The sequence below is a fragment of the Hypanus sabinus genome, chromosome 3 (assembly GCF_030144855.1).
Source record: "Hypanus sabinus isolate sHypSab1 chromosome 3, sHypSab1.hap1, whole genome shotgun sequence".
In the NCBI taxonomy this organism is placed as follows: domain Eukaryota; kingdom Metazoa; phylum Chordata; class Chondrichthyes; order Myliobatiformes; family Dasyatidae; genus Hypanus; species Hypanus sabinus.
This window is the reverse complement of record NC_082708.1, coordinates 190,923,642-191,063,279: the sequence shown is the minus strand read 5'-3', so window position 1 is coordinate 191,063,279 and position 139,638 is coordinate 190,923,642. Positions and strand designations below refer to the sequence as shown.

The window sequence follows — 139,638 nt, the reverse complement described above, 5'->3', positions numbered from 1 at the left end:
CACACCAGAACCCGCGTGTCACCCCTCAGTTACACACCAGAAGCCGAGTGTTACCCCTCAGCTACACACCAGAACCCGAGTGTCACCCCTCAGTTACACACCAGAAGCAGAGTGTTACCCCTCAGTTACACACCAGAACCCGAGTGTCACCCCTCAGTTACACACCAGAACCCGAGTGTCACCCCTCAGTTACACAACAGAAGCCTGGTGTCACCCCTCAGTTACACACCAGAAGCCGAGTGTCACTCCTCAGTTACACACCAGATGCCTGGTGTCACCCCTCAGTTACACACCAGAAGCTGAGTGTCACCCCTCAGTTACACACCAGAACCCGAGTGTCACCCCTCAGCTACACACCAGAAGCCTGGTGTCATCCCTCAGTTACACACCAGAACCCGAGTGTCACCCCTCAGTTACACACCAGAAGCTGAGTGTCACCCCTCAGTTACACACCAGAACGCGAGTGTCACCCCTCAGTTACACACCAGATGCCTGGTGTCACCCCACAGTTACACACCAGAAGCCGAGTGTCACCCCTCAGTTACACACCAGATGCCTGGTGTCACCCCTCAGTTACATACCAGAAGCCGAGTGTCACCCCTCAGTTACACACCAGATGCCTGGTGTCACCCCTCAGTTACACACCAGAACCCGAGTGTCACAACTTCAGTTACACACCAGAAGCCTGGTGTCACCCCTTAGTTACAGACCTGAACCCGAGTGTCACCACTCAGTTAAACACCTGAAGCCGAGTGTCACCCCTCAGTTACACACCAGATGCCTGGTGTCACCCCTCAGTTACACACCAGAAGCCGAGTGTCACCCCTCAGTTAAACACCAGAAGCCGAGTGTCACCCCTCAGTTACACACCAGATGCCTGGTGTCATCCCTCAGTTACACACCAGAAGCCTGGTGTCACCCCTCAGTTACACACCAGAAGCCGAGTGTCACCCCTCAGTTACACACCAGATCCCTGGTGTCACCCCTCAGTTACACACCAGAAGCTGAGTGTCACCCCTCAGTTACACACCAGAACCCGAGTGTCACCCCTCAGTTACACACCAGAAGCCTGGTGTCACCCCTCAGTTACACACCAGAAGCCGAGTGTCACCCCTCAGTTACACACCAGATGCCTGGTGTCACCCCTCAGTTACACACCAGAAGGCGAGTGTCACCCCTCAGTTACACACCAGAAGCCGAGTGTCACCCCTCAGTTACACACCAGATGCCTGGTGTCACCCCTCAGTTACACACCAGAAGCCGAGTGTCACCCCTCAGTTACACACCAGAAGCCGAGTATCACCCCTCAGTTACACACCAGATGCCTGGTGTCACCCCTCAGTTACACACCAGAACCCGAGTGTCACCCCACAGTTACACACAAGATGCCTGGTGCCACCCCTCAGTTACACACCAGGAGCCGAGTGTCATCCCTCAGTTACACACCAGAAGCCTGGTGTCACCCTTCAGTTACACACCAGAACCCGAGTGTCACCCCTCAGTTACACACCAGAACCCGAGTGTCACCCCTCAGTTACACACCAGAACCCGAGTGTCACCCCTCAGTTACACACCAGAAGCCTGGTGTCACCCCTCAATTACACACCAGAAGCTGAGTGTCACCCCTCAGATACACACCAGAAGCCTCGTGTCACCCCTCAGTTAAACACCAGACGCCGGGTGTCACCCCTCAGTTACACACCAGAAGCCTGGTGTCACCCCTCAGTTACACACCAGAAGCTGAGTGTCACCCCTCAGTTACACACCTGAACCCGAGTGTCACCCCTCAGTTACACACCAGAAGCCTGGTGTCACCCCTCAGTTACACACCAGATGCCGAGTATCACCCCTCAGTTACACACCAGAAGCCAAGTGTTACCCCTCAGTTACACACCAGAACCCGAGTGTCACCCCTCAGTTACACACCAGACGCCTGGTGTCACCCATCAGTTACACACCAGAAGTGTGGTGTCACCCCTCAGTTACACACCAGACGCCCAGTGTCACCCCTCAGTTACACACCTGAACCCGAGTGTCACCCCTCAGATACACACCAGAAGCCTGGTGTCACCCCTCAGTTACACACCAGACGCCTGGTGTCACCCATCAGTTACACACCAGAAGCCGAGTGTCACCCCTCAGTTACACACCAGAAGCCGAGTGTCACCACTCAGTTACACACCAGAAGCCGAGTGTCACCCCTCAGTTACACAACAGAACCCGAGTGTCACCCCTCAGTTACACACCAGAACCCGAGTGTCACCCCTCAGTTACACACCAGGTGCCGAGTGTCATCCCTCAGTTACACACCAGAAGCCGAGTGTCACCCCTCAGTTACACACCAGAACCCGAGTGTCACCCCTCAGTTACACACGAGAACCCGAGTGTCACCCCTCAGTTACACACCAGAAGCCGAGTGTCACCCCTCAGTTAAACACCAGAACCCGAGTGTCACCCCTCAGTTACACACCAGAAGCCTGGTGTCACCCCTCAATTACACACCAGAAGCTGAGTGTCACCCCTCAGTTACACACCAGAAGCCTCGTGTCACCCCTCAGTTAAACACCAGACGCCGGGTGTCACCCCTCAGTTACACACCAGAAGCCTGGTGTCACCCCTCAGTTACACACCAGATGCCGAGTATCACCCCTCAGTTACACACCAGAAGCCAAGTGTCACCCCTCAGTTACACACCAGAACCCGAGTGTCACCCCTCAGTTACACACCAGACGCCTGGTGTCACCCATCAGTTACACACCAGAAGTGTGGTGTCACCCCTCAGTTACACACCAGACGCCCAGTGTCACCCCTCAGTTACACACCTGAACCCGAGTGTCACCCCTCAGATACACACCAGAAGCCTGGTGTCACCCCTCAGTTACACACCAGACGCCTGGTGTCACCCATCAGTTACACACCAGAAGCCGAGTGTCACCCCTCAGTTACACACCAGAAGCCGAGTGTCACCCCTCAGTTACACACCAGAAGCCGAGTGTCACCCCTCAGTTACACACCAGAACCCGAGTGTCACCCCTCAGTTACACACCAGATGCCTGGTGTCACCCCTCAGTTACACACCTGAACCCGAGTGTCACCCCTCAGTTACACACCAGAAGCCTGGTGTCACCCCTCAGTTACACACCAGAACCCGAGTGTCACCCCTCAGTTACACACCAGAAGCCGAGTGTTACCCCTCAGTTACACACCAGAAGCCTGGTGTCACCCCTCCGTTACACACCAGAAGCCTGGTGTCACCCCTCAGTTACACACCAGACGCCCAGTGTCACCCGTCAGTTACACACCAGAAGCCTGGTGTCACCCCTCAGTTACACACCAGACGCCCAGTGTCACCCCTCAGTTACACACCAGAAGCTGAGTGTCACCCCTCAGTTACACACCAGAAGCCGAGTGTCACCCCTCAGTTACACACCAGAACCCGAGTGTCACCCCTCAGTTGCACACCAGAACCCGAGTGTCACCCCTCAGTTACACACCAGAACCCGAGTGTCACCCCTCAGTTACACACCAGGTGCCGAGTGTCATCCCTCAGTTACACACCAGAAGCCGAGTGTCACCCCTCAGTTACACACCAGAACCCGAGTGTCACCCCTCAGTTACACACGAGAACCCGAGTGTCACCCCTCAGTTACACACCAGAAGCCGAGTGTCACCCCTCAGTTAAACACCAGAACCCGAGTGTCACCCCTCAGTTACACACCAGAAGCCTGGTGTCACCCCTCAATTACACACCAGAAGCTGAGTGTCACCCCTCAGTTACACACCAGAAGCCTCGTGTCACCCCTCAGTTAAACACCAGACGCCGGGTGTCACCCCTCAGTTACACACCAGAAGCCTGGTGTCACCCCTCAGTTACACACCAGAAGCTGAGTGTCACCCCTCAGTTACACACCTGAACCCGAGTGTCACCCCTCAGTTACACACCAGAAGCCTGGTGTCACCCGTCAGTTACACACCAGATGCCGAGTATCACCCCTCAGTTACACACCAGAAGCCAAGTGTCACCCCTCAGTTACACACCAGAACCCGAGTGTCACCCCTCAGTTACACACCAGACGCCTGGTGTCACCCATCAGTTACACACCAGAAGTGTGGTGTCACCCCTCAGTTACACACCAGACGCCCAGTGTCACCCCTCAGTTACACACCTGAACCCGAGTGTCACCCATCAGTTACACACCAGAAGCCGAGTGTCACCCCTCAGTTACACACCAGAAGCCGAGTGTCACCCCTCAGTTACACACCAGAACCCGAGTGTCACCCCTCAGTTACACACCAGATGCCTGGTGTCACCCCTCAGTTACACACCTGAACCCGAGTGTCACCCCTCAGTTACACACCAGAAGCCTGGTGTCACCCCTCAGTTACACACCAGAACCCGAGTGTCACCCCTCAGTTACACACCAGACGCCTGGTGTCACCCCTCAGTTACACAGCAGAACCCGAGTGTCACCCCTCAGTTACACACCAGAACCCGAGTGTCACCCCTCAGTTACACACCAGAAGCCTGGTGTCACCCCTCAGTTACACACCAGAACCCGAGTGTCACCCCTCAGTTACACACCAGACGCCTGGTGTCACCCCTCAGTTACACACCTGAACCCGAGTGTCACCCCTCAGTTACACACCAGAAGCTGAGTGTCACCGCTCAGTTACACACCAGATGCCTGGTGTCACCCCTCAGTTACACACCTGAACCCGAGTGTCACCCCTCAGTTACACACCAGAAGCCTGGTGTCACCCCTCAGTTACACACCAGAACCCGAGTGTCACCCCTCAGTTACACACCAGAAGCCTGGTGTCACTCCTCAGTTACACACCAGAAGCCGAGTGTCCCCCCTCAGTTACACACCAGAAGCCTGGTGTCACCCCTCTGTTACACACCAGACGCCTGGTGTTTACCCCTCAGTTACACACCTGAACCCGAGTGTCACCCCTCAGTTACACAACAGAAGCCTGGTGTCACTCCTCAGTTACACACCAGAAGCCGAGTGTCCCCCCTCAGTTACACACCAGAAGCCTGGTGTCACCCCTCAGTTACACACCAGAACCCGAGTGTCACCCCTCAGTTACACACCAGAACCCGAGTGTCACCCCTCAGTTACACACCAGACGCCTGGTGTCACCCCTCAGTTACACACCAGACGCCTGGTGTTTACCCCTCAGTTACACACCAGAAGCCGAGTGTCACCCCTCAGTTACACACCAGAAGCCGAGTGTCACCCCTCAGTTACACACCAGAACCCGAGTGTCACCCCTCAGTTACACACCAGATGCCTGGTGTCACCCCTCAGTTACACACCTGAATCCGAGTGTCACCCCACAGTTACACACCAGAAGCCTGGTGTCACCCCTCAGTTACACACCAGAACCCGAGTGTCACCCCTCAGTTACACACCAGAACCCGAGTGTCACCCGTCAGTTACACACCAGAACCCGAGTGTCACCCCTCAGTTACACACCAGAAGCCGAGTGTCACCCCTCAGTTACACACCAGAAGCCGAGTGTCACCCCTCAGTTACACACCAGACGCCTGGTGTCACCCCTCAGTTACACACCAGAACCCGAGTGTCACCCCTCAGTTACACACCAGACGCCTGGTGTTTACCCCTCAGTTACACACCAGAAGCCGAGTGTCACCCCTCAGTTACACACCAGAAGCCGAGTGTCACCCCTCAGTTACACACCAGAACCCGAGTGTCACCCCTCAGTTACACACCAGATGCCTGGTGTCACCCCTCAGTTACACACCTGAACCCGAGTGTCACCCCTCAGTTACACACCAGAAGCCTGGTGTCACCCCTCAGTTACACACCAGAACCCGAGTGTCACCCCTCAGTTACACACCAGAAGCCGAGTGTTACCCCTCAGCTACACACCAGAAGCCTGGTGTCACCCCTCCGTTACACACCAGAAGCCTGGTGTCACCCCTCAGTTACACACCAGACGCCCAGTGTCACCCCTCAGTTACACACCAGAAGCCTGGTGTCACCCCTCAGTTACACACCAGAAGCCGAGTGTCACCCCTCAGTTACACACCAGAACTCGAGTGTCACCCCTCAGTTACACACCAGAAGCCTGGTGTCACCCCTCAGTTACACACCAGAAGACGAGTGTCACCCCTTAGTTACACACCAGAAGCCTGGTGTCACCCCTCAGTTACACACCAGAACTCGAGTGTCACCCCTCAGTTACACACCAGAAGCCTGGTGTCACCCCTCAGTTACACACCAGAACCCGAGTGTCACCCCTCAGTTACACACCAGAAGCCTGGTGTCACCCCTCAGTTACACACCAGAAGCCGAGTGTCACCCCTCAGTTACACACCAGAACCCGAGTGTCACCCCTCAGTTACACACCAGATGCCTGGTGTCACCCATCAGTTACACACCAGGAGACGAGTGTCATCCCTCAGTTACACACCAGAAGCCGAGTGTCACCCCTCAGTTACACACCAGAAGCCGAGTGTCACCCCTCAGTTACACACCAGAACTCGAGTGTCACCCCTCAGTTACACACCAGAAGCCTGGTGTCACCCCTCAGTTACACACCAGAAGCCGAGTGTCACCCCTCAGTTACACACCAGAACTCGAGTTTCACCCCTCAGTTACACACCAGAAGCCTGGTGTCACCCCTCAGTTACACACCAGAAGCCGAGTGTCACCCCTCATTTACACACCAGAAGCCTGGTGTCACCCCTCAGTTACACACCAGAACTCGAGTGTCACCCCTCAGTTACACACCAGAAGCCTGGTGTCACCCCTCAGTTACACACCAGAACCCGAGTGCCACCCCTTAGTTACACACCAGAAGCCGAGTGTCACCCCTTAGTTACACACCAGACGCCTGGTGTCACCCCTCAGTTACACACCAGAAGCCGAGTGTCATCCCTCAGTTACACACCAGAAGCCGAGTGTCATCCCTCAGTTACACACCAGAAGCCTGGTGTCACCCCTCAGTTACACACCAGAACCCGAGTGTCACCCCTCAGTTACACACCAGAAGCCGAGTGTCACCCCTCAGTTACACACCAGAAGCCTGGTGTCACCCCTCAGTTAAACACCAGAACCCTAGGTTCACCCCTCAGTTACACACCAGAAGCCTGGTGTCACCCCTCAATTACACACCAGAAGCTGAGTGGCACCCCTCAGTTACACACCAGAAGCCTCGTGTCAGCCCTCAGTTAAACACCAGAAGCCTGGTGTCACCCCTCAGTTACACACCAGAAGCCTCGTGTCACCCCTCAGTTAAACACCAGACTCCGGGTGTCACCCCTCAGTTACACACCAGAAGCCTGGTGTCACCCCTCAGTTACACACCAGAAGCTGAGTGTCACCCCTCAGTTACACACCTGAACCCGAGTGTCACCCCTCAGTTACACACCAGAAGCCTGGTGTCACCCCTCAGTTACGCACCAGACGCCTGGTGTTACCCATCAGTTACACACCAGAAGCCGAGTGTCACCCCTCAGTTACACACCAGAAGCCGAGTGTCACCCCTCAGTTACACACCAGAACCCGAGTGTCACCCCTCAGTTACACACCAGAAGCCTGGTGTCACCCCTCAGTTACACACCTGAACCCGAGTGTCACCCCTCAGTTACACACCAGAAGCCTGGTGTCACCCCTCAATTACACACCTGAACCCGAGTGTCACCCCTCAGTTACACACCAGAAGCCTGGTATCACCCCTCAGTTACACACCAGAACCCGAGTGTCACCCCTCAGTTACACACCAGAACCCGAGTGTCACCCCTCAGTTACACACCAGAAGCCTGGTGTCACCCCTCAGTTACACACCAGAACCCGAGTGTTACCCCTCAGTTACACACCAGAAGCCTGGTGTCACCCCTCAGTTACACACCAGAAGCCGAGTGTCACCCCTCAGTTAAACACCAGAACCCGAGTGTCACCCCTCAGTTACACACCAGAAGCCTGGTGTCACCCCTCAATTACACACCAGAAGCTGAGTGTCACCCCTCAGTTACACACCAGATGCCGAGTATCACCCCTCAGTTACACACCAGAAGCCAAGTGTCACCCCTCAGTTACACACCAGAACCCGAGTGTCACCCCTCAGTTACACACCAGACGCCTGGTGTCACCCCTCAGTTACACACCAGAACCCGAGTGTCACCCCTCAGTTACACACCAGATGCCTGGTGTCACCCCTCAGTTACACACCTGAACCCGAGTGTCACCCCTCAGTTACACACCAGAAGCCTGGTGTCACCCCTCAGTTACACACCAGAACCCGAGTGTCACCCCTCAGTTACACACCAGAACCCGAGTGTCACCCCTCAGTTACACACCAGAACCCGAGTGTAACCCCTCAGTTACACACCAGTAGCCTGGTGTCACCCCTCAGTTACACACCAGAAGCCGAGTGTCACCCCTCAGTTACACACCAGAACCCGAGTGTCACCCCTCAGTTACACACCAGAAGCCTGGTGTCACCCCTCAGTTACACACCAGAAGCCGAGTGTCACCCCTTAGTTACACACCAGAACCCGAGTGTCACCCCTCAGTTACACACCAGACGCCTGGTGTTTACCCCTCAGTTACACACCAGAAGCCGAGTGTCACCCCTCAGTTACACACCAGAAGCCGAGTGTCACCCCTCAGTTACACACCAGAACCCGAGTGTCACCCCTCAGTTACACACCAGATGCCTGGTGTCACCCCTCAGTTACACACCTGAACCCGAGTGTCACCCCTCAGTTACACACCAGAAGCCTGGTGTCACCCCTCAGTTACACACCAGAACCCGAGTGTCACCCCTCAGTTACACACCAGAACCCGAGTGTCACCCCTCAGTTACACACCAGAACCCGAGTGTCACCCCTCAGTTACACACCAGAAGCCTGGTGTCACCCCTCAGTTACACACCAGAAGCCGAGTGTCACCCCTCAGTTACACACCAGAAGCCGAGTGTCACCCCTCAGTTACACACCAGAACCCGAGTGTCACCCCTCAGTTACACACCAGAACCCGAGTGTCACCCCTCAGTTACACACCAGATGCCTGGTGTCACCCCTCAGTTACACACCTGAACCCGAGTGTCACCCCTCAGTTACACACCAGAAGCCTGGTGTCACCCCTCAATTACACACCTGAACCCGAGTGTCACCCCTCAGTTACACACCAGAAGCCTGGTGTCACCCCTCAGTTACACACCAGAACCCGAGTGTCACCCCTCAGTTACACACCAGAACCCGAGTGTCACCCCTCAGTTACACACCAGAAGCCTGGTGTCACCCCTCAGTTACACACCAGAACCCGAGTGTCACCCCTCAGTTACACACCAGAACCCGAGTGTCACCCCTCAGTTACACACCAGAAGCCTAGTGTCACCCCTCAGTTACACACCTGAACCCGAGTGTCACCCCTCAGTTACACACCAGAAGCCTGGTGTCACCCCTCAGTTACACACCAGATGCCGAGTGTCACCCCTCAATTACGCACCAGAAGCCAAGTGTCACCCCTCAGTTACACACCAGAACCCGAGTGTCACCCCTCAGTTACACACCAGACGCCTGGTGTCACCCCTTAGTTACACACCAGAACCCGAGTGTCACCCCTCAGTTACACACCAGACGCCTGGTGTTTACCCCTCAGTTACACACCAGAAGCCGAGTGTCACCCCTCAGTTACACACCAGAAGCCGAGTGTCACCCCTCAGTTACACACCAGAAGCCTGGTGTCACCCCTCAGTTACACACCAGAACCCGAGTGTCACCCCTCAGTTACACACCAGAACCCGAGTGTCACCCCTCAGTTACACACCAGATGCCTGGTGTCACCCCTCAGTTACACACCTGAACCCGAGTGTCACCCCTCAGTTACACACCAGAAGCCTGGTGTCACCCCTCAGTTACACACCAGAACCCGAGTGTCACCCCTCAGTTACACACCAGAACCCGAGTGTCACCCCTCAGTTACACACCAGAACCCGAGTGTAACCCCTCAGTTACACACCAGTAGCCTGGTGTCACCCCTCAGTTACTCACCAGAAGCCGAGTGTCACCCCTCAGTTACACACCAGAACCCGAGTGTCACCCCTTAGTTACACACCAGAACCCGAGTGTCACCCCTCAGTTACACACCAGACGCCTGGTGTTTACCCCTCAGTTACACACCAGAAGCCGAGTGTCACCCCTCAGTTACACACCAGAAGCCGAGTGTCACCCCTCAGTTACACACCAGAACCCGAGTGTCACCCCTCAGTTACACACCAGATGCCTGGTGTCACCCCTCAGTTACACACCTGAACCCGAGTGTCACCCCTCAGTTACACACCAGAAGCCTGGTGTCACCCCTCAGTTACACACCAGAACCCGAGTGTCACCCCTCAGTTACACACCAGAACCCGAGTGTCACCCCTCAGTTACACACCAGAACCCGAGTGTCACCCCTCAGTTACACACCAGAAGCCTGGTGTCACCCCTCAGTTACACACCAGAAGCCGAGTGTCACCCCTCAGTTACACACCAGAAGCCGAGTGTCACCCCTCAGTTACACACCAGAACCCGAGTGTCACCCCTCAGTTACACACCAGATGCCTGGTGTCACCCCTCAGTTACATACCTGAACCCGAGTGTCACCCCTCAGTTACACACCAGAACCCGAATGTCACCCCTCAGTTACACACCAGAAGCCTGGTGTCACCCCTCAGTTACACACCAGAACCCGATTGTCACCCCTCAGTTACACACCAGAACCCAAGTGTCACCCCTCAGTTACACACCAGATGCCTGGTGTCACCCCTCAGTTACACACCTGAACCCGAGTGTCACCCCTCAGTTACACACCAGAAGCCTGGTGTCACCCCTCAGTTACACACCAGAACCCGAGTGTCACCCCTCAGTTACACACCAGAACCCGAGTGTCACCCCTCAGTTACACACCAGAACCCGAGTGTCACCCCTCAGTTACACACCAGAAGCCTGGTGTCACCCCTCAATAACACACCAGAAGCCGAGTGTCACCCCTCAGTTACACACCAGAACCCGAGTGTCACCCCTCAGTTACACAACAGAAGCCGAGTGTCACCCCTCAGTTACACAACAGAAGCCGAGTGTCACCCCTCAGTTACACACCAGAAGCCGAGTGTCACCCCTCAGTTACACACCAGAACCCGAGTGTCACCCCTCAGTTACACACCAGACGCCTGGTGTCACCCCTCAGTTACAGACCAGAACCCGAGTGTCACCCCTCAGTTACACACCAGAACCCGAGTGTCACCCCTCAGTTACACACCAGAACCCGAGTGTAACCCCTCAGTTACACACCAGTAGCCTGGTGTCACCCCTCAGTTACTCACCAGAAGCCGAGTGTCACCCCTCAGTTACACACCAGAACCCGAGTGTCACCCCTTAGTTACACACCAGAACCCGAGTGTCACCCCTCAGTTACACACCAGACGCCTGGTGTTTACCCCTCAGTTACACACCAGAAGCCGAGTGTCACCCCTCAGTTACACACCAGAAGCCGAGTGTCACCCCTCAGTTACACACCAGAACCCGAGTGTCACCCCTCAGTTACACACCAGATGCCTGGTGTCACCCCTCAGTTACACACCTGAACCCGAGTGTCACCCCTCAGTTACACACCAGAAGCCTGGTGTCACCCCTCAGTTACACACCAGAACCCGAGTGTCACCCCTCAGTTACACACCAGAACCCGAGTGTCACCCCTCAGTTACACACCAGAACCCGAGTGTCACCCCTCAGTTACACACCAGAAGCCTGGTGTCACCCCTCAGTTACACACCAGAAGCCGAGTGTCACCCCTCAGTTACACACCAGAAGCCGAGTGTCACCCCTCAGTTACACACCAGAACCCGAATGTCACCCCTCAGTTACACACCAGAAGCCTGGTGTCACCCCTCAGTTACACACCAGAACCCGATTGTCACCCCTCAGTTACACACCAGAACCCAAGTGTCACCCCTCAGTTACACACCAGATGCCTGGTGTCACCCCTCAGTTACACACCTGAACCCGAGTGTCACCCCTCAGTTACACACCAGAAGCCTGGTGTCACCCCTCAGTTACACACCAGAACCCGAGTGTCACCCCTCAGTTACACACCAGAACCCGAGTGTCACCCCTCAGTTACACACCAGAACCCGAGTGTCACCCCTCAGTTACACACCAGAAGCCTGGTGTCACCCCTCAATAACACACCAGAAGCCGAGTGTCACCCCTCAGTTACACACCAGAACCCGAGTGTCACCCCTCAGTTACACAACAGAAGCCGAGTGTCACCCCTCAGTTACACAACAGAAGCCGAGTGTCACCCCTCAGTTACACACCAGAAGCCGAGTGTCACCCCTCAGTTACACACCAGAACCCGAGTGTCACCCCTCAGTTACACACCAGACGCCTGGTGTCACCCCTCAGTTACAGACCAGAACCCGAGTGTCACCCCTCAGTTACACACCAGAAGCCGAGTGTCACCCCTCAGTTACACACCAGAAGCCGAGTGTCACCCCTCAGTTACACACCAGAACCCGAGTGTCACCCCTCAGTTACACACCAGACGCCTGGTGTCACCCCTCAGTTACACACCAGAACCCGAGTGTCACCCCTCAGTTACACACCAGACGCCTGGTGTTTACCCCTCAGTTACACACCAGAAGCCGAATGTCACCCCTCAGTTACACACCAGACGCCTGGTGTTTACCCCTCAGTTACACATCAGAACCCGAGTGTCACCCCTCAGTTACACACCAGATGCCTGGAGAAGTCTGTGTTTCCCTTCAGTCATGGGATATGCCAATTAGCATTCTGTAGATTTAGTATGTCGATGAAAAGGGACACAATTTCTGCTCCTCTGAGAAGGAGGGAGGTGATTCGAGTAATGCATTTTGCATCGTTTCAGATATTCTTTTCGGGGTGAAGATATCGTGGCATTCTTTCTTTTTCCCCAACAATCTAAAGGAATACTTGCCTTCTGCATGTCCATCTCCCCCTGGGCTAATTCACATTTCCCAGACATTGTCAGGCAAGTCGGAGGAGACAAGACATTGAGGTGAGCTGTATTGTCTAATGTTAGGGGAGGAATGAAGCAAAACACGTTCACTCTGCTGGTTGGACCAGTATCTGCGAAAGGAAATGTGGACATTTCCTGCTGACCGAAGGCAGATCAGAAGGAGAGGGGGCAGTGGGTACACCAGAGAGATGGGTTACCTGTTTGAACCTTTCCCCGGGGGAATATAAGATGTTGTTGCTCTAGTTTGCACTGGGCCTCATCCTGGCAGTGGGGAAAGCCGAGGACAGAGAGGTCAGTGTGAGAAAAGACCGTGTGACTGGATGCTCAGGGTGGTCATTGAGGACAGAGTACAGGAGATACGCCTCTACCGAAGGAGGTGTAAGGTGCTTCTTTCCTCTGTTACCCTGCAGATCACCCTTGGGCAAGGTGTAGCACCTGATCTTCCCCCCAGTGGCGGGGTGGAGGAGATACGTCTCTACCGATGGAGATGTACGGCGATCCTCCCCTCCGCTCGCCTGCAAGTAAGTAGTGACATCTACTGGCTAGAAATAAAATAACAAATTAAACCAGGAGAGACTCGCTCACTGCCCGGTAATAAACTCACACAGTCTCTGCAACAGTTAGCAAAAGAGTGTCTGAGCTGGGCCGAATGAAGCTTTTAAGTGACCCTTCCCTTGCTACCCTCACTTCAACTCTTCTTACTCTCCGATCGGTGCTGGGACAAGTCTTTGTCACCAGGCCATGAGCCAGTGACTGATGTACAAGAACACCTGGATCTCATTGTACTTCCCCTTTTCCTAACTTGACTCCATTTAGATAATAATATAACCATATAACAATTATAACAATTACAGCGTGGAAACACACCATCTCGGCTCTTCTAGTCCGTGCCGAACGCTTATTCTCACCTAGTCCCACTGTTCCGCACTCAGCCCATAACCCTCATTCCTTTCCTGTCCATATACCTATCCAATTTTACTTTAAGTGATAATACCAAACCTGCCTCTACCACTTCTACTGGAAGCTCATTCCACACAGCTACCACTCTCTGAGTAAAGAAATTCCCCCTCATGTCACCCTCAAATTTTTGCCTCCTAACTCTTAAATCATGTCCTCTCGTTTGAATCTCCCCTACTCTCAATGGAAAAAGCCTATCCACGTCAACTCTATCTATCCCCCTCATTATTTTAAATACCTCTATCAAGTCCCCCCTCAACCTTCTATGCTCCAAAGAATAAAGACCTAACTTGTTCAACCTTTCTCTGTAACTTAGGTGCTGAAACCCAAGTAACATTCTAGTAAATCTCCTCTGTACTGTCTCTATTTTGTTAACGTCTTTCCTATAATTCGGTGACCAGAACTGCACACAATACTCCAAATTCGGCCTTACCAATGCCTTGTACAATTTTAACATTACATCCCAACTCCTATACTCAATGCTCTGATTTATAAAGGCCAACATACCAAAAGCTTTCTTCACCACCCTATCCACATGAAATTCCACCTTCAGGGAACTATGCACCATCATTCCTAGATCACTCTGTTCTACTGCATTCTTCAACGCCGTACCATTTACCATGTATGTCCTATTTGGATTATTCCTACCAAAATGTAGCACCTCACACTTATCAGCATTAAACTCCATCTGCCATCGTTCAGCTCACTCTTCGAACTGGCCTATATCTCTCTGCAAGCTTTGAAAACCTACTTCATTATCCACAACGCCACATACCTTAGTATCATCTGCATACTTACTAATTCAATTTACCACCCCATCATCCAGATCATTAATGTATATGACAAACAACATATGACCCAATACAGATCCCTGAGGCACACCATTAGTCACTGGCCTCCAACCTGATAAATCTGTTTTCCTGTTCTGGCAAAGTGGATAACCTCACATTTATCCACATTAAACTGCATCTGCCATTCATTCGCCCACTCACCCAACCTGTCCAAGTCACCCTGCGTTCTCATAACATCCTCCTGATGTTATGAGAATAACACTGCCACCCAGCTTTGTGTCATCAGCAAATTTGCTAATGTTACTTTTAATCCCTTCATCTAAATCATTAATGTATATTGCAAACAGCTGCGGTCCCAGCACTGAACCTTGCGGTACCCCACTGGTCACAGCCTGCCATTCCGAAAGGGACCCGTTAATCACTACTCTTTGTTTCCTGTCAGCCAGCCAATTTTCAATCCATGTCAGTACTCTGCCCCCAATACCATGTGCCCTAATTTTGCCCACTAATCTCCTATGTGGGACTTTATCAAAAGCTTTCTGAAAGTCCAGGTACACTACATCCACTGGCTCTCCCTTGTCCATTTTCATAGTTACATCCTCAAAAAACTCCAGAAGATTAGTCAATCATGATTTTCCCTTCATAAATCCATGCTGACTCAGACTGATCCTTCTACTGCTATCCAAATGTATCATAATTTCATCTTTTATAATTGACTCCAGCATCTTTCCCACCACTGACGTCAGGCTAACCGGTCTATAATTCCCTGTTTTCTCTCTCCCTCCTTTCTTGAAAAGTGGGACAACATTAGTCACCCTCCAATCCGCAGGAACTGATCCTGAATCTATAGAACATTGGAAAATGATTGACAATGTGTCCATGATTTCTAAAGCCACCTCTTTAAGTACCCTGGGATGCAGACCATGAGGTCCCGGGGACTTATCAGCCTTCAGACTCAACAGTCCATCCAACACAGTTTCTTACCTAATATAAATTTCCTTCAGTTCATCCATTACCCTAGTTCCTTTGGCCACTATTACATCTGGGAGATTGTTTGTGTCTTCCCTAATGAAGACAGATCCAAAGTAACTGTTCAACTCATCTGCCATTTCCTTGTTCCCCATAATAAATTCACCCATTTCTGTCTTCAATGGCCCAATTTTGGTCTTAACTATTTTTTTCTTTTCACATACCTAAAGAAGCTTTTACTATCCTCCTTTATATTCTTGGCTAGTTTACCTTCGTACCTCAATTTTTTCTCTGCGTATTGTCATTTTTGTTATCTTCTGTTGCTCTTTAAAAGCATCCCAGTCCTCCGGCTTCCCGCTCATCTTTGCTATGTTATACTTCTTCTCTTTTATTTTTAAACTGTCCTTGACTCGCCTTGTCAGCCACGGCCGCCCCTTACTCCTGTTAGGATCTTTCTTCCTCTTTGGAATGAACCGATCCTGCACCTTCTGCATTATTCCCAGAAATACCTGCTATTGTTGTTCCACTGTCTTCCCTGCTAGGGTATTGTTCCATTGAACTTTGGCCAGCTCCTCCTTCATAGCTCCATAGTTCCCTTTGTTCAACCGTAATACTGACACATCCGATTTTCCCTTCTCCTTCTCAAATTGTAGGTTAAAACATATCATTTTATGGTCACTACCTCCTAATGGTTCCTTTACCTCGAGGTCCCTGATGAAATCCAGTTCATTGCACAACACTAAATCTAGAATTGCCTTCTCCCTGGTAGGTTCCAGTACAAGCTGTTCTAAGAATCCATCTCGGAGGCACTCCACAAACTCCCTTTCTTGGGGTCCAGTACCATCCTGATTCTCCCAGTCTACCTGCATGTTGAAATCCCCCATGACAACTGTATCATTACCTTTACGACATGCCAATTTTAACTCTTCATTCAACTTACACCCTACATCCAGACTGCTGTTTGGGGGCCTGTAGATAACTCCCATTAGGGTCTTTCTACCCTTTGAATTTCTCAGTTCTATCCATACTGACTCTACATCCCTGATTCTATGTCCCCCTTTGCAAGGGACTGAATATCATTCCTCACCAACAGAGCCACCCCACCCCCTCTGCCCATCTCTCTGTCCATTCAATAAGACATATATCCTTATTATTCATTTCCCAGGTCCTGTCCACTTGAAGCCACGTCTCAGTTATTCCCACAACATCGTACTTGCCAATTTCCAACTGAGCCTCAAGCTCATCTACTTTATTCCTTATACTTTGTGCATTCATATATAATACTTTTAATTCGGTACTCCCCTCTCCTTTCATGTCAATTCCTATTTCACTTGGCCATACTGTATGATCTCTTCTTGAGCTTTCTACTCCATTGATTCTGTTGTCCTTTTTAACTTTTCTTATTTTCACTTTCCCTTTAACTCCATCTTTATATTTCCAGTTCATCCCCTCCCCCCCACTACTTAGTTTAAACACATCCGTGTTGCAGTGGCAAACCTGCCTGCCAGAATGCTGGTCCCCCACCTGTTAAGGTGCAACCTGTCCCTTTTGTACAGTTCATCCTTACCCCAAAACAGATCCCAGTGGTCCAAGAATCTAAAACCCTGCTTGCCGCACCAGCTCCTCAGCCACACATTGAGATCCCACATCTCCCTGTTCCTGCCCTCTCCGGCACAAGGAACTGGAAGCAAACCAGAGATAACCACCCTGGATGTCCTGCTTCTTACGAGTTCTCTGAAATCCCGCTGCAGAATGTCCTTCCTCTTCTTCCCAATGATCTGCAGGGTTCTGGTCAGTAGGGACAAATTTCCACTGATCTCCTTATGCACTACACCCTGTTCACGTTCGCATAGAAGCATCTGGATTAATTATGAATATACTTTGGAATGTCACAGCATGAAGTTTGTCATCGATTTTATCAGTGACCACTGAGACAACAGTGTGGAGCTCGAGTGTGTCATGGGACTGTAACTTCAGGACATGGGGCAAGCTTTGCCTTGCCAAACACTGATCTGCCATCTCCATCTGTGGTCCAGATAACTTATGGCAGGGATGACTGTCATGAATGTGTCACCAAAGATGCACATTTCCTCTCTGTGTGCTTGCCTGAGAGACATGGAGGTGTGCGTACATAGAAGTTTAGTTTGTTCGAGCTCCGCAGCTTCCACTCACTGAACCGTTTATCCCAGCCAGTGGTCTCCAAGATAAGTTGTCTAAGGAAAGAGCCTCCCTGAGTCGTTACTGAGGCAGCAAATCCAAGTGGATGAAACAGGCGGTTCACTTCAGACAAAACCCCACGTTTCCTGTTGGGCTTCTCAACTGATGACACCTGGAAGGTGAAGACGTCTTTAGTAACATCCCAACTTATGCCTAAACGTCTGTGGATGGCAGGGCAGCTGAGGTCTAAGTCCAGGTCTTTTAACCCTTTCACAAGTTCGTCTGGAGAAAATGCACACAGAGCTTTCACCTTGTTGGAGGCGATCCTGTGCAATCGCAAGTTGGAAAGGGCTAGCATGTCTTGGGTGTTTCGGAGAAGAGAAATATCTTCCCTCTGTGTGGGCAGAGGCACCAGGCCATCATCCACAAAGACGTTCCTGTCAACAAAGTGTCTGGCATCTTCTCCATAGCCCTTCTCAGCCTCCAAGGCAGCTCTCTGAGGCTCTGCAGTGACAGCTGGGGTGGGGGGGGGGTGGGGTCATCAGAAACTCCATGGTTTCTTCATTCAGGTGGTTGTAAAGAGTGCAAACATTTCCAGTGGTGATCATGTACCAAGACACAATGGGATATCTGGTGCACGCCAGCAGTAACAAGCTCTGCTTCCTTCCTAAACCACAGCAACACCCACACCCACCCCCCAGCATATTGTTCATGTTGGGGCCCATGAGCAACATGTCATTTAAAGACTTTCCATGATGCCGGGCACTGGAACTGAAAATGACTCCTATCTGTATGGGTTTTTGTGGGTGGTATTCCCCAAAGATTATGCAGGTACCAGGACTCACTGCTGTCATGTAGGGGTGGAGCCGCTTCAGCAAGCCCATCATTAATGAACCCAATGAAGTGTTCTTGAGCACGTGTGTAGGTGAAGCAAGACGGTTTGTTTGGTAGGTGTTGTTGGGGTCTATGGAAGGGGACTGGTGCTACCCAGCTGTTTGACCTGTCTTGATGGAACCCGTTATCATCACCCTCAGGAAAGTAAGGCCATCCACTGAAAGAGCTCTCTTGTAGTCATCCTTTGTACGGATAAAGACAGATTCACCCATGCCACTGTGTTGCTTGTCAAACCTCTTTGTTGTGAGGTCAAGGCTCGAGAGGCAGGAGGCTGGAGGACTGGCCAAAGCTCTCCTTGGAGTCATGAGACTGGGCACCCATTTTCTATGTTAATTACGAAGACGTACACAGGTGAGAGTTTCTGTGCACTACCCAAGCAGACCATCAATAACTCTCAGAGACTGGAAGTGATCGATAGGCTTTTATTAGCAGCAAAAGGGAGCAGACATCTCAAAGACTGAGGGAGCAGCAGTGCCCAATCACCTTTATACAGGGGTCTGTGGGAAGAGCCACAGGAGCAGTCAGCAGAGGGGCATGTCCAGACAGGTATACATAGTTTACCACATTCACCCCCCCTTTGTTTTAAAAGAGAGTAAAGAGAGTCCCAGGGGGCAAAGTTTCTTACAAATATATTTACAGGTCAAGTCTATCAGGTGGTCGAGTCTGTCGCTGCGATCTACGTAGCACCGATGGTGATTGCACCAGTGCCAGTGGTGATTGCACCGGTGATGGTGGTTGTGCTGGCTCCAGCCTGACTTGAGGTGCCAGCCCATTAGGCATCAGTAACCCCTCATGCGTGTGCGTAGTGCCCGGTACGGGAGTGTCGTGAGGAGTCTGTGTAGGGCTTGGCATGCACGGTGTCTCGTGGGTATATATATTGGTGGGTACGGGGTTCATAGTCACCGTGGAGTGTTCGGGGTAGGGGTCTGGTGCTCCTGTAGGTGCCAGGTCGCGGACAGAGACCGTGTCCTCCCGCCCATCAGGTAAGACCATGTAGGCATACTGGGGGTTCGCATGAAGTAGGTGAACCCTCTCGACCATTGGGGAGTATTTATTGCTCCTCGCATGTTTCCGGAGCAGCACTGGCCCTGGGGACGTCAGCCAAGCCGGTCGGGTGGTCCCAGTGGCGGACTTCCTGGGAAAAGAAAAGAGTCGCTCATGAGGGGTGGCATTGGTGGGCGTGCATAACAGAGAGTGGATGAAGCGGAGCGCCTCGGGGAGGACCTCCTGCCAGCGAGAGACCGGCAATCCCTTTGACCTAAGGGCTAAGAGTGTGGCCTTCCACACCGTGGCATTCTCCCTCTCCACCTGTTCATTCCCCCGGGGATTATAGCCCGTGGTCCTACTAGTAGCAATGCCCCTAGCTCAGTCATAAACAAGGACCCTCTATCACTGTGGATATAGCAGGGATATCCGAACAGAGTGAAGAGCTGGCCCAGGGCTTTTATGACGGACGTGGCAGTTGTATCGGGGCAGGGGATGGCAAAGGGGAACCACGAGTACTCGTCAATTATGTTGAGAAAGTAGACATTGCGGTCGTTGGAGGGAAGGGGACCCTTAAAGTCGACACAGTCGCTCAAAGGGGCGGGTGGCCTTGATAAGTTGTGCCTTTTCAGGACGGTAGAAGTGCGGTCCCTGGTCATAGTCCTGATTTCCTCAAGGGAGTAAGGCAGGTTCCAGGCTTTCACGAAATGGTAAAGTCGGGTGACCCCTGGGTGGCAAAGATCTGCATGGAGGGCGTATAGCCGGTCGAGCTGCGCGGGCACACGCTCCCTGGGATAGGGCATCAGGGGGCTCATTGAGCCTTCCAGGATATCATAGTTGCAGACTTGGCAATCACTGGTCATCGTCTTGATTTCCTCAAGGCAGTATGACAGGTTCCGGGCTTTCACAAAATGGTAAAATCAGGTGACCCCCGGGTGGCATAGTTCTGCATGGAGGGCGTATAGCCGGTCGATCTGCGCGGGCACACGCTCCCTGGGATAGAGCATCAGGGGGCTCATTGAGCCTTCCAGGCCGGTACAGGATTTTATAGTTGTAGGTGGAGAGTTCAATTCTCCACCGCAAAATTTTATCATTTTAGATTTGCCCCGCTGTTGGTTGCTAAACATGAACGCAACTGAGCGCTGGTCGGTCAGCAAGGTGAATCTTTTGCCGGCGAGATAGTGCCTCCAGTGTCTAATAGCTTCCACTATGGCCTGGGCTTCTTTCTCCACCGCGGAGTGCCGAATTTCAGGGCCCTGAAGGGTACGAGTGAAAAATGCTACTGGCCTGCCTGCCTGATTGAGCGTAGCAGCCAGCGCAAAGTTGGAGGCGTCACTCTCTACTTGGAAGGGAATGGTCTCGTCCACCAGATGCATCGTTGCTTTGGCAATGTCCCCTTTAATGCGGCTGAAGGCCGCGCAGGCCTCGGCTGAGAGGGGAAATGTGGTGAACTTAACCAGGAGGTGGGCCTTGTCTGCGTAGTGAGGGACCCATTGGGCATAATAGGAAAAGAAGCCCAGGCACTGAATTCCTTGCCAGTCTTCGACGCTGTCCCCATCACCACCAATCTTCATATCATCTTCAAACTTGTGTAGGAGGGAAGGGTGATCTTTGAGTAAGTTAAAATGTCGGCACAGCATGGTGGGCTGAAGGGCCTGTCCATTCTGTAAACTTTCCCTGTTCTCTCTGAATTTCAGCACCATTGATGTGGACAGGAACATTGTACCCCACCACTTACTGAAGTCAATGACCAGCTCGTTAATTTTGCTGGGATTGACGGAAAGGTTATTGTCATTGCACCATGACACTCCACCTCTACTCCAGCCAGAGATTCCCACTACGACAGTGTCATCTGCAAACTTGTAGATGGAGTCGGAGAAGTACCTGGCTATGCAGTTGTGAATGTACAGGAAGTGGAGCAGGGTGCTGAGGACGCAGCCCTACGGGGCACCGGTGTTAACGATAATCATGGCGAAGGCTTTGTTGCCTATTCTTACTGATTGTGGTCTGTTGACTGTGAAGTCAAGATCCACCACTAAAATACTTTGTGAGTTATATCCTGGGAATGACCTTGACAAGTTCAGAATTCCAATTATACTTCAAATATTAATAACAACATAGTTGTACTGAGCCTTGGATTAGTACAGGGGCTTTCCAAGCTTTTTTTATGCCATACATCCCCTACCACTAACCAAGGAGTCTGAGGGGTCCAAGTTGGGAAGCCGTAGAAACACAGAAACATAGAAAACCTACGGCACAATACAGGCCCTTTGGCCCACAAAGTTGTGCCAAACACATTCCTACCTTAGAAATTACTAGGGTTACCCATAGCCCTCCATTTTTTTAAGCTCCGTGTACCTATCCAAAAGTCTCTTAAAAGAGCCTCCATCATTGCCAGCAGCCCATTCCATGTACTCAACACTCTCTGTGTAAAAAACTTACCCTGGACATCTCCTCTGTACCTACTCCCAAGCACTTTAAACCTGTGCCCTCTTGTGGCAACCATTTCAACCCTGGGAAAAAGCCTCTGACTAGCCACACGATCAATGCCTCACATCATCATATACACCTCTATCAGGTCACCTTGCATCCTCCGTCGCTCCAAGGAGAAAAGGCCGAGTTCACTCAATCTGTCTTCATAAGACATGCTCTCCAATCCAGGCAACATCCTTGTAAATCTCCTTTGCACCCATTCTATGGTTTCCACATCCTTCCTGTAGTGAGGTGACCAGAACTGAGCACAGTACTCCAAGTGGGGTCTGACCAGGGTCCTATATAGCTGCAACGTTACCTCTCAGCTCCTAAATTCAATTCCATGATTGATGAAGGCCAATGTACCGTATGCCTTCTTAACCACAGAGTCAACCTGCGCAGCTGCTTTGAGCATCCTATGGACTTGGACCCCAAGATCCCTCTGATCCTCCACACTGCCAAGAGTCTTACCATTAATACTATATTCTGCCATCATATTTGACCTACCAAAATGAACCACCTCACACTTATCTGGGTTGAACTCCATCTGCCACTTCTCAGCCTAGTTTTGCATCCTATCAATGTCCCACTGTAACCTCTGACAGCCCTCCACACTATCCACAACACCCCAACCTTTGTGTCATCAGCGAATTTACTAACCCATCCCTCCACTTCCTTGTTTTAGAGTGTTTGCTCGGCACTTCAGTTGATGCCTCATAGAGGCAATAGGATCAACATTATGGTGTTCCTGGGCAGATGAGTTCCTCTGTGTCCAAATCACAACGGTATGCTGAAAGAACGTCGTAAAGGAAGCAGATAGGTCCAGGGGCAAGGTGAACTCTGCAAGTCAGTTTGGAGCTGACATCCTATGATTGATTCGGCTGGGTGGGGGGACATGGAGGGAACTTGGTGAGGGGTGACGGTCATGAATCACGATGTCCCCTGAACTGACAAACCCCTGCCCTGGTCACTTTGGATGGGATCCAGAAACTGTCCAGTAGGCGGGTGAGTGGTCAGACTGGGAAAATGTTTTCCATGAGCATCTCGACCATGAATGTCCCCAAAATAATTAGAGCATTAGAGCAACTTTGAAACTACAGAGCTCGGTGGGGAGGCGCAGGAGATGGTGATGCACTGTGGAGAGATTTAGAAGCAACAGCAGCCCAGTGTCATGGAGAGAGTGGTGATCCAGAATGGGACTGGGGTCTTCCAAACCCTCTGGAATGTATCTTCTCAGGGTGTAATGTCATCTTCACCCATTGTACTGTCCCACTGCACAGGTTGGTTAGTGGAAGGAACATACAGCACATGGTTTACAGTTGTACAGTTGTCTGAAAGAGCAAAAAAATCCCAGAGCAGCACCAACATCCACATGAAGGAGAGGGTGTGGACATTGTCTACGTGACCTTTGGCAAAGTCCTGCATGGAAGGCTGGTCCGGAAGGTTCACTGGCTTGGCATTCAGGATGAAGTAGTCAACATTGGCTTTGCAGCAGATGCCAGAGAACGGTAGTAGATGGTTGCCTCTGACCTGTGAAGGTCTACTTCCACTGATCTGTTATGTGACAAGTGGAGTGCTGCAGGGATCAGTGTTGAGTCTGTTGATGTTTGTCATCTGAATAATACCCTGGTAAACTCATCAGCAAATTTGTGATGACACTAAGATTGGGGACATTGAAGAAGGCCATCAAAAGCTTCCAGCATGATCATGACCAGCTGGAAGGATGGGCTGGGAAAAGGCAGATAGAGTTTAATGCAGACAAATGTGAGGTGTTCCACTTTGGGACGACAAACCGAGGTAGGATTTGCACTGTGGATGTTAGGGCTCTGAGGTGTGTAGTAGAACAGACAGAGACCAGGTGTACAAATCTATAATTGCTTGCTAGGGTCAGATAGGGACATTGGCCTTCATAAACCAGAGCACTGTGGCATGTTATATTGAAGTTGTATAAGACATTAAAAAAAATAGTTAAGACCAAAATTGGGCCATTGAAGACAGAAATGGGTGAATTTATTATGGGGAACAAGGAAATGGCAGATGAGTTGAACAAGTACTTTGGATCTGTCTTCACTATGAAAGACACAAACAATATCCCAGATGTAATAGTGGTCAAAGGAACTAGGATAAAGGATGAACTGAACAAAATTTATATTAGGCAAGAAACGGTGTTGGATAGACTTTTGAGTCTGAAGGCTGATAAGTCCCCAGGACCTGATGGTCTGCATCCCAGGGTACTTAAAGAGTTGGCTCTAGAAATCGTGGATGCATTGGTAATCATTTTCCAATGTTCTATAGATTCAGGAACAGTTCCTGCTGATTGGAGGGTGGCTAATGTTGTCCCACTTTTCAAGAAAGGAGGGAGAGAGAAAACAGGCAATTATAGACCGGTTAGCCTGACGTCAGTGGTGGGAAAGATGCTGGAGTCAATTATAAAAGATGAAGTTACGACACATTTGGATAGCAGTAGAAGTATCAGTCCAAGTCAGCATGGATTTATGAAGGGAAAATCATGCTTGACTAATCTTCTGGAGTTTTTTGAGGATGTAACTATGAAAATGGACAAGGGAGAGCCAGTGGATGTAGTTTACCTGAACTTCCAGAAAGCTTTTGATAAAGTCCCACATAGGAGATTAGTGGGCAAAATTAGGGCACATGGTATTGGGGGCAGAGTACTGACATGGATTGAAAATTGGCTGGCTGACAGGAAACAAAGAGTAGTGATTAACGGGTCTCTTTCGGAATGGCAGGCTGTGACCAGTGGGGTACCGCAAGGTTCGGTGCTGGTACCGCAGCTGTTTACAATATACATTAATGATTTAGATGAAGGGATTAAAAGTAACATTAGCAAATTTGCTGATGACACAAAGCTGGGTGGCAGTGTAAAATGTCAGGAAGATGTTATGAGAATGCAGGGTGACTTGGACAGTTTGGGTGAGTGGGCAAATGTATGGCAGATGCAGTTTAATGTGGATAAATGTGAGGTTATCCACTTCAGTGGCAAGAACAGGAAGGCAGATTACTATCTAAATGGTCAAATTAGGAAAAGAGGAAGCACAACGAGATCTAGGTGTTCTTGTACATCAGTCAATGAAAGCAAGCATGTAGGTACAGCAGGAGTAAAGAAAGCTAATGGCATGCTGGCTTTTATAACAAGAGGAATTGAGTATAGGAGTAAACTTCTGCAGCTGTACAGGGCCCTGGTGAGACCCCACCTGGAGTATTTTGTGCAGTTTTGGTCTCCAAATTTGAGGAAGGACATTCTTGCTATTGAGGGAGTGCAGCGTAGGTTCACAAGGTTAATTCCCGGAATGGTGGGACTGTCATATGTTGAAAGATTGGAGTGACTGGGCTTGTATACACTGGAATTTAGAAGGATGAGAGGGGATCTGATTGAAACATATAAGATTATTAAGGGATTGGACACACTGGAGGCAGGAAGCATGTTCCTGCTGATGGGTGAGTCCAAAACTAGGGGCCACAGTTTAAGAATAAGGGGTAGGCCATTTAGAACTGAGATGCAGAAAAACTTTTTCACCCAGAGAGTGGTGGATATGTGGAATGCTCTGCCCCTGAAGGCAGTGGAGGCCAAGTCTCTGGATGCATTCAAGAGAGAGTTAGATAGAGCTCTTATTAGATAGCGGGGTCAAGGGATATGGCGAGAGGGCAGGAAAGGGGTACTGATTGTGTATGATCAGCCATGATCACACTGAATGGTGGTGCTGGCTAGAAGGGCCGAATGGCCTACTCCTACACCTATTGTCTATTGACATTGGGCGTAGAGTCACAGAAAAAAATATATAGACTAAGGTATCTAGTCTGTGTCAAATGATTCAACAGCCTATTTCCAATGACCTGCACCTGGACTGTAACCCTCTATATCCCTACCATCCATGTACCTGTCCAAACTCCTATTAAATGTTGAAATTGAGCTTGTGTACACCACTTAAGACCATAAGACAGAGGAGCAGAATTAGGCCATTCGGCCCATCAAGTCTGCTCTGCCATTTCTTCATAGCTGATCCCAGTTCCCACTGAACTCCATATACCTTCCTTCTCACCATATCCTTTGATGGCTTGATCAATCAATAAACTATCAACTTCCACCTTAAGTATGTCCACGGACTTGGCCCCCACCACATCCTGTGGCAGAGCATTCAACAGATTTGTTGCTCTCTGGCTAAAAAAATTCCTCCTTACCTGTTATAAAGGGTCACCCCTCAATTTTGAGGCTGGGCCCTCCAGTTCTGGATACCCCCACCATAGGAAACATTCTCTCCACATCCAACCTATCTAGTCCTTTCAATATTCAGTAGGCTTCAATGAGATCCCCCCGCGTTCTTCTAAACTCTAGTAACTATAGGCCCAATGCTGCAAAACGTCCCTCATATGTTAACCTCTTCATTCTTGGAATCATCCTTGTGAACCTCCTCTGGACTCTCTTCAATGAGAAACATCTGTAATACACTGTAAGGTTTCACTGCTAAGGTTAATGTAATGGCTTCTATGTAATCTTCCACTGTTAAGGTAATGGTTTCTCTGTAGCAGCAATGTTTGGGTTATGACTTAGTGGCTAACCAATAAGAGGTTGTTGCTGTGTCTTGTGATTCTGGAAGCACTTGTTTTTGTGGGTTTTTGCCAGAGGGAGAGGTGAAGAGAGAAGACATGAATGGAGAAATTTGGTAGACGGCTGGACGGAGTGGACTCGGAGCGAGGGTCCAAAGGTCGACGATGCTCGGAGGAGATTGACGGTGGAAGAAGAATGACTGAACTGCGTGAGCTCCAACGTTGTGTGCACTTGACTGTTTAACAAGATTGGCGCCCTCTCTCTTTTATATTTTGTTCCTCTGCTAACTATATAGTCAAAGTAAGAGTTATAAAGCAATTGTTTAATCGCATATTGTGTACTATTTGTTATTTCAGGGGACTGATTTGTAACAGGGGACACATCGCTTAGCATCCACCCAAACGAGATTTCTCAAGTTTGGCCAGTCAGGGGGTTATCACCCCTATTTTAAGCCGCTTGGCGAAGCGAGTGTTACACATCTTTTCTGAGATGGTGCCTAAAACTGTTAGCAATAATAAGTGCAGCCTGACTCTTGTCTTATAAAAGCATTATCTCCTTGTTTTTATATTCTATTCCTCTTGAAATAAATCCCAACATTGCTCTTGCCTTCTTTACCACAGACTCAACCTGTAAATTAACCTTATGGGAGTCTTCCATGAGGAGTCCTAAGTCCTTCAGCACCTCTGATGTTTGAAACTTCTCCCCATCTAGATAATAATCCGCACTATTGTTCCTTTTACAAAATGCATTATCATACATTTCCCAACACTGTATTCCATCTGACACTTTTTTTGCCCATCCTTCCAATTTGTCTAAGTCCTGCTGCAATAGCATTGCTTCCTCAGCACTACCTACCCATCCACCTATCTTCATATCATCCACAAACTTTGCCACAAAGCCATCAATTCCACTATCTAAATCATTGACAAACAACGTGGCCCAGGTGACTTATCCACCCGAAGACCTTTGAGTTTGTATAACACTTTTTCACAGTGCATTGAGGTAGATCAAGGTAAAACAATAATTGAATGCAGAACACAGATTTGCTCAGATTTCCAGCATCTGCAGATTTTCTCTTGTTTGTAACCATTTGCAGAATAAAGTGTAACAGCTGAAGAGAAAGTGCATTGTTGATAAATAAAGTGCAAGATCATAACGAGGTAGATTTAATTCCAGTCTACCCATACAGCATTCCAGACTTGAGCACAGTTACAGAGTCACAGTGATATCTGGGCCCAGAACAACAGAGAGTCATTTCCACAGGTACAAGTTCTGAAACGTTGACCTTTTGTGAACTCTGCAAGGTCACAGCAGCCAGTTGTATCTTCAGCCATGAATCATGCGATAATGTGAATGTAAAAACTCCCCCTGGTCCCGAGTGACGAGGATCTTGCTCACTCCCTGCTTCCGGCCTCTCTCCCACATACTGAATCTCCAACACATCTCCTTTACACTCCACCCCACCCCACCCCACCTGAATGCACGTCCTCTCGGATTGGACTGTTGTATTTTGACTCACATTTAGCTCGACGGTTCCACGGCTTTCTGATCACAAAGTGAACTTCACTGGTGAACCCTATTCCCAGTTAAACACATCACATGATAGAACATTCCAGACGATGACTGACCAATAACTGTTGTCTTTATTGATCAGGATTTGTTCAAGGAGTAATCACACAGTTCAAATGTTAACTATTTAGTTACATATCTCTTTAGTTTACTCTCACAACTCCCAAACCCCCCCGCCCCTGTTCAGGTGTTCCCCACCCCAGATGAACCTGGCCAGGGTTCACCGTGAGTTCCTCTCCGAGTCCCTGACTCAGCGTCTTCTTCACTGGTTGCTCTCCGGAGTCAGTGCTGTCGGTGATCTTGTCCGGTACCTTTTTATACGTTTCTTCCCAAAGCTCTCAGATATTCAGATTTATTCATCAGATCTACATTGAGCATCTTTGTCAGAGACATTTCCTCAGGGTGAAATGGTTAATACGAGGGGCATAACTTTAAAGTGTTGGGAGGAAAGTACAGGAGAGATGTCAAAGATAAGTTATTTTTAGACAGAAAGTGGTGGTTGTGTGGAACACACTCCTGGGGTGGTGGTAGAGGCAGATACGTTGGGGGCATTTAATAGACTCTTAGACAGGTACATGGGTGATAGGACAATGGAGGCCTATGTGGGAGGGAGGGGTTAGATTGACCTTGGAGTTGTTTAAAGAGTTGGCACAATCTCACGGGGAAAAGGCCTGTACTGTGATACACTGTTCCATGTTCCAATGTTGAGTTGCAGAGAGTTGGGATGTTTCAGGATTTCCCAGAGTCTGGAATAGGCCCCGCTGATTGGAAAACTACAAATGTAAGGATCCCATTTCAGAAAGGACAGAGGTAGAAAGCAGGAAATTCAGTGTCTTGATGTCTGTCACTGGGAAAATGCTGAACACACACTGAAGAAACGATGACAAGGTGTTTAGAAAATCTCACACGGTCAGACAGAGTCAGTGACAATGAAAGAACTGCAGAGGCTGGAAATCTGGAAATGCTCAGCAGGTCAGGCAGCATCTGAGGGAGGAGAAACAGTGTGTGAGCAGAGTGCTTTATTCAATGTGCTGAAGGGAATGAGCTGCCTGCTGAAGCTGCTCAGTGATGTCTGCTGGGAACACACGTCTGCAGGGACTGGAATCTGGGATGAAAAACGAGCTGCTGGAACTCAGTGGGTCAGGTCAGCAGACCACAGACTCTCTGAACTCCTCCAGAGTGGAGGGAGAGAGGAAACAGTGAGCTACCAAACTGTTAGCCTGTCACTGGCATTCGGAGAAATGGTGGAATCTACAATGAGGGATGTGATATCAAGGTCGTTGGAAAATATTATGAGTGAGTCGAGTCAGCCTGGATTAATGAAATGGAAGTCACATTTGACTGGTCTTTCCGAGGTCTTTGGGGAAGTATCGAGTGAAGTTGTTCGGGGGAACCAGTAGATGTGATGTATTTGGATTTTCAGAAGGTTATTGATGAGGTCTCTCACTGGAGGTTGGTGAACAAGTTTGGATCACATGGAGTTGGGGAGAGAAGACGAGAGCACTTGGAACTGGGAGAGATTTCCAGCATGGACTGAACATTGGTTAATGTAGAGAAAGGAAATGGTAGGAAGGAATGTGTCCTTCTCACATGACTGGTCTGTGATCTGTGTGGTGTTTCAGACAGGGATCAGTGCTTAGGTCCCAGTTATTCACAGTCAGTTATTTCCCCGAGGAGACCAAAAGTAACATTTCCAAGTTTACTGAAATGGGAAAGTGAGTAGAGATGAAGGAAAGGGATTCTCCACACTGGAGCTGTAGAGAGAGCCTCAGGGACTGGCTGGGCTCAAAATAAGATCAGCAGATTTCTGGGAATGAGAGGGATCAAGGATATCGGGATAAGGATGGGAAATAGAGAGCCATAATTGAAAGTGGCATCACAGGCAGATTGGGTCATAAAGAGAGTGTTTGGTGCATTGTCCTTCATAAACCAGGACACTGATTACAGGAGTTGGGATTTGGAAGCTGGACAATACTGGAGAGGCCTAGTTTGGAGTATTGTGTTCAGTTCTGGTCATCTCCCCACAGGAAAGATATTAATAAGATTGAAAGAGATGTTGCAAGGACTTGAGGTGAATAGGTGAGGACTTTATTGACAATGAGGGCAGGACCATGAAGGTAGGAATGAAACATTCTGCTTTGCTAATTTTTCTGCTTTGCTAATTTTTCTGCTTTGCTAATTTTTTTTATGATTTGTGATTGGATTTGGATTTGAACAGTCTGTGATTTACTTTGCCCTATCCTGAGGCAGACAGTTTCCCTTTGTCTGTCTCTCACTGAGTAATGCCATTTAAAGGGACATTACCAAGACTGAATGGTTGTATTATACGTCTTGTTCATTTCTTCCCTCACCACATCCCAGTCAATGTTCCAGCTTCCATCGATCTCTGCAGGATTTGCACCGTATTCTTCAGCAAACTGCTGATTGAAAGTGTAGAAAACCTTCTTCCAATAGGATGCTGCCTGTGCGGAGATCTCCCTTTGGATAATCCAGGATTTGTAGTAATCATTGACTGTTTGATAATCCTTGTAGGGATGCCATTCCAAATTTGTGTCTTTATTTTGGAATTTTCTATCACTTGCGACTGAAGCTGTGCAGATATCCGTTACAAGACATTTACTGTCTATCCATCGACAGTTGTTGAGCCCTTCAGGTCTGTGCTGTTTACAGGAGTGTTGTGAGTGTACCGGGGTCTCTGAGTCACAGAAAACCCCACAGAAAGGACATTTCATTGTACAATTGAATAACCCTTTGAACAACTCCTCCCTGGGTTTAATGGATAATTCTTCAATCTTTGCTTTGACATCCCAGCCTTTTACCTCACGGAGGAGATCCTGCTCCACCTCTTCAATACATGGCAGAATGGCTTCTGCACATTTCTTGCCATCACTGCCACTCTGAAGCAGAACGAGTTTCATCTCATCTTTGGGCATCGAGATTCTTGTGTTTAACTTTTCAACAAACGTGTTTAGGAAGCTCTGAGCATTTCCAGCAAGGTTCTGCTTCACTGCATCCTGAACAATGTCCTTAGCTTGCCCAGTGATCTCTGTGAGGATTTCTTTAGCCAGACGGGTAAATGTGCTCTCCCCATCGCGTTCTGTCTTGCAGTGTTTAATAACTTGCTGATGGAGCCAGTCTTTGGCGAAATTCTCAAAATCTCTGATGTACCGGAGATATTCATCAAATCGATGTGTTTGTTTCAGGTGGACCAGGAGGGCCACAGTGAAGTTGTTGCGGAGACTGTACTGTCGCTCAGGGTCGTGTTTTTTCATATCATCCACGATGTTCACGCTGAGAGTCTTGAGGGTGGCGTCTCGGAGAGCTGGCAAGAAACAAGATCTTGCAAATCGTTCTGCTTGTCTCAGGTTCTCATCCTGCTCTGTGTAAATATCCATGAAGAGATCAAAGTATTTACTTTTCATATTTTTTAGTCTTCTCTGTGGATCATGTTTGTGGATAAACCTCCTGTGCATCTCCTGGAACCTTGGTACAGCGTAACCACACAGGTGAAGTTTAAACTCGGCCTTGAAAACCTCAGACATTGAAAAGTTTTGATGTGAAATATTGTCAACTTTCCCCTCTATCATGTTCAAAAGTTCAATGCAATATTTGTTGTCATAATCCATGTCCTTTTTTGTGATGTCAGTGATCCAATGTCTGCATTCATCCTCGATGAGCTTTGTAATCTTTGCTGCTTGATCGAGGTCTGATTTCAATCTGGATGGAATGATTCTACCCCATCTCCAATGTGACACATTGATGTGTTTCTCTTCAATCTGAAAGTACTGGGTCCCCAGTTCACAGAGATTGTTACATTTTAGCCTTTCATTAATCACTCTCCCTTGAGCTCTTATTGCCTCTCTGAGAAGATTTTCAATCTCCAGTTCAATGTTTCTTTCTCTGCAGGGCTGATACTCCAGCTGAGAGAGTGTACTTTTCCACATTATTTCAAATTCATTTTGCAATTCCTGTTGACCCAACACCCGATTTGCTGCTTTACATTTCCGTAAAAGTTCCTTCACCTGTTCTCCAATATTATTCTGAAAATTATTACAAATATCATCCACTCCCTGCAGTCCCACCCGTCTACTCACGGCATCTCTACATCTCTGCATTGAATCGCACTGAAGTCGGCTGCATAAACTGGAGATGCTGTGCTTAAATTCCTCTCTGTATTTCTCCATCAGATACACGTTATCAGCCCCACTTTCATACAGAGCTTGTAGTTTATCCAGAGTGACACCCTCCCTTTTGTTCATCTCTGTCCTCATCTCCCTCTCCAGATTATGGAGCAGTTCGGTGAGATCTCCTCTGGCATTGCCGATTCTGTTTTCAGCCTCATTTCCCCAGGAGTGAGTGAATTTGCGGAGTTCCCACTCCCAGTCCTTGTACTTCACGGAGAGGTGGTTGTAAGCCTCTGCGACCAGACTGTTCTGGAAGCTGAAAATGAAATTTTCGTGTTTCACCTGCTCCCAAAGCCCAGCCATCCATTTGATCAAGTCCGGGATAGTGAAAGCTCCTTGGCTTTTGCTCCGTTGGAGTAGACACTGAATTAGGTTCTTCTTCAGTTGGGAGACGTGTTCACTGTAGCCGGTGTTGACTGCAGCCATTGGGGGTGTACCATGCCACAGACCAGGGATGTACCAGTTGTCCTTGTCAGCATCATAGTCCATCACATCCCGGAACGTTACTCGGTCTACCTTCTCCAGCTTTGCTGCAGCCTCTGTCATCTTATCCAGCTGCTCCAGGAGTTTCTGACGGCCTCTCAGATTCTGCTCGTGCGCACTCACATCGCCGACGTTCTGGTGCACAAATATGCACTTTGGCCCTTTTCCTGTCTCCCTCATGCGGATTAAGGAATGGACAACAATCTGTAAAATATCTTTCATCTCTGACAGATTTTCCATCCCGATGTTTACCAACGTTAAGTTGCTTAATCCAACCACGAACGTTGCCAGCTCATTGTCGTGCTCGTAGCTGTCTGTCAGTGTTGCGAGTTCTGGGGCTCTCAGCCCCTCTGTGTCAATGACCAGGATGAACTCACAGCCCAGCTCCTCGGCCAGGCTCCCTGTGACTTTGATCAACTGCATGTAGGCCCCTCGAGTACATCGGCCGCTGCTCACAGCAAACCGTAAACAGAACATTGTGTTGAGGAGTGTGGACTTGCCCGTGCTCTGAACTCCGATCACTGTCAGCACAAACACTCGGCAAGCTCTTCCCACTTTGTTGGCCAGCTCTGTGAGTACGGCAGTGATCCATGGAATGGGAACGTTGGAAACGTCTCCATCGATGAGTTCCAGTGGGAACCCTTCCAGCAACAGTTCAGCAGCAACCCCTGGGAACTGCGACACCTTTGGGTGGATCTGTGTCCTTCGGGTGACGTTGTGTCGAGTCACTGAAAGTTCATAAACCTGGCCAAGTTCCCTCATGAAATGCTCGAGTCCCAGGGAACTATCAGACATCTTCTGATCCAACTCCTTCAGTTCCTTCACCTTCTGCTTTGAGTCTTTGCACAGTTCTTTATAAATTCTACGCAATCCTGCCATAACTTCCTGTGATTTACTGTCCAGTTCCAGCTTCAGCCACTGTAGGGAAATGGCTCTGTCAACCCCACCACGACAGGTGAGGTATTCAATGAACAGCCACATCTCTTCCGACAGACTCTGTCTGAGCTGAGCTTCCCGGATTCTGTTCGTCTCCTGGTCCAGTTCATTGTTATACTTTTCTGTTGTTTTGTCATGACGGAGTTTCATCCGAGATTTCTCTTTTTCAACTTTAGACAACCCTTGCCAGGGCTCTCCATGAAAGGGCAACACTCTCCTTTTATACCCAGTAATGTCTCCTGAGTCAAGTCTGTCCAGTATTTTGGTCAGTTCCTTGGCTCGTTGTATTTCAGGTTGACGTTCGCCGACCGCAATCCCACTTTCCATTGCAATGTCAGCCATTTTCTCCAGGCTCAGCAAGGTCTGGTCCCTGTCCCTCATTAGAATTACTTGTTTGATCTGAGAACGGAGCTTTTCCACAAGTTTAGCCTCATTTACATTTGTCCGAAGAATGCGTTGTTGAGGTTCTAACTTTAGATCTTTGAACAGTTTCTCCACCTGCTCACGGGTTATGTGTTGCTGATTGATGTGGGTGTTGAATATGAGGAAAAGTTTTGCTGGTGACTGTGGGAGAGAGGTGAGGAATTCTCGTTCCTTCTCACCGATAACATCAATGAAAATAAAGAGAGCAGTGGATACTTTTGCCAGAAACCGAGCGTTTCTGTGGAAAGTTTCAGCATCGCCTCGGAGGTTAATGAAAACAGCAGCCTCTGGGAAAATATCTGTGTTACTCTTCCCAGAAGGGAGATACCAGCTGATCTCAGCCATTCCATCGGATATCCTGCGGGGCACATTCCCACATTCCATCTCGGAGTGCAGGAAGATGTTCTGCTGCAGCTGTGCCTGACTCAGGGTGAGATTGAGGATTCGGGATTTGGACACTGTGCACCTTCCCAGTCTGAGGAAGGACACCGTTGGCATGGCTGCTGTCACGATGGGCACCTCCACAACGGGGCTGCTGTCTGTAGGAGAATGTGGGCACCATGTTTTAACAATGGGCCTCATGGCCCAGAGGAGAAGGGTGGCACCAGGCCCTTCTGTGGGTCCCCTCACCTTGTCCATGGGGTGACTGTGAGTGTCTGGCATCAGAAAGGGTAATGCAAACTGGCACAGAGACATCTTCAGCATCAGTTCCTGCTGGAGAGAGTGGTCAGCACAGAGGAAAATGGCCACAATGATATCCAGAGGATTCATCCCAGAAACCCTTGACCCTCTCTCTTCCAGGGTATCATTTAGTTCTTCATCATCATCATCCTCACCGTCCGAGGGCAGATCAGGTGGCCATTCGGGATTCCTCGCCAGTGAATTGGCTGCGAGGATCCTTTGGAGAAATCTCCAAGGGAGATCTTCTGCTCGTGTTGGTTTTCTGTCCTCCAGTTTATCCTGAGAAATCTCCCGTACAGTCTGAAGAGACAATTTGTGAGGATAATGGCCCCATAATCCCAAATCCTTCACGAGTTGCATTGGGCTGGGATTTTCAGACTCTTTATTTCCATCTTCTCTTTTTCCAATGTTGCGTATGTTATGATAAAATGGATGCTCTGGCTCACCCTGGTCTCCAGGGTCAGCTTTTCCTGTTTCTTTTGAGGTCAGGTCATTTACTTCTTGTATTCCAGGATGACATTTATCAACTCTCTGTCCTTTCTCATCCAGACAATCTTCATCCTCATCCTCATCATTGTCATTTACTGAGGACTGAGTACATGGCTGTCCAGGATTCATCACCATTGGATTGGCTGATGGGATCGTTTGGTGAAGGGGACAAGGGAGTGTTTCTGTTTGATCTGTTTTGCTGTCCTCCTGTTTATCCCAGGAAACATCCTGTGTGGATGTTGATGAAGATTTGTGGGTATAATGATCCTCTGAACCCGGATCCTTCACTACTTGTGGGATGCTAAAATGATCACATTGGTTATTTTCAGCTGATAAAACATTCTCCATTCCCTCTAAGTTGTTGGAGAGATTGGGATCCGTTAGATCCTCTGATTCCCTCTGGTGTCCAGGGTCAGGATTTCTCTGCACTTCAGGGGTTATTTCCTTGGCTCGTTGTATTTCAGGTTGACGTTCATCGACCTCAATCCCACTTTCCATCGCGATGTCAGCCATTTTCTCCAGGCTTAGCAAGGTCTGGTCCCTGTCCCTCATTAGAATTACTTGTTTGATCTGAGAGCGGAGCTTTTCCACAAGTTTAGCCTCATTTACATTTGTCCGAAGAATGCATTGTTGAGGTTCTAACTTTAGATCTTTGAACAGTTTCTCCACCTGCTCAGGGGTTATGTGTTGCTGATTGATGTGGGTGTTGACTATGAGAAAGAGTTTTGCTGGTGACTGTGGGAGAGAGGTGAGGAATTCTCGTTCCTTCTCACCGATAACATCAATGAAAATAAAGAGAGCAGTGGATACTTTTGCCAGAAACCGAGCGTTTCCCTGGAAAGTTTCAGCATCGCCTCGGAGGTTAATGAATGCAGCAGCCTCTGGGAAAATATCCGTGTTACTCTTCCCAGAAGGGAGATACCAGCTGATCTCAGCCATTCCATCGGATATCCTGCGGGGCACATTCCCACATTCCATCTCGGAGTGCAGGAAGATGTTCTGCTGCAGCTGTGCCAGACTCAGGGTGAGATTGAGGATTCGGGATTTGGACACTGTGCACCTTCCCAGTCTGAGGAAGGACACCGTTGGCATGGCTGCTGTCACGATGGGCACCTCCACAACGGGGCTGCTGTCTGTAGGAGAATGTGGGCACCATGTTTTAACAATGGGCCTCATGGCCCAGAGGAGAAGGGTGGCACCAGGCCCTTCTGTGGGTCCCCTCACCTTGTCCATGGGGTGACTGTGAGTGTCTGGCATCAGAAAGGGTAATGCAAACTGGCACAGAGACATCTTCAGCATCAGTTCCTGCTGGAGAGAGTGGTCAGCACAGAGGAAAATGGCAGCAATGATATCCAGAGGATTTATCCCACCATCCCCTGGTGCTGTAACTTCAAAGAAATCACTGAATTCTTCATCACCATCACCCTCGCCGTCTGGGTACTGAGCAGGTGGCCATTCACTACTCCCTGTCAGTGAATTGCCTGAGAGAATCCTGAGGAGAAATCTCCAAGGAAGATTTCCTGGTCGGGTTAGTTTGTTATTCTCTGCTTGATCCTGAAATACTTCCAGCACAGACATCAGTGATAGCTTGTGTGGATAATAAATCTGTAACCTCAAATCCTTTACAATTTGTGGGGTGCTAAGATTATCAGATTCATAATTTCCAGCCGGTGAAACCTTCGCCATTTGCTCTGAGAGTCTGAACGTACTCCTGTGTTCTGTGTTCCTGTTTCTTAAAGGGGCTTTGTTTTCCCCGAGTTTCTCAGATACACTGGTGTTTTTAAGTGGTGGGATTTTTCACCCGACCTGGGTTCTATTTCTTGGATCTGTTATATTTCCCGGATTCCTGTCTGAGATATTTCTTTGTGCTGGAACTTGCTCTCGAGCACCCGAGTTCCTGTCCCCGGATCACTGTGCTGGTTGTTTCTGTGTCTCTGGCTGGTGAGTCTCTGTGAGGCCTTGTTGCCCTGGCAGTATGTTTACTCTGCTCAGTCACCATGGGAACCTGCAAATTGGTGACTACAATCGTACCCAATCTCGTTGGGAGCACACCGAGGAATTGTGTACAAACTTGTTGCCTTTACCTTTTGAATGATGCACTTTCTTTGGAGGGAGTGGAACAGAGATCGTACTGATGGTGTCCTGGATAAGGTCAGAGAATCCTTGAAATAGTCAGCAGCTCAGGCAGCATCTGTGAATAAATAAAAGCCAGAATGTCAATAGAGCCTGACCGTGCACAGAGTACAGTGACAGAGCTAGAGGAGATGTCACGATTCACAAAGTGACACCACAATTCAGCAGCTAATTGTTAAGTTGCAAAGATGGATTGTCAGCAAGTCGGGCAGCATCTATGGAGGGGAATAAACAACCAACATTTTGGGAGGAGAACCTGATGAATTCCTGGTAACTTGTATCTGTCAAGAAGTGTGATAAATTTCCCTGTGATATCAGTCTCAACTATCACCCCAGGCAGAGTGCTGTCACTCTGTGTGGAAAAAAATCCTGTCGCAGACATCTCCCCTAAACTTCCTTCACTCACCTTAAATGGTTGTAAGTGATACTTACTAAGTCTTTTTAAAAGGCAAACACGAGGAAATATGCAGATGCTGGAAATTCAAGCAACACACACAAAATGCTGGTGGAACGCAGCAGGCCAGGCAGCATCTATAGGGAGAAGCACTGTTGACGTTTCGGGCCGAGACTGGAGTCCTGATGAAGGGTCTCGGCCCGAAACGTCAACAGCACTTCTCCCTTTACTAATTCTTGGTCTTTTATTATTCCAAATAAAAGAAGAAATAATAGATTCAATCCGATCAAAAAAACTTCTTCGTAAAAAAAACAGGGATATTCTGAAATAAATATAAAAATTTTGGTAAAATCATCATTTTGACTGCATGTATACGACCAGTGAGTGAAAATGTAAGTGGATTCCATCTACTAAATAAATACTTCATAGAATCTACTACGGGAACAAAATTAGCTTTATAAAGATCTTTATATTTTTAGTAATTGTAACACCTAGTATCTAAAGGAATCCGTGACACTGAAAGTAATATTATCACATACAGAAACGGACTCATTTAAAGGGAACAGTTCACTTTTGTGAAAATTTAATTTGTATCTCCAAATTCATTAAATAATTTTAGCAAGGCAGGGATAGATTCCTTGGGATGAGAAATACAAACTTTGTATAAACCAGTAAGTCGTCAGCATACAGAGAAATCTTATGACTGGTCTCATTCACAAGAATCCCATGAATACCTTTAGCTTCACAGAGAGCGATAGCAAGGGGTTCTAATACTAAGTTAAGTAACAAAGGGCTCAATGGACAACCTTGTCTTGTTGCCCGTGAGAGCTGAAAAAAAGGGAATCTACAGTTATTGGCAATAACAGTAGCGATAGGAGTTCTATATATCATTTTAATCCAATTATTAAAATTAACACCAAAACCAAATTTCTCTAAAACATTAAATAAATATTTCCAATCGACCCAAGCAAACGCTTTCTCAACATCCAAAGAAACAACACATTGTTGAGTATTAAAAGAAGACGAGCATACAACGTTGAATAATAGCAGAACGTTTGAGAAAGAATAACGACCTTTTATAAAGTCTGTTTGATCTTTGAAAGTAACTTTATCCAGAATATTTTCCAACCAATTGGCCATTATCTATTCAACCTTTTCCCATAACTTGGATCCTCAAGTCCCGGCAACAACCTGTAGATTTTCTCTGCACTCTTTCAAGCTTATTGATATCTTTCCTGCAGGTCAGAGACCGGAAATACAACAATACTCCATATTAGACCACACCTTCATCTTATAGAACTTCAAACATATCATCCAAACGTCTACTCAATGTACTCAATTATGAGCCAAAAACTCTCTTTACCACCCTATCTATCTGTGACGTCACTTTCAGGGAATTAATTTTGTATTCCTTTATAATAGAGGCAGTTGATAGAGAAGGGATGCGCTCAGACTGATGGTTTGAGATGAGTCTATTTTAATGCAAGAGTATTATAAACAAAGTGGAAGGGCTTTGATTAGAACTGGAGCTATGATGTTGTGACTATTACAGAGACTTGGATGGCTCAGGGGCAGGAATGGCTACTTAGAGTGCCAGGATTTAGATCTTTCAGAAAGGACAGGGAAGGAGGCAAAAGAGGTGAGGATGTGGCACTGCTGATCAGAGATAGTGTCACGGCTGCAGAAAAGGATGAAGTCATGTTGGGATTGTCTACGGAGTCTATGTGGGTGGAAGTTAGGAACAGGAAGGGGTCAATAACTCTACTGGGTATTTTTTTTTAGACCACCCAATAGTAACAGGGACATCGAGGAGCAGATAAGGAGACAGATTCTTGAAAGGTGCAGTAATAACAGCGTTGTCGTGGTGGGAGATTTTAATTTCCCAAATATTGATTGGCATCTCCCTAGAGTTTAGATGGAGTGGAGTTTGTGAGGTGAGTTTAAGAGGGTTTCCTGACACAACATGTAGATAAGCCGACCAGAGGAAAGGCTGTACTTGATCTGGTATTGGGAAATGAACCTGGTCAGGTGTCAGGTCTCACAGTGGGAGAGCATTTTGGAGATAGTGATCACAATTCCATCTCCTTTACCATAGCATTGGAGAGCGATGGGAACAGACAAGTTAGGAAAGTGTTTAATTGGAGTAAGGGGAAATATGAAGCTATCAGGAAGGAACTTGATAGTATAAAATGGGAACAGATGTTCTCAGGGAAATGTACGGCAGAAATGTGGCAAATGTTCAGGGGATATTTACATGGTGTTCTGCATAGGTATGTTCCAATGAGACAGGGAAAGGATGGGAGGGTACAGGAAACATGGTGTACAAAGGCTGTTGAAAGAAATAGTCAGGAAGAAAAGCTTTTGATTTCCTAGCTTTTAGCTTATGTATTTTGAGAGGACCGGAAGTGACGGCATTGATGAATACTTATTTTTGTGAGATATTATAAACAGCCCACTTTTTTTTTCTCCTTCTCTTTTGTTTGTTTTTCTTTCTTTTATATTACTTATTAGTTATAGTTATTAGATTAGATTAGTTAGTTTTGCATTATATAAATTTTTTTTTGTTTTTTTTTCTTTCTTTTTTCTGTTTTTTTTATATTATACATTATGAAATATTTAGATTTACTATGTCCATACATATATCTTATGGCTTATGTCTTGGTAAACTCATTTATATTGTAACTATTATGTATGTTTTTTTTCCATATGTAATGGAATGTGTATGTTGGTAATTTCTTTATCAATATATCATCTGTATTCTGTCCATATTACTAATATTAATAAAAAGATTTAGAAAGAAAAAGAAAAGCTTATGAAAGGTTCAAAAAACTAGGTAATGACAGAGATCTAGAAAAATTTAAGGCTAGCAGGAAGGAGTTTAAGAATGAAATTAGGAGAGCCAGAAGGGGCCATGAGAAGGCCTTGATGAGCAGGATTAAGGAAAACCCCAAGACATTCTACAAGTATGTGAACAGCAAGAGGATACGACATGAGAGAATAGGACCAATCAAGTGTGACAGTGGAGAATTGTGTATGGAACCAGAGGAGACATTAAGAAAAAGGATGTGCTGAGCTTTTGGAAAGCATCAAGTTAGATAAGTCACCGAGATATATCCCAGGCTACAATGGGAGGTGAGGGAGGGGATTGCTGAGCCTCTGGCAATGATCTTTGCATCATCAATGGGGACGGGAGAGGTTCCGGGGGATTGGAGGATTGCGGATGTTGTTCCTTTATACATGAAAGGGAGTAAAGATAGCCCAGGAAATTAAAGACCATTGAGTCTTACTTCAGTGTTTGGTCAGTTGATGGAAAAGATCCTGAGAGGCAGGATTTATGAACTTTTGGAGAGGCATAACATGATTAGGAATAGTCAGCATGGCTTTGTCAAAGGCAGGTTGTGCTTTACGAGACTGATTGAATTTTTTGAGGATGTGACTAAACACATTGATGAAGGTAGAGCAGTAGATGTAGTGTATATGGATTTCAGCAAGGCATTTGATAAGGTAGCCCATGTAAGGCTTATTGAGAAAGTAAGGAGGCATGGGATCCAAGAAGACATTGCTTTGTGGATCCAGAACTGGCTTGCCCACAGAAAGCAGAGAGGTTGTAGACGGGTCATATTCTGCATGGAGGTCGGTGACCAGTGTTGTGCCCCAGAGATCTGTTTTGGGGCCCCTACTCTTCGTGATTTTTATAAATAACCTGGATGAGGAAGTGGAGGGATGGGTTAGTAAATTTGCTGATGATACAAAGGTTGGAGGTGTTATGGATAGTGTGGAGGGCTGTCAGAGGTTACAGCGAGACATTGAAAAGATGCAAAACTGGAGTGAGAAGTGGCAGATGGAGTTCAACCCAGATAAATTTGAGGTGGTTCATTTTGGTAGGTCAAATATGATGGCAGAATATAGTATTAATGGTAAGACTCTTGGCAGTGTGGAGGATCAGAGGGATCTTGGGATCCAAGTCATTAGGACACAAAGTAGCTTTGCATGTTTACTGCGTGGATAAGAAGGCATACGGTGCATTCGCCTTCATCAAGTGTGGGATTGATTTCAAGAGCCAAAAGGTAAAGTTACAGTTATATAGGTCTCTGGTCAGACCCCACTTGGAGTACTGTGCTCAGTTCTGGTCACCTCACTACAGGAAGGATGTGGAAACTATAGAAAGGGTGCAGAGGAGATTTACAAGGATGTTGCCTGGATTGGGGAGCATGCTTATGAGAATAGGCTGAGTGAACTCAGCATTTTTTCCTTGGAGCGACGGAGGATGAGAGGTGACCTGATAGAGGTGTACAAGATGATGAAAGGCATTGATCGTGTGGCTAGTCAAAGGCTTTTTCTCCCAGGGCTGAAATGGCTAACATGAGAGGGCATAGTTTTAAGGTGCTTGGAAGTAGGTACAGAGGAGATGTCAGGGGTAAGTATTTTATGCAGAGAGTGGTGAGCGCATGGAAAGTGCTGCTGGTGATGGTGGTGTAGGTGGATACAACTGGGTCCTTTAAGAGGCTTCTGGATACGTACATGGTGCTTAGAAAAATAGAGGGCTATGGGTAACCCGAGGTAATTTATAAAGTAAGGACATGTTTGACACAGCATTGTGGGCCGAAGGGCCTGTATTGTGCTGTAGGTTTTTATGTTACTATGTTCTATCTCTGCTCATTCTCATACAATCCAGGAATAAAGTCCTAAACTATTCAACCTTTTCCCATAACTTGGATCCTCAAGTCCTGGCAACATCCTGTAGATTTTCTCTGCACTCTTTCAAGCTTATTGATATCTTTCCTGTAGGTCAGTGGCCGGAAATGCAACAATACTCCATATTAGAGCACCTTCATCTTATAGAACTTCAAACATATCATCCAAACTTGTATACTCAACGTACTCATTTCTGAAGCGATGAGCCAAAAACTCTCCGTACCACCCGATCTACCTGTGATGCCACTTTCAAGGAATAATAAATCTCGATTCCCACGTTCCTCTATCACAAACCCCAGATCCCTACCATTCACTGTGTCAGTCCTATCCCAGTTTGTCCTCCCAAAGTGCAACAACTTACAATTGTATGCATTACACGGTAGGCTTATTCAGAAAGTCAGAAGGCATGGGATCCAGGGAAGTTTGTCCAGGTGGATTTAGAATTGGCTTGTCTGCAGAAGGCAGAGGGTTGTGGTGGAGGGAGTACACTCAGATTGGAGGGTTGTGACTAGTGGTGTCCCACAATGATCGGATCTGGGACCCCTATTTTTCATTTTTACTTTTTTATTAATGACCTGGATGTGGGGGTAGAAGGGTGGGTTGGTAAGTTTGTAGATGACACAAAGGTTGGTGGTGTTGTGGATAGTGTTGAGGATTGTTGAAGATTGCAGAGACATTGATAGGATGCAGAAGTGGGCTGAGAAGTGGCAGATGGAGTTCAACCCAGAGAAGTGTGAGGTGGTACACTTTGGAAGGACAAACTCCAAGGCAGAGTACAAAGTAAATGGCAGGATACCTGGTAGTGTGAAGGAGCAGAGGTATCTGGAGGGTACATGTCCACAGATCCCTAAAAGTTGCCTCACAAGTAGATAAGGTAGTTAAGAAAGCTTATGGAGTATTAGCATTCATAAGAGTCGCGATGTAATGATGCAGCTCTATAAAACTCTGGTTAAGCCACATTTGGAGTACTGTGTCCAGTTCTGGTCGCCTCAGTATAGGAAGGATGTGGAAGCATTGGAAAGGGTACAGAGGAGATTTACCAGGATGCTGCCTGGTTTAGAGGGTATGGATTATGATCAGAGATTAAGGGAACTAAGGCTTTACTCTTTGGAGAGAAGGAGGATGAGAGGAGACATGATAGAGGTGTACAAGATATTAAGAGGAATAGACAGAGTGGACAGCCAGTGTCTCTTCCCCAGGGCACCACTGCTCAGTACAAGAGGACATGGCTTTAAGGTAAGGAGTGGGAAGTTCAAGGGGGATATTAGAGGAAGGGTTTTTACTCAGAGAGTGGTTGGTGCGTGGAATGCACTGCCTGAGCCTGTGGTGGAGGCAGATACACTAGTGAAAGTTAAGAGACTACTAGACAGGAATAAGGAGGAATTTAAGGTGGGGGGTTATATGGGAGGCAGGGTTTGAGGGTCAGCACAACATTGTGGGCCAAAGGGCCTGTACTATGCTGTATTGTTCTATGTTCTATGCTAAACCCCATTCACCATATTTTCTTTTTTTTAATTGATTTTTTACTGCTTTTTCTACAACGCTACAAATAAAAAAAAACCAAAACAAAGTAGAAAATTAGTACAGTGCAAGATAACCATACAATAGTAATATAATACAAAAAAAGATAATTGAGAAAGCACCCAAATTGAAGTCATGTAAAGTTAGTATCCTCCCCAAGCCCCACAACAAAAAAAACTCCAGACCAACCAAAACAAAATGTAGAAAATATAAATCAGAACATTCAAACCCCCAAAACTGTAAATACACCTGAAAACAGAAGGTAATAATGCCTACTACCAAAAAAAAAGAGCTGAAAGCAAGGGACTGAAAAAAAACTTAATTAAGAGGAAAATTATGAAAATACTCAACAAAAGGTCCCCAGACCTTATGAAACTTTATATCCGAATTAAGAATTGAATAATGGATTTTTTCAAGGTCTAAACAGGACATGATATCGTTAAGCCATTGACCATGCATGGGTGGGGCAACATCTCTCCATCTAAGGAGGATTAGACATCTAGCCAGGAGAGAAGCAAAAGATAATATTCAACATTTAGTCGAACTCAAACGTACATCTGTCTCACCCAAGAAACCAAACAGAGCAATTAAAGGGTTAGGTTCTAAGTGGTGATTCAGAATACAGGATAAAGTTATAAAAACATCTTTCCAAAATTTCTGTAAGCTAGGACAGGTCCAGTACATATGAATAAGAGAAGCCTCGTCACTTTTGTATTTATCACAAAGAGGACTAATATTAGGGTAAAATTGAGATAATTTAGATTTGGACATATGGGCTCTATGAACAACCTTAAACTGTAAAAGGCAGCGGCGAGCACAAAGAGAGGTTGAATTAACCGATTTGAGAATCGAGTCCCAAATCTCATCAGATAAAGGAATATTTAAGTCATGCTCCCAAGCCATTCTAATATTATCCACAGGGACACGCCGTAAGGAAACTAATTTATCATGGATAAAGGATGTTAAGCCTTTACCCAGTGGATTAATAGAAAGAAAGAAATCCATAGCATTTTTCTCGGGCATTTCAGGGAAGTTGGGAATTAAAGGATTGATAAAGTGTCTGATTTGGAGATATCTAAAGAAATGGGCATTAGGCAGATTGAACAGCAGAGAGCTGTTGAAAGGATGCGAAGCGATTATCGATAAGAAGATCTTCAAAATGTCTAATGCCCTTCCTATACCAATCATAGAATGTTGAATTATACATAGTAGGTAGAAAAAGATGATTATGTAAGATAGGACTAGAAAAGGAAAAACCATAAAAACCATAAAATTTCCTAAACTGGGCCCATATTCACAAAGTGTGTCTAACAAGAGGATTAACAATTAATCTGGACAAACTACTAGGGAGTGCAGAACCAAGAAGTGCAGAAATAGATAGATCTTTAGTGGAATTCAGCTCCATTGCTACTCAATTAGGGCACTCAGATTGGCTATGAAAAAAAGACCAAAAAATAGTGCAATGAATGTTAGCTGCCCAGTAGTATAAACGAAAATTAGGTAAGGCCATGCCACCCTCTTTTTTAGATTTTTGAAGATAAACTTTATTAATTCTAGAACGTCTATTCTTCCACAGATAGGACAAAATAATAGAGTCTAAGGAATCAAAAAAGGTTTTAGAAATAAAAATTGGGTTAGATTGAAATAAATATAAAAATTTAGGGAGAACGTACATTTTAATAACATTAGTACGACCTACCAAGGACATAGATAGAGGTGACCATTGTGACAGAATCTGTTTTGTAGTGTATAAAAGATTGGCAAAATTTTCACGAAAAAGATATTTAAACTTCCTTGTAACTGTAATACCAAGGTAAGTAAATTGATTATGAACTACTTTAAAGGGGAGGTCACAAAATGCTAATATTTGTGCTTCTTTATTAACTGGGAAAAGTTCACTATTATGCAAATTAAGTTTATAGCCAGATACTGGCTAAATTGATCAAGAAGTGAAAACATTGGAGGTAAGGATGTGGATGGATTTGAAAGAAAAAGTAATAGATCATCAGCATAAAGAGAAACTTTATGCTCAACACCCCCTCCAAATCCCGGTCAATTCAGGACAGCTTCGGAATGCTATCGCCAGAGGTTCTACAGCCAAATCAAAGAGAAAGGGACTTAAAGGGCATCCTTGACGGGTGCCATGTTTGAGGTTAAATAACTGGGATTGCTGAGAATTAGTCAAAACAGAGGCGGTAGGACATAGATACAGCTACTTGATCCAAGAGATAAAACTTTGACCAAAGTCAAATTTTTCTAAAACCACAAAGAGGTAGTTCCACTCTATACGATCAAATGCTTTCTCCGCATCGACAGAAATAATGCATTCAGGAATCCCAGTTGAAGGTGAATATAAAATATTAAATAGACACCGTATGTTAAAAAAAGGAAGACAGTTTTTAATAAAAACAGTTCGATCATCAGAAATAATAGAGGGTATAACAGTTTCTAATCTATGAGCCAAGACTTTGGCCAAGATTTTAACATCAACATTAAGCAAAGAGATCGGCATGTACGAGGAACACTCTGTTGGGTCTTTACCCTTTTTTAATAAAGGAATAATACATGCCTCATTAAATGAGGGTAGCAATTTACCATAGTTAAACAAGTCAGATAGTACTGAGAGTAACTGAGGAGAAAGGAGTGGAGAGAATGATTTATAAAATTCTACGGGGAACCCATCAGGTCCAGGAGATTTGCCTGAAGGCAGTGCAGAAATTGCAAAAGATATTTCTTCTAATGATATAGGCTCAAGAAGTTTTGCTTTAAAATCAGATAAAAGTGAAGGGATATTCAGAGTATTTAAGAAAAGATCAACAGAAATATTCTCATTCAGAGATTCAGAGGAATAAAGCCGAGAGTAATTATTTTTAAATGCGTCATTGATTTCTGAGTGATCCGATGTAATAGCCCCGTTCTCCTTCCGGATCTTTGTGATATGTTGTTTAGCTTTAGAACGCCTCAACTGATTAACTAGAAATTTACCAGATTTGTCACCGTGAATATAAAAGCGACTCTTACTTTCAAGAAGTTGACGTTCAACAGGTTGAGTAGAAAGAAGGTCAAATTTAGTTTGAAGTTCTACACGCTTCTTATATAATTCAGGGTTATTAGTTTAAGCATATAATTGATCTAATTCTTTAATCTGATTAATTAGGTCTAATCGATCTATACGGAATCTCATATACAGCAAATCTATAAGATTTGCTGTATATGAGATTATTTGACCCCCTCAAATATGCTTTCATGGCATCCCAGACAATCTGGGACATTTCAGATGACGTATTAGTGTTTAAATAAAAAGTTATCTGATCCTTAATAAATTTTAGAAAATCATCATCCGATAATAAAGTCAGGTTAAAACGCCAATGTTTATTCCTCTGAGGGAGACCAGGAAAATTTAAAGACAAAGTAATTGGAGCATGATCAGAAATCAGTATACTCTGATAGTCACAAAAATTGTCAAATGAAATAAGTTGATTATCAATTAAAAAATAGTCAATTCTAGTAAAGATATGGTGAACATGTGAAAAAAAGGAATAATCTCTCTCAATAGGATGAAGGAAACACCATTTATCAGAGATACCATAATTAGAAAGAAAAGAGTGAATAGCTAAAGCAGATTTAGTAGGTGATCTAGTAACAGGGGACGATCGATCCAAATTGGGATCTAACAAATGAGTAAAGTTGCCACCCAGTATAAGAGAATATGAATTTAAATCTGGTGGTGAGGAGAAAAAAACGTTCAAAAAAATTAACATCGTCAAAATTGGGAGCATACAGGTTTGCTAGTACAACTTTAGTATTATATAATTTACCAGAAACGATAATAAAACGGCCATTTGTGTCAGATATCTTATTATGGAGTTCAAAAGGAATATTTGAATTAATAAGGATGGAAACCCCCCTATAGACCTGTTTGCCTGACATCAATCGTTGGGAAGTTGTTCGATTCGATTGTCAGGGATGAGATTACAGAGTACCTGGAGTACATGACAAGACAGGCCAAAGCCAGCATTGTTTCCTGGAACGGAAATCCTATCTGACAAACTACTTCAATTCTTTGAGGAAATTACAAGCAGTGTAAACAAGGAAATGTAGTAGATGTGGTGTACTTGGATTTTCAGAAGGCCTTTGACAAGGTGCCACACATGAGGCTGCTTAGCAAGCTAAGAGCCCGTGGAATTACAGGGAAGTTACTAGCATGGGTGGAGCTTTGCTGATCAGCAGAAAACAGAGAGTGGGAATAAAGAGACCCTATTCTGGCTGGCTGCTGGTTACCAGTGGAGTTCCACAGGGGTCAGTGTTGGGACCGCTGCTTTCTACGATGTATGTCAATGATTTGGACTATGGGATTAATGGATTTGTGGCTAAATTTGCCAATGATACAAAGATAGGTGGAGGAGCAGGTAGTGTTGAGGAAACGGAGAGTCTGCAGAGAGACTTAGATAGTTTAGGGGAATGTTATCCTTATTAAATGTACGATACACTTTCTCTCAAGGGAATGTAATGACGATTCTGCACATTTTTTCCCTGGGTTGTAATCAGAGAATCATTGAAATACTCAGCAGGTCAGGCAGCATCTGTGGAGAGAGAAACATGTTGTTGTTGAGTCTGTCATATCAGGAGAATTACAGTGGTATGAGAGAGGAGTTGGCCAAAGTAAACTGGAAGGAGCTGCTGGCAGGGATGACAGAGCAGCAATGGTGTGCGTTTCTGGGGAAAATGAGGAAGGTGCAGGACATGTGTATTGTAAAAATGAAGATTTACTCAAATGGTAAAATAGCATAACTGTGGCTAACAAGGGAAGTCAAAACTATTGTAAAAACAAAAGAGAGGGCATACAACAAAGCAAAAATTAGTGACAAACTAAAGGATTGGGAACTTTTTAAACACCTACAGAGAGCAACGAGAAGAATGATTAGAAGGGAATGATGGAATATGAAAGCAAGCTCGCAAATAATATCAAAGTGGATAGTGAAAGCTTTTTCAAGTATGTTAAATATAAAAGAGAAATGATAGTGGATATAGGACTGCTTGAAAATGAAGCAGCAGAAATAATAACGGGGGTCAAGGAGAGGGCTGATGAACTAAATGAGTATTTGGCATCAGTCTTCACTGTGGGAGACACCAGCAGTAGTCCTGATGTTGTAGTGTGTGAAGGAAGTGAGTGCAGTTACTGTTACAAGAGAGAAAGTGCTCAAAAAGCTGAAAGACCTAAAAGTACATAAGTCACCCAGACCAGATGAACTGCACCCTAGGGATCTGAAAGAGGTAGCGTTAGAGATTGTAGTTGCATTAGAAATGATCTTTCAAAAATCATTGGCAACATGAGTGAATCTGCAGATGCTGGAAATAAATAAAATCACAAAATGCTGGCAGAACTCAGCAGGCCAGACAGCACCTATGGGAAGAGGTAGTGACGACGTTTCAGACCGAAATCCTTCATCAGGAGTCAGAGGAGGAGAAATCAGGAGGAACCCTCCTGATGAAGGGTTTCGGCCCGAAACGTCATCACTACCTCTTCCCATAGATGCTGTCTGGCCTGCTGAGTTCTGCCAGCATTTTGTGTTTTCAAAAATCATTGTACTCTGGCATGGTGCCAGAGGACTGGAAAACTGAAAATGTTACTCCATTCTTTAAGAAAGGAGGAAGGCAGCAGAAAGAAAATTATAGACCTGTTAGCCTGACCTCAGTGGTTGGAAAGATGTTAGAGTCAATTGTTACGGATGAGGTGATGGAGTACTTGGTGACACAGGACAAGATAATATAAAGTCAGCATGGTTTCCTTCAGGGAAAATCCTGCCAGACGAACCTGTTGGAGTTCTTTGAGGAGATGACATTTAGGATAGATAAAGGGGATGCAGTGGATGTTGTGTATTTGAACTTGCAGGAGACCTTTGACAAGGTGCCACACATGAGGCTGCTTACTAAGTTGAGAGCCCATGATATTACAGGAAAGTTACTAATGTGGTTAGAGCATTGGCTGAGTGGTAGGAGGTAGCAAATGGGAATAAAAAGATCCTTTTCTGGTTGGCTGCCAGTGACTAGTGGTGTTCCGCAGGGGTCGCTGTTGGGATCACTTCTTTTTATGTTGTAAAGAATGATTTAGATGATGGAATAGATGGCTTAGTTACCAAGTTTTCAGATGATACAAAGACTGGTGGAGGGACAGGTAGTGTTGAGGGAACAGGTAGGATGCAGAGGGACTTAGACAGATGAGAAGAATGGGCAAGAAAGTGGCAAATGAAATACAATGTTGGAAAATGCATTATCATGACTTTGGTAGTAGAAATAAATGTGTGGTCTATTTTCTAACAGGGAGAAACTCCATGAATCTGAGATGCAGAGGGACTGGGAGTCCTTGTGCAGAACACCCTGAAGGTTAACTTGCAGGCTGAGTCAGTGGTGAGGAAGGCAAATGCAATCATTGTTAGCATTCATTGCATGAGGTCTAGAATACAAGAGCAAGGATGTGATGCTGAGGCTTTATAAGGCACTGGTGAGGCCTCACCTTGAGTATTGTGAACAGTTTTGGGCCCCTCATCTTAGGCATTGGGGAGGGTCCAGAGGAGGTTCACAAGGATGATTCCAGGAATGAAAGGGTTATCACACGAGGAGCGTTTCATGGCTCTGGGTCTGTACTCACTGGAATTCAGAAGGATGAGGAGGGATCTCATTGAAACCTTTTGAATGTTGAAACGCCGAGACAGAATAGAGGTGGAAAGAATGTTTCCATGTTTCCCATTGTGGGAGAGTCTATGACAAGAAGGCACAGCCTCAGGATAGAGGGGCACCCTTTTAGAACAGATGCGGAGAAATTTCTTTAGCCAAAGGGTGGTGAATTTGTGGAATTTGTTGCCACATACAGCTGTGGAGGCCAGGTCGTTGGGTGTATTTAAGGCAGAGATTGATAGGTTCTTGTTTGGAGATGGCATCAAAGGTTACGGGGAGAAGGCCGGGAACTGGGGTTGAGGAGGAGAAAATAAAAGGATGAGCTGTGATTGAATGGCGGAGCAGACTCGATGGGCCAAATGGCCTAATTCTGCTCCTAGGTCTTATGATCTTATGGTCTAATATTCAGGTGTTCTGTTGGTTTATACAGAACAGAGTGGGAGGGATTAAAGAAGGGGGCATTACTAGTCAAGGAAAATGTCATGGCAGTGCTTAGTCAGGACAGACTGGAAAACTCCCCAGTGAAGCGTTATGATGGAACTGAGAATTCAGAAACATACGACCACGTTAGTGGGGCTATATTATAGACCATCCACCAGTCTGAGGGAATTAGAGGAAAAAATTATCGTGACATCACAGACTGTTGCAAAAAAAGTAAGGTTGTTATAGTAGGTGATTTTAACTTTCCACGTATTCACTGGGACTCCCGTACTGTTAAAGGAGTAGATATTATAGAGTTTGTCAAATGTGTTCTGGAAAGCTTTCGTAATAAGTACGTAGAAGTCCCAACAAGAGAGTGCGATACTGGATCTGCTATTAGGGAATGAGACAGGGCAGGTGACATTACTTTGTGTTGGGGAACACTTGACATTTAGTGATCTCAGTGTCATTAGTTCAAAGTAAATATGGAAAAAGTTAGATCTGGTTTCGGGATGAGATTCTAAATTGGAGAAAGGTCGATTTTGATGGTGTCGACAATGATCTGGGAAGTGTGGATTGCGACAGGCTGTTTTCTGCCAAAGGTGTGCTTGGTAAGTGGGAGGCCTTCAAAGGTGAAATTTCCAGAGATCAAAGTTTGTGTGTGACTGTCAGAATAAAATGTAGAGATAACAGATTCAGGGAGCCTTGGTTTTCAAAAGATACTGAGGCCCTGGTTAAAAAAAGAGAGGTGCATAGCATGTATAGGCAGGTAGGAACAAATGAGGTATTTATGGAGAAAATGAAATGCAAGAGAACACTTGAGAAGAAAATCAGGGCTAAAAGAAGTACGAGGTTCCCTTACAGACAAGATGAAGGAAGGTCCTGTGGCATTCTAGAGATATGTTAAGAGCAAAAGGGTTGCAAGGGACAAAACTGGTTGCCTGGAAGATCAGAATGGTGATCTGCTCATGCAGTGAAAAGAGATGGGGAGATCTTAAATGGATGTTTTCATCTGTATTTACTCAGGAGACAGACACGGAGTCGATAGAAACGAGACAAAGCAGTAGCAAGGTAATGCACCCAATACTGATTACACAGGAGGAGGTGTTTGCTGTCTTGAGGCAAATCAGGGTGTATAAACCCCCAGTGTCTGAGAAGCTGATCCCTTGGACCCTGAGAGATGCAAGGGCAGAAATTGCCGGGGTCATAGCAGAGACATTTAAATCATCCTCAGTGACAGGTGAGGTACCGAAGGATTGGAGGATAGCTAATGTTGATCTGCTGTTTAATAGGCCAGTGAGCCGGTCATCAGTAGTGGGAAGGTTATTGGAAGGAATTCTAAGACAATAAGACTATAAGATATAGGAGCAGAATCAGACGATTTGGCTCATTGAGCCTGATCCACCATTACATCATGGCTGATCCGCCTTTCCTACGATAATTCTTGCATTGATGGATATGCAGCTCAGGGCATTAGTCACACCCTGCTCAACGTTATGATTCCTGACTTTGTCTGAGGCTGAAACATCTGTCTCCATGACCTCTCCACTAACTGTTCTGGCACTTCGTTTCCCATCCTCCTGTAACTCTAGTTTATTGTGCAGTATTAACAAACCTTCCCACCCTGGTCCTCCTCCAGTTCAGGTGGCAACCGTCTCTTCTGTACACATCTCACCTTCCCTGGAGGAGAGCCCAATGATACAGAAATCTTGTGCCCAATGATACAGAAATCTTGTGCCCTCCCTCCTACACCAACTCCTTAGCCACATGTTAAACTGTATGATATTCCTAGTTCTGGTCTCACTAGCACGTGGCACAGGAAGCAATCCTGGGTCACAACCCTGGAGGTTCTGCCATTTAACTTAGCACCTAACTCCCTGAAATCCCTCTGTTGAACCTCGTCACTCACCCTACCCATGTCATCTACATGGACCACAACCGTCTGGCTGTTCACCCTCCCAGTTAAGATTACTGAGGTCTCAATCCAAGATACCCTGGACCCTGGCACCCTGGAGGCAACATACCAGCTGAGAATCTTGTTCTTGCCCACAGAACCTTCATTCTGTTCCCCGAAATACTGAATCTCTTATCACCGCAACATGCCATTTCTCCCCCCATCACTTCCCTTCTGAGTCACAGAGCCAGAGACCCAACCACTGTGACTTTCCTGTTAGGTCACCCCTCCCCACCCCAGCAATATCCGAAGTGATATACCTGTTGTTGAGGGGAATTGCCACGGGCTTCTTAACCCCTTTCCCCCTCCTGTGGAGCAGGGGGTAGGGATTCAGATTTCTGGATAACTGGGACCTCTTCTGGGGCAGGTGTGATCTGTGCAAAAGGATCGGGTTGCACTTGAATCTGAGGGGGACCAATATTCTTCCGGGCAGATTCACTAGAGATGTTGGGAGTGGTTTAAACTAATATGGCAGGGGGATGGGAACCAGTTTATAGAGCTGAGGATGAGCCAGCAGGTTTACAAGCAGATGATGGGTGTAACCTGAATGTAAGGAAGGACAAGCCAATGACTGGGTACAAATGCAGACAGAGCAAAGGGTTAAATTGTACCACAGAGGCAAAATTCAAAAGGGAGAAGAATGCAGGACTGGAGGTGATATATTTAAATGCATGTAGTATTCGGGATACGGTGGACAAACCCATGGTACAGTTAGAGATTGATCGGAATGATGTTTTGGGCATCACTGAGTCAATAGGTGGGCTTAACATCAACGGATATACTTTATATTGAAAGGACAAGCAGGAAGACATAGGTGTTGGTGTGGCTCTGTTGGTAAGAGATGGAATTACATCTTTTGAAAGAGGTGACATAGGGTGAGAGAATGTTCAGTCTTTGTGGGTGGATCGAAGAAACTGCAAGGGTAAAAAAAAAGTTATGGGAATCATACATAGGCTTCCAAACAGTACCTAAGATGTGAGGTTGAGATTGCAAAGGGATCTGGAAAAGGCATGTAATAAGGGTAATGGCACAATTGTAATGGAGGACTTCAAGATGCAAGGGGATTGGGAAAATCATGTTGGTGTCTGATCACAAGAGAGGGAATTTGTGATGGTATTTTAGAGCAGCTTTTGCTTGAGCCTACTCGGGAAAAGGTTATCTTAGATTGGATGTTGTGTAATAACCTGGATCTTATTAGGGAGCTTAATGTAAAGGAATCCTTAGGAAGCAGTGACCATAATATGATTGAATTCATACTGTAATTTGAGAGGGAGAAGCAGAAGTCATGTGTATCAGTATCACAATGGAATAAAGGGAGTTACAGAGGCATGAGAGAGGAGCTTGCCCCGTTGGATTGGAGGAGGATACTGGTGGGGATGACGGCAGAGCAGAGATGGCTGAAGTTTCTGGGAATAGTTCACAAGGTGCAGGATAGATATGCCCCACAGAGGAAGTTGTCAAATGGCAGGGGTAGGCAACCATGGTTGACAAGCGAATTTTGGGACTGCATAAAAGCCAAGGAAAGGGCATATAAGGTAGCAAAAGTGAATGAAAAGTTGAATGATGGAAAACTTCTAAAACCCCACAAAAGGCAACTGAAAAGACATAAGAAAGAAAAAGATGAAATATGAGAGCAAACAAGCCAATAATATAAAACAGCATACTAAAAGTTTTTTTTAGTTACGTAAAGAGTAAAAGGGAGTTGAGAGTTGATATTGGACCACTGGAAAATGATGCTGGTGAGGTAGTAATGGGGGACAAAGAAATGGCAGATGAACCTAATGGGTACTTTGCATCTGCTTTCACTGTGGAAGACACTAGCAGTGTGCCAGAGATCTGTGAGTGTCAGGGAGCAGGAGTGAGTGACATTGCTATTACAAAGGAATAAGTGCTAGGCAAACTGAAAGGTCTTAAGGTGGATAAGACCAGATGGACGACATCCCACAGTCCTGAGAGAGGTTGCTGAAGAGAAACTGATGCATTGGTCATGATCTTTCAAGAATCACTTGATTCTGGCATGGTCCCAGAGGAGTGGAAGATTGCAAATGTCACTCCACTCTTTAAGAAGGGAGGAGGACAAAAGAAAGGAAATTATAGGCCAGTTAGCTGAACCTCCGTGGTTGGGAAAGTGTTGGAGTCCGTTATTAGGGGCGAGGTTTTGGGATACTTGGAGACGAATGATAAAATAAGTCAAAGTCAGCATGGCACTATAAAAGAAGTTTCATCTAGCGAAGAGGTCATTGTCAGAGCTCGAGAAGGAGAGGATTCATGGGCGTTTTCAGTTTTTTAAATGGCCAACCAATTGAGGGCGAAGGAGCTGAAGACAGCCGGTCAGCTAGCGCACTATAAAAGAAGTTTCGTTTAGCGAAGTGGCCATCGTCGGAGTGGACTGAGTCAGAGTGGGACGGCTTTGGTTCAACAGGCTTCGGCGTGAACAGGCAGAGGTGAGGGTAGGTTCCGGTAAGTTTTTGTTGTTGTTTTTTACTCTTTCAATTTCTTTTTTAACTAGTAAGTTTAGAGAGAATGTCAGGCAGGATGTTGGAATGCTCCTCTTGCAGGACGTGGGAAGGCAGGGAGACCTCCAGTGTCCCTGACAACGATACCTGCAAGAAGTGCATCCAGCTGCAGCTGCTAACAAACTGCGTTAGGGAACTGGAGCAGGAGCTGGATGACCTCCGGATTATTTGGGAGGATGAGGAGTTTATAGATAGTAGTTTCAGGGTGGCAGCTACGCCAAAGGAGCAGGGCACAGGTAATTGGGATACCGTCAGGTGAGGGAAGGGGAAAGGGCTATTAGAGCAGCGTTCCTCTGTGGCCATTCCCCTCAACAACAAGTATACTGATTTGGATACTGTTGGCGGGGATGACTTACCTGGGACAAGCTGTGGCAGCCGGATCTCTGGCACTGATTTTGCTGATGATACAAAGATTGGAGGTGTAGTGGACAGTGAGGATGGTTTTCAAAGCTAGCAGAGGGATTTGGACCAGCTGGAAAAATGGGCTGACAAATGGCAGATGGAGTTTAATGCGGACAAGTGTGAGGTATTCCACTTTGGAAGGACAAACCAAGGTAGAACATACAAGGTAAATGGTAGGGCACTGAAGAGTGCAGTAGAACAGAGGGATCTGGGAGTACAGATACATAATTCCCTCAAAGTGGCGTCACAGGTAGATGGGGTTGTAAATAGAGCTTTTGGCACATTGGCCTTTATAAATCAAAGTATTGAGTATAAGAGTTGGAATGTAATGGTGAGGTTGTATAAGACATTGGTGAGACCGAATTTGCAGTATTGTGTGCAATTTTGGTCACCTAATTACAGGAAGGATATTAATAAGGTTGAAAGAGTGCAGAGAAGGTTTACAAGGATATTGCCGGGACTTGAGAAACTGAGTTACAGAGAAAGGTTGAATAGGTTAGGACTTTATTCCCCGGAGCATAGGAGAATGAGGGGAGATTCGATAGAGGTGTATAAAATTATGATGAGTATAATTAGAGTTAATGCAAGCAGGCTTTTTACTCTGAGGCTAGGGGAGAAAAAAACCAGAGGTCATGGGTTAAGGGTGAAAAGGAAAAAGTTTAAAGGAAACATTAGGGGGGGCTTCTTCACGCAGAGAGTAGTGGGAGTGTGGAACGAGCTGACAGTTGAAGTGGTGAATGCAGGCTCACTTTTAACATTTAAGAAAAACTTGGACAGATACATGGATGAGAGGTGTATGGAGGGATATGGTCCAGGTGCAGGTCAGTGGGACTCGGCAGAAAAATGGTTCGGCACAGCCAAGAAGAGCTAAAAGGCCTGTTTCTGTGCTGTAATGTTCTATGGTTCTATAGTTTCTGTGATGGCAAGTCTTGCCTGATAAATCTGTTAGAATTCTTTGAGCAAGTAACAAGCATGGCGGGCAAAGGAAAAGCATTGGATGTTATTTAATTGGATTTTCAGAAGGCATTTGATTCTTTACAAGATTAAATATTATGGTGTTACAGCAAAGACACTGGCATGGATAGAGGAATGGCTGACAGGTACGAGGGAGCGAGTGGGAATAAAAGGGGCCTTTCTGGTTGGCTGCCGGTGACAAGTGGTGTTCCTCAGGGGTCAGTATTGGGACTGCTACTTTTCACTTTGTTTGACAATGGTTTAAATAATGGAATTGATGGCTTTATGGCAAAGTTTATGGATGATACAAAGATAGGTGGAGGGGTAGGTCTTGCTGAGGAAGCAATGCGTTTGTAGCAGGGCTCTGACAAATTGGAAGAATGGGCAAAAAGTGGCAGATGGAATACAGTGTTGGGAAATGTATGATAATGCATTTTGGTAAAAGGAACAACAGTTGATGACTATTATCCAAATGGAGAGAAGGTTCAAACATCAGAGGTGCAGAAGGACTTAGGAGTCCTCGCGCAAAACTCCCAGAAGGTTACTTTACAGGTTGAGTCTGTGGTAAAGAAGGCAAGTGAAATGTTAGCATTTATTTCAAGGGGAATAAAATATAAAAGCAAGGAGATTATGCTGAGCCTTTGTAAGACTCTAGTCAGGACCCACTTGGTGTAATATCAATACTTTTCTGTATTGCCCAATGGCTGTAACCTCAAGTACCCACTTTGGACACTGTTGAGAGGGGAGTCGCACTGACCAGGTCTCTGGCATTGAGTCTGGTGCTGTGGCTCAGAAGAGCAGAGAGGAGAAGAGAACTGCAGTGGTGATGGGAGATTCCATAATCAGAGGAACAGAGACCAGATTGTGTGGGCGCGATAGAGACACTCGGATGCCATGTTGCCTCCCTGGTGCCAGGATCAGGGATGTCTCGGGTTGGGTCAATGGTTTTCTCAAGGAGGAGGGATTGTGTACACCCCAGGGTTCTGAAAGACATGGTTGAAGAGATTGTGGGGAATGAGTAGTGATCTGCCAAGAATTATTTGATTCTGGCATGCTTCCAGACGAATGGAAAACTGCAAATGTTACTCCATTCTCCAAGAATGCAGAGAGGCAGAAAAATTGAAATTATAGGCCAGTTAGTCTGACCTCAGTGATTGTGAAGAGTTTGCAGTCGATTGTTAAGGGTGTGCTTTTGGGATACTTGAAGGCACATGATAAAATGGGCCGTAGTCAGCATAGATTCCTCAAGGGAAGATCTTTCCCCACAAATCTTTTGGAATTCTATGAGGAGATAACAGGCAGGATAGACAAAGAAGAGTCGGTGGATGTTGTTTACTTGAATTTTCAGAAGGCCTTTGACAAAGTGCCACACATGAGGCTGCTTAACAAGATAGAAGCGCAGGTATTACATGAGATTTACTAGCATGGATAGCAGATTGACTGATTGGCAGGAGGCAAAGAGTGGAAATAAAGGGGGCTTTTTCTGGTTGTCTGCCGGTGACTAGTGGTGTTTTGCAGGGGTGGTTTTGGGACCACTTCTTTTTGCGTTATATGTCAATGATTTGGATGACGGAGTTGATGGATTTGTGGCCAAGTTTGCAGACGATATGGTGGAGGTGCAGATAGTGTCAAGGAGGCAGGGAGTCTGCAGAAGAATTTAAGTAGGTTAGAAACACAGGCAAAGAGGTGAAAGATGGAATATAGCTTAGGGAAGTTTATGGTCATACATGTTAGTAGATGGAATAAAGGCATGGACTATTTTCTAACTTGGGGGAAAATTCAAAAACCTAGGTGCAAAGGGTCAAGAATGTATCCAGGAAAGAAAGCATTAATGCATGAGGAGTGTTTGATGGTCCTTAGCCTTCACTTGCTGGAGTTCAGAAGAATCGGGGTGGGGAGGGGGGGAATCTCATTGAAACCTATGAATATTGAAAGGGGTTTATGTGGAGAGGATTTTCTTATAGTGGGGGAGTCTAGAACTAGTGTACTCGGAATAGAAATGAGGAGGAATTTCTTCAGCTTGATGGTGGTGAATCAGTGGAATTCATTGCAAAGCGGAGGTTGGTAGTTTCTTGATTAGTTGGGGCATCAAAAGTTACAGGGAGAAAGCAGGAGAATGGGGCTGATAGGGTTAATAAATCAGCCATGACAGAATGGTTGAGCAGTCTCGATGGGCCTGATGGGTTAATTCTATTCCTCCGTCTTAAGGTCTGATGGTGTCAGCACACACCAGTAACCCCAACCACAAACTGTTCCAGCTGCTACCATCTGGGAAACGGTACCCCAGGACCAACAGCTTCGTCCACCAGGCCATCAGACTGATTAACTCATGCTGACATGATTGTATTTCTGTTATATTGACTGTCCTGATGGAAAGATTGAGATGCATACAGGGCTAGTCTAGAAGGTGAGGTCTTCAGAGATCCAAAGGAGGTAAGTGAACTAATTCATAACTGGCTCGATGGGAAGAAGCAGAGGGTGAGGAGAGAAACCAGAGGGAGGTGTTTCTTAGACTGGAGATCTGTGATGAGTGATATATCAGAAGGATTGGTGCTGGTACTGTTGTTCATTATTTATACATAAGACCAGATGACATAAGAGCAGAATTAGGCCATTCAGCCCATCATGTCTGTTCTGCAATTCCAACATGCTGTTTTATTATTCCCTCTGAAACCCATTCTCCTACCTTCTCCCTGTAACTGCTGACACCTTACTAGGTGCCAGGGTAACAAAGGGGACAGTGCGATGACGTTCTGTCACTGTTCTGTCAGTATTCTCTGTACATCCTTCCCGTGGAATATGTGGGTGTCCTCCAGATGCCCCCATTCCCTCCCACGGCCCAAAGCCATACTGGGTAGGTAAATTGGTCATTGTAAATTGTTTTATGATTAGGTTAAGGATAAATTGGGGAGTTGTCGGCTGTTCCCCGGCTGACACGGTTCAGAGGGCTGGGAGAGCCTCTTCCTCGATGTACATCAAAATAAATAAATAAAATAACCAGGAACCTGTGGATCTCCGGGCAAAATGCAGGGAAATAGGACAGGCTCAGATGAGAATCTTGTTCGGGATGGACAAGTTGGTCTGGAGGTTCTATAACAATATGATGCTGTGCAGATTCGGGGAATTAAGAAGGCAGCAGAGGTGAGTGAGGAGGACCTGGAGGAGAGCAGTGGGACAGACCATTGCATATTTAGAGCCCACCTACCTTGTCGAGACCATTGGAAGAGCTGGAGATGATGTCACCATTCAGGAAGTGATGTGTGTCAGTGGAAACAGCTGATTGGTGAGCAGCAAGGGTGGATTGTTCACTGAAATAAAGACAAAGGCAGGGATGTTACATTCTAACAGGCAGTGTTTATCAACGAAGAATCTTATTGGTGTAATAAGAAAGTAAGAACTTAAGAAATAGGAGCAGGAGTAGGCCATCCGGCCCATCGAGCCTGCCCCGCCATTCAATAAGATCGTGGCTGATCCGTCCATAAACTCAGCTCCATCTACCTGCCTTTTTCCCAGAACCCTTAATTCTCCTACTATGGAAAAATCTATCTAACTGTACCTTAAACATTGTGAAGAAGCCTCAACTGCTTCCCTGGGCAGAGAATTCCACAGATTCACCACTGTCTGGGAAAACAGTTTCTCCTCATCGTTGTCCTAAATCGTCTCCCCTGAATCTTGAGGCAATGTCCCCTAGTTCTAGTCTCACCTACCAATGGAAACAACTTTCCTACTTATATCTTAACTATCCCTTTCAAAATTTTGTATGTTTCTATAAGATCCCCTCTCATTCTTCTGAATTCTAGAGAGTATAGTCCCAGGCGACTCAATCTCTCCTCATAGGTTAACCCCTTCATCCCCGGAATCAACCTCCTCTGCACTGCCTCTGAAGCCAATATATCCTTCCTCAAGTAAGGAGACCAAAACTGCACACAGTACTCCAGGTGTGTCCTCACCAGTACCCTGTATAGGTGCAGCATGACCTCCCTGCTCTTGAATTCAATCCCTCTAGCAATGAACGCTAACATTCCGTTTAATAACCTGTTGTACCTGCAAGCCAACTTATTGCGATTCATGTACAAGCACTCCCGTGTCCCTCTGCACAACAGCATGCTGCAATCTTATTCCTTCCAAAGTCGATGATCTCCCATTTACCAACGTTGTATTCCATCTGCCAGACCTTGGCCCACTCATTTAACCCATCTCTGTCCCTCTGCAGACTCCCATATCCTCTGTACAATTTGCTTTTCCACTCAGTTTAGTGTCATCAGCAAATTTTGCTACGCTACACTCAGTCCCCTCTTCCAAATCATCAATGTAAATGGTGAACAGGTGCAGGACCAGCACCAAACTCTGCAACACCCCACTCACCAACACCCATTTATACCAACTCTCTGCCTTCTATTGGTTAACCAATCCACTATCCATGCCAATACACTTCCCCTGACTCCATGCATCCATATCTTATTTATAAGTCTCTTTTGCGGCACCTTATCAAACACCTTCTGGAAATCTAAGCATACGACATCCACCTGTTCCTCTCTATCCACTGCGCTCATTATGTCCTCAAAGAACTCCAGTAAGTTTGTCAAACAGGACCTGCCCTTTCTGAATGCATGTTGTGTCTGTCTAATGGAACCACTCCTTTCTAAATGTTTCGCTATTTCTTCCTTAATGACGGCTTCGAGCATTCAATACACTCAGTGAATGTGAGGTGCATGTTCTCTGTCCAGGAGGAAGAGAGGGCCCAGTGCAAGGGTGTCCATGGCAGGAGAACTCCGTCCAGTGGAATGTTCCTGCTGCAAAAGGTGGAAACCAGGGGAAAGTAGCAACAGGAACGTTTGTGTGACCACAGCTGGGGAGGAAAAAGACAGAAAAAGCTGTCGTGACAGGGGACTCGGCTGTAAGGGGTGTGGAGGGGCTTTCCACTGGGTGTAGACAAGCCTCTGAAATGGTATAACACACAAGCTGCTGTAGGAACTCAGCAGGTCAAGCAGTATCTGTGAGGGAAAGGAATTGTCAGTGTCAAAACCCGAAACATCGACAATTGATCCCCACCCTCTCCCCCCCACACAGATACAGCCTGACTTGTTCAGATCCTCCAGCAGTTTGTTGTCTCTCCACATTCCAGTATCTGCAGTCTCTCCTGTCTCTATAAAGCTGTTGCCTCCCTGGTGCCAGGGGCAGGGACGTTTCCGATGTCTGTAGGACGTCCTGACCAGGGAGGGTGAACAGCCAGTGGTGGTGGGACTTTATACAACCTTGAGATTTATGTCCTTACCGGCAGTGACAGAACAAACACCCAAAGAGTCCATCAAACAAAAGAAGAATGTCAAAGACCTGAGAGGAAAAAAAAGCAATTCGAAGTAAGCAGACAGCATTCAGAAATTAAGTTGCTGAAGGTGAGTCCACAGAAGCCCGTTAGTTGCAGGCCACAGCCTCAGGTCAGTGTGAAGATGAGTAAACCTCACGGAACAGAGAGCTGAACCGGCCCCCACTCCCCCATCCCCCAATCCCCACATCACACAGTGCCAGAGGGCAACTTCTCCCAGTCTGTCTGCATAACAGTTTAAATTCTTCTTGCTCATGCCTCTTCACTCTTTTTTAAAGGAAGCTGGGGTCTTGTCGGAGTCTGTGATCTACAGACGCACTCAGACTGAGCTCTGACCACCGACCAATCGAACCTCAGAAGTTTGCGAGGAGGGGATTTCACTCGGGTCCACTGTCCAAGTAGAGATAGGCAGCGGCAGATCACCGCAGCAAAACTGAGCTCTGACCAGCGAGCAATCGGCGTTCGGGATTGATCAGCAAGAGCAAATTAAAGGAAGGCGGGGCAAGCAGAGCGGCCATCATTGGAGTGGGCAGAGTTAGAGTGGGGGGTCCTGAGGCTTCAGACAGGGAAAGCAGAGAAAAGAAAGATCCAGAAAAGTTGTTTTCACCCTTTCCCTCTTTATATCTGCTCACTGAGGACAGCAGAGATAACTGGCAGGGTAGCTGAATGCTCCTCTTGTGGGATGTGGGAACGCAGGGAGATCTCCAGTGTCCCTGACAACGACAACTGTGAGAAGTGCTTCCAGCTGCAGCTTCTGACACTCTGCGTTAAGGAGTTGGAGCTGGAACTGGGTGAACTCCGGATTATTCAGGAGGCTCGGGGGGGGGGGGGTGTGGATAGATTGGACATATAGACAGGTGGTTACACCTAAGGTGCAGGACACAGGAAACTGAGTGACAGTCAGGAAGGGGAAAGGGGTTAAGGAGCTAGTGCAGAATACCCCTGTGGCAATCCCCCTCAACAGGTATATCACTTTGGATACTATCAGCGTGGGTGGTGGTTGGGGTGGGGATAACCAAAAGAGGAAAGTCAGAGTGGTTGTGTCTCTGGCACTGAGTCTGCATCTGTGACTCAGGAGGGAAGAGGAGAGAAGAGGCACACTGTGGTGATAGGGGACTCATTAGTTAGGGGAACAGAAAGGAGGGTCTGTTATCTGGGAGGTATATTCCCAGATGCTAATGTACCTCCCAGGTGCCAGGGTCTGGGTCATCTGGGATCAGGTCTTCAGCATTCTGAAGTGGGAGGGTGAACAGCCAGAAGTCGTGATCCTCGTAGGTACCGATGACATGGGCAGGACAAGTGATGAGGTTCTGCATAGGGGGTTCAGGGAGTTGGGTGCTAAGTTAAAGAGCAGGACATGCAGGGTTGTGATGTCAGGATTGCTGCCTGTGCCACGTGCCAGTGAGGCCGGAGTAGGAAGATTATACAGTTTAACATGTTGCTAATGAGTTGGTGTCGGAGGGAGGGTGTAATCTTTTTGAAACATCGGGATCTCTTCCAAGGAAGGTTGGACCCACACAGAAGGGACAGTTTGCACCTAAACTAGAGTGGGACTAATATCCAAGTGGGAAGGTTTGTTAACGCTGCATGGTGGGGCTTAAACTAGAGTTACAGCGGGATGGGAATCAGAGTGCCAGAACAGTTAGTGGAGAGGTTGAGGAGATAGATGTTGGTAAGACGTCAGACAAAGTCAGGAATCAAAAGGTTGAGCATGGTGCTGAGCTGCTGATATTTCAATGCAAGAAGCATCGTAGGAAAGGTGGATGAACTTAGCGTATGGATCATCACCTTGTAGCTGTTAGTAAGACTGGGTGGCAGGAGGGGCAGGACTGGCAGCTCAATATTCTGGGGTTCCGTTGTTTAGACGTGACAGAGCAGGAGGAATTACAGGAGGAGATGTGGCATCACTAGTCAGGGAAAATGTCACAGCACTGCTCCATCAGGACAGACTGGAGAACTTGTCTAGTGAGGTGTTAGGGGTGGAACTGAGAAATAAGAAAGCTATGAGCACATTAATTGGACTATATTACAGACTCCCAACAGTCCTTGGGATTTAGAGGAACAAACTTGTAGAGAGATCACAGACTGTTGCCTGAAACACAAGTTTGTTATAGAATGTGATTTTAACTTTCCACATGTTGTTTGTGAATCCAATACTGTGAAAGGACTGGATGGGATAGAATTTGTCAAATGTGTTCAGGAAAGTTTACTTCATACAAGTCCCAACGATGGATCATGTGATACTGGATCTGCTATGAGGGAATGAGACAGGGCAGGTGACAGAAGTCTGTGCAGGGTAACACTTTGCATCCGGTGTCCACAATGCCATGAGTTTCAAGGATAGGTCTGGTCTGTACGTTGAGATTATAAACTGGAGAAAGGCCAATTTTGATGGTATCAGAGAGGATCTGGCAAGTGTGGATTGGGACAGGCTGTTTTCCGGCAAAGGTGTACTTGCAAAGCGGGAGGCCACTTTCAAGAGTTTTCAAGAGATATTGAGGCCCTGGTTGAGAAAAAGAGGAGGTGCCCAGCAGGTATAGGCAGGTAGGAACTAATGAGGTGCTTATGGAATACAACAAATGCAAAAGAACACTGAAGTAAGAAATCAGGAAACTAAAGAAGGCGTGAGGTTGCTCTAGCAGACAAAGTGAAGGAGAATCGTAGGAAATTCTGCAGATACGTTAAGTGCAAAAGGATTGCAAGGGACAAAATTGGTCTTCTGGAAGATCAGAATGGTGATCCATACGTGGAGCCAGAAGAGATAGGGGGGAACTGAAATGGAATTTAGGCACCTGTGTTTACTCAGGAGAAGGACACAGAGTCTATCGAAGTGAAACAAAGCAGTGTCGAGTTCATGGACCCGATACAGATTACCGAGCAGGAGGGGTTTGCTAACTTGAGGCAAATTGGGGTGGATAAATCCCCAGGGACTGACAAGGTGTTCCCTTGGAAACTGCAGACATTGCAGGGGCCCTAGCAGAGATATTTAAATCATCCTTAGCGACAGGAGAGGTACCAGAGGACTGGAGGATGGCCATTGTTGTTGTACCATTTCAAAAAGGCTCGAAACAGAAACCTGGAAATGAAAGTCCGGTGAGTCTGACATCAGTTGTGGGAAAGTGTCAGGAACGGGGGCTGGATGGACCCAAGTGCAGGACGCAGACGTTGATGTACAAGGGGTAGGACAGGACGGGGGTGCCATGGCATGTGAGGGGTAAGGCAGGTGGGGCTGGATCTCAGAGATCAGGCAAGGCGGGAAGATCCCAGAGTTCAGACGAGGCAGGCAGGAGCGGGCTCCCAGGGTTCAGACGGGCAGGCAGACAGGTCCCTGGGGTTCAGGCGGGCAGCATGGTCTAGGTGACTAGATAGTCTGGTGGAGAGCCCTCCCTGGGCGGGCCACATATGTCCCGGGTAGGGCTGCCTCCCAGGCGGAAACAACGGAAGCCTGGGCATGACGCGGACCCCAAGGCGGGTGCGGGGCATAATCCCAGAGTTCAGGCAGAAGAGGAGAGGGTTGGAGTCCTTAGGGCGGGCCACACTGATCCCAGGCAGGGCCGCCTCCCAAGCAGTAGACACGGAGGCCTGGGCCAGACGCAGACACCTGGGCAGGTTCGGGGCACAACCCTTAAGCAGCAATAGGTGGAAGGGGCAGAACCTCCATCAGGGCAGCGGCAGTCCGACAGAGGCAACAGGTAGGAAGGGTCCAGGGTGACCATGACAGCCATGATAGCAGGAAAATTGGGAAAAACCAGCAGACAGCGTGACCGCGCAAACAAAACAAACGAGCGGAGAAACAGGACCAGCGCATAGGAAAAAAGGTGGGGGAGAGGATCAACCTGGCACCACTGGTACAGGGCAGAGAAGCATGATGAGGAGTAGCTCTGAGCCCCAGGCAGAATAGCAGAATAACAGAATGCAGAGAAGAGTTCAGAGCCGGCAAGAAACAGAACAAAACAACCACCCACCCAGTCTCCATCCCACGGCCCCTTATAAACACCTGCAGATGAATTGGCCACAGGTGTGCCTCCTTGATCCAGGATGATCTTAACAGGCTCAAAGGGGCCGGGAGGGACAGCTGCAAGACCCGGAACCTGGAGCACACGGACCGGATCGAAACCCAGAACACGGACACCGGACCGGACCGAACCCTGACAGAAAGTTATTGGAAGGTATTCTAAGGGATGCCTGACGCTGGCCCTAGGCCTGAGTCGACTTAGTTATATTCTAAGGGACTGGATATACAAGTATTTTGATGGACCTGGAAAGATTAGGGACAGTCAGCATGGCTTTGAATGTGGTAGGTCATGTCTAAACAATCTTATAGAGTTTTTCAAGGAAATTACGAGGAAAGTGGGTGAAGATAAGCAGTGGATGTTATCTACATGGACAAGGTCCCACATGGGAGACTGGTCAAAAAGGTTCAATTGCTGGGCATTCAGGATAAGGTAATAAATTGGATTAGCCATTGGCTTTGTGAGAGAAGCTGGAGAATGGTAGTGGATGGTTACCTCTCTGACTGGAGGCCTGTGACCAGTGGTTTACAGCAGGGATCAGTGCTGGGTCCATTGTTGTTTGTCACCTATATCAATCAGCTGGATGAGAATGTAGTTAACTGGATCAGCAACTTTTCAGATGACACCACGACTGGGGATGTCGTGGACAGCGAAAAGCCTATCATGGCTAGGAGAGGGATCTGCATCAGCTGGAAAAATGGCAGATGGAATTTAGTGCAAACAACAGTGAGTGTAACCAACCAGGATGGTCTTGGGCAGAAAAGGATCAGCCATGGTTGAATGGTGAAGCAGTCTCGATGGGCCAAATGGCCTAATTCTGCTCCTATGGTCTTGTAGTCTTGGGTGTCAGGGAGCAGGAGTGAGTGCCATTGCTATTACAAAGGAAAAAGTCACCTGGACCAGATGGACTTCACTCCAGAGTCCTGGGAGAGGTTGCTGAAGATGTATTAGTCATGAATGTTCAAGCATCACTTGATTCTGGCATGGTCCCAGAGGACTGGAAATTTGCAAATGTCACTCCACTCTTTAAGAATGGAGGAAGACAAAAGAAAGGAAATTATAGGCCAGTTAGCGGAACCTCAGTGGTTGGGAAAGTGTTGGAGTCTGTTATTAATGATGAAGCTTTCGGTACTTGTAGAATCATGATAAAATGAGTCAAAGTCAGCGTGGTTTCTGTAAAGGGAAATTTTGCTGAACAAATCTGTTAGAGTCCTTCAAGGAAATAACCAGCAGTGTGGACAAAGGAGAGGCAGTGGATGTCATTTACTTGGATTTTCAGAAGGCATTTGAAAAGGTGACACACATCAGGCTGGTTAACAAGATGAAGTCCTGTGGTATTATAGGAAAGACACTGGCATGGATAGAGGAATGGTGACAGGCAGGAGCAGTGAGTGGGAATAAAGGGCGCCTCTCCTGGCTAGCTGCCTTGTCTAGTGGTGTTCCTCAGGGGTCAGTTTTGGGACCACTGCTTTTCACATTGTTTGTCAATGATTTAGATAATGGAATTGATGATTCCATTGTGGCAAAGTCAGCAGATGATACAAAGATAGGTGGAGGGGTAGGGAGTGCTGAGGAAGGAATGCGATTGCAGCAAGACTTAGACAAATTGGAAGAATGGGCAAGAAGTGACAGATGGAATACAGTGTTGGGAAATACAGAGTTGATGACACTAATGATTTTATTTGATATAATAGAATAGCCCAGCTTTGTTTAGTTGAGTTTTAGTTGTTTAGTTTATTTTGTTTTTGATTTTTCAATTTGGGGTTTTTTTCCATCATTTTTTTGTATCTTGTTTATATCAAGGATTTCGGAAGTCAATTATATTGGTGTTACCTATAGTTTTTACTCATGTGTTAATTGCCAACAATGTAATCCCACTCCCTTTGTACTATTATGACCTTTATGTATCTTTGTCTTTGAAAAATTAAGTTTCAGGGGGAAGCATAACCCAAATTGACACCTTCTTGAATTCTCTAGAGTTACCCACTTTCAGCGAAGAACAAAATAGAATGATGACTGCTGACATAACTGAAGATGAATTAAAAGCTGCAATTACTAGGTTTAAGTTAAGCAAGTCACCAGGATCAGATGGGTATACGGCAGAGTGGTACAAAGAATTTAAAAATCAGTTAATTCCTGTTTTACTCCCCACATTGAACTGGGCTCTAAAAAAGGCACAAATGCCACCCAGTTGGAAGGAAGCAATAGTCTCAGCTATACCAAAAGAAGGCAAGGATAAAATGGAATGCGGGTCATTTAGACCAATATCCATTCTTAATGTAGATTATAGATTATTTACCTCCATCATGGCCAAAAGATTAGAGCAGATTCTACTCATACAGATACGTAACAATCAGACAGGTTTTATACGACAACACCAGACACAAGACAATATATGAAGGACACTTCACATTATGGATCATATACAAAAAAATAAAATTGAAACAATAGTGATAAGTGTGGACACTGGAAAAGCATTTGATTCGGTTAATTGGAATTTTCTTTACAGAGTTTTTACATAGATTTGGTTTCCAAGACACAATAATTAAAACTATACAGACACTATATGACAGTCCTACTGCTAGGATTAAAATCAATGGATATTTATCAAATAGTCCTACCCTAGAAAGGGGCACGAGACAGAGTTGTGCATGGTCACCATTACACTTTGCGTTTTATCTGGAACCATTAGCTCAATACATCAGACAAAATGAAGATATCAGGGGAATTACTATTAAAGGGACAGAGCATAAATTGGCTTGTTATGCGGATGACATTTTGATCTATCTAGGGCAACCAACATACTCTTTACCTAAATTGATGCAATCCTTTGAACAATATGGTCAATTATCAGGATACAAGATCAACATAGATAAAACCCAATTACTTTCAAATTACCATAGCCCACCAAGAGAAATTGAAAGTAGATATCCCTGGGCATGGCACACAGAGTCTTGCAAATACTTGGGCATCATTATGCCAAAAGATTTGGCAAAATTATCAGAATGTAATTATTAGCCTTTATATAAAAAATTAAAGAAGATATGGCAAGATGGAACCTGATTCCTTTTTTCAGTCTCAGTTCAAGGATTGAGTCTATTAAAATGAATATGCTGCCCAGACTGTTATATCTCTTTCAGACCCTACCAGTAGAGATTAATCAAAATCAATTAAATGAATGGAACAAGATGCTATCAAGGTAATATTTGGCAGGGTAAAAGGCCTAGAGTTCATCTCAAAACTTTGCAATTTGCAAAGGAAAAAGGGGGATGGGGCCTACCTTCTCTTAGAGATTATTATTTTGCAGCACAGTTGAGAGCTGTGATATGTTGGTGCAACCCATCATATGATGCTCAATGGAAAAACATTGAGGAGCAGGTACTTCCCATCCCCATACAAGCAATTTTGGCTGATAACAACCTGCAAAGGTACATAAATACTATTGATAACCCATGGGTGAAATCGACTCTTAAAATATGGAAAACCACTATAAAAGAATATAATCTAGAGGGAGATATTGCAATTCTTAAATGGTACACATATGACTCGGATTTTACACCAAATAAATTGGATGCTAGATTTAAGGACTGGACAGCTAAAGGAATAACAGTTCTTTGTAACATAATGAAAGAAGGAACACTGTTCAGTTTTGAAATGCTTAAAGAGAAACACTTATTAGAAAAAACAGGATTTTTATCGGTATTTACAGATGTGACAATACGTTGATAAGACACTTAAAAATGTAACCAAGGCAAGTACATGCTTGATAGAGCTCTTTAGAAAAGCATATAATTCAGATAATTGTAGTAGAATCATTTCAAGCATGTATAAGGGGTTGTTAAATCTTAAAACACATTCGACTTCATACATTAAAACAAAATGGGAGAAGGAAGGAGGGATAATTATATCTGAGGAAGAATGGACAATAATATGGAAGTATCAATAGAAGTGTACTAGTTCACAGAAATGGAGAGAGTTTGGATGGAAAAACTTTGATAAGATATTTTATTACACCCTCTCAGAAATCCCATCATGATAGCAACCCCCCAAAATCAAAATGCAACTTATTATCATATTTTTTGGGACTTCCCTGTTATCAAAAACTATTGGAGGGGGATACACAATGCCCTACAAGACATCTTTAAAGTGAAATACCCTTAGAAAGACCACATATTTTGGATATATATCTCAAGAATGTTTGAAAAGAGATAAATATTTAGTGAATATACTGTTGGTGGCTGGTAAGAAGACTCTTACTAGGAGATGGTTATCACAGGAGAGCCCAACTTTAAATACATGGATGGAAATTACAATGGACATTTACAAAATGGAGAAGATAACAGCATCAATTTATCATAAGCTGGAAAAATTTAATTCATGCTGGGAAAAATGGCTTAACTACATAATGCTTCATAGGTCTGATTTTATTCTCACAAATCAATGAATATGTTGTAAAAAGATCACTCCCTACTTGTACATAGTTCTTTCCTTTTGCTTGTTTTTTCTTTCCTCTCTTTTCTATAAGTGTATACCTCAGATAAATACTTTGTGGAGATTTGTGATATATATGATTATATGATATATATATGTATAATGTCTGAAATACATCATATGGAAATGTTTGTTTGATGATGAACTTCAATAAAAAAAATTACAAAAAAGAAAAATTCAGTAAAAAGATTGAAAAAGAAAGGAATGCAGTGCGGAGAAATGTATGATAATGCATTTTCATAAAAGGAATAATAGTGCAGACTGTTATCTAAATGGGGAGAAGGTTCAAACATCAGAGATGCAGAGAGACTTAGGAGTCATTGTGCAAGACTCTCAGAAGGTTAATTTACAGGCTGAGTCTGTGATACAGAAGGCAAACGCAATGTTGGCATTTATTTCATGGGAAATAGAATATAAAAGCAAGAAGATAATGCTGAGCCTTTGTAAGACTCTAGTCAGGCCGCACAGAGTATTGTCAATGGGTTTTGGCCCCATATCTCAGAAAGGATGTGTTGTCAGTGGAGTGAGTCCGGACGAGTATCACGAGGATGATTCTGGGAATGAAGGGGTTAACATATGAGGATCGTCTGGCAGCTTTAAGTCTGTACTCACTGGAATTTAGAAGGTGCCAGGGGGATCTCATCAAAACATACTGAATGTTGAAAGCACTAGATAAGCTGGATGAGGAGAGGATGTTTCCTCTGCTGGGGTAGCAGCACTAGAGGGCAGAGCCTCAAAATTGATGGGCAACTTTTTAGAACAGAGGTAAGGAGGATTTTTTTTGCCAGTGGAATGCTTTGTCACAGACTGCGGTGGAGGCCAAGTCTGAGGGTATATTTAAAGCAGAAGTTGATAGTTTCCTCATCGGTCAGGGCATCAAAGGAGATGATAGAGGCAGGTGTATGGGGTTGAGTGGGATCTGGGATCAGCCATGACGAAATAGCGGAGTGGACTCGACGGGCTGAATGGCCTAATTCTGCTCCCGTGTGTTATGGCCTTTACACTGTGATCGGTAGGGCACTGAGGAGTGTGGTAGAACAAAGGGATCTGGGAATACAGGCCCATCATCACAGGTAGATCGGGTCGTTAATAAAGATTTAGGCACATTAACCGTCATAAATCAATGTACCGAGTACAGGAGATGGGATGTTATGCTGGTGAGGCCTGATTTGGAGTGTTGTCTGCAGATTCGGTCACCTACCTGCAGGAAAGATGTAAACAAGGTTGAAGGAATGCAGAGAAAATTTACAAGGATGTTTCTGGGTCTGGAGGACTGGAGTTATAAAGAAAGATTGAATAGGTTAGGACTTTATTCTTTAGAACATGAAAGATTGAGAGGAGATTTGATAGAGGTAGACAAAATTCTGAGTGGTATTGATATGGTTGGCGTTTTCCACTGAGGTTGGGTAGGACTACAACGAAAGGTCATGGCTAAAGCGTGAAAGTTTAAGGGGAAACTTCACTCAGGGAGAGTGGAATGAGCTGCCAACACAAGTGGTCTATGCGAGCTCAATTTCAACACTGAAGAGAAGTTTAAATAGGTAAATGGATAGTGGGGATATGGAGGGCGATGGTCCTGGTGCAGGTCGATGGGAGTAGGCAGTTCAAATAGTTTGAGCATGGACTAGATGGGCCAAAGGGCCTGTTTCTGTGCTGTAATTCTCTATGCCTCGGACTCAAACTGTGGTTCTTCACTGTGTTGAGTTCCCATCTTGGAGTTTGTTGATTGGTCGCTCTCCTCTCTCCCCCTCCCTCTCCCCTCCACTTTTCCCCCTCTCACCACCATCTCTCTCCCTTCCTCTCTCTCTCTCCATGTCTTTCCCTCTCTCTCCCTCCCTTTCTCTCTCTCTCATATACAAGGGGTGATTGATAAGTCTGTGGCCTAAGGTAGAAGGAGCCAATTTTAGAAAACCTAACACATTTATTTTTCCGACAGTTATACACTTAGTCCAGCGGTCATGGAGCATATGGATCCCTTCTTTGTAGAAGTCAGTATCTTAGACCTCCAGAAGTGGTCCACAGCATGGGGTGATTGATAAGTTTGTGGCCCAAGGAAGAAGAAGATGTTATTAACTTCAAACTTTCTGCATTTTCACAGAGTTGAACTGCATGTACATGTAATGAGAGCTGTATAACTCATCTCCTTCTGCCTTAGGCCACAAACTTATCAATCACCCCTGCTGTGGACCACCTGCAGGTCCAAGATGCTCTCATTACATGCACGTGCAGTTCAACTCTGAGTGATAACCATAGAACCATAGAACATTACAGCACAGAAACAGGCCTTTTGGCCCTTCTTGTCTGTGCCAAACCATTTTTCTGCCTAGTCCCACTGACCTGCACCTGGGCCATATCCCTCCAAACCCTTCTCATCCATATACCTGTCGAAGATTTTCTTAAATGTCAAAAGTGAGCCCGCATTCACCATCTCATTTGGTAGCTCATTCCACAGTCCCACCGTTCTCTGTGTGAGGAAGCCCCTCTAATGTTCCCTTTAAACTTTTCCCCCTTCACCCTTAACCCATGACCTCTGGTTTTATTCTCCCCTGGCCGAAGAAAGTTTGAAGTTAATAACTTCATCTCCTTCTACCTTTGGCCACAGACTTATCAATCACCCTTGCTGTGGACCACTTCTACGAAGGGATCCGTGTGCTCCACGACCGCTGGACTAAGTGTGTACCTGTAGGAGGGGAGTATGTTGAAAAATAAATTGCTCGGTTTTCTAAAATTGATTCCTTCTACCTTCGGATACAAACTTATCAATCACCCCATCTATCTATACCCTGGTTTTACAGAGAGATTCACAGCTTTCACTTTCAACCTCATCCACAGAACAACGTTTGCTCTTCAAAGAAATCATGTGACTGTTTGTACAGAGTTAAACAGACCTTCAGCCCAACACATTCATGCTGTCCGGCAACTACCTGTCCGTATTGATTCCAATTAACAACACAAATCCTCAAGAAATCTCTGTTCCCCCCACAACCCAGACACCTCTCTGTCCCCACTCCTCTCCAACCCACCTGTGTCTCCCCACTTCCCACCCACACACATCTACCTCCCCACTCCTCACCTCTCCATCACTCTCACCCCTCTCCCGACCCACAAACTCCGCTACAACTACTCCCTACTCCCCACCCACCCACTTCTCTGCTTCCCCTATCCACTCGGTGGACATTTCTCTCCCCAACCCCTCTCTCCCCTGCCCCTCTCACCCATCCCTCTCGACCAGCCTCTGCCCCACTCCCATTACACACCACACCCCAGCCCTCTCTGACCATCTCTTTCTTCCTCACTCCTTACCCCCGTCTCCCCACGTCTGTTCCCTGATTCAATCCTCTCCATCTCCAGCACTGACTGAGAGTCACTGACTTGAATCACTATCTTTGTTTCTCTCTCTGCAGATGCTGCCCGACCTGGTGAGTCTGAGCAGCCGTTTCCAATCTTACCTCAGATTCCCGTGTCTGCAGTTTCCTGTCGATGCTGCTGTGAGCCAAAGGTTCGTGGTGTGGGACACACAGGTTGTCCCCAGAGAAATGAAGTCAGCTGTCTTCAGTCTGGAGAAACAATACTTGGTCGGAGGGTGAACTGTGTTCCAGAGACAACAGTGAATCAGTCTAAACTAAACTGTAAAACAGCAAAAGGCAGAGTGAGTGATGAACCAGCTGTTTCTGTCAGTGACCCGGACAGTGACTGACTGATTCAGACTCTCACTGTGATCTCTGCTGATACTGTATCCTGTTTAAAGAGAGATTCAGAGCTTCCACTTTCAACACCACCCAGACCACGTCCTTTGCTTTTCAGAGAAATCACGTGACTGTGTCTACAGAGTCAAACAGACCTTCAACCCAACATATTCATGCTGACTGGTAACTACCAGTCCGTACTGTTCACAACCAACAGCACAAATCCTCAAGACATCTCTGTTCCCCACCCTCCACCCACCCAGCTCTTTCTCCACACTCCCCACCCACCCACCTCTCTGTTGGGGCACAGTAGTGCAGAGAGAATGGCCCCAGGGACGGTGTTTTGTTCTGTGTGTGAGATAGGGGAGACCTCCATTCTCCCAGATAACCACACCTGCACCAGGTGCCCCTCAGAAAATGTGTTGAGGATCTGGAGCTGCAGTTCGGTGACCTTCAGCTCAAACAGGAGAATGAGGAGGTGATAGGCAGGAGTTACAGGGAGGCAGTGGCCCCTGAGTTACAGGAAGCAGGTACCTGGGTGACTGTCAGGAGGAGGAGGGAAAATACACATTTTATTGAATGGAGAGGCAGGTAGGCAGAGGGGGTGGCTTGGCTCTGCTGGTAAAAAATGAATTCAAATCATTAGAAAGAGGTGACGTAGGGTTGAAGGTGCTGAATTGTTATGGGTTAAGCTGAGGAACTGCAAGGGTGAAAAAGACACTGATGGAAGTTACTCGCAGACTCCCAAACAGTTGTAAGAATGTGGTTCACAACTTGAGATATGAAAGGGACAATGTTGTGATAGTCATGGGGGATTTCAACATGCAGGTAGACTGAGAAAATCAGGTTGATGCAGGATCCCAAGAGAGGGAGTTCCTAGAGAAAATATGAGATGACTTTTTAGCCAACTCATGGTTGAGCCCATGAAGTGATCAGCTATTCTGGATTGGGTGTTGTGCAATGAACCGTAATTGGTTAGAGAGATTATGGTAAAGGATCCCTCAGGGACCAGCAATCATATTATGATAGAATTCATCTTGCATATTGAGTAGGAGCAGCTCATGTCAGACATATTAGTATTACTGTGGAGGAAAGGGAATTACAGAGGCATGAGAGAGGATCTGGCCAAAATTGATTGGAAAAGAACATTGGCAGAGATGAAGGCAGAGCAGCCGTTTCTTACTGGTTTTATTTCAGTGACTTCCTTCACCAGGCCATCCAATGGGGAAAATTTCACTCAACCTCACTCGTCCCTTCACTGACCTGTTCCCACAAACTATGCACTCACTCTCAAGGACTCTTCATCTCATGCTCTCCATATTTGTTGCTTATTTATTATTATTATTATTATTATTATTGCTATTATTTTTTTTCTTTTATATTTGCACAGTTTACTGTCTTTTGGACATTGGTAGATTGCCCACCCTGTTGCCCTCACGATAATGTATTACCAATTCAGCAAAGAACTGCACCATTGCCAATGCCCATGCATGATTTTCAAGGGAAAACGATGCGCGAGAGTCATAAAGCCATGAAACCGTGACAGAGGCATAACGTCAGGAGATGGTGCTTTAGACAGCCTGTTATATTCTGCATTTCTGGTACCTGTAAATTTATAGAACATTAGGCAGAAGAACGGGTTAGAGAGGGAACATAAGTCAGACATGATGGAATGGCAGGGCTGACATGATGGGCTGAGTGGCCTCATACTGCTCCCATATGAAATTTAAGATACTACTAGACAGGTATATGGAGGAATTTAAGTTGGGGGGTTATATGGGAGGCAGGGTTTAAGGGTCGGAAAAACATTGTGGGCCGAAGGGCCTGTACTGTGCTATGTTCTATGTCTTGTGGACTTACTTGGACACAGTGCAGCTTTTCTGACTCAGTGTGAATTCTCCAGTGTTAGGCTGCTCACTTTCTCTGTGTCGGAATTAGTCATTCCTGCAGTGAGACAGTCAACTGCGATATGGTCTCGGTTTTCCTCACTCCAGTCGTACACACAACCTACTGAGCATTTCCAGCATTTTCTCAAAGTTCAAAGCAAATTTGTTATCAAAGTCTGTATATAGTGTGTCACCATAGACTCCGTGAGATTCATTTCCTTGTGGGCATTCACAGTAAATACAAGAAATACAATAGAATCAGTGAAAGACCACCCCCACAGGACAGACAAACAACCAATGTACAACCAACCATGCAAACACAAAAAAAACAGAAACATACTACAACTAATAATAATAAATCAGCAATAAATATTGAGAACATGAAATGAAGAGTCCTTGAAGGTGAGTCCATGGGTTGTGGGAACAGTTCAGTGATGGTGGGAGTGAAGTTACTCACTCTGGTTCAGGAGCCTGATAGTTGAAGGGTAACTGTCCCTGAACCTGATGGTGTGGGTCCTGAAGCTCCTGTACCTCCTTCCTGATGGCAGCATCTAGAGGGAACATGGTCTGGATGACGTGGTTGCTTGAAAATGGATGTTGTTTTTTCCTACAGTGCTCTGTGTCGATGTGCTCAATGGTGGGGAGGGCTTTACCCGTGATGGACTGGGCTGTATCCACTACTTGTTGAGGGCTTTTCCATACAAGTGTGCTGGTGTTTCCATACCAGAACATGATGCAACCAGTGAATAAACTCCCCACCACACATCTATAGAAGTTTCTTAAAGTTTCAGATGACATACTTCATCTTTTCAAACTTCTGAAAAAGCAGAGGCACTGCTGTGTTTTCTCTCTAATGGTGTTTACGTGCCGGGCCCAGGACAGATCCTCCGAAATGATAAGAAACATAGAAAACCTACAGCACAATACAGACCCTTTGGCCCACAAAGCTGGCCAAACTTTTCCTGACTTTAGAACTACCTAGGCTTACCCATAGCCCTCTATTTTTCTGAGCTCCATGTATCTATCCAGGAGTCTCTGAGAAGCCCCTGTCGTTTCCGCATCCACCACTGTAACCGGCTGTCCATTCCACACACTCACCACTCACACCACTTTTACATAAGTGTAAAAAACTTATCCCTGACATTTCCTCAGTACCTACTTACAAGCACCTTAAAACTGTACCCTCTCGTGCTAGCCATCTCAGCCCTGGAAAACAAGCCTCTGGTTATCCACACAATCAATGCCTCTCATTATCTTACACACCTCTATCACTTCACCTCTCATCCTCCTTCGCTCCAAGGAGAAAAAGCCGAGTTCACTCAACCTATTCTCAAAAGGAATGTTCCCCACTCCAAGCAACATCCTTGTAAATGGGGTGTTAATCTCTTCTGCACCTTTTCTATTGTTTCCACATCCTTCCTGTAGTGAGGCGACCAGAACTGAATACAGTACTCCAAATGGGGTCTGATCAGGGTCCTATATAGCTGCAACATTACCTCTCGGCTCCTAAATTCAATTCCATGATTGATGAAGGCCAATACACTGTACGCCTTCTTAACCACAGAGTCAACCTGTGCAGCTGCTTTGAGCGTCCTATGGACTCGGACCCCAAGATCCCTCTGATCCTCCACACTGCCAAGAGTCTTACCATTAATTCTACATTCTGCCATCATATTTGACCTACCAAAATGAACCCACCTCACACTTATCTGGGTTGAACTCCATCTGCTACTTCCCAGCCCTATATTGCATCCTATCAATGTCCCACTGTAACCTCTGACAGCCCTCCACACTATCCACAACAAACCCAACCATTGTGTCATCAGCAAATTTACTAAACCCATCCCTGCACTTCCTCATCCAGGTCATTTATAAAAAATTCCGGACAGGAATTGCACAGTGCCCTGGAGAGGCTTATAGAACAGAGAGTCCTAAGGGTACAAATATATACAAGTAGAGGGCAAGCAGGGAGTCAGGGTGGTGAAGAATGTGTTTGCATGCTTGCTTTCGTCAGTCCGATCGCTGAGTACAGGAACTGAGATGCCAGGTTACAGCTGCTGGGACGACAGTCGAAATATCGTCTACAGAACATGGAAAATCAAACAGTACAGCACAGGGACAGGCATCTCAGTCCAGCATCTTGTGTCAAACCAAATAAATGAGTAATCTAATGGCTAACAAAACTAATCTCTTCTGCCTACACAATGTCCATATCCTTCCATATCCATGTCCCTGTCTAAACATCTGTTAAAAGTCCCTTTTGTATCTGTCTTGAGCACCACCCCGGGCAGCGTATTCCAGACACCCACCACTCTTTCACTGAAAAACTTGCCCCTCACATCTCCTTTGCAATTACCCACTCTCACCTTAAATACATGCCCTCTCATAATCTTATGGACCTCTGTCAGATCTCCCATCAGCCTCTGCTGTTCCAGAGAAAACAACCCAAGTTTGTCCGCTCCCTCATTATAGCATATACCCTCTGAACCAGGCAACATCTCAGTAAACTTCCTCTGTACCCTCCACCCTCTCCAAAGCCTCGACATGTGCAATACTCCAGATGTGGCCCAACTAGACTTTTATAAAGCTGCAACATAACTTCCTGACTTTTGAATCAATGCCTTGATGACTAAACTCAAGCAGACCGTTCGTCTCCTTAACCACTGTCAACCCGTGTAGTCACTTTCAGGGAGCTATGAAGTCGGATCCCAAGATCCCTCTGCCCATCAACACTTGTCTTTGGCAGTGTACTGTCTCTTTGATCTGCCAGGGTGCAGCTTCGGATCTGGCCGAGTTAAACTCCATCTGCCATTTCTCCATTCATATCAGCATCTGATTGATAATCCCATTGTATTCTTTTTCAGTCTTCTACGCTGTCAACACCACCAATCTTCCTATCATAGAGTCATTGAGTCATAGAAAAGTACAGCACAGAACCAGGCCCTTTGGCCCATCCAGTCCGTGTTGAGCCATTTAAACTGCCTATTCCCATCGACTTGCACGTGGACTATAGCCCTCCATACCCCTACCATCCACGTACCTATCCAAACTTCTCTTAAACGTTTAAATCGAGCTCGCACGCACCACTTGCACTGGTAGCTTGTTCCACACTCTCGTGACCCTCTGAGTGAAAAGGTTTCCCCTCATGTTCCCCTTTCACCCTTAACCCATGACCTCCAGAATCGTCCCACCCAGTCTTCAGTAGAATAAGCTTGCTTGCATTTACCCTGTCTGTACCCCTCATTATATTGTATTCCTCTCTCAAATATTCTCTCAATATTCCACATTCTAAGGAATAAAGTCCAAACCCATTCAGTTTTTCCCTATAACTCCGGTCCTCCACACCCAGCAACATCCTTGTAAATTTTCTCAGTATCTGTCAACCTTGTTTACATCTTTCCTGTAGGTAGGTGACCGAAACTGCACACCATATTCCAAACTAAGCCTCAGCAATGTCTTATACAATTCAAAAAACCTCCCATCTCCTGTACACAATACTTTGGTTTACGAAGGCCCCGTCCCCTCTGCCCCTCACCTCTCCCCAACGGTGCGGATCAGTGCTAAAGGAAAAGTTAAGTTCACCCAGAACTTTAGAACAGATGATATTCTGCTCCATCCTGAAATCTGTACCATCACAGAAGGCATCTTCAGCCAGTTGATTTCATTGCATCAGACAGAGTTATCAACTCTAACGGAAGCTGTTGGTCAAGCAGCAGTTACTCCCAGTGGTCTACACTCTGAAGGGCAGTTTCAGTTCTGCCAGGAATCCTGTGATGGATCCAAAATGGACCAAAGAGCTGAATTCCTGCAAGGTGGTGAGAGTGACTGACCTTCACACAAAGGCAGCATCAACTTGTCTGGCAAGATGGAGCCTGGTAAAACTGAAGTTCAAGGTTATTGTTCAGAACAAGAAGGCAGCAGGAGAGCACCTTTGGATCTCCAGCGGGGAGATATTTTGAGTTTGCGGGAGAAGAGAGAGGCCAGACTGCGCAGGCGCGTGACGTCAGCCAGTTCAGTACGAACAGTTTAAAAAGGAGGCAGTGTTGTGAGCGGGCAGCGGAGTGAGAGGCAGCAGAGTGAGGGGCAGCAGAGTGAGGGGCAGCAGAGTGAGAGGCAGCAGAGTGAGAGGCAGCAGAGTGAGGGGCAGCAGAGTGAGAGGCAGCAGAGTGAGGGGCAGCAGAGTGAGGGGCAGCAGAGTGAGAGGCAGCAGAGTGAGGGGCAGCAGAGTGAGAGGCAGCAGAGTGAGAGGCAGCAGAGTGAGGGGCAGCAGAGTGAGAGGCAGCAGAGTGAGGGGCAGCAGAGTGAGAGGCAGCAGAGTGAGAGGCAGCAGAGTGAGAGGCAGCAGAGTGAGGGGCAGCAGAGTGAGGGGCAGCAGAGTGAGAGGCAGCAGAGTGAGGGGCAGTGGGGTGAAAGGGCTTTGGCTCCACGGGCTTCGGCGGTAACGGGACGAGGTGAGGCAGTTGTTGATTGCAAAAGGAGCTAGAATGTGTGTGAGGTCAGTTTTCTGTGGTCGGTGTCAGATGTGGGAAGTCCTGGAGTCTCCCGGTATCCCAGGCAGCCATATCCAGCGGGCAGCGTTGGGAGCGGGCAGTGGGGTGAAAGGGCTTTGGCTCCACGGGCTTCGGCGGTAACGGGACGAGGTGAGGCAGTTGTTAATTGCAAAAGAAGACCGACAGCTCACTGTTTCGATGTTACAATCTGCCACGTCGCCTATCCAAATTGCCCTGATTCAGAAACAAACAGATTCTCACTCACTATCGAGAGACAGAGAGACAGAGAGAGAGAGGGGTGGGGGAGAGAGAGGGGAGAGGCAGATAGTGAGGGAGAGAGATAGAGAGAGAGGGGGTAGAGGGGGAGAGGGAGAGAGGGGAGAGGCAGATAGAGAGGGAGAGAGAGATATCGCTCTTGCCACAGGAGAGGGAAGACCGACCGCTCACTGTTTCGATGTTCAACTCACTGTTTCGATGTTACAATCTGCCACGTCTCCTATCCAAATTGCCCTGATTCAAGGACAAGCAGATTCTCACTCACTATCGAGAGAGACAGAGACAGAGAGACAGACATACTTTATTGATCCCGAGGGAAATTGGGTTTCGTTACAGCTGCACCAACCAAGAATAGTGTAGAAATATAGCAATATAAAACCATAAATAATTAAATAATAATAAGTTAATCATGCCAAGTGGAAAGTCCAGGACCAGCCTATTGGCTCAGGGTGTCTGACACTCCGAGGGAGGAGTTGTAAAGTTTGATGGCCACAGGCAGGAATGACTTCCTATGATGCTCAGTGTTACATCTCGGTGGAATGAGTCTCTGGCTGAATGTACTCCTGTGCCTAACCAGTACATTATGGAGTGGATGGGAGTCATTGTCCAAGATGGCATGCAACTTGGACAGCATCCTCTTTTCAGACACCACCGTCAGAGAGTCCAGTTCCACCCCCATAACATCATTGGCCTTACGAATGATTTTGTTGATTCTGTTGGTGTCTGCTACCCTCAGCCTGCTGCCCCAGCACACAACAGCAAACATGATAGCACTGGCCACCACAGACTCGTAGAACATCCTCAGCATCATCCGGCAGATGTTAAAGGACCTCAGTCTCCTCAGGAAATAGAGACGGCTCTGACCCTTCTTGTAGACAGCCTCCGTGTTCTTTGACCAGTCCAGTTTATTGTTCATTCGTATCCCCAGGTATTTGTAATCCTCCACCATGTCCACATGGTGACTGAGAGAGAGAGGGAGAGAGTGAAAGGGAGAAGGTGAGAGGGAAAGAGAGAGGAGGTGGGGGAGAGAGAAGGGGAGAGGGAGAAGGGACGAGGAGAAAGGGTAGAGGTGGTGACAGAGGGAGGGGAGAGAGGGTGAGGTGAGGGGATGAGGGAGTTAGGGAGAGGATGAGAAAGGGGGTAGAGGGGGAGCCATAGAGAGGAGAGAGGTATAGGGGAGAGGGAGTGGGAGACAGAGGGAGAAGGGGAGATGGAGAGGGAGAGGGGGACGGGGAGAGAAGGAGAGTGGGAGAGGGGGTGAATGAGAGGGAGAGGGAGAGGAATGAAAAAAACAGAAGAGTTGGGCAGTCTGGTAGCGCAAGAGTGTCCTGGGTCTCGTCCCCTTTCAGAGGTACATTGTTTTGTTTATTTTGTGTGTGGGGCTAGGTGAGATGTTACTGGAGACAATTGAGTGAAATACAGAATTTAAAGATGGTGAGGGGTGGGTAGTGGTGGAACGAGGATGAGGAAAGAGGTGTTTAGCATTGGACTGGGATTGATTCAGTAACTGAGGTCTTTATGGATCAGCACAGATATGATGGGCTGAAAGGCTGTTTGACTCTGTGCAAACAGTCACGTGATTTCTCTGAAAAGCAAAGGATGTGTTTTGGGTGGGGTTGAAGGCGGAAGCTCTGAATTTCTCAGTAAACAGGATAAGCTATCAGCAGAGAGTCTGAATCAGTCAGTCATTGGCCGGGTCACTGGTTCATCGCTCACTCTGCCTTTTGCTGTTTTACAGTTTGGTTCAGACGATTCACTGTTGTCTCTGGAATTCCGTTCACCCTCCTTCGGATATATTTCTGACAGCGTGTGATCGGTGAGATGGTGTGATCGGAGACACGGACACAGCTCCGGTCAGGAGAGAGAGACAGAGAGGTAAGTTCGAGAGACGGCAGTGAGACTGGTAATCCACATGGGAATGATGGGAACGGGGTATAAAAGAAGTGCTAACGAAGTGGGAGTGGTCATATTGGGGGGGATATTGAGGTCAAAATGCTGTTGATGGGGTCACTGATCTGGCTTTGGTGAGTATCGGGCTTCGGTGGGAGGCTGAGCAGTGACCAGATGAGGTGTCTCTCAGTAGAAGGGACGAGGGGATAAAGGTTCTGAAAGTCAGGGCAGTGGGACTCTCGTCCTGCAGGGTGTAGGAGATCAGGGGTATTTCCGAGGTCCCAGTGACCACACCGACAGGAAGTGTGTCCGGTTGCTGCTCCTGTCTGACCACATAGAGCAGGTGGGGTAAACGTGGCTGGACTCACTGTGGGATATCAGGATGGGGTATGTGGGAGGTGTTTAGTGAGGTGGTTATAGTGTAGGAAGAGAGAAAGGGGAGATGAGTGGCCACAAGGAGGGCAGGCGGTCTGGGGTCAGTTCCCTCTCACATGGGTACATTGAATTGGTTACTTTAGGTGTGGGAGGTGTAACTGGAGACAATTGTGTGAAATACAGATGGTAGTGGGGTTGACCAGTGAGGGGTGGGTAACATTGGAAAAGAGGATGAGGAGAGAGGTGGTAGAGTGGGAATGGGAGAGACTTAGTAACTGGGATCACTATGGATACGCATGGATCTGATGGGCCAAAGAGCTGTATGACTCAATACAGTAACAGATTTCTCTGAAAAGCAAAGGTCTAGTCTGGGTGGGTTTGAAAGTGAAGGCACGGAATCTCTCTGTGAACCAGGGTACAGTAACAGCAGAGATCACACTGAGAGTCTGAATCAGTCAGTCACTGGCCGGGTCACTGGTTCATCACTCACTCTGCCTTTTGCTAGGTGGGGTGTGGAGAGGGGGTCAGAAATACGGGAGAGAAGTGGTTGGGAAGTGGGGGAGAGGGATGGGTGGTTGGGAAGTGGGTGAGAGAGAGGTGTGGGTGGGAGTGGGTTGTGGGAAGAGAGGTGGGTGAGCGTTGAGTCGCGAGAAAGAGGTGGGTGGGTGGGGAGAGGGGAATCAGAGATGTCTAGAGGAGGGACACTGTTAATTGGGATCAGTACGGACAGGTAGTTACCGGTCAGCACGAATATGTTGGGCTGAAGGTCTGTTTGGCTCCTTACAAACAGTCACATGATTTCTCTGAAAAACAAAGTATGTGGTCTGGGGTTGAAAGCGAAGCTCTGAAACTGTCGATAAAACCTGGTACGGTATCAGCAGAGATCACACTGAGAGTCTGAATCGGTCAGTCACTGGCCGGGTCACTGGTTCATCGCTCACTCTGCCTTTTGCTGTTTTACAGTTTGGTTCAGACTGATTCACTGTTGTCTCTGGAATTCCATTCACCCTCCTTCCAGATATTATTTCTGACAAAGTGTGATCAGTAAGACAGTGTGATTATATTCATATACAGTAGGAAGCTTCTACTGGCTTGAGGTCAGTCATCTTCACCCTCCTGTCCACCTTTCCCTTCTGCTTTTAACCCCACCAGACTGTTCCTGTGATCCTTATGGAGTCTGACCCCATAATACTCCCCCATGGACACGGCATCCCCATGCTGAGGGATATTCCCCAAGAGCAGCTCAAGTGTGTCTGCATCTCTTGTAGAACCATCTTCAGACGGACTCAAAGAGATCTCCTGGACACAGTTTATCAGTTCATTCCCCTGTAGACCTTTCACACTGAGGCTGAAGTCTCCAAGCTCCTGAACCCTAGTTCTCTTTCATCTCTGTGATCTATCTCCATATCGACTCCTCCATCTGCCGCTGACTGTGTGAACTCTGTAACACACTCCGAGCAAAGTGATCACCCTGTTCTAATGTGGAACCTTTGGGACAACCTCCCTCCTTTCTGCAGTGATGGTCTCATTCATCAATACTCTACTTATTCATACCTCCCCATCACACCTGAAGTGTCTGTACCCCAGCAAAGTCCTGCTCTTGTCCCATCTCTGTGACTGCAACAATATCATGTTCCCAATGCCTGACCAGTCAGTCTCCTTGCATTTACTCAGATGCATTTTAGCCCTGCAGTCCGCCCCTGAGCATTATTAAACCAGCTCCGATCTGCCCACTAGAATGACCTTGTCTTCTTTCTATATTTGACAGTCTCATCCCCACTGCTGGTCATAGTCTCTGTGTGCCCCAACCCCAACAGCACCAACAAACTCCCTGTAGGGGTATCAGCTCGATCCTGGATTGGGCACAAACCATCCATCTTGTAAAGGTCCCACGTTGCTCCAAAATATTCTCAGTGATGTAGAAATCTAAACCCCTCTCTCTCGTACCATCACTCCAGCAGTGTTCATCTGACCTATCCTCCTGTTCTCCACTCAGGAGTGTGTGGCACTGAAAGTAATGGAGAGAGTGAAACCACCAGCAAGATTCTTCCTCGATAAACACTGCCTGTTACAAGTTATATATTCTGGTTTATCTTATTTATTCAGTAAGATATACAGCACAAAAGGGACCATTCCAGCTGCATGCCCTAGCAAATCCCTGGCAAACGCTTGATTTATCCCTATCCTAATCACAGGACAATATACAATTACCAACTAACTTACCTGGTCTATCACAGTGGGAGGAAATGAGGGGACCCAGAAAAACCCACATATTCCACATGATGGACAGAGAGAGTCCATAAGACCATAGGACCATAAGATATAGGAGCAGAGTTAGGCCATTTGCCAATTGAGTCACCATTTCATCATGGTTGATCCAATTTTCCTCTCAGCCCCAATCTCCTGCCTTCTCCCTGTATCCCTTCATGCCCTGAACAATCAAGAATTTATCAACCTCTGCCTTAATATACATAAAGACTTGGTCTCCATAGCTGCCTGTGGCAAATATTTCCACAGATCCACCACTCTTTGGCTAAAGAAATTCTTCCTTATTTCTGTTCTAAAAGGATGCCATTCTGTTCTGAGGCTGTGTCCTCTAGTCTTGGGCACTCTTACCAGAGGAAACATCCTCTCCATGTTCATTTAGTCAAGGCCTTTCACCATTCAATGGGTTTCAATGAGATTACCATGTGCATTCTGCCATGTGCAGAAGTTCGCTGATGACATGGCCATAGTGGGGTGTGTCAGGAATGGTCAGGAGGAAGAGTATAGGAAACTGATACAGGACTTTGTGATATGGTGCAACTCAAACTACCTGCGTCTCAATATCACCAAGACCAAGGAGATGGTGGTGGACTTTAGGAGACCTAGGCCTCATATGGAGCCAGTGATCATTAATGGAGAATGTGTGGAGCAGGTTAAGACCTACAAGTATCTGGGAGTGCAGTTAGATGAGAAGCTAGACTGAACTGCCAACACGGATGCCCTGTGCAGGAAAGCACAGAGTCGACTGTACTTCCTCAGAAGGCTGGCGTCATTCAATGTTTGTAGTGAGATGCTGAAGATGTTCTATCGGTCAGTTGTGGAGAGCGCCCTCTTCTTTGTGGTGGCGTGCTGGGGAGGCAGCATTAAGAAGAGGGACGCCTCACGTCTTAATAAGCTGGTAAGGAAGGCGGGCTCTGTCATGGGTACAGAACTGGAGAGTATGACATCGGTGGCAGAGCGGAGGGCGCTGAGTAGGCTACGGTCAATCATGGAAAACCCTGAACATCCTCTGCACAGCACCATCCAGAGACAGAGAAGCAGCTTCAGCGGCAGGTTGCTGTCAATGCAATGCTCCTCAGACAGGGTGAAGAGATCATTACTCCCCAACGCCATTCAGCTCTACAATTCAACCACCAGGGGCAAGACATGTTAAAGTGCCGGGGTTAGGACTGAGCTTAAGTTACCACTCAATGCACTTTAGTAAACTATTTAAGAACTTTTTTAAAAGCTATTTATTAATGCTTTTTGGGAGGGTGATTTTAGATGCATATCATATTTATACTGTTAAATACTGTATGTAATTAGTTTTGCTACAATAAGTGTTTGGGACACTGGAGAAATGTTGAATTTCCCCGGGGATGAATAAAGTATCTATCTATCTATCTATCTACCCTTCATTCTTCTGAATTCTAGTGTATACAGACCCATAGCCATCAAATGTTCTTCCTATGACAACCCATTTAATCCTGGAATCATTTTCATGAGTCTCCTTTGAACCCTCTCCAGTTTCAGAACATCCTTTCTAAGATAAGGGGCCCAAAACTGCTCACAAAACTCCATGAGGCCTCACCAGTACTTTATAAAGTCTCAGCATTACATCCTCACTTTTATATTCTAGTCCTTTTGTGATGAAAGTTAATATCGCATTTGCCTTCCGCAACCTGCAAACTAACCTTTTGGGAATCCTGCACAAGGACTCCCAGATGCCTTTGCACCGCAGATTTCTGAATTTTCTCTCCATTTAGAAAATAGAGTGCACGTTTATTTTTTTCTACCAACGTGCAGGACCAAACTCTTCCTGACACTGTATTCCACCTGTGATATCTTTGCCCATTATCCTAATCTTTCTAAGTCTGTAGCCTCTCTACTTCCTCAAAACTACCTGATCCTCCAGCTATCTTTGTATCATCTGCAAACATTATCACAAAGTCATCACTTCTGTCATCTGTCATTGACATAAAATACAAGAAGAATCTGTCCCAACACAGACCCCTGTGGAACACTACCGGTCGATAATTTCAATCGCATACCCAGCTTGAGAAATCAATGTTCATGCCATCAGGTTGGAGGCTACCCAAACAGAATACAAGATGTTGTTCCTCCAACCTGAGTGTTGCCTCATCATGACAATGGAGAAGGCCACAGGATAGACATATTGGAATGGGAATGGGAAGTGGAATTTAAATGGGTGGCCACTGGGAGTTCCCGCCTTTTCTGGCAGACAGAGCACAGGTGCTTAGTGAAGCTGTCTCCCAATCTATGTTGGGTCTCACTGGCATACAGGAGGCCACACTGGGAGCATGTTGGGTTTTCCTTTGAGGAAACTACAGCCTATTTTATCATGTGCCTCCAAGTACACTGAGACCTCATCCGTAATAATCAACTCTATCTGCCCTGGCACTCAGGTTTCCAACCCCTGCAACTCTAGTTTAACCCCTCCCCCCCCTTCCAGAGCAGCACAAGCAACCCCTCTCACTGGGATAATGGTCCCCCTCCAGGTCAGGTGCAATCACACCTTCCTTGGAAAGAGCCCAAAGATCAGGAAATTCTGACACACTCCCTCCTGTACTAACTCCTTAGCCTCGTGTTAAACTGTGTGATCTTCCTTGTTCTGACGTCACTAGCAAATAGCAAGGGTATCAATCCTGAGATCACAAGCCTGGAGATCCTGTCCTTTAACTTCCTGAACTAACTTTGCAGGGTCACATCACCCTTCCTGCCTATATCTTTGGTTGCTATGTGGACCATGACCTCTGGCTCCTCCCCCTCTCACTCAAGAATGCCGTGCACTGCATCTGAGATGTCCCTGACCCGGCACCTAAGAGGCAACGTACCATCTAGGAATTACGTTCCTGTCCACAGAACCGATAAGCACCCCAATCTGTGTATTCCCCTAACCAATGAATCCCTATCACTACTGATCTCCCACTTCTCTTCAGAGCCACAGAGACAGACTCAGTGCCTGAGCACTGTGACTTTCCTCTGTTATGTCATTGCCCACGTCCCTCAACAGGATCCAAAGCTGTGTCCATATTATTGAGGGGAACAGCCTGCAGTGGCTGCCTATCCCCTTTTTAATTGAGATACAGCAAAGAATGTGGTCTGGTTTGGGTTGAAGCTGAAGACACCAAATCTCCCAGCAAACCAGAGTCCAGTCATGGTCTGGACAGTCCGAAGCAGACCGTCTCTGGCCGGGTCACACAGAAGAATGGAGCACCTCTGCAGGGCAGTGAGGAGTGTTGGGAGTTATCGATAAAGATGGTTAGACCATGAGCTGGGTACAGTGGAGTGTGGCAGAGAGCTGGGTAGAGAGTGTGTGGGGAGAGGTGGCAGGACTGGCACTGGGAGGGAGTTGGTAAATGAGATTGGTGTGGACATACTCAGTGGTCAGCACGAATATGGTGGTCTGATGGACAGGCTCTTTTACTGCGTACGAACAGTCACATGATTTCTTTGAGAAGAAAAGCTTCTTCTCTGGGTGGCTTTCAAGCTAAAAGCATTGGTTCTCTCAGTAAAACCAGGGTAGAGTAACAGCACAGCAGGAGAGGTGGGCAGTCTGGGAGTGCAGGAGTATCCTGGGGTCAGTCCCCTCTCACCCAGTACATTAGCCCATAAGACCATAAGACATAGGAACAGAATTAAGCCTTTCAGCCCATTGAGTCTTCTCCACTATTCCATCATGGCTTATCCCAGATCCCCCTCAACCCCATACAGCTGCCTTCTCACCATATCGTTTGATGCCCTGGCCGATCAGGAAATGATCAATTTCAACCTTAAATATACCCACGGACTTGACCTCCACCGTAGTCAGTGACAGAGCATTCCACAGATTCACTACTCTTCACTACTGCTACCAAATATTATTTCTGACAGAGTGTGATCGATGAGATTGTATGATCGGAGTCACAGACACAACTCTGGACAGAGGAAGTGAGAGAGAAGGAGGGATAGAGGTGTTCGAAAGACAGCAGTGAGGCTGGTAATCTACATGGGGATGATGGGAATGAGGTATAAGAGAAATGCTAACGGAGTGGGCGTGGTCTTATTGGGAGGGATATTGATGTCAAAATGCTGTTGATGGGGTCACTGATCTGACTGGTGAGTATCGGGCTTCAGTGGGGAGACAGAGGTGGGTGGGTGGGGAATGGGAAGAGAGGTAGGTGGGGTGTAGGGAGAGAGACAGGGGTGGGGAGTGGGGTGAGAGAGATGGGTGGAGAGTTGGGAGAGAGCAGTGGGTGGGTGGGGAGAGAAAGAGAGAGAGTTGGGTGGTGGGGAGTGAGGAGAGAGGGAGGTGGGTGGATGAGGAGTGAGGAGATAGGAAGATAGGTGGGTGGGTGGAGAGTGGGGAGAGAGAGTTGGGTGGTGGGCAGTGAGGAGAGAGGGAGGTGGGTGGGTGGGGAATGGGGAGAGAGAGTTGGGTGGGTGGGGAGTGGGAGAGAGATATGGGTGGATGGGTTTGAAAGTGAAAGCACGGGATCTCTCAGTAAACCAGGGAAGAGTAACAGAGATCATACTGAGAGTCTGAATCAGTCAGTCACTGGCCGGGTCACTGACAGGAACAGCTGGTTCATCGCTCACTCTGCGTTTTGCTGTTTACCAGTTTGGTTTAGACGATTTACTGTTGTGTCTGGAATTCCATTCACCCTCCGACCAAATATTATTCCTGACAGAGTGTGATCGGTGAGATGGTGTGCTCAGAGCCCCAGACCCTCTCCAACAACATGAACAAACCTTCCTGTATGGATATTGTCTCCATTCTGAAATGGGTGCAGACCATCCAGAATATCGAGCTCCCATATTCCATCAGTCTGAAGCCCTCCATCCCATGTCATCCACTTATCCACATTTATCGAATCTATCCTCCTGTTCCGACCCTGGTCTGTCCTCTCAAAGTGTAACACCTCACACTTGTCTTCATTAAATTCCATCTGCCATTTTTCCCGTTGGTTCAGATATTGTTGCAAACTCTAATAATCTTTCTTACTGTCCATTACACCCCCAATCTTGGTGTCATTCATGAATTTGTTGATCTATTTTACCTCGTGATTACCTGGATAGTTGATATAGATGACAAACAGGAATGGGCCCATCACTTACCCCGCAGCAAACCACTAGTCACAGGCCTCCAGTCAGAGACGCAGCCATCTACTATCACTCTCTGACTTCTCCTGTGAAGCCAGTCTAATCCAATTTACTACCTCATCATGAATGCCAAGCGACTGAACCTTCTTGCCCAGCCTCCCAGGTGGGACCTTGTCAAAGGCCTTGCTAAAGTCCACTGCCTTGCTCTTATCAGCTTTCCTGGTAATCTCCACGAAAGCCTGTAAAAGGTTGGTTAGACATGACCTGCCATGCACAAAGTCATGTTCACTATCTCTATTCAGTCCCTGTCTATCCAAATACTGAAATATCCAGTCCTGTAGACTACTTTCCAATAACTTTCCCACTACTGATGTCAGGCTCCTCATCCTATAATTTCTGAGCTCATTCTTAGAGTTTCCTTCCTTCCAAGAGCAAATTTCCTGTCCTGTATTCTGTGCAATTGGTCTTTAAACACCCTCCATATGCCAGATGTGGATTTGACAAAAACCCTTAAGATACAGGAGAAGAATTAGGCCATACGACCCAATGTGTATGCTCGAACATTCCATCATGGCTGATTTATCATCCCTCTCCCCCATTCTGCTGTCTTCTCCCTGTAACCTTTGATTCCCTGATTAATCAAGAACCTATCAGCATCTGCTTTAAATATACTCAGTCACTTGGCTTCCACCACCATTCATGGCAATGAATTGCACTGATTCACGGCCCTCTGGCTCAACAAGTTCCTCATCTGTTCTAAATGGGCATCCATCTATTCTGAGGCAGTGCCCTCTGGGCCTAGACTCCCCCACTACAGGAAATATCCTCTCCACATCCACGCTATTCAGGCCTTTCAATATGTTCCAATGTGATCCTCACCTCATTCTTCTGAACTCCAGTGAGTACAGGATCAGAGACATCAAACATTCCTCAGAGATTAACACTTTCATTCCTGGAAGTATTTTCGTGAACCTCCTCTGGACCCTCTCCAATGCCAGCACATCTTTTCTTAGATAACGGACCCACAACTGCTCACAATACTCCAGATGTGGTCTGACCAATGCCTTATAAATCCTCAGCATTACATCCTTGATCTTATATTCTAGTCCTCTCATACTGAATGGTAACATTGCATTTGTCTTCCCTGCTACCGACTCTACTGCAAGTTTACCTTTAGGGAATCCTGCACAAGGATTCCCAAGTCCCTTCATACCTCTGATTATTTTGCATTTTCTCCCCATTTAGGAATCAGTCTACACCTTTATTCAGCTGTTCCCAGTAAACTCTCCAGAGTCCCTGCCCAATGCTCTTGTAATTTGACCTGCTCCAGTTTAATGCTCTGTGGCAAAGTCCATACTTATCCCCAGATACAGCTGTCTGAAAATGTAAGGAGTCGTGGTCACTGTTCCTGAACTGCTCAGCCTCTGAAAGGTCAGTCACCTGGTCAGGCTCAGTCACCAACACCAGGTCCAGTACAGCTCCCCCTCACGTTGGACTATCCGCGATGAGAGACCGAGGCGAGGGTGGTTGGGACCAAGAACTGGGGTATCCACGACTAGAACTGAGACATGATACGAGACTGAAATGAGGACGGGCTTGTAAACTAGATGTGAGATGAGACTGAAACGAGGAGGGGCTTGTAAACTAGATGCTAGACGAGAATCCAAAGTTGAGCTGTCGATTAACCTCAGGTACTCTGTAAATATTAAAATCCTGGTGCCAAATCACCACCAACAATCAGCAGGGTGGCCTGAATTTTTAAAGAGGCCACACTAGCTATCCGTATTCGGGGAGAGTTATGGCGTCTAAACCCCATAGGCTGGCACGGTCAGATGAACCTCTTCCATCGGTCCATTAGAGTCTTCTGTCAAAACAGATTCCAAATTGGAGTCTAGAGGATGGACCAAATCAAAGTCCAAATCTTCATCCGTATCCTCAGACGATGACCGTGAGGTGCTATGAATAGTCTTTGTGCTCTTGGGATGAGGCTCCATACGTCTACCTTCAGCAGCCTCTCCCTTGGATGGGACCTGGCGACTGACTGTAGGCTTGGCTGCTCGGGCTCCAGAGTTCCTGCTCACCTGCTTGGCGAGCTTCTTGGCTTGCTCCTGAACTAGAGACTCTTTCTCTCCAGTTCCGGCACACCTCTGACCAGACAGCGCTGGGACTCACACGGTCCTCTTGACTGGAGCCAGCTTCTCTGCCCTTGGAGGCAGGACTAGGTGTCCTGAAGGCTTCAGATTACCAGGTGCAAAAGTCTGCCTCCTTGCTGGTCACTGTTCTTGGGAGAGTCTGGGGGTCGGAACACCAAACCAAAAGCATTCCTTTTTGCCAAGACTTGACCAGCGATGATTCCCCCTTCCTCCCAGTTCACAGAAGGGCTGTGCTTGGTCAGCCAAGTGTGACTGAGAACCAGGAGTCTGTGAGGAAAATCGCTGATGCAGAAACAAATGTCCTCTGCATGTTTCTCTGTCCTCATTTGCAAAACCAACGTCTGCTGCAGTATCCCTAGAGGACGACCATCAGGGCAGTTGTGGTCATGTGCTGGCTCAGCTCCTGCAGAGGTATGTTGAGCTGACGGGATGTCTAATATTCCAGGAAATTAGCAGCTGCCCCAGACTCCAACAGACGTTCACCTCTTGCCGATTATTTCCCCAGGAGATCCCCACCTTCAGCATGACACCAGAATCTGCGGGTTTGGGAGTCATGGCTGCTACTGTCATAGTCCTCCGAACATCGGACGGTCTTAGCCGTTCCCCTGACAGCTATAGATTTGGACATTCGGCCCGCAGGAGACCTGCCTTCCCGCAGTAGTAGCAGCAACCTCGACTCCTACGCTGGGACCTCACATCAGTGGAGAGTCATGTGCAGCTGACTTGCCTTGGCTCGACTCAGTCCCATGCAGGAGACGGGCTGGTCAGTGTCCACGGTCGGGAAGTGAACTGTGATGAGATGAGGCCGGGCTTGGGCGAACCACTTGACCTCTTGAGACAGCCCCACCCTCGCTCCACCAGACGATTATTGAGGCAGTTGGCCTGGTCGATCAGAGCCTCTACCAGCTCTCCCAAGACAAAGGACATCATTTAATTCTCCTCAGAGCCCGTGGCAGAGGGAGTGGCCAAAGCCTCCCTGTTCCAGCCACGCTCCTCAACCAAAGTCCGAGATTCCATCGTGTGGTCATCTGATGACAGACTAGCTTGACCCACCTACATCAGATGGTCCGAGGCTCTGTTAGTTCCAGCAGGATGATGAAACACCCTCTTCATGGTGTTGATGAATGCTTCCAAATCAGAGCAAATCTCCAGCCTCCACTCCCAATGTATGGTGGCCCAGGCCAGGGCTCTTCCAGTCAGGAGTGTTACGTATTCAGGCAACAATAAATATATGAGTTTTGCAAGGGTTTATATAACAAATAACATGTTTATTAAACACTGAAAACAAACCCCCCAAAAGTAAACAAACACTAACGTAACCGGAAATCAGCTGCAGTGCGGCAGCTTAAACAGTTCTTAAAGCGATGCTGCAAAAACAGTTCTTTTAAGTAGGATTGACAGAAGTTCAAAATGCTCACGGTTCATTTAAAAGGAGAGACTTTATGAGACAATTTAAATTCTCTTTCACATCATTTTGCTTCGCTCCCCGATGTCAAACTTTTCCCACGAAGAATTTACAAAGCAAAACGGCTTAAAGGCACTAACCTTTCCTTTATCACACTGTCCTCAATCTTCTGCTATCCCACAGAGATTAACACGAGAACAGTCAACGAATTCCTTCCGAATAAGGATTAAACAAGGTCGGACCCGTTTCACCGTCGATCATCGATGGTCCTTGATCTTTAACTCCCGAACTCTGATCTTCACTCTCCACTGATTCTCAACTAGCAGTATTGTAAAGAAACTGCTGGCAATGACCTTTTAAACTTTAGGCATTAGATAAAACTTCATCTTTCAACTAAACTGCGTCATCACATTAAATCACACAGTGGCATGAAGTCAACATGGCAAATCCAGCCACGAACTGCCCCTCCTCACAGGGAGGGGTCTTCCTTTTATAACCTGCTAAAAAAAACCTGTCAGATGATCTCTACTGGTGGGAAAATGACATCACTCCACCATCACAAGACCACTACCTCAAGTCCAGTATAGCTTCAACACCAGTCACGTGACAAGGGTACCACTGTCATGTCATGAGTACATAACACTTCCTTCCAAAAAAAAACATTTTTGGTCTGACAAGAACAAAAATTTCAAAAATTATTTACAAGAAAAGCAAATATATAAATATTATAACATACACAATATACAATACCATCATATAACATCTTACAATACAGTAAGAGTGTTACAATTGAAAGAAAAACCACTCCATAAAAAAAATTACATTGTACATTCAACATCGAGATAGACAATCAGCAACCACATTATCTTTACCTTTAATGTGGTACTCTTGTAACATCAAACTCCAATTTAATAATCATCTGTTTTTGTTTTTCATCTTACTCAGAAAAACTAACGGATTATGATCAGTGTAAACAATAAGTGGTTTTTGAGTTGTACCGACATATACCTCAAAATATTCCAAAGCTAAAACAAGAGATAATAATTCTTTCTCTATTGTTGAATAGTTTCTTTGATGCTTATTAAATTTCTTAGAAAAGTAAGTTACTGGATGATCAACCTCATCACCCTCATTCCTTCGCATTAATACTGCTCCTGCAGCCTCATCACTAGCATCCACAGCCAATGAAAAAGGTTTTTCAAAGTCAGGTGCCTTAAGCACAGGTTGTTGACATATCATTATTTTCAATTTTTCAAATGCTTCTTGACAAGGCACTGTCCACAGAAACTTCACATTCTTTGCAGGATAGTTAATGGAAGGGCAACATTAGCAGAATTCTTACAAAATTTTCGATAATATCCTACCATTCCCAAAAATCTTCTGAGAGTTTTTTTCCCCGTTGGAGTGGGAATCTCTAAAATTGCCTGAACAGGAGCTACCTTACCTTGACCCACAACATAACCAAGGTAAGTCACAGTGGCATGTCCAAATTCACTCTTAGCTAAATTAATAGTTAAGTTAGCTTTTGAAATCCTTTCAAACAATTTCTCCACCGCAATAATGTGTGCTTCCCAAGTATCATTTCCTGTCACTAAATCATCAATATAAGAATCAGTATCTTTCAATCCCTGAATCACAGAGTTAATCATCCTCTGAAAAGTACCTGGGGCATTCTTCATCCCAAATGGAAGAACATTATACTCATATAACCCAGATGGAGTTACAAATGCAGAAATCTCTCTACCTCTGTCTGTTAGTGGAACACACCAATACCCTTTCAATAAATCAATTTTTGTAAGGAACTTTGCTTTTCCAACTTTATCTACACAATCATCTACTCTAGGAATTGGATATGCATCTGTTTTCGTTACAGCATTCACCTTCCTATAGTCCGTACAAAACCTAATTCTACCATCTGGTTTTGGCACCATAACACATGGCGAACTCCAATTCGAGTTAGAATGTCTAATGATATTATTCTCTAACATATATTCAATTTCTTTCTCAGCAAGTTCACATTTTTCTATGTTCATCCTATATGGATGTTGTTTAGATTTGGCATCTCCAACATCTACATCATGTGAAGCTATAGTAGTCCTTCTCAGAACATCTGGAAACAACTCCTTATATTTAAAAATTAATTCCTTCATCTGTTGTTTCTGCTCTAGCTGTAAATGTGCTAATTTCTCATCAATATTTTCCAGAATGGTTGAATTTGGTAACCTAACAGAAACAATGTTGGATTTAGAATGAAAGTCAGATGAATCATCTATCATGTTCCTAGTTAAATCAAACTCATTCTCACTAACCACAACAGTCACAGTATCAGATTGATAAAATATGGTTTTATCATACTTATATGGCAAAGTTGTGTTGATCTTCTATGATCTGGAGTTTTTATCACGTAATCCACATCATTGATTTTAGACACAATTTCATAAGGACCATGAAATCTATTTTGTAAAGGATTTGTCTGCACTGGGAAAAGAACCAACACCTTATCTCCAGGCTTAAACATCCTCATCCTAGCTTCTTTATCATACCAAGTCTTCATTTTCTCCTGAGCCAACTTTAAATTTTCCTTGGCTAAGCTACAAGCTTTATGTAACTGTTTATGTAAACACATATTCCAACAAATTAGTGTGTACTTCCTTACTAATCCATTGTTCTTTCGATAAAGCTAAAGGTCCTCTAACTCTATGCCCAAACACAAGTTCAAATGGACTAAAACCTAAAGATTCCTGTGCCGATTCCCTTACTGCAAATAAAAGTAAGTTTATACCCTCATCCCAGTCACTTTCATTTTCCACACAATATGTCCTAATCATATTCTTGAGGGTAGAATGAAACCTCTCCAAGGCACCTTGCGATACGGGATGGTATGCAGATGAAGTGATTTGCTTAGCTCTCAATTTATAAACTATCTGTTGAAACAATTCAGACATGAAATTACTGCCTTGATCAGTTTGTATCTCCTTAGGTAATCCAAAATAAGTAAAGAATTTTATAAGAGCCTTTGTCACAGTTTTAGCTTTTATATTCCTAAGTGGTACTGCCTCTGGAAACCTAGAAGAAGTACACATGATAGTCAACAAATACTGATAACCAGTTTTTATCTTTGGTAATGGACCAACACAATCTACAATAACTTTAGAAAACGGTTCACCAAATGCTGGAATAGGTTGTAATGGAGCTACTGGTGTAACCTGATTTGGTTTACCCACAATTTGACAAGTATGGCACGTTTTACAAAACATCGCCACATCTTTTCTTAGACCAGGCCAGTAAAAATGTTTTAATACCTTGTCCACAGTTTTCCTTACCCCTTGATATCAACCTAAAGGCACACTATGAGCTAAAGTCAAAATCTCATTTTGATAAACATTAGGGACAACTACCTGGTAAACAATATTCCAATCCTCACTTGCAGGAATTGTAGGTGATCTCCACTTCCTCATCAACACTCCTTTTTCCAAGTAATATCCTACTGGCATCTTCTCAATTTCACTACCTAATAAAGCTTGTTCTCTTAATTTTATAATCTCAGGGTCTCTATTCTGTTCTGCTATCATCTCCTTCCGAGACAGAGATAAATCTTCATAGTCAGACTTACTCCAAGAATCTTGTTCAAACAATGAAGGTAAGAAAGTCTCTGACACATCCTCAAAACTCAAATCCTGAGTTGAACAGTCCTGAGTAACAACCTCATTCTGCGCATCAATCTTTTTAGCCATAGCTCTAGTCACAACACAGGAAGAATCTGTGTTAGAATTCAACTCTGGTTCCTTTGACTCCATTGTCAAATGCACTTCAAGAAAAACTTGTCCACCCGCCAAGTCATTACCTAACAATAAAGAAATACCCTTCACAGGTAAGCTAAGCTGTAATCCTACTTTAACAAATCCTGTAACTAACCCTGACTTTAAATTTACTTTATGCAAGTGTACAGACATAAGGGCATTCCCAACACCTCGTATATAATTTACCTCACCAGTGTCAAACTCATCACTAAACTTTAACACACTGTCTAACATCAGTGATTGAGAAGCTCCAGTATCCCTAAGGATTTTTATTGGCACCAGAGTAGATCCTTCTTTCAAGGATACAAACCCTTCAGTTATAAAATGATCATAACCCTTTTTAACTTGGTCAGACTCTAACAAAGCCTCATTTGTGTTTATCAAACCCCGTAACTTTACAGGTGCTTCAGTATGTTGCACACAAGCATCTGGAACTGCTTCCTTCTCTTTCTTTTTCAATCTGAAACAGTTAGCTATTACATGGCCAGGCTTCTTACAATAGTTACAAATAAGACCAAATTGTCTTTCCTTCACAGGTTTTCCTTCCTCCTTATCTTTCTCATTAACCTCTGATTTAATTTCTGATTTACCTTGAGTCTCCATGTTATTTTTCCTCTTAAAGATTCTGCCCTGAGGAAATTTATTCTTATGGATTAAAACATACTCATCAGCTAATCTAACACCGCCCTGCAATTTATCAGTATCCCTCTCATTTAAGTAGGTCCTTACTTCAACAGGAATGCTTCTTTTAAATTCCTCCATTAAAATCAGCTCTCTCAATGTATCATAGTCCCAATTTACATTTTTAGAAGAAACCCATCTCTCAAAACACATAGCTTTATCATAGGCAAATTCCACATAAGTTTTTTCCACAGACTTTTTCAAACTTCTGAATCTTTCCCTATAAGCTTCTGGGACTAATTTGTATGCTTTTAGAATATGCATTTTCATAATATCATAATCAAGTGCTTGCACAACAGTTAAAGCTGTGTAAACTTGTTGTGCTTTGCTTTTAATTACACTCTGTAACAACACTGACCATTTATCTCTCGGCCACTCTGACATCCGAGCAATAGTTTCAAAATATTGAAAATATCTTTCCACTTCTGTTTCACTAAATGGAGGGACCAATTTAATTTCTTGACTAGCAACAAATGGTTTTTTAGAACCAGAAGACTGTTTCCCAGACCTTAATTTCTCCATTGCATATTCAAATTCTCTCTGTTTTTGTTCAGCCTCTGACTTACAATGCTCCAACATCATTTGTTCGATTTGCAACTGCATCTCCAGATTACTTATTGGAAATGACTCTAAAATCGATTCATCAAAAACACCCGAATCCACATAATGTGACGCGATTCACAAATCGCGTCATCTTTAGATGTAGTCGTCAAAATACCTTTAAGTTGCAATCTACGAGCTATCTCAGATACCACAGTTTTTTTCGCCTTCGCTAACAACTCCGCGACTGGCGAAGCCAGAAATTCATCAATATCCGTTGTTACTGAATACCACTCACAAGCCAATCAAACGAAAGAACCGAGTATTCCCCATTTCCAAAACACTGATGCAAAAGTTAGCAAGCATTTAAACTCAAACGATCCAATCCCGGACGGGCCCCCATATTTATGTTACGTATTCAGGCAACAATAAATATATGAGTTTCGCAAGGGTTTATATAACAAATAACACATTTATTAAACACTGAAAACAAACCCCCCAAAAGTAAACAAACACTAACGTAACTGGAAATCAGCTGCTGTGCGGCAGCTTAAACAGTTCTTAAAGCGATGCAGCTCAAACAGTTCTTTTAAGTAGGATTGACAGAAGTTCAAAATGCTCATGGTCCATTTAAAAGGAGAGACTTTATAAGACGATTTAAATTCTCTTTCACGTCGTTTTGCTTCAATCCCCGATGTCGAACTTTTCCCACGAAGAATTTACGAAACGAAACGGCTGAAAGGCACTGACCTTTCCTTTATCACACTGTCCTCAATCTTCTGCTATCCCGCAGAGATTAACATGAGAACAGTCAATGAATTTCTTCCGAATAAGGATTGAGCAAGGTCGAACCCGTTTCACTGTCGAACATCGATTGTCCTCGATCTTTAACTCCCTAACTCCGATCTTCACTCTCCACTGATTCTCAAACTAGCAGTATTGTAAAGAAACTGCTGGCAATGACCTTTTAAACTTTAGGCATTAGATAAAACTTCATCTTTCAACTAAACTGCGTCATCACATTAAATCACACAGTGGCATGAAGTCAACTTGGCAAATCCAGCCACGAACTGCCCCTCCTCACAGGGTGGGGTCTTCCTTTTATAACCTGTAAAAAAAAACTGCCACATGATCTCTACTGGTGGGAAAATGACATCACTCCACCATCACAAGACCATTACCTCAAGTCCAGTACAGCTTCAACCCCAGTCACGTGACAAGGGTACCACTGTCATGTCACGAGTACATAACAGGAGAAAGTTTATGAAGGGCACCTTTCTGTGCTCTGTAGGGAACCAGGATGACTGGAGTTCGAACACCAATGAGCTGAGTGAGGAAGCCACAGCAAGAATCCAGATCACCGTCAAATCTCTCCAGAGCCGGACGATGGACTGACTCCTCAGTGAGACCAACAGCCTCACCCGAGCATCTCTGCTTCCTGCATTGTGACATGGAGGTCATGTATCTCTAGGCTCTGCCTTTAAATTATCTTCCTGTGGCTGGCCACAGCTGACGAGAGGCTCTGATACCCCTCTGGGTCTGACAAGGGGCTGACAAGAGGCTTTGATACCCCACTGGGTCCATGGGAGGCTCATTCGTACTGTGATGAGAAACCTTGGCGAGGATGGTAGGGCCCAACTGCTGGAGTATCCGAGAGTAGAACTGAGACACGATATGAGACTGAGATGGTCTAGCTGTAAACCTCTGTCAGATCTCCCCACAGCCTCCAATGCTCCAGAGAAAGCAAACCAAGTTTACCCAGCCTCTCATGAGGCAACTTCCAAGTGAACCTCTTCTGCACCCTCCCCAAAGCCTCAACCTGCTTCCTATAGTGGGCTGACCAGAGCTGTCTGAAATATTCCAGAGGTGGCCTAACCAGAGTTTGTAAAATGGCAATGAAACCTCCAGACTTCTGAACTCTGCCTCAACTAATAAAATCAACTCATTCCATAAGCCTTCTTAACTACTTAATGAACCTGTGTAGCTGCTTTCAAGGAGATCCAAACTTGGATCTCAAGATCTCTCTGCTCAGCAACACTGTGAAGGACCTTGCCCTTAACAGTGCACTGTCTCCTTGCATTTGCCCTACAAAAGTTCAATGCCTCACACTATCTGGTTTAAACTGCATCTGCCATATCTCAGCTATCTATATCATCTATATCATGATCTATATCATGCTGCATTCTTTGCTAATCTTCTACTCTATCTACAACTCCACCAATCTTGGAATCATCCACAAGTTTTCTAACCCACTAATCTACATTTTCACCCTGGACATTCATTTATGTACATTACAATCTGCTGAGGTCCCAGCACAGATCCCTATGAACTCCACTAATTACAGACCTCCAGCTCAAATAAGGCCCTTCATTTTTTTTGGTAATTTATTTTTATTGAAGTTCATCATCAAACAAACATTTCCATAAGATGTATTTCAGATATTGTACATATATATCACATAGTCATATATGCCACAAATCTCCACATAATATTTGTCTGAGGTATACACTTATAGAAGAAGAGGAAAGAAAGAACAAGCAAAAGGAGAAAACTATGTACAAGTGGGGGTGATTTTTTTTACAACATATTCATTGATTTGTGAGAATAAAATCAGGGCTATGAGGTGTTATGTAGTTAAACCATTTTTCCCAGTATGAATCAAATTGTTCCAGCTTATGATTAACAGATGCTGTTATCTTCTCCATTTTGAAAATGTCCATTGTAATTTCCATCCATGTATTTAAAGTTGGGCTTTCCTGTGATAACCATTTCCTAGTAGGAGTCTTTTTACCAGCCACCAACAGTATATTCATTAAATATTTATCTCTTTTCAAACATTCTTGAGGTATATACCCAAAATATATGGTCTTACTCTCTAAGGGTATTTCACATTTAAAAATGTCTTGTAGGGCATCGTGTATCCCACTCTAATAGTCTTTGATAACGGTGCATTCCCAGAAAATATGATAATGGTTTGCATTTTGATCTCCACAGATCCAGCACAGATTGCGTGACGTAACGCACCAAAGGTTTAAAAGAAAGACTGCCATATACAGCGGCCATCATCGTAGCGGCCATCGTCAGAGTGGACTGAGGCAGAGAGGGTCGACTTTGGCTCAATCAGGCTTCAGCAAGAGGCGAGGTTTGAACGGGACACGACTGCGCAAGCGCGTGAAAGTTGGCCTCTGAGATCAGCGGGGGAATTTAAAAAGCGAGCAGAGGCTGAGGACGAGCTTCACTCCAGGTGAGGTAAGGCCGGGTAAGCTCCTTTAATTAATCTAATTAGCTTAGGAGTAGGTAATGGAGGCAGCAGTTAGGGCAGTTGAGTGCTGCGTTTGCTGTCTGTGGGAAGTCAGGGCGAGCACAGTTGTCCCTGATGACTACACCTGCAAAAGGTGCATCCAGCTGCAGCTCCTGACAAACTGAGTTAGAGAGACAGACAAACAGACATACTTTATTGATCCCGAGGGAAATTGGGTTTCGTTACAGTCACATCAACCAAAAATAGTGTAGAAATATAGCAATATAAAACCATAAATAATTAAATAATAATAAGTTAATCATACCAAGTGGAAATAAGTCCAGGACCAGCCTATTGGCTCAGGGTGTCTGACACTCCAAGGGAGGAGTTGTAAAGTTTGATGGCCACAGGCAGGAATGACTTCCTATGACACTCGGTGTTGCATCTCGGTGGAATGAGTCTCTGGCTGAATGTACTCCTGTGCCTAACCAGTACATTATGGAGCGGATGGGAGTTATTGTCCAAATGGCATGCAACTTGGACAGCATCCTCTTTTCAGACACCACCATCAGAGAGTCCAGTTCCACCCCCACAACATCACTGGCCTTACTGGCCTTACTGGAGCTGTAGCTGGATGAACTTCGGATCATTCGGGAGGCAGAGGCAGAAATAGACAGGAGTTTCAGGGAGATAGTCACCCCTAGGAGTCAGGAGACAGGTAGCTGGGTGACTGTCAGGAGAGGGAAGGGGAATAGACAGGTAGAGCAGAGCACCCCTGTGGCCATTCCCATCAACAATAAGTATACCGTTTTGGATACCATTGGTGGGGACGACCTACCAGGGACAAGTTGCAGTGGTTGCGTCTCTGGCACCGAGACTGGACCCTCAGCTCAGAAGGGAAGGAGGGAAAAGAGGAGAGCAGTAGTGATAGGGGATTCGATAGTTAGAGGGACAGATAGGAGGTTCTGAGGAAGAGATCGAGCATCCTGGATGGTCTGTTGCCTCCCTGGTGCCAGGGTCCGTGATATTTCTGATCGAGTTCTCAGTATTCTCAAGAGGGAGGGTGAGCAGCCGGATGTCGTGGTCCATGTAGGGACCAATGACGTGGGTAGGAAGAGTGAGGAGGTCCTGAAAGGTGAGTTTCTGGAGCTAGGTGCCAAGTTAAAGGACAGGACCTCCAGGATAGCAACCTCAGGATTGCTACCCGTGCCACGTGCAGGTGGGTTTAGAAATAGTAAGATAGTGCAGATCAACACGTGGCTGAAGACAAGGTGCAGGAGGGAGGGCTTCAGATTTATAGATAATTGGGCAGTTTTCCAGGGAAGATGGCACCTGTTCCGTTGGGATGGTCTACATCTGAACTGGAGGGGGACAAATATTCTTGCAGGTAGGTTTGCTAGAGAGGCTCCAGAGGATTTAAACTACAAATCAAGGGGGGAGGGGAACCAGAGTGTAGGAACAGATGGATGGGAGAAGGAAGAAAAAGAAGACAGTAAAGTTCTTTGTACTGTTAGAGATAAACAGAGAGGAAGAGGTGGAGAATTTCTTAAACACACCTATTTTGATGCTAGGAGCATTGTAAGAAAGGTGGACGAGCTTAGAGCATGGATTGATACCTAGAAATATGATGTTGTAGCTATTAGTGAAACATGGTTTCAGGAGGGGTGTGATTGGCAACTAAATATTCCTGGATTTTTTTGCTTCAGGTGTGATAGAATCGGAGGGGCAAGAGGGGGAGGTGTTGCATTGTTTGTCAGAGAAAATATTACAGTGGTGCTCTGGCAGGATAGATTAGAAGGCTCGTCTAGGGAGGCTATTTAGGTGGAATTGAGGAATGGGAAAGGTGTAGTAACACTTATAGGGGTGTATTATAGACCTAATAGGGAGCGAGAATTGGAGGAGCAAATTTGCAAGGAGATAGCAGATATTTGTAGTAAGCACAGGGTTGTGATTGTGGGGAGTTTTAATTTTCCACACATAGACTGGGAAGCCCATACTGTAAAAGGACTGGATTGTTTGGAGTTTGTAAAATGTGTGCAGGTTAGCTTTTTGCAGCAATACATAGAGGTACCGACTAGAGAAGGGGCAGTGTTAGATCTTCTTATAGGGAATGAGATAGGTCAGGTGACGGAGGTATGTGCTGGGGAGCACTTCGGGTCCAGTGATCACAATGCCATTAGTTTCAATATAATTATAGAGAAGGATAGGACTGGACCCAGGGTTGAGATTTTTGATTCGAAAAAGGCTAACTTTGAGGAGATGCGAAAGGATTTAGAAAGAATGGATTGGGACAATTTGTTTTATGGGAAGGATGTAATAGAGAAATGGAGGTCATTTAAAGGTAACATTTTGAGTGCACAGAATCTTTATGTTCCTGTTAGGTTGAAAGGAAAGGTTAAAAGTTTGATAAAGCCATGGTTTTCAAGGGATATTGGAAACTTGGTTAGGAAAAAGAGATATATCTACAATAAATATAGGCAGCATGGAGCAAATGTGGTGCTCGAGGAATATAAAGAATGTAAGAAGAATCTTAAATTAGAAAAGCTGAAAGAAGATATGAGGTTGCTTTGGCAAGTAAGGTGAAAATAAATCCGAAGGGTTTCTATAGTTATATTAATAGGAAAAGGATAGTGAGGTATAAAATTGATCCCTTAGAGAATCAGAGTGGAGAGCTATGTGTGGAGCCGAAAGAGATGGGAGAGATTTTGAACAATTTATTTTCTTCGGTATTCACTAAGGAAAAGGATATTGAATTGTGTAAGGTAAGGGAAACAAGTGGGGAAGTTATGGAAACTATAGCATTTAAAGAGGCGGAAGTACAGGCGCTTTTAAGGAATATAAAAGTGGATATATCTCCAGGTTCTGACAGGATATTCCCTAGGACCTTGAGGGAAGTTAGTGTAGAAACAGCAGGGGCTCTGAGAGAAATATTTCAAATGCCATTAGAAACGGGCACAACCTGCAAAGGTATATATATATATATATATATACTATTGATAACCCATGGGTGAAATTAACTCTTAAAATATGGAAAGCTACTAATAAAGAATATAATCTAGAGGGAGATATTGTAATTCTTAAATGGTGTGCATGTGACTAAGTCACACGTCACTATGCCTACAGCGTCTCACCTGAGGGCACTGACTCAAAGCGTCATTTAATTCTTCTGTCTGTTCCAGATGAATTTCACACCCTGAGAATACAACACTATTTACACTCCGTGTGATGCAGCTTCATTACTGTCTCACTGGGAACTTAGGATAAGTCTAAACTGTCCATTCTGCCTGAATAGATGTTTACAAAAGCAAAATAGGCTTTTGGGCCTAGCTGGTATATACCATGGTAGGACTCCATTTTCATCTCAGCCATAATGAAAACATCTATTCATTTCAGACCTACACTCTCTCAGCTCCCTCTTACATTTAAATTGTCTTTTGAAAGGCCGGAGCTTCAGCAAAATTAATGCATAAAGTTATGAAAAGATGGAACAGAATGTGCTGACAAACATTTTTTAGTATGAGCATTAATAGCCAGGTGTATAGATCTAAGGCAGATGTGGGGTAGACAGGAGGACCTTTGTCACGCAAAGAGTAGTAGATATCTGTGACAGACTTCCTGGAGGATGGGAGGAGTGTGGGACATCTGTGTGATAGGGGCCTTGGAAACACAGGGTGATAGGGCCATCATTAAACGCACACAAAAAGGCCATAAGAATTAGGCTATTCGGTACATTGAGTCCGCTTGCTATTCCATCATCACCATATATTATCTCTCCTGCTTTCTCCCCGTAACTTTATTCACTGTGACTAATCAAGAGTCACTTTAAATACACCCAAAGACTTGGCCTCCATGGCTTCCTGTGGCAATGAATTCCACAGATTCACTACCGTCTGGCTAAAGGAATTCCTCCTCATCTCTGCTCTAAATAGACATCTATCTATTCTGAGTCTGTGTCCTCTGATCCTAGACTCCCCCACTAGAAGGAACATTCCCTCTATATCCACTCTATCAAGGCCTTTCAATATTCAATCAGTTTCCCCTCTCATTCTTCTAAACTCCAGCAAGTGCAGGTCCCGAGCCAGCAGGATGTCATCATACATGAACCCTTTCTTTGCCAGAATCATTCTCATGAATTTCCTCTGGACACTCTCCAATGCCAGCACATCTTTTTACAGATAAGGGACCCAAATGCTCATAATACTCCAAGTATAGTCTGACCAGTGCTTTATAAAGCCCCAACATTGCATCCTTACTTTTACAGTCCTCTTGAGATGAATGCTAACATTGCATTTGTCTTCCTCACCACCGAATCAACCTGCAAGTTAATCTTTGGGGAATCCAGCACAAGGACTTCCAAGTCCTTTTGTACCTCTGATTTTTGAATTATCTCCCCATTTACAAAATAGTTTATGCCTTTATTCCTTCTACCAAAGTGTATGACCACACACTCCCTGACTATGTTCCATTTGCCACTCAATACACGTAAGTCCTCCTGCAGACTCTCTGCTTCCCCAGTACTCCCTGCCCCTCCACCTATCTTTGTATCATCTGCAAACTTGGCCACTGTGGTAAACTATGTGTATACCTGTCTGGACACCCCCCCCCCCCCCAACTGACTGCTCCTGTGGCTCCTCCCACAGACCCCTGTATAAAGGCGATTGGAGGCACTGCTCCTCCCTCAGTCTCCGAGATGCTGTGCTCCGTTTTGCTGCTAATAAAAGCCTACCGTTCGCCTCCCGTCTCCGAGAGTTATTGATGGTGCATCAGCCACAAACCGTCAACTCCATCATGTAAATCACTGACGTATAATGTGAAAAGAAGTGCTCCCAACTCTGAGCCCTGTGGAACACCATTAGTCACCAGCAGCCAGTCAGAAAAGGCCCCCTTTACCCTCATTCTCTGCTTCCTGCCAGTCAGCCGATCTTCTATTCACGATAGAACCTTTGTGCTTTTATCTTGTTAAGCAACCTGATATGTGGCATTTTATCGAAGGCCTTCAGAAGCTCCAGGTGAGCATCATCCTCTGACACTTCTTGATCTGTCCTGCTTGTTATTCCCTCAAAGAATTCCAACAGATTAGTCAGGCAAGATTTCCTCTCATGGAGCACTCCTGCAAGAAAGCAGAATTCATCAACAAGGACCCCCACCATACAGCCTATGCTTTCTTCTCACTGCTGCCATTAGGGAAAAGGTACAAAATTTTAGGTCCCACACCATCAGGTTCAGGAACACTCATTGCCCCTCAACCATAAGACTTCAGTACCAGTGTTGATATCTTCATTCTCCACAATTCTGAACTGATTCCACAACCTATGGACTTATTTTAAAGGATTCTACAACTCATGTTCTCAATATTATTTTAAAAAATTAATTATTTATTACTGGTATTTGTGTTTGCACAGATAGTCTTTTTGCACAGTGGTTTCTTGTCAGTCCTGTATGTAGTTTTTCATTGATTCCTTTGTATCTCTACATTCTACTATGAATGCCTTCAAGAAAATGAATCTTGGGGTTACAGATGAGTACTTTGATAATAAATTTACTTCAAAACTTTGAAGCTTGTCTGTGACATACTTTCTATAAAGTTTCTGGGGTGTGAAACAAAATTGAAAAGTTGGGAGAGGTCTGAAACATGCTGCCTGAAATGGAATATTAGTGGCATTTTTCATCATTGATTTTCACCATATGACCACACGACCACAAGACATGGGAGTAGAATTAGGCTACTTGGCCCATCAAGTCTGCTCCACCATTCAATCATGGTTGATCCTTTTTCCCCCTCCTCAACGCCATTCCACAACCTTCTCCTCATAATCTTTGATGCGATGTCCAATCAAGAACCTATTAATCTCTGCCTTAAGATGACCTGGCCTCCACAGCTGCCAGTCATAACAAATTCCACAAATTCACCAACCACTGGCTGAAGAAATTTCTCTGCATCTCTGTTCTAAATAGATGTCCCTCTATCTTGAGGCTGTGCCTTATCCTAAATTTCCCCACCATGGGAAATGTCCTTTCCATATCTGCTCTGTCTAGGCCTTTTAACATACAAAAGGTTTCAATGAGATCCCCCCTCATCCTTCTGAATTCCAGTGAGTACACACCCAGAGCTATCGAACTATCTTCATATGATAACCTCTTCATTCTTGGAATCATCTTTGTGAATGGCCTCTGGACCCTTTCCAATGCCAACACATCTTTCCTTAAATGCGGAGCCCAAAACTAATCACAACACTCAAGGTGCAGCCTCACCAGTGCCTAATAAAGCCTCAGCATCACATCCTTGCTCTTGTATTCTAATCCACTTGAAATGAATGCTAACATTGCATTTGCCTTCCTCACCACCGACTCAACCTGCAAGATTTTCTGCACAAGGACTTCAAATTCCCTTTGCATTTCAGATTTTTGGATTTTCTCCCCATTTAGAAAATAGTCTGCATATTTATTTCTAATACCAAAGTGCATGACCATGCATTAACCAACATTATATTTCATTTGTCACTTTCTTGCTCATTCTTCTAATCTGTCTAAGTCCTTCTGCAGCCTACTGTTTCCTCAACACTACCTGTTCTTCCACCAATCTTTGTATCATCTGAAAACTTGGGAACAAAACCATCTATTCCATCATCTAAATCATTGAAACTCAGCATAAAAAGAAGTCCCAACATCGACACCTGCAGAATACCACTGGTTACTGACAGCCAATTAGAAAGAGATTCTTTCATTCCCACTCGCTGCCTACCAATCAGCCAATGTTTCCTTAAGGAAACCATGCTGACTTTGTCCTATCTCATCCTACATCACCAAGTAATCCTTAACCTCATCCTTAACAATTGACTCCAACATCTTCCCAACCACTGAGGTCAGGCTAACTGGTCTACAATTTGCTTTCTGCTGCCTTCCTCCTTTCTTAAAGAGTGAAACATAGAAACATAGAAAACCTACAGCACGATACTGGTCCTTCAGCCCACAAGGTTGTGCCCAACATGCCCCTATCCTAGGAATTATTAGGCTTACCTATAGCCCTACTGGAGTGACATTTCCAATTTTTCAGTCCTTGGGCACCATGCCAGAGTTCAATGATTTTTGAAAGATCATTACTAATACCTCCACTATCTCTATTGCTACTTCTTTCAGAATCCTAAGGTGCAGTTCATCTGGTCTGGGTGATTTATGCACCCTTAGGTCTTTCAGCTTTTTCAGCATCTTTTCTCTTGTAATAATAACTGCACTCTCTTCCCTTCCTTCACACACTACAACATCTGGTGCATCGCTAATGTCTTCCATGGTGAAACATGATGCAAAATACTTATTTAGTTCATCTGCAATCTCCTTGTGCCTCATTATTATTTCCCCGCCCTCATTTTCTAGTGGTTCTATATCCACTCTCACCTCTCTTTTATTTTTTTGTCTACGTGAGAAAGCTTTAACTATCCACTTTGATATTGTTTTCTATCTTTTTCTATTCATTTTTCACCTTTTCCCTTTAATAATTCTTTTAGTTGCTCTCCGTGGGATTTTAAAGCTTCCCAACCATCTATCTTCCCACTCAGTTTTGCTTTGTTCTATGCCCTCTCTTTTGCTTTTACCTTAGCTTTGACTTCCTTTGTCAGCCACGGTTGTACTATTTTGTCATTTGAGTATTTCTTTGTTTTTGGAATACATCTATCCTGCACCTTGCTCATTTTTGTGATGAAACACTTTGAGGTTGGTCACGACTACACTAAATTCCTTCCTTCCTGGACCCATTGCAATTTGCCTATCGCCACAATAGGTCAACAGCAGACGCAATCTCAATGGCTCTCTACACGGCTTTAGACTATCCGGACAACACAAGCACCTATGTCAGGATGCTGTTCATTGACTATAGCTCAGCATTTTATACCATTATTCCCACAATTCTGATTGAGAAGTTGCAGAACCTGGGCCTCTGTACCTCCCCCTGCATTTGAATCCTTGATTTCCTAACCGGAAGACCACAATCTGTGCAGATTGGTGATAGCATCTCCTCCTTGCTGACAATCAACACTGGTGCACCTCAGGGGTGTGTGCTTAGCCCACTGTTCTACTCTCTGTATACACATGATGGTGTGGCTAGGCATAGCTCAAATACCGTCGATAAATTTGCTGATGATACAACCATTGTTGGTAGAATCTCGGGTGGCGACGAGAGGGCGTACAGGAGTGAGATATGCCAACTGGTGGAGTGGTGCCGTAGCAACAACCTGGCACTCAAAGTCAGTAAGATGAAAGAGCCGATTGTGGACTTCAGGAAGAGTAAGACATACCAATCCTTGTAGAGGGATCATAAGAGGAGAGAGTGAGTAGTTTCAAGTTCCTGGGTATCAAGATCTCTGAGGATCTAACATGGTCCCAACAAATCAATGTAGTTATAAAGAAGGCAAGACAGCGACTATACTTCATTAGGAGTTTGAAGAGATTTGGCATGTCAACAAACACACTCAAAAACTTCCATAATTGTACAGGGTAGAGATTTCTGACAGGCTGCATCACTGGCTGGTATTGGGGGGGTAGTGAAGTGGGTGCTACTGCACAGGGTTGTACATCTAGTCAGCTCCATCTTGGGTACTGTCTACAAAGTCACGAAAAGTAGAGGACCCAGAACCAATCCTTGTGAGACATCACAAGTCACAACCCTCCAATCTGAATGTACTCCCTCCACCACAACCCTCTGCCTTCTGCAGGCAAGCCAATTCTGAATCCACCTGGCCAAACCTCCCTGGCTTTCCCTGGAAAGCCTTCTGACTTTCTGAACCTTGTCAAGTGCCTCACTAAAATCCATGTAGATCACATGCACTGTTCTACCCTCATCTATATGCCTGGTCTCCTCCTCAAAGAACTCTATCAGGCTTGTTAGACATGATCTGCCTTTCACAAAGCCATGCTGACTGTCCCTGATCAGACCATGATTCTCTAAATGCCCATAGATCCTATCTCTAAGAATCTTTTCCAACAGCTTTCCCACCACAGACATAAGGCTCACTGGTCTATAATTACCTGGACTATCCCTACTACCTTTTCTGAACAAGGGGACAACGTTCGCCTCCCTCCAATCCTCCGGTACCATTCCTGTGGACAACGAGGACATAAAAATCCTAGCCAGAGGTTCAGCAATCTCTTCCCTCACCTCGTGGAGCAGCCTGGGGAATAATCCATCAGGCCCCGGGGACTTATCCATCCTAATGTATTTTAACAACTCCAACACCTCCTCTCCCTTAATATCCACATACTCCAGAACATCAACCTCACTCATATTGTCCTCACCATCATCAAGTTCCCTCTCAGTGGTGAATACCGAAGAGAAGTATTCATTGAGGACCTCACTCACTTCCACAGCCTCCAGGCACATCTTCCCACTTTTATCTCTGATCAGTCCTACCTTCACTCCTGTCATCCTTTTGTTCTTCACATAATTGAAGAATGTCTTGGGGTTTTCCTTTACCCTACTCAATAAGACCTTCTCATGCCCCCTTCTTGCTCTTCTCAGCCCCTTCTTAAGCTCCTTTCTTGCTACCCTATATTCCTCAATAGACCCATCTGATCCTTGCTTCCTAAACCTCATGTATGCTACCTTCTTCCACCTGACTAGATTTTCCACCTCACTTGTCACCCATGGTTCCTCCACCCTACCATTCTTTATCTTCCTCACCGGGACAAATTTAACTCTAACATCCTGCAAGAGATCCTTAAATATCGACCACATGTCCATAGTACATTTCCCTGCAAAACATCACCCCAATTCACACCCGCAAGTTTTAGCCTTCTAGCCTCATAATTTGCCCTTCCCCAATTAAAAATGTTCCTGTCCTCTCTGATTCTATCCTTTTCCATGATAATGCTAAACTCAGGGAGCAGTGATCACTGTCCCCCAGATGCTCACCCACTGACAGATCTGTGACCTGACCGGTTCGTTACCTAATACTAGATCTAGTATGGCATTCCCCCTAGTCAGTCTGTCAACATACTGTGACAGGAATCCATCCTGGACACACTTAACAAACTCTTCCCCATCTAAACCCTTGGAACTAATCAAGTGCCAATCAATATTAGGGAAGTTAAAGTCACCCGTGATAACAACCCTGTTATTTTTGCACCTTTCCAATATCTGCCTCCCAATCTGCTCCTCGGTATCTCTGCTGCTACCAGGGGACCTATAGAATACTCCCAGTAGAGTAACTGCTCCCTTCCCGTTCCTGACTTCCACCCATACTGACTCAAAAGAGGATCCTGTTACATTACCCACCCTTTCTGCAGCTGTAATAGTATCCCTGACCAGTAATGCCACCCCTCCTCCCCTTTCCCCCCCTCTTTCCCTTCTAAAACACTGAAATCCAGGAATATTGAGAATCCATTCCTGCCCTGATGCCAGCCAAGTCTCTGTAATGGCCATTACATCACAATTCCATGTATGTATCCAAGCTCTCAGTTCATCACCTTTGTTCCTGATGTTTCTTGCATTGAAGTACACACACTTTAGCCCTTCTACCTTACTAACCTTTACACCCTTTATTCTGCTGCTCTTTCCTCAAAGCCTCTCTATATGTTAGATCTGGCTTTACTCCATATACTTCTTTCACTGCCCTATCGCTCCAGGTCCCATCCCCCTTGCAAATTAGTTTAAACCCTCCCGAACCATGCTAGCAAACCTCCCTGCAAGGATATTGCTCCCCCTCGAGTTCAGGTGCAACCCATCCAATCTGTACAGGTCCCACCTTCCCCAGAAGAGATCCCAATGATCCAAAAATCTAAAACCCTGCCCCCTGCACCAACCCCTCAGCCACGCATTCAACTACCATCTCCTCCAATTCTTACCATCACTATCACATAGTACTGGCGTAGTAATGCTTTGTGTTTAATTGAGAATGAAGTAAGTTACCTACACTGTACTTGATTCACTTCTAAAATAAAACAAAAACTTAACTTGAGTGTGGAGGGTATTTTTTAAAGGAATAAGTTCTTTGCACAAGGTGTTCAGGATCTGATCTCTCTTGTAGACAGGTTAAGGGTATTTCCCTTTCAGGGAATGATTTGCTTTCAACAACAGCAATCTATATTTTTATGTAAAAAGAACATACTGTAGAACAGTACAGGCCAGAAACAGGCCAGTTGACCCACAATGTTATGCCAAACCAGCTAGAATGTTAATGGAAACACCTGAACACTAATCCCACCTACCGACATCGTGTCCATATCTCTCCATCTTTCTTACATCCATGTGCCAATCTAAATATCTGTTAAAAGCCTCCACCACCATGCCAGTCAGTGCATTCCAGGCATTTACCTCTGAATAAAAAAAAGACTTATCCCTATCTTCTCTCACCTTCAATGCATGCTCTCTGCTGTTAGATATTTCAGCCCTGGGAAACAGGTACTCCCTGTCTTCTCTATCTGTGCCTCTCATAAATTTGTAAACCTCTATCGGATCTCCCCTCAGCCTCTGCCACTCCAGAGAAAACAGCCCAAGTTTATTCACCTCTCATGCTCTGTATACCAGGCAGAATCCGGGAAACCGCTTTTGCACCCTCTGAAAGCCTGAACATCCATCCCATAGTGAGGTGACCAGAACTGTATGCAATATTCCTGAAGTGGCCTCACAAGAGTTTTATCAATTTGAACATAACCATAAGACCATAAAACATAGGAGCTGAATTAGGCCATTTGGCCCATCAAGTCAGTTCCGACATTTAATAATGGCTGATCTTTTTTCCCTAATCTCTGCCTTAAAAACACTCAATGACCTGGCATCCACAACTGCCCATGGTAATAAATTCCACAAATTTACCACACCTTGGCTCAGGATATTTCTCTGCATCTGTTTTAAATGGACAGCCCTCTATCCTGAGGCTGTGCCCTCTTGTTCTAGACTCCCCCACCATGGGAGTCAAGCCTTCCACATCTACTCTTCTAGGCCTTTCAACATTCGAAAGCTTTCAATGAGATCCCTCCTCATCCTAAATTCTAGCAAGTTCAGACGGTGAGCTATCAAACGATCATCGTATAATAACCCTGTCAATCCTGGAATCATCCTTGTGAACCTCCTCTGAATCCTCTCCAATGCCAGAAAATTATTTCTCAGATAAAGAGCCCAAAACTGTTTGCAATACTCAAGGTGAGGCCACACCAGCATCACATCCCTTCTCTTGTATTCTAGACCTCTGGAAATGAATGTTAACATTGCATTTGCCTTCCTCGCCACCAGCTCTACCTGCAAGTTAACCTTGAGGGTTATTGCTTCCTCTTTCAGAACCCAAGAGTGCAGTTCACCTGGTCCAGGTGACTTATGTACCATTAGATCTTTCAGCTTTTTGAGCTCCTTCTCTCTTGTAATAGTAACTGCACTCACTTCTCTTCCCTCACAGCCTTCAACATCTGGGACACTGCTATTGTCTTCCACATGAACTCTGATGCAAAATACTTACTTATTTCATCTATCATCTCCTTGACCCCGTTGTTATTTTCCCCACTTCATTTTCTAGCAGTCTGATATCCACTTTCATCTCTCTATTAGTTTTTACATACTTGAAAAAGTTTTTATTGTCCTCTTTGATATTGTTTGCTAACTTGCTTTCATATTTCATCTTCTCCCTCCTATTGATTCTTTTAGTTACTCTCTGTAGGCTTTTAAAAGCTTTCCAATACTCTGTATTACCACTAATTTTAGCTTTGTTGCATGCCCTCTCTTTTGTTTTTACATTAGCTTTGACTGCCCTTGTCAGCCTGTTGTACTATTTTGCTATTTGACTATTTCTTTGCTTCTGGAATACATCTGTCCCACACCTTCCTCACTTTTCCTAGAAACTCACGCCATTGCTGCTCTGCTGTCATTCCTGCCAGCATCTCATTCCATTTTATTTTGGCCAACTCCTCTCTCATACCACTGCAATTTCCTTTACTCCACTGAAATACTGCAATGTCAGACTTTACTTTCTCCCTATCATATTTCAAATTCATAGGTCTGTGGTGCAGAAGGGAAAGAGAGATAAGAGAGGAGAGGTAGTGATAGGGGACTCAATTGTCAGGGGAACAGACTGGAGATTTTGTGGACATGAACGGAAAACCAGAATGGTATGTTGCCTCCTAGGTGCCAGGGTCAGGGTCCTAGGTGCCAGGGTCTTGGACTGCATCCACAGCATTTTGGAGTGAGAGGGAGAGCAGCCAGAGGTTTTGGCACATATTGGTACCAATGACATAGGAAGGAAAAGCAAAGAGGCCCTGAAGGAGAACGTAGAAAGCGAGGTAGAAAACTGAGAAGCAGGATCCTCCGGGTGGTAATTTCTGGATTGCTGCCTGTGCCATGCAACAGTGAGGGTAGAAACAGGGTAATTTGACAGGTAAATGCAGGGGGCAGGGCTTTAGGTTCTTGGATCATTGGGATATCTTTTGGGGGGGATGTGACCTATTCAAAAGTGATGTGTTGCACCTGAACGCATTCTCGTGGACAGGTTTCAATGAGGTCATCCCTGATTCTTCTGAATTACAGTGAATACAGGCCCAGAGCCATCAAACTCTCTTCATATGACAAGCCATTCAAACTTGGAATCATTTTCATGAACCTCTTTGGAACACTCTCCAGATTCAGCACATCCTTTCTAAGATAAGGGGCCCAAAACTGCTCTCAACACTCCACGTGAGGCTTCGACACTGCTTTATAAATCTTAAAATTACATCCTCACTTTTATATTCTAGTCCTCTTGAAGTGAATGTTAACATTGCATTTGCCTTCCTCACCACAAACTCAACCTGTAAACTAATCTACAGGGAATCATGCAGAACAACTCCTGAGTCCCTTTGTGGCTCAGCTTTGTTGGTATTTTCTCTCCATTTAGAAAACAGTCAAGCCTTTCATTTCTTCTATCGAAGTGCATGACCGTACACATCCTGCCACGTCTTTGTCCATTCTCATAATCTGTCTAAGCACTTCTGTAGCCTCTCTGATCCCTCAAAACTACTTGCCCCTCTATCTATCTTCGTAACGCCCACAAACTTTGGAACAAAGCCATCAATTTAATTATTCAAATCATTAACATATAATGTAAAAAGAATCGGTCCCAACTTAGACACCTGTGGAACACTACTAGTCACCGACAGCCAATCAGAAGAGGTTGCTCTTATTCCCACTCTTTGCCTCCTATCAATCAGCTACTATGTTATCCATGGTAGAATCTTTCCTGCAATACCATGGGCTTATAACTTGTTAAGCAGCCTCATGTGTGGCACCTTGTCAAAGGCCTTCTGAAAATCCAAATTGTCTGATTCTCCTTTCTCCATCCTGCTTTTTATTTCTTTAAAGAACTCCAACAGATTTGCAAGGCAAGATTTTCTCTTGAGGAAGCCAGGTTGACGAAGGCCTATTTCATCATGTGACTCCAAGTACTCTGAAACCTCATCCTTAACAATCAATTCCAATATCTTTCCAACCAGAGGTCAGACTGACTGGCCTGTAATTTCCTATCTTCTGCCTCTCTCCCTTCTTTTACACTTTATGTATCTGAAGAAACTTTTGGGATCCTCTTTAATATTATTAGCTAGCTTACTTTCGTATTCCACCTTTACCTTATTAATGACTTTTTAGTTGGCTTCTATTGGTATTTAAAAGCTTCCCTATGCTCTAAATTCCAAGTAAATTTTACTCCATTACATGCCCTCTCTTTGGCTTTTGTATTGGCTCTGACTTCCCTTGTTAGCCATAGTTGTGTCATCTTTCCTTATGAACACTTCTTCCTCTTTGAGATGGATATGTCCTGTGCCTTCCAAATTGCTTCCATAAATTCCAGCTATTTCTGCTCTGCCATTATCACTGTCAGTGTTCTTTTCCAATCAATTCTGGCCAATGCCTCTCTGATGCCTCTGTAATTCCCGTTACTCCACAGTAAAATTGATACATTTGACTTTAGCTTCTCCTTTTCAACTTTTAGGGTGACTTTGATCATATAGTAATCACTTTCCCCTAAGGATTCTTTTACATTAAGCTCGCTAATAAATTCTGGTTCATTGCATAGTGGGCTCAACCACAGGCTGCTTTAAAAAGCCATCTCGTAATAATTCCCCTCTTGGAATCCAGCACCAACTTGATTTTCCAAATATTGAAGTCCCCCATGACTATTATAACTCTGTCCTTTTGGCATGCATTTTCTATCTCCTGTTATAGCTTGTAGACTACACTTTGTACATCCTTACTACTGTTTAGGGGTCTGTATACAGCTCCCATCAGGGTCTTTTTACACTTGCAGTTACTTCTAATGATTTAATTTCATTTTTTCCCAACAGAACCAAGCCACCCCCGCTGCCTTCCTGCCTGTCCTTTCAAAACAATGTGACTCCTTTGACATTAAACCCCTGGCTATAATCTTTTTTCAGCCATGATTCAATGGTGCCTACAACATCATACTTGCCAATCTGTAACTGTGCTACAAGTTCATTGACCTTATTTTGTCTGCTGAGCATTTTCAGATATACTACCTTTAGGCCTGTATTCACTCTTCTCAATTTTGTCTGCCTTTTACGTTGCAACTTTCCTGTTCACTGTAGTTTTTCCCTTTCATCAGCCTCTCCTCGCTAGGAGTCCCACTACACATTGCCTCTGTTTGTCAACCAACTACCTCATCCTCAGTACTAACACTCCACTTCCCATCCTCCTGCCAAATTAGCTTAAATCCACCTGAACAACTCTAACTAAACAGCCCTCAAGGATACTGGACACCTTCGGGTTCAGGGGCCACCCACTGCTTCTGTAGGTCATACCTACACCAGAAGAGATGTTAATGATCCATAATTCTGAACCCCAGCACCAGTTCCTCAGCCGAGCATTCACCTGCCAAATCATTCTATTCTTACCCTCATTGTCAAATTGGTGGTCCTGTTTTTCAGCTTTCTGCCTAGCTCCCTAAAATCTTCTTTCAGGATATCCTCACCTTGTCTACCCATATCATTTGTGCCAATATGTACCAAGACTTCTGGATGCAACATACCATCTGGTGTCGCTATCACGTACACAGACTCTCATCTCTGTTCTTCTGTCTAAGGAATCTCCCATCAACACTGCAGTCCTCTTCACCTCTCTGCTCTTCTGAGCACAGCACCAGACTCAATGCCAAGACCTGGTCACTGTGGCTCCCCTCTGGCAGAGTGTCCCCCTTAATAGTATCTGAAGTCATATACTCATTATTGAGGAGAATGGTCACAGCTGTACTCTGCACTGGCTGTGCATTTTCATTCCTTCTCATGGCAGTCACCCAGATAACTGTGGCTAGGAGTTACTACCTTCCTTCAGCTCCTGTCTATCATCTCCTCATTCTCCCATATGAGTCATACGTCACCGAGCTGAGGCTCCAGTTCCTTAATACGTTCTCTCAGGAGCTGCAACTTTGTGCACCTGGTGCAGCTGATGGAGTCGTAAGACAACCGCTCTCTGTGATCACATAATAAAGAGTTAACTGACACTGCAAGGGATCGCTCGGTGTGGAAAGCCGTGATCGCTCAAGCGTGTAATGTGCTAGGCACATGAAGAAGAAGAAGAACTGTATACTGTGCTCGGTGTCTTTATTTCTGTTTCCTAACAGAATAAAGACTGTCACAATGATTGGTGACAAAATTCAGCATTTTGTATACAAGTCAGTATTTGGTAGATGCACCTTTAGCAGCAATTACAGCTTTGTGCCTGTGTGGGTAGGTCTCCATCAGCTTTGCACATCTGGACACTTCAATTTTCCCCATTTTTTAGAAAACTGCTCAAGCTCTGGCAGATTGGATGGGGATCGTGAGTGAATAACCCTTTTCAAGTCCAGCAATAAATTCTCAATTGGATTGAGGTCTGGATTCTGACTTGCTTATTCCAGGACATTAACTTTGTTGTTTATAAGCCACTTCTGTGTAACTTTGGCTTTATGCTTGGGGTCATTGTTTTGCTGGAAAACAAATCTTCTAAGTCACAGTTCTCTTGCAGATTTCATCAGCTTTTCCTCCAGGATTTCCCTGTATCTTGCTGCATTCATTTTACCCTCTGCCTTCACAAGCCTTCCAGGGCCTGCTACAGTGAAGCATCCCCACAGCATGATGCAGCCACCACCATACTTCATGGTAGGGGTGGTGTGTTTTTGATGATGAGCTGTGTTTGTCTTACGCCAAACATAGAGTTCAGTGTGATGGCCTAAAAGCTCAATTGTGGTCTCATCAGACAACAGAACTTTCCTCCAGTTGACTTCAGAGTCTCTCACATGCCTTCTGGGTTTTTTCACAGTGGCTTTCTCTTTGCCACTTTCTCATAAAGCTGTGACTGGTGAAGAACCCGGGCAACAGTTGTTGTATGTGAGTCTCCCCCATCTCAGCCACTGAAGCTTGTAACTCCTCCAGAATTGTCACAGGTCTCTTGGTGGCCTCTCTCACTGGTCCCCTTCTTGTACGGTCACTCAGTTTTTGAGGATTGACTGCCCTTGGCAGATTAGCAGCTGTGCCATTTTCTTCCCATTCCTTGATGACTGATTTAGCTGTACTCCAAGGGATATTCAGTGACTTGGACAGTTTTTCTGTATCCATCTCCTGACTTGTGCTTATTAATAACCTTTTTGTGGAGTTGCTTGGAGTGTTCTTTTGTCTTCATGGAGTAGTTTTTACCAGGATACTGACATACCTACAGTTGGACCTTCCAGATACAGGTGTATTTTTACTACAATCAGTTGAAGAACCTTGACTGCGCACGGTAATCTCCATTTAACTAGTTATGTGACTTCTAAAACCAGTTGGCAGCACTTGTGATGGATTTGTGTGTCGATTTAAAGGGGCTGAAAGCTGATGTAATCAGTTATTTTGTGCTTTATATTTGTCATTAATTTAGATCATTTTGTGGAGATCTGTTTTCACTTTGACACAAACGAGACTTTTTCTGTTGATCAGTGTCAAAAAACAGTGCCTCTGCCTGTTCACACCGAAACCTGTTAAGCAAAAGCTTGCCCATTCTATCACTGACACATTCAAACAATGGCCATTCAGGCTGAGTCTTTTATTTGCAGCTGAGTTTGATCCTCTGATGCCAATACTTAACACGCCCATGCAGCCATAACAGACTGTCCTTACCCGAATCCAAGCCTTTCAAACACTCTCTCTCAATTTCCATTGGGCTCTGACACTGAAACTTACACTCCCTGTGCCTGGGCCGCCGAAAAAGGATGTTGACATTAAAAATCATCCCATGGCTCTGCACAAAAACATAATTCTCTTTGTAAGCAAGAAGGACTTTGTGTAATGTGAACAAAGTCACCAGAGGAAGCTGCTGGTAGACATAAAGTAGTCTTTTACACAACAAAATGAGACCTCCTCTGGAGGAAGAGGCCTGTTCAACACAATGTCACAAGACATTTTGTATGTTAAAGATCGAAGGACAATTCTGTATTTACAAAGTAGATACCATGCTTCCTTTGAATTACATATAACTTTCACTCCTCTTTCTTTGCACCCACATGCCAGACACCCAAAATTAATGTTAATCAGCATTATCTGGTTTTTCAATTAACAGATGTTCACACCTCAAGGAACCTATTTTCCAGAGCTGTATTTTAAATTAAATCTACTGTCCACATTCAGGTATAAAGATTAGTTGCTGAAGTTAATATTTTGCTGTACACCCTAAATCAAGAATATTCCCTAACAGACTTCTATCTCAGATTGTTTTTGTGGGTTCAGAGATGACTGAAAGAGTACATAGGCAAACACATCCTCTTCCACAGATGGGACATGACATGTCCTTTGGGGTTGTCAGTTTGAGATGGTGGGTCTTTTCTGCCGCTTACACTGGGCCCCACTGCTCATGATACATGGACTTGAGCTTCTCACAGTTATACTGAATTAACTCTTCCCGAACAGTCTTGGCCCTCCTGGACAATAATAAACTTGTCTCAGGAAAGGCCAAGTTTAAGGAGGACCTACTCCAATAGGGCAGAAGGAATGTCCCACTTCAGAACTGCTCCCAATTACACTATGTGCATCTACATATAATTTGACATCCCAAACAGCTAATCCAAGAGATTGTGGCAAAAATTTGACCAACAGTCTAAAAATACAGTTTTGTCATTTGTATGCCTGTTCCCTCCTTCCTTGCTGGTCGATTTCAGTTTAATCCCAGTCTCTGATAGCTAAAACTCTGCAGTGGCTATCAGTGATTACTTCCCGGTCAGGGGCACCAGCAAGGTGAAAGTGTTAGTCTCATAGGCTCTCTCATTAATGTACAGGAATGACTGTGTTTGTCTCTGTTGGAAAGATGGCAAGGAGCTCACCATTCTCACTAAGTGAATTTGGTGAATAAAGTTGATCCTTGATCCCAATAAAGCTAAAGCTAATCTGTCTTTAAACTGCAGTACCTGACTGTTGGTCAGAATTTCAGTTCAAGAGTTTGTCAAACACACCATGAATATTTATGACTGAAACTCTAAAGCTCAAAAGGCTGGACCTGATAAGAAAATGAGATTTCACATTCAGCAGACTTGGCAATAAGTAGGGAAACAAGTGATGCTTTTAGTCAAATTTCTTGACTTTTTGACTACCAGAAACATTGGATGTGCGGAGAAAATGGAGCACCCAGAGGAAACCCATGCGATCCCTGGGAGAACATATATATTCTTTCGTCATTGGCAGGAATTGAACCCTTCGCTGGCACTGTAAAGCGTTCTGTGAGCTGCTTTCCACTATGCCACCCTCAGTGATGCTTTTTGAACTCAATGTCAAATACCACAATTTTGTATTGTAGGTTTTCACAAAGAAAATGGTAGAAACACTTTATGCTTCAGAGAAGCCGTAGCAGCTCATTAATTGAAAACCAAAAAACTGAACCCAAAGCACAGTAAAAAACACTTTATGTCAGACCAGCCTCTTAATGTGAAACTCCAGCGATTTAACATGACCTTCCACGCATGCTGACTGTTCCTAATCAGACCCTGTCTATCCCGATAATTATATATACCATCTCTAAGAATACTTTCCATTAATTTACCCACCACTGACGTCAAACTTACAGGCCAATAATCGCTAGGTTTACTTTTAGAACCCTTTTTAAACAATGGATCCACATGAGCTAATCCTCTGGTACCATCCCCATTTCTAATGACATCTGAAATATTTCTGTCAGAGCCCCTGCTATTTCTACACTAACTTCCCTCAAGGTCCTAGGGAATATCCTGTCAGGATCTGGAGACTTTTATTTTCTTTAAAGGTGCCAGTACTTCCTCTTCTTTAATCATCATAGTTTCCATAACTACCCTTCTTGTTTCCCTTACCTTACACAATTCAATATCGTTCTCCTTTGTGAATACCAAAGAAAAGAAATTGTTCCAAATCCCTCCCATCTCTTTTGGCTCCACACATAGCTCTCCACTCTGATTCTCTAAGGGACCAATTTTATTCCTCACTATCCTTTTGCTATCAATATAACTCTAGAAACCCTTTGGATTTATTTTCACCTTACTTGCAAAAGCAACCCCATATCTTCTTTTAGCTTTTCTAATTTCTTTCTTAAGGTTCTTTTTACATTCCTTATATTCCTCGAGCACCTTATTTACTCCATGCTGTCTATATCTATTGTAGATCTCCCTCTTTTTCCGAACCAAGTTTCCAATATCCCTTTAAAACCATGGCTCTCTCAAACTTTTAACCTTTCCTTTCAACCTAACAGGAACATAAAGATTCTGTACCCTCAAAATTTCACCTTAAAATGACCTCCATTTCTCTATTACATCTTTCCCACAAAACAAATTGTCCCAATCTGCTTTTTCTAAATCCTTTCGCATCTCCTCAAAGTTAGCCTTTCTCCAATCAAAAATCTCAACCCTGGGTCCAGACCTATCCTTCTCCATAACTATATTCAAACTAATGGCATTGTGATCACACCTCCCACATCCGAGACTGAGAACAACAAGCTGACCTCACACTCATAATTCCCCCTTTCCTCAAGTAACAGGAAAAATTGAAAGCTAAGCCTACTTTGCCTCACCCGTTTCTGCCTAAGCCCGTTGAGCCAAAGCCCTTAAGCCTTCACTCTGCTCCCGGCTTACTCTGCTGCTAGCAAAACGGTGCTGTCTGCTATAAAAAGCTGGGATCCTTTAAAATCTTCCACACTTCACTGCCCGATGTCACATGCCTGCGCAGTCCCGCCTCGCTTAACCCCGATGAGAAGAAAAAATCAAAACGATCTCCCACTCTGTCTGTGGGGGCAACAAGCAGGTGAGTCGTTTGCTTTATCATAAGTCCAGTGTTTCCATCGGATATCTTCCTGATTCTGCACTGACACAAGTGTCATTTGCTGAAAGTACCATCTGAGGTCCCATCCATCTGGGAGCAAAGCCTGCCTTTTCAGGCAGCAGCCTCACCCTGACCTGGTCTCCCGATCACAGGAGGACTTTCTCCTTTCCACCCGGCTCTCTCTGATCAACAATATGCTGCTGTTGTTTTGCTTGGTCGTTCGACACTTTAACTTGGTTAGAAAGGTCCATCCCATCCCCATGTAATTTGATTAAATAGCCTCTGTAGTTTTCTCTTGTTCTTCCACTGCGCTCCACACGCTGATATCTGCCCACACATTTCTTTTCTGCTCCTTCTATACCCTTTCTGGTGAGCCTTTACTTTAATTAATGCTCCCTCCTCAGGCAGCTGCACTACTTCTAACAGCTCCTGACTGTGCTTGGCCCCAAACCCTGGGATCTCCTGACAAAGTTTCTGCACATCGTCCTGTCGCTCCTCCCCACTTGGGGCTGCTGTATCTCAGTGGGCTGTGTTGGCTGCCTTGTGGGTTACACAAGATCGCTGTCCCTGTCTTGTCCATGTTATTTCTCAGGAATTGCTGCTGCAGTTCTACACTGCGGTCATTGAGTCTGTCCTGTGCACCTCCATCACTGTGTGGTTTGGAGCCGCCACCAAGCAGGATAGAACCAGACGACAGCGCACAGTGAGGACTGCCGAGCGCATCATTGGAGCCTCCCTGCCCTCTATTGTGGACCTGTACTCTTCCAGGTTGAAGAAGAGGGCGGGGAACATCATAAAGGACTCCTTCCATCCTGCGCACGGACTGTTTGAACTGCTTCCGTCTGGTAGGCGCTTCAGATCCCTCCAGACTAAGACTAATAGGCACTGGAGAAGTTTTTTCCCTACCGCGGTCACTTTGCTGGACAGTTAACTGCCGGTTAACTGTCGGTTAACTATTACTTGGATTGCACTACCTGTATGTATAATCTATATTTTCATTTATATTTATCATTATTATTGTTATGAGCAGAGAGACAACATCTGCCGGAAGTAAATTCCTTGTATGTGCACAGGTACTTGGCGATTAAAGTCTGATTCTGATTCTTTTCCTGAGTCTATGATAGCACCTACACCCAGGATAGTACCCTCATTGTTTGGGCACACCCAAAGACCTACTGGAAGCTACACTCAGTCAGCCTCAAGTACCTGGGGCTGATTTCCCTCCAGCATTGTTGTTTCACCTCCTGCACTGGTGATGTACCTCACCTCTGCACTCATGTAGATCAGTTATCGATACTGACGACCCTGTGGTCACTAAGATTGCACATTGCTGGCCCCCTAATAAACCTCTTGTGTACTTCCATGGATGACTGCCTCTGGCAATAGAGGTGACCATCAACAGTTTGTCCCTCCTCACCTGCTCTATCATCTGTTCAGCAGCCAAATCGGAAAGAATGGATTCAGAGGAATCGAACATTCAAGAAGAGCAACAGGCAAGTGAAAGGAAATAATAGGCCAGTTAGTCTGAACGCAGTGGAAGGGAAGATGTTGGAGTCGATTGTTAAGGATGTGCTTTCGGGGTACTGGGAAGCACATGATGAAATAGACTGTAGTCAGCATGGCTTCCTCAAGGAAAAGTCTTACCTGACAAATCAGTCGGAATTCTTTGAAGGACTAAAAAGCAGGATAGACAAAGGAGAATTGGTGGATGGTGTGTACTTGGATTTTCACAAGGCATTTGATAAGGTGTCGCACATGAGGCTGCTTAACAACTTAAGTGGTCATGGTATTGCAGGAAAGATACTAGCATAGATAGACCATTCACTATTTGGCAAGAGTCTAAGAGTGGGGATAGAGGGAGGATTTTCTGGTGACTTTTGATGTTCCTTGGGAGTCTGTGTTGGGACCATTTCCACTTAAATTAATAGTCAATGTCTTGGATGACAGAATTGATGGCTTTATGGCCAAGGTTGTGGGTGATATGAATATAGCTGGAGGGGCAGGTAGTTTTGAGGAAGTAGAGAGGTTATAAAAGGACTTAGACAGATTAGGAGAAAGGGCAAAGAAGTGGCAGATGGAATACAGTATTGCAAAGTGTATGGTCATGCACTTTGGTGGAAGAAATGAAAGGGGACTATTTTCTAAATGGAGAGAAAATTTAAAAATTTGAGGTGCCAAAGGACTTAGGAATCCTCATGCCAGATTCTCTATAGGTTAATTTACAGGCTGAGTCAGTAATGAGGAAAACAATGCTATGTTAGCATTCATTTCAAGAGGACTAGAATATAAAAGCAAGGATGTAATGTTGAGGCTTTATGAAATACTGGTGACGCATCACTGGGAGTATTGTGAGTAGCGTTGGGCCCCTTACCTGAGAATGGATGTGCTGACATTGTGAGGGTTCAGAGGCGGCTCACATATAAGATTCTGGGATTGAAACACTTGTCATATGCAGAGCGTTTGATGGCTATGGGCCTGTATTCACTGAAATTCAGAGGAATGAGGGGTGACCTCATCGAAACCTGTTGAATTTTGAAAGGCTGGGTAGAGCAAATGTGGAGAGGATTTTTCTATGCTGGAGGAGCCAATGATTGGAGGAAACTGCCTCAAAATAGAGGGGTGATCTTTTGGAACAGAGACGAGAAGGAATTTCTTTAGCTAGAGAGTGGTGAATCTGTGGAATTTGTTTGCAGAGGCAGCTGTGGAGGTCAAGTCATTCGGTAGAGGTTGATAGGTTCTTGATTAGCCATGGCATGGAAGTATACAGGTCGAAGGTAGGAGATTGAGGCTGACAGGAAAATGGATCAGCCATGATGAAATGATGGAGAAAACTTGATGGGCCACATGGCTTAATGTACTCCTATATCTTATGGTCTTATGAACAGCACACCACAGTAAATTCTTACTAAATGAATTTGGTGAATAAAGTTGATGCTTGATCCCAATAAAGCTAAAGCTAATCTGTCTTTAAACCGCAGTCCCTGACTGTTGGACAGAATTTCAGTTCAAGAGTTTGTCAACCACACCATGAATATTTATGACTGAAACTCTAAAGCTCAAAAGGCAGGACCTGATAAGAAAATGAGATTTCACATTCAGCAGACTTGGCAATAAGTAGGGAAACAAGTGATGCTTTTAGTCAAATTTCTTGACTTTTTGACTACCAGAAACATTGGATGTGCGGAGAAAATGGAGCACCCAGAGGAAACCCATGCGATCCCTGGGAGAACGTATATATTCTTTCGTCATTGGCAGGAATTGAACCCTTCGCTGGCACTGTAAAGCGTTCTGTGAGCTGCTTTCCACTATGCCACCCTCAGTGATGCTTTTTGAACTCAATGTCAAATACCACAATTTTGTATTGTAGGTTTTCACAAAGAAAATGGTAGAAACACTTTATGCTTCAGAGAAGCCGTAGCAGCTCATTTATTGAAAACCAAAAAACTGAACCCAAAGCACAGTAAAAAACACTTTATGTCAGACCAGCCTCTTAATGTGAAACTCCAGCGATTTAACCTAACGACTGAACCTTCCTAACTAACCTTCCATGTGGAACCTTGTCAGAAGCCTTACTGAAGTCCATATAGACAACATCCACTGCTTTAGCCTCGTCAACTTTCCTAGTGACCTCTTCAAAAAATTCAATCAGATTTGTCAAACATGACCTTCCACGCACAAATCCATGCTGACTGTTCCTAATCAGACCCTGTCTATCCCGATAATTATATATACCATCTCTAAGAATATTTTCCATTAATTTACCCACCACTGACGTCAAACTGACAGGCCAATAATCGCTAGGTTTACTTTTAGAACCCTTTTTAAACAATGGATCCACATGAGCTAATCCTCTGGCACCATCCCCATTTCTAATGACATCTGAAATATTTCTGTCAGAGCCCCTGCTATTTCTACACTAACTTCCCTCAAGGTCCTACGCAATATCCTGTCAGGATCTGGAGACTTTTATTTTCTATAAAGGTGCCAGTACTTCCTCTTCTTTAATCATCATAGTTTCCATAACTACCCTTCTTGTTTCCCTTACCTTACACAATTCAATATCGTTCTCCTTTGTGAATACCAAAGAAAAGAAATTGTTCCAAATCTCTCCCATCTCTTTTGGCTCCACACATAGCTCTCCACTCTGATTCTCTAAGGGACCAATTTCATTCCTCACTATCCTTTTGCTATCAATATAACTCTAGAAACCCTTTGGATTTATTTTCACCTTACTTGCAAAAGCAACCCCATATCTTCTTTTAGCTTTTCTAATTTCTTTCTTAAGGTTCTTTTTACATTCCTTATATTCCTCGAGCACCTTATTTACTCCATGCTGTCTATATCTATTGTAGATCTCCCTCTTTTTCCGAACCAAGTTTCCAATATCCCTTTAAAACCATGGCTCTCTCAAACTTTTAACCTTTCCTTTCAACCTAACAGGAACATAAAGATTCTGTACCCTCAAAATTTCACCTTAAAATGACCTCCATTTCTCTATTACATCTTTCCCACAAAACAAATTGTCCCAATCTGCTTTTTCTAAATCCTTTCGCATCTCCTCAAAGTTAGCCTTTCTCCAATCAAAAATCTCAACCCTGGGTCCAGACCTATCCTTCTCCATAACTATATTCAAACTAATGGCATTGTGATCACACCTCCCACATCCGACACTGAGAACAACAAGCTGACCTCACACTCATAATTCCCCCTTTCCTCAAGTAACAGGAAAAATTGAAAGCTAAGCCTACTTTGCCTCACCCGTTTCTGCCTAAGCCCGTTGAGCCAAAGCCCTTAAGCCTTCACTCTGCTCCCGGCTTACTCTGCTGCTAGCAAAACGGTGCTGTCTGCTATAAAAAGCTGGGATCCTTTAAAATCTTCCACACTTCACTGCCCGATGTCACATGCCTGCGCAGTCCCACCTCGCTTAACCCCGATGAGAAGAAAAAATCAAAACGAACTCCCACTCTGTCTGTGGGGGCAACAAGCAGGTGAGTGGTTTGCTTTATCATAAGTCCAGTGTTTCCATCGGATATCTTCCTGATTCTGCACTGACACAAGTGTCATTTGCTGAAAGTTCCATCTGAGGTCCCATCCATCTGGGAGCAAAGCCTGCCTTTTCAGGCAGCAGCCTCACCCTGACCTGGTCTCCCGATCACAGGAGGACTTTCTCCTTTCCACCCGGCTCTCTCTGATCAACAATATGCTGCTGTTGTTTTGCTTGGTCGTTCGACACTTTAACTTGGTTAGAAAGGTCCATCCCATCCCCATGTAATTTGATTAAATAGCCTCTGTAGTTTTCTCTTGTTCTTCCACTGCGCTCCACACGCTGATATCTGCCCACACATTTCTTTTCTGCTCCTTCTATACCCTTTCTGGTGAGCCTTTACTTTAATTAATGCTTCCTCCTCAGGCAGCTGCACTACTTCTAACAGCTCCTGACTGTGCTTGGCCCCAAACCCTGGGATCTCCTGACAAAGTTTCTGCACATCGTCCTGTCGCTCCTCCCCGCTTGGGGCTGCTGTATCTCAGTGGGCTGTGTTGGCTGCCTTGTGGGTTACACAAGATCGCTGTCCCTGTCTTGTCCATGTTATTTCTCAGGAATTGCTGCTGCAGTTCTACACTGCAGTCATTGAGTCTGTCCTGTGCACCTCCATCACTGTGTGGTTTGGAGCCGCCACCAAGCAGGATAGAACCAGACGACAGCGCACAGTGAGGACTGCCGAGCGCATCATTGGAGCCTCCCTGCCCTCTATTGTGGACCTGTACTCTTCCAGGTTGAAGAAGAGGGCGGGGAACATCATAAAGGACTCCTTCCATCCTGCGCACGGACTGTTTGAACTGCTTCCGTCTGGTAGGCGCTTCAGATCCCTCCAGACTAAGACTAATAGTATCGTAGGAAAGGCAGAGGAACTCAGGGCATGGACCAACACCCAGAATTATGATATTGCAGCCATTAATGGGCTTGGTTGCTGGAGAAGCAGGACTGCCAGCTCAATATTCTGTAGTTTCCTTGTTTTAGAAGTGACAGAGTGCAAGGGCTTAAAAGAGGAGGGGTGGCATTACTAGTTAGGGAAAATAACACGGCAGTGCTCAATCAGGACAGACTGGAGAACTCGTCTAGTGAGGCGTTATGGATAGAAGTGAGAAATAAGAAAGGTATGACCACATTAATGGGACTATATTACAAACCATCTCACAGTCCAAAGGAATTTAGAGGAACTGAATTGTAGAGCGATCTCAGACTGCTGCAAGAAACATAAGGTTACTATAGTTGGTGATTTTTAACTTTCCACATATTAACTGGAACTCCCATATTCTCAAAGGACTGGAGCTTGTTAAATGTGTTCAGGAACATTTTCTTCATCAGTATGTGGAAGTCCCAAAGAAAGAGTGTGCGATTGGGGAATGAGAACAGAGCAGGTGACAGCACTTTGTGTTGAGGAACAATTTGCAACTAGTGATCATAATGCCATTATTTTCCAAGTAATTATGCAGAAAGATAGGCCTGGTCCACGAGCTGAGAATCTAAATTGGTGAAAGATCAGTTTTGATGGTTTCAGGAAGGGGTGACAAGTGTGGTTTGTTACAGAGCAACTCACACAAAATACTGGAGGAACTCAGCAGGCTAGACAGCATCTATGGAAAAAGTACAGTCAACATTTCAAGCTGAGACCCTTTGGCAGAACTGGAGAAAAAAAAGCTGAGGAGTAGATTTTAAAAGGTGCAGGGATGGGAGAGAGAAACTCCAGGTGATAGGTGAAACCTGGAGAGGGAGGGATAAAGTAAAGAGTTGATTGGTGAAAGAGACAGAAGGCCATGGAAGAAGAAAAAGGGGGAGGAACACCAGAGGGAAGTGGTGGGCAGGCAAGGAGATAAGGTGAGAGAGGGAAGAGGTGATGGGGAATAGTGAAGGGGGGCAATAACAGGAAGTTTGAGCAATCGATGTTCATGCCATCAGGCTGGAATATAAGGTGATGTTCCTCCAACCTGAATGTGGTCTCATCGGAACAGTGGAGGAGGCTGTTAATGGACATATCGGAATGGGAATGGGAAGTGGAATTAAAATGAGTGTCCACTGGGAGATCCCACTTGTTCTGGTAGATCATAGGTGCTCAGCGAAGCGGTCTCCCAATCTACGTCGAGTCTCATTGTTATACATGAGGTCACACCATGAGCACCGAACACAGTAAGTGACCCCAAAAGACTCACAGGTGAAGTGTCACCTCACATGGAAGGACTGTTTGGAGTCCTGAATGGTAGTGAGATGGAGGAAGTGGGGCAGATGAAGCACTAGTTCTGCTTGCAAGGATAAGTGCCAGGAGGGAGATCAGTGGGGAGGGAAGATTGGACCAGGGAGTTGCGTAGGGAGTGATCCCTGCGGAAAGCAGAAAATGTGGGCGGGGGGAGATGCGCTTGGTGGTGGCGGAAGTTTTGGAAAATTATGTAACGGACGTGGAGGCTGGTGGGGTGGTAGGTGAGGACAAGAGGAACTCTATCCCTGGTAGTGTGGCGGGAGGATGGAGTAAGGAAAAGCAGATGTACATGAAATGGGAGAGATGCGGTTGAGGGCAGCATTGATGGTGGAGGAAGGGAAGCCCCTTTCTTTGAAAAAAGGAGGCCATCTCCTTCATTCTAGAATGAAAAGCCTCATCCTGGGAGCAGATGCGGTGGAAACGGAGGAAATGAGAGAAGGGGGTTGCATTTTTGCAAGTAGCAGGGTAGCTGTGAGAGGCTGTGGGTTTGTAATAGACATCGATATCTCCAGAGGTAGAGACGGAGATCGAGTAAGGGAAGGGAGGTGTCGGAAATGGACCAGCTGAATTTGAGGGCAGGGTGGAAGTTGGAGGCAAAGTGGATGAAGTCGATGAGTTCAGAACAGGTGCAGGAAGCAGCACCAATGCAATCGTCGACATAGTGGAGAAAAAGTGGGGGACAGGGACAGAGACCAGTGTAGGCTTGGAACATAGACTGTTCCACGTAGCCAACAAACAGGCATAGCTGGGACCCATGCAAGAGCCTTGCCTTGATGTACTCTCTCTAGCTGTCTCCTAATCTGACCTGCAGTCGTAGTTAGGCGGGGGAGACTGGCCGTCACCGTCGAGGCAGAATGGCAAACGGTCCCTTTTCTATAGGTCACATGAGAATGCAACTTTATTCCCACTTACCAAGTACAGCTTTGCCAGAAAACAAGCTGTCCCATGCCATACTTGCCAGATCATTTCTAATATTTGGATACCAAACAAAATTGGCCTTTAATAAAAATAACAATAATAATAATAATTTATTGTTCCCGAGTAGGAAATACTTTCGTTACAGCGACAACATTTAAAAAGACACTTAGCAGTGTGCTGAACTAATAGTAAATACAGAACAATAGTAGTGTAAAATAGTGATAATATAAAAGTAGTGTACCAATGTGCAATAAAAATGTACAAAATAATAAAGCAGAGACTGTTTTACTAAGTACGTTTTCCAGTCACACAGAGATGAACTGATGTATATGTTTATTTCATTTGGTAGGAAAGATTTTCTGTAACAATCCTTGTGACAGTGGAGCTGAATGTGTCTGTTCGAAAGATGCTCTACACTTTATTCAGTAGGTCATGGAGAGGACGTGTCAGACTGTCCGTAATGGTTAACAGTTTGTTTAGTGACTCCTCTCCACCGCTAACTCAATGAGTCTGGATTGTAGCTCAAGGGCAGTTCCAGCCTATTCGATGAGTTTATTCAGTCTTTTAGTATCACCAGCACCGATGCTACTTTCCCAACATAAAGCAGCAAAGAAGATTACACCCGCTACAACAGACTGATAAAAGACTCAGAGTTGTACTGAAAGTCTGAGGTGTACAGTGTGAACAGAAATGAACTCAGGACAGTTACTTGTGGCACTCCAGTGATGTCACCATCATCTCAGACAGAGAAATACCCAGCCGTACAAACTGGGATCTACCTGTCAGCTAGTCAGTAATCCAGGAAATAGTGGATTTGTCTATGCCCATCCTTTGCAGCTTCCTGAGAGCAGATATGGCGGAAACGGAGGAATTGAAAGAAATGGGTGGCATTTTTACAAGTAGCTGGGTAGCTAGCTGTGAGAGGCCATGGGTTTGAAATAGACCTCGGTGTCTCCGGAGACAGATACAGGGCGGTCAAGAAAGAGAAGGGAAGTGTCGGAAATGTACAGGGTGAATTTGATGACAGGGTGGAATTTGGAGGGAAAGTGAATGAAGTCGAGTTGATGAGTTCAGCACGGGTGCGTTGCAGTCGTCAATGCCGTGGAGATAAAGTGGGGGACAGGAACAGAGAGCAGTGTAGGCTTGGAACATAGACTGCTCGGCGTAGCTGACAAAAAGGCAGGCTTAACGGGGACCTATGAGAGAGTCTTGCCTTGCTGTAGTCTCTCCAGCTGAACTGACTCCTAACCTGACCTGTAGTCACAGTCAGGTGGGAGAGGGTGGTCATCCCCATGGAGGCTGGGGAGGGAGGAGGTGGGTTGATTGGAAAACAAGCCACTCACCAGAGGGGAGGGAGCAGGAAGTGTTCCATAGTACCGGTATCTTTTTGTGACTGAGACCCAGATTGAAAAGCTGCTGCAAAATACCAGCCAGCTGTTGTGGCACATATTTTGGCACCGGTTCCTATCCCCTGTAACTGTAGTGTAAAGCCTCAGTTGCTTAGATATTAGTCCCCCTCCAATTCAGGTGCAAGCTGTCCCTTTTGTACAGGTCCCATGAGAAAGCAATGATTCAAAGTTCCTCCAGCACATTATGTGTGTTACTTAACATCTACTTTTCAAATATTTTAAAATACCCCAAGGGGGAATTGCATCATTCCCAGAAGTACTGCAATACTAGGTTGATGCTTGGAGAGGACAGAGCAAGCTCCTGCTCCAACTCCCTGTTCCAAAAATCAGTTTAATACTTTATCCCCAAATAAGGGACGTACCAGGTGTTAAACTGTTAACAGAATTTTTTTTATTAAACAAAATATACTTTATTCAAAAATAAAATTATATACAACATTCAATGACTTTCAGTCCTTTACAAATGTTTCCATTACAGTCTTTACATTTCCACACTTCTCGCCACCCAGGTGGCACTCTGTTATTCCATATTTACATTCCCCTGTTGAGGGGTATACACCCCAACCCCAACCCCTCAACTCCCACAGGAGAAGGACCCTAGACTGTGACCCTTCCCCACCGGGCCCTTGCAGTGGCTGCACCAAGTTTGAGTGCGTCCCTCAGCACATACTCCTGCAGCCGAGAATGTGCCATTCAGCAGCATTCCCCCACGGACATCTCCATGTGCTGGTAGACCATCAAGTTTCGGGCTGACCAAAGAGCGTCCTTCACCGAGATGATGATCTGCTAGCAGCACCAGATGTTGGTCTCGGTGTGCGTCCCCGGGAACAGCCCGTAGATCAGAGAGTCCTCTGTTACGCAGCTGCTGGGGATGAACCTCGACACTGTCCCTTCCATCCTCCTCCACACCTTCTCCACGAACCCAGAGGAGGTTAGTTCACCAGTAGAGCAAGTAAGTAGACAATGTGTGAGGGAGGAGAGGCAGGTGATGGAGAAAGGATGTGCTCAGCCCGAAGATGTAGGGGAGAAGAAAGAAAAGGATAATAAATTTGAATGCATTGTTAGGGATGAAAAGAGAGGAGGAGGTGGAGAGAATCTTAAATGTATCTATTTTAATGCTAGGAGCATTGTAAGAAAGGTGGATGAGCTTAAAGCGTGGATTGATACCTGGAATTATGATGTTGTAGCTATTAGTGAAACATGGTTGCAGGAGGGGTGTGATTGGAAACTAAATATTCCTGGATTTAGTTGCTTCAGGTGTGATAGAGTAGGAGGGGCCAGAGGAGGAGGTGTTGCATTGCTTGTCCGAGAAAATCATATGACGGTGCTTTGGAAGGATAGATTAGAGAGCTCCTCTAGGGAGGCTATTTGGGTGGAATTGAGGAATGGGAAAGGTGTATTAACACTGATAGTGTATTATAGGCCACCTAATGGGGAGCGTGAGTTGGAAGAGCAAATGTGTAAGGAGATAGCAGATATTTGTAGAAACACAAGATGGTGATTGTGGGAGATTTTAATTTTCCACACGTAGATTGGGAAGCTCATTCTGTAAAAGGGCTGGATGGTTTAGAGTTTGTGAAATGTGTGCAGGATAGTTTTTTGCAACAATACATAGAAGTACCGACTAGAGAAGGGGCAGTGTTGGATCTCCTGTTAGGGAATGCGATAGGTCAGCTGACAGATGTATGTTTTGGGGAGCACTTCGGGTCCAGTGATCACAATAGCATTAGCTTCAATATAATTATGCAGAAGGACAGGACTGGACCTAGAGTTGAGATTTTTGATTGGAGAAAGGCTAATTTTGAGGAGATGCGAAGGAATTTAGAGAGAGTGGATTGGGTCAAGTTGTTTTATGGGAAGGATGTAATAGAGAAATGGAGGTCATTTAAGAGTGAAATTATGAGGGTACAGAATCTTTATGTTCCTGTTAGGTTGAAAGGAAAGGCTAAAGGTTTGAAAGCACCATGGTTTTCAAGGGATATTAGAAACTTGGTTCGGAAAAAGAGGGATGTCTACAATAGATATAGGCAGAATGGAGTAAAGGAATTGCTCGAGGAGTATAAAGAATGTAAAAGGAATCTTAAGAAAGAGATTAGAAAAGCTAAAAGAAGATACGAGGTTGGTTTGGCAAATAAGGTGAAAGTAAATCCGAAAGGTTTCTACAGTTATATTAAAAGCAAGAGGATAGTGAGGGATAAAATTGGTCCCTTAGAGAATCAGGGTGGTCAGCTATGTGTGGAGCCGAGGGTGATGGGAGAGATTTTGAATGATTTCTTCTCTTCAGTATTCACTAAGGAGAAGGATATTGAATTGTGTAAGGTGTGGGAAACAAGTAAGGAAGTTATGGAACCTATGACAATTAAAGAGGTGGAAGTACTGGCACTTTTAAGAAATTTAAAAGTAGATAAATCTCCAGGTCCTGACAGGATATTCCCCAGGACCTTGAGGGAAGTTTGTGTAGAGATAGCAAGAGCTCTGACGGAGATCTTTCAGATATCATTAGAAACGGGGATTGTGCCGGAGGATTGGCGTGTTGCTCATGTGTTTCCATTGTTTAAAAAGGGTTCTAGAAGTAAGCCTAGCAATTATAGACTTGTCAGTTTGACATCAGTGGTGGGTAAATTAATGGAAAATATTTTTAGAGATAGTATTAATAATTATCTGGATAGACAGGATCTGATTAGGAGTAGCCAGCATGGATTTGTGCGTGGAAGGTCATGTTTGACAAACCTTATTGAATTTTTTGAAGTTACGAGGAATGTTGACGAGGGTAAGGCAGTGGATGTAGTCTATATGGACTTCAGCAAGGCCTTTGACAAAGTTCCACATGGAAGGTTAGTTAAGAAGGTTCAGTCGTTAGGTATTAATGCTGGAGTAATAAAATGGATTCAACAGTGGCTAGATGGGAGCTGCCAGAGAGTAGTGGTGGATAATTGTTTATCAGGATGGAGGCCGGTGACTAGCGGGGTGCCTCAGGAATCTGTACTGGGTCCAATGTTGTTTGTAATATACATAAATGCTCTGGATGATGGGGTGGTAAATTCGATTAGTAAACATGCGGATGATACTAAGGTAGGAGGTGTTGTGGATAATGAGGTGGGTTTTCAAAGCTTGCAGGGAGATTTATGCCAGTTAGAAGAATGGGCTGAACGTTGGCAGATGGAGTTTAATGCTGAGAAGTGTGAGGTTCTACATTTTGGCAGGAATAATCCAAATAGAACATACAGGGTAAATGGTAGGGCATTGAGGAATGCAGTGGAACAGAGAGATCTAGGAATAACAGTGCATAGTTCCCTGAAAGTGGAGTCTCATGTAGATAGGGTGGTGAAGAAGGCTTTTGGAACGCTGGCCTTTATAAATCAGAGCATTGAGTACAGAAGTTGGGATGTAATGTTAAAATTGTACAAGGCATTGGTAAGGCCAAATTTGGAATATTGTGTACAGTTCTGGTCACCGAATTATAGGAAAGATATCAATAAATTAGGGAGAGTGCAGAGATGATTTACTAGGATGTTACCTGGGTTTCAGCGCTTAAGTTACAGAGAAAGGTTGAACAAGTTAGGTCTCTATTCATTGGAGCGTAGAAGGTTGAGGGGGGATTTGATCGAGGTATTTAAATTTTTGAGAGAGATAGATAGAGTTGACGTGAATAGGCTGAATTCCATTGAGAGTAGGGGAGATTCAAACGAGAGGACATGATTTGAGAGTTAGGGGGCAGAAGTTTAAGGGAAACACGAGGGGGTATTTCTTTACTCAGAGAGTGATAGCTGTGTGGAATGAGCTTCCTGTAGAAGTAGTAGAGGCCAGTTCAGTTGTGTCATTTAAGGTAAAATTGGATAGGTATATGGACAGGAAAGGAGTGGAGGGTTATGGGCTGAGTGCGGGTAGGTGGGACTAGGTGAGATTAAGAGTTCGGCACGGACTAGGAGGGCCGAGATGGCCTGTTTCGGTGCTGTGATTGTTATATGGTTATATGGTTTGGTCCGGGTGGATCACCTGCTCCAGTGCAGACTTGACCCTGTTGGCGAGAGCCTTGGACAGGATCTTGTCGTCCATATTCAGGAGTGAGATGGGCCTCCAATTTCTAATGTCTTCCCTCTCCCCCTTCTGCTTGTGGATGAGGGTGATGATGCCCTTCCGCATGGATTCGGACATGCTGCCTGCCAGGAGCGTAGCGTTGTTCACTTCCAGCAGGTCGGGGCCCATCTGGTTCCACAGAGCCGAATACAACACGACCGGTAAGCCATCGCTTCCGGGGTCTTACCCGACTCAAAGGAACGGACGGAGCCGGGCAGCTCGTCCAGGGTCAGCGGCTGCTCCAGACTCTCCCGTCGCTTCCGGGGTCTTACCCGACTCAAAGGAACAGACGGAGCCGGGCAGCTCGTCCAGGGTCAGTCGGCTCGTCCAGGGTCAGGCGGCTCGTCCAGGGTCAGTCGGCTCGTCCAGGGTCAGGCGGCTCGTCCAGGGTCAGTGGCTGCTCCAGATTCTCCCGCTTGCCGTCGTCCAAGACCTGCGTGATAGACGACGGGAAGCTGCGGGAGGCTGTGGAGTCTGTGGCCTTTTCTCCGTACAGACCGGCATTGAAGGACCTGCAGATCCTCAGTATGTCTGTCTGCGAGGACGTGACTGAGCTGTCCTCTTCCTTAAGGTTGTGGATCACAGAGCTCCCCCTGTTCACCTTCTGGAAGAAGAAGTGAGAGTACGTCTCGTCCTGCTCCACGGTTTGGACCCTTGAACGGAAGATGGTCTTGGAGGATTCGGTGGCAAAGTGCTGGGCTTGCCGGCCCTTCACCTCCCGCAGTTCCCTCTGCCCCTGCCTTGCTCTCTGGATACCCTTGCGGATGAAGAACCTCTTGATGCTCTCCTTGGTGGCTTCCCACCAGTGAACCGGGGAATCAAAGAAGGCTTTCAAGTTTCTCCAACCCGTGTACTCCTTCTCTAGTTCCTCGATGTTCTCTGGGGTCAGCAGCTTGACGTTCAGCTTCCACGTCCCCCTCCCTACCTTCCGGTCCTCCCGCAGGTGGCAGGTGGCTCGCAGGAGGCAGTGGTCAGAGAGGAACACCGGCGTGATGTCGGTGGATCTGACTGTGAGGGGCTCTGACAGGAAGAGGAAGTCGATCCGGGAGCGGGCTGAGCCGTCCGGTTGTGTCCAGGTGGCTTGTGGCTGAGCTGCCCCTGTGGGGGTGCCAAAGGCGTCGCGCAGCTTGGCTGTCTTTACCGTATCCATCAGGAGTCTGGAGGTACTGTCCAGCCTGCTGTCGGCGCTGCCGGATCGTCCAGCCGCATCAATGGTGCAGTTGGAGTACTGGTTAGGCACAGGAGTACATTCAGTCAGAGACTCATTCCACCGAGATGTAACACTGAGCGTCATAGGAAGTCATTCCTGCCTGTGGCCATCAAACTTTACAACTCCTCCCTTGGAGTGTCAAACACTCTGAGCCAATAGGCTGGTCCTGGACATTTCCACTTGGCATGATTAACTTATTATTATTTAATTATTTATGGTTTTATATTGCTATATTTCTTCGCTACTCCTGGTTGGTGCGGCTATAATGAAACCCAATTTCCCTCGGGATCAATAAAGTATGTCTGTCTGTACTTAATTCACTATAGAAAAGGCTCTTGGTGATAATAGTGACGACTTGCTGCAGACTGAACAGCTTGAGCATGTAGATATTAAGAAAGAGGATGTGCTGGAGCTTTTGGAAAGCATCAAGTTGGATAAGTTGTCAGGCCCGGATGAGATGTACCCCAAGCTACTGTGGGAGTTGAGGTAGAAGATTGCTGAGCCTCTGGCAATGATCTTTGCATCATCAATGGGGACGGGAGAGGTTCCCAAGGATTAGAGGGTTGCGAATGTTATTCCTTTCTTCAAGAAAGGGAGTAGAGATAGCCCAGGAAATTATAGACCAGTGAGTCTTACCTCAGTGATTGGTAAGTTGATGGAGAAGACCCTGAGAGGCAGGATTTATGAACATTTGGAGA

At 45.4% G+C, this 139,638-nt stretch overlaps 1 protein-coding gene, 1 long non-coding RNA gene and 1 pseudogene across 3 annotated transcripts; 1 reads left to right on the top strand and 2 right to left on the bottom strand.

The window, feature by feature from the left end:
• Positions 1 to 19,196: 19,196 nt before the first annotated feature.
• On the bottom strand, positions 19,197 to 74,767 carry LOC132392006 (interferon-induced very large GTPase 1-like). 2 transcript variants are annotated; one of them, XR_009511409.1, is made up of 4 exons: positions 74,510 to 74,767; positions 60,436 to 60,538; positions 28,321 to 37,757; positions 19,197 to 19,916 (listed from the first exon to the last, which is right to left on the bottom strand). XR_009511409.1 is itself a non-coding variant. In XM_059965897.1 (3 exons), exon 3 carries the CDS (start codon positions 37,250 to 37,252, stop codon positions 30,671 to 30,673), a length of 6,582 nt encoding a protein of 2,193 aa, XP_059821880.1. In that variant the 5' UTR covers positions 37,253 to 37,757; positions 60,436 to 60,538; positions 74,510 to 74,767; the 3' UTR covers positions 27,921 to 30,670. The 2 variants fall into 2 exon arrangements, 1 of the variants encoding a protein (XP_059821880.1); XM_059965897.1 differs by lacking the exon at positions 19,197 to 19,916 and having other exon boundaries at positions 27,921 to 37,757.
• An 8,258-nt stretch (positions 74,768 to 83,025) lies between these two features.
• Positions 83,026 to 102,838, top strand: LOC132390895 (uncharacterized). Its single transcript, XR_009511046.1, has 2 exons — positions 83,026 to 83,273; positions 102,584 to 102,838. It is a non-coding gene; the product is annotated as an uncharacterized LOC132390895 (long non-coding RNA).
• A 31,049-nt stretch (positions 102,839 to 133,887) lies between these two features.
• On the bottom strand, positions 133,888 to 134,060 carry LOC132392028 (U2 spliceosomal RNA; annotated as a pseudogene).
• Between the last annotated feature and the right edge of the window lie 5,578 nt (positions 134,061 to 139,638).

Coding starts and splice junctions, on each gene's coding strand:
- LOC132392006 (XM_059965897.1), bottom strand. CDS start 37,252: ATGGCGAAGGTTTCACCGGCTGGAAATTATGAATCTGATAATCTTAGC.